At 37.1% G+C, this 144,179-nt stretch overlaps 1 protein-coding gene across 1 annotated transcript; it reads right to left on the reverse strand.

The window, feature by feature from the left end:
• Positions 1-25,475: 25,475 nt before the first annotated feature.
• Positions 25,476-58,805, reverse strand: Msr1 (macrophage scavenger receptor 1). The gene is made up of 9 exons (XM_048330733.1): positions 58,687-58,805; positions 54,339-54,445; positions 52,129-52,242; positions 42,736-43,130; positions 39,293-39,479; positions 36,726-36,806; positions 30,317-30,397; positions 28,134-28,181; positions 25,476-25,683 (listed from the first exon to the last, which is right to left on the reverse strand). Exons 2-9 carry the CDS (start codon positions 54,439-54,441, stop codon positions 25,667-25,669), a joined length of 1,026 nt encoding a protein of 341 aa, XP_048186690.1. The 5' UTR covers positions 54,442-54,445; positions 58,687-58,805; the 3' UTR covers positions 25,476-25,666.
• Positions 58,806-144,179: the final 85,374 nt, after the last annotated feature.

Consider the following 144,179-nt stretch of genomic DNA (forward strand, 5'->3'; position numbering starts at 1 on the left):
CCTCAGGCGTCTAACAATTGTTAGTTCATCTTGCAGTGTTTTTAAGCAATGAGACCTGCTTTTCCTGCTCTCATTTGAAGTTCAGTGAAACAGAGATGAATGTCTGACATCAGTCTTCCAGACAGTTTTGGGCAACTTAGAACTGACAGTCATTTGTGAAGGTCTTTGCTGCTTCCTCTGGAACGATCAGGGATCTCAAAGTGAGAACACTGGCTGCTACCCTCTAGACAAAGACCACAGAGGCGTCCAGAAGAGAAGAGAGAAAAGGCAACGACTAAAACCCCCACAAAGCACAAAAATGTTGTACTGATTTAAAATTGAACTTTTCTTGACTCAACAGTTGCTTGCTGCTTTTTATCAAAATTTGGCTCCTTTGTAGAGTCCTGAACAAGTTGATTATGAAAGTTTCTACTTGCTTTGAAGTATTTTTTTCCAGGGACAAATACACAGAGCTGTGTATTAAACCAATGTGCTAATGTTTTATTCTGCCCTTTCATTTTATTAAGCAAATATATTACATAAAAACCAAAACCTAACACAAGCCTTTTGCCAAGATATCAAGAGTTTAAAAAAATTAACATAAAATTCTAAGTGTCATTGCTGAATAAAACCAAATAACTAATGAATATCAGAACACAGTGTCCTATTTTGTGCTTTTAAAGAAAAATGCTTATGGATATTTTGACATTTGCAAAAATCCAAAGGAAATCTATAGTCTAAAGTTAATACCAGGAAACAGACTCTTGAAAGGTGGTGAGGGAAGGGACGGGAAAGGAAGGGGGGTAGATAAATGAGGAGAGGAATACAGTTATAAAAAATGTAATGTGCAGCATACAAAATTAAAATAAAACTGAGTGGAAGGATAAGGTTATGAGGGATGAGAAAGAATGATGAAAGGGGTAACATCGTTCAAGTAGCATTGTATTCATAAACTGATGTATTGAATGATAACTCTTTTGTGAAACTGCTTAAAGATGATAAAAAAGAAAAAAATCAGGACTTATTATACTTGTAGAAGCAGTAATAAAAAGTTGTATCTAGTACCAAACATATATTCCAAGATTCTCATATGTGTTGCAGTCAATTCGAACAGCTCTCAATATAAACATCTCTTAATTGTACTTTCTGAGGAAGCACTTAACTCTATGCCTTTTCTCTGGAAGAAACGCCTTCATGTAGTTAACATGAGCCCTTGAGCTTTATAGGCCTTAAGGTCTTTGGCCCTGGAAAGTGAATGACACACATTGTAAGCCATCAATAGCAAATTTATATTACCTACTTGTGACTGTGATGGGTCTAGACATATCTTTTATTACCATTGTAATCATACACATGCGTATTATTAAGACTCCAGTGTTAGCTTTTCCCTTAATAGCTATGACTACTTAGTTCCGTTGAATACAATTTATCTGTGCACAATAGTTTATTGTTTTAGAAAGATTGAAAGTTTGATTAAAAACTAGCTATTCAGATAATCACAATGAAATATATTTAGTCCTTAAATGTTAAATGTTTTTCTTGACTTTCTACATCCCTTTTCTCTTTCCCTTCTTCCATTCATTTCCCTCTTCTTACCCTCCTTTCTTCTCCTCCTTCCTTCTCTCCTTTCCTTCCTTCCTTCCTTCCTTCCTTCCTTCCTTTTTTCCTTTCTTCTTTCCATTTTTTGTTTATTTTAATGCTGAATTGTCAGAAAAGTGGACTATATTGATTCTGATTAGTTTGAAAGTAAACCATAATTTTCTGCTTCTAGTATAATTTAATTCAATCCCCCTTTCAATGTGCATTAAATTCAAACAACACTGGCATTTTAAGGATTTTTCCCTGCATATGTTCAGAATAGATTCAATATCTCTTCCCTTAAGCCTAAAATTACAAAAATGCAATAGATGAAAATCAACTATTTTCAACAAATAGGAGAACATGTAGCATAATAAAAATTTTCTGTAGGCTATGTCCAATAGCTGCAATTCCACGATAATACAGTTTGCTTTTGCAAATAGAGGATACTGAATCATTTACTTAGTTACTTTTTGTAAGGTGAGACTTCAGAATATGAAAAAAAAATGCTTAGGCCTATGTTTCGTTTACCATCAATAAAAAAGGAATAGTAAAATAATTATATAATAGTATTATTTCATAATCACATTTTCATAGGTTAAGCATAGGACCAAATTAAGTTCAGTTGGGCTCAATAGCTAGCCTTGATCATTGTCTCCCATGTACACAGCCACTTCTGAGGTTACCGGGCTCTCAGGGGCCTTTCCCACTCTAGGAGATGGTTGTAGAGATGAGCCCACTCTTGCTGAGGGGCTCCCATTAGCAGACTTTGAACTATGATCTCTGTAGGGTTGGATATGTTTCTGTTTTATTCTGGTTGTAAATGTTGACTTGATTTCAAGAAAGACTCCAAAGACGAGTAGTTGAAACCATCTTCCTGCTGTCAGGACATTGCATTCTGAAAGTAATGGAGTAATTAATTTTTTTCATTTCTTTATTGTCAAAGTGCAGTACAGAGGGGTTACAGTTTCAAACGTAAGGCAGTGAGTACATTTCTTATCTAACTTGTTACCTCCCCCTTCATTTACTCTTGCCTCCCCCTCCCCACTTCCCTCTCCACCCCATGAGTTGTACAGTTGGTTTACAACATATAGCTTAAGTATTGCTGTTGCATTGGTTTGTCTTTTTATCCTTCATCTCTCAATTTTGGTATTCCCTTTCCCTTCCCTAGTTCCAGTACAGGTGTGTACAATATCCAAGGTACTAAAATCAGTTACAGTGATACCAGGGGTAAAACCATGGGAAAGAAAGACAAAAGAAAAAGGGCATAATTTCACATGGTACATTGAAAATAACAACAACAATGATAAACCACTTGTTTCCATAACTTGGAGTTCATTTCACTTAGCATCATCTTATGTATTCATATGGGCATAGCCATTGAACTATTGTGATCTTCTGCTAGGATTATCCTAGACTTGTACTAATTATTCCCAATGAGGGAAACCATAGAGTCCATGTTTCTTTGGGTCTGGCTCACTTCACTTAACATGACTCTTTTCAAGTCCTTCCATTTCCTTGCAAACGAGCAGTGTCATTCTTTCTGATAGAGGCATAGGATTCCATTGTGTATATGTACCACAATTTCTTGATCCACTCATCTACTGAGGGGCATCTGGGTTGGTTCCATATTTTAGCAATGACAAACCATGCTGTGATGAACATTGTTGTGCTGGTGGCAAAGGCCTCATATCTAAAATATACTTAGAACTCAAAAAATCAAATTCCTCCAAAACAAATCCTCAAAGAACCAACTTCCCCCTTAACAAATGGACCAAAGTCCTAAAAAGAGACTTCCCTGAAGAGGAAAGGAGAATGGCCAAGAGACACCTCACCCCAGTAAGAATGTCCATTATCAAAACTAATAACAGATGGTGGAGGGGATGTGGCCAAAAGGGAACCTTACTACACTGTTGGTGGGAATGTAAACTTGTTCAACCACTCTGGAAAGCAGTATTGAGGTTCCTCAGAAGGCAAAACAGAACTCCACTACGACCCAGCAGCCCCACATTTGGAGTAATTAATTTTATTTACATTCTATACACTTTCCTAAGTCATAACAAGCTAGTGTCTCAATTTATTTAAAATGCAAAATAGGGAGCTATATTTGGTTATATTTAAAGATAGTGAGTTTTTATATTATTCTTTCAAACAGCTTCATGGTTGAGTAAAACTAGTGTCAGGGCCTGACCATATAAATTGATGGCCCATTTTGGCCAACATACATTATTACAAAACTACCTTTGTATTTTCTTGCAATAAAAATAGCCCAAGTTGGATCCAATAATTTATGTTTCCATTGTCATTTGTGATGTGGAAACGTTAAGCTTCAAAATGTTTTAGTCAATATACAAATCATTATGTTATAAAATTCTACCCAGTGGCTTGAACGTAGACACAGGGCAAATGTGGAGTTAATACGTTTATCAAATAATTTCATTAAGCCTTTAAATATTCATTGGAGTGACTTGAGTGAAGAAGGCAATAAGATTTATTTTGCAACAGTGATTTCAACCATGTGACTGAAAATATGATTTATCATAAAACGCAGGTGACTCCTGTGTGTTCTGAGTGTGTGCAGGCTCTCACCCCTTGTCTGATCTTGCAGTCTTCAATGGAAGATTCTCGCCAAAAACAAAACAACTCTTTCAGCCATATTGGACCAGTACCTGCAAAAAATACAGACACAACCACATCAGTTATACAAGTTTATAATGTGCTTATGCTAGTTATAAGTGTTTATGTTTGACTAAGACACAAAGGACATTGGCTCATTCACTGATTAAACACAAAGTGTCGATCATGGACTATAGGCAAGTTCTATGCTCTGTTAAAATTCAAAATTGACAGATCCTTGTCTTACAAAACTATGTATTCTTCCAACGTGTAAAACACAAAGTAATAACAAAGGTACCAAAACACTTCAAAGAAAGCAGAGATTAAAGAATAGTTTAATTTTTCCTAAAGATGTAATACATTTTTATTTTATTAATCTAAAAAGGGATGAGGGAATGATATTGAATTGCAAAGAATTGTGATAGCCTGTTGATCTAACTTTTCCTCCATGCCCCACACTCGGTCTTATCTGGAACATAAAGAACACTGACAAGAAGGGAGACAATAGCACCCTTTTCATTCCTTTCTCAGCTTGCGGTGTATCAGCCTATAGGTCCTGGTTTACCAAACATATTGTTTATTTTTAATTAAATTGGCACTCATCCAATCAGACTTACAAACTATTCCTTTTCAAGCATGGTACGATACACATTTAGAAATAACTTCAACTTTCAAATAGGCCTTTATAAATCCATTAAAGACCAAATAAAGATGGTTTTTCAAAGCATATATAAGGACATTACTCTCATTTAGTTTTTGGATATTCTGTGAGGTCAACAAATAAAATGTAACAGTATCTACATTGTTAACAATGTATGCAACCATACACTAACATATGCAAATGTAAATAAAAACAGCTATTGCTGATGTTGTAATTCAATATATGGATAACACATAAGCTAACCTTAAGAAAAATTGATGAGGCATTCCAATACCCATAAAAGAGCTATTCTTTATAAGTAAGGACAGTATGAAAATGGGTAATGTCTCCAGGATATAGCACCTAAGATATATTAACGACCAGAGAAATACTTATTAAGGAGTTTGGATACAAAGTTAGACTGAATAATAAAAATTATTGAATTTTTATTATGAGTCACCAAAATAAATGACACCATCAGTTCTGCAATTTAGAACACTATGGCTGGCAGAAGGGAAGACATTGGACTAAAGAGAAAAGAATTTGTCAGGTAGGAGGAAATGCAAAAGGATTGCCTAGGGAAAACGTTCTCTGAAATGTGTGGGTTTTATTTGTTGTTGGAATTAAAAAGAAAAGAATTTTATATGCATGCATAAATTGGCCATTCATTTAATATATATAATATTACATGTTTTATAATATTTTATATAACTTAATGTATATAACTTATATATCATGTAAATATATCTATAAATTATTATGTGATTAGCTAGAAAGATAAAACATGAGACAAAATTATATTTTGGTTTGCCATACCAAGTTAATGGTGAGCATATTTCCCATTAATATTGCAGCAATTTAGTTGTTTGAACCCAAGGCATGTTTCTATTACGATTAGTCAGTTTTTCCGTTCCTGGAGATGGCAGGCGAGATATGTCAGAAGAGTGCTCTACCACTGAGCTGCACCCCCAGCCCACCATGTTTCTAGTATAAAAAAGCAAATACTTTCTGATCAATTTTAACAATACTGACAGTAAGCAGAAAGACCCATGCATTCACAGAGATAGTTCCAATAGGATTCAATCCTTTCACTTGAAATTTCATGCCAGACCACAAAAAATAAGGTAGGGAAATAGGACTTTTAAACCAGAAACTTTGCTGAGAATGTTTTGGTTCTCACATTGCTCTGACTTGGTAGGGCATTTTACCTTTTGCATTTATGTTTGTGTGTATGAATGTTATTTATGGATCTCCTTTTAAGTTGCTAAAGTCTTGCAGAAAGTTGTGGAAAGCTCCAAAGGGCTACTTATAAGTAGAAGCAAATAATAACAATTGAACAAATGGTGGAAGACCCATGCTAACATGGAAAGAAGTCAAAGCTGTGTGTAATATTGTATTGTATTCATTGCATTTCTGGACATTGATAAATTAGATAAATAAGTAGAAGCAGAGTTCTGGGTGAAAGCCATGGAATGGAGTGGTGCAATAATCTTTGTCCCTGGATACCAGGAAGCTTTATAGTCTGTATTCTGTAAAATACACAGGGAAAACTAAGAATTAGCCTTAGGTCTCAGAAGCGTAGACTTTACAATCCAGAAAAACAAAATTGCAAGTAAGGTTTTCCCTATTGCTTTAAGTCCATGTAAGCAGGAGGAAAGAAATCACTTAGTCACTAGTATACTGACACGTAAGCAAACATTTTCAGAAACTTGTAAAAGAGGGCTGGGAATCTGGCCTAGTGGCAAGAGTGCTTGTCTCATATACATGAAGCCCAGGGTTCGATTCCCCAGCAACACTTATATAGAAAATGGCCAGAAGTGGCGTTGTGGCTCAAGTGGCAGATTGAGGACTGAAGTGTACACTTTTAAAGATTTTCTATGTGATATCAGAGTGTTGAAGGTGGTGACAAAGATCAAGATGTAGTCATAAGCTGCTTTGTCAAATTCACACATAAATCAGTATATCACAAGGAATTAGGAAACGTGAGGGAAGGGAGGGGCCGGTCAGGAAGGATGGGCGAGGAGGCGAGAAGGTTGAAAGAAGCAACACTGATCGAGCTGTACTACATTCATAACCTGCTTTGTTGAATGGCAGCTCCTTAGTAAAACTACTTAAAGACAATCACAATATTTTCAAAAAGAGAACTGCCCATTGTGATTTAGATCTATTATATCATTAACTCCCCCAACAAACCTTTAAAAAACCGCTATCACAATGTTATTTTTCTGTTAAAGGACCTGAAAAAAAGATTGACTTAGGAACATGGCCCATCGTAATACCACACTCATTCCTACAGAGCATTAAGCAATGACAGTGCACGCCTCTGCCTTCTTAGATCTATGTCACAGGTCTGTCATGAGTGACTACATCTGTGAGCAAATCCAGAGTCCATACTCTACTGGGGTGACCTGTAACTGAGGGTTTACATTCTAGCTCGTTGCCAAAGTCGCATAGGCAGTGACAGAGTAGATATTTGCATCTAGAATCTCTGATTCTTATCCTACTCCTTTTTCCACTAAGGATGCCTAGATGAGATAAATACTGGGCCCCTTTTGGTAACTGCTGTTTGCTATGTGGAAAAGATTAAGACACGATGAGCATGTTTTGAGTGCTTGCATATAAGATACTAGACTGGACTATTTCCACATAATTCTAACCTTATGGTATTTATTAAAACAATGACAATTATCCACATTTAATACATAACTAAGATTCAGAAGGAGTATGTGGCTTCTTCAAAATAGCAGAGAACAGAGCTAAAGCAATAAAACCTGATGGCACTCAGAACTTAGTGCTGTTCATGGGCTACAGTGATGCTCAAATACACTTATAGAAATAGTTCCCCAAGATTTGTTGTTTTCTTTTTGCATTAATATATTCATGAATATGGAGCATAAGGGAACATTTATTTAGTACACATTTCCCACTTATTTCCAAATTGCTTTCTGCATTAAAAAATTAATGCAAAGGTAGCATAAAATTCATAAAATTATATTCTCATGTAAATCTAAAATATAAACAAACAGATTTATTTTTATTCATTTAGATAATAACAGTTATTCAAGGATGTTTTTGTTGCTGAGATTTTTTTCCCTGAACCATTCTTTCTAGTATGGAAACACAATCTATGTGTATATTTTTGAAATGCTTTTGTTCTTTAATCCTATAACAATCATTATCCACCTGTTTTACCTGTATACCTATGCATTTGTTATATGTATGATTTTTTTCAATTTGAATGCTTTAAGTGGGAAAAATGGACAGATTTTATGTTTCTAAGATCAAGCAACCATAACAATGTTGTCAGAAGGTCCTGGAGTTTTATGGAGTTGCTTTGTTATCAGTAACTATTCTATTTATTCTATTCTATCCTATTCTTCATTTTGGGGAAAAAGAGAAGATGTTTCTACTTTAGTGATTATGGTGTCTTATCTTTCCTCTTTTTATTCAGGTATGGGACCAGAACTTGAATTTGGTACTTGTTTGCTTTGACTTATTGGCTAGTGCTCTACCAACAGCAATGCCTCCGTCCCTGATTTGGATATCTTTCATCCTCAGATTACCACAAGTTCTATGGAAAAAAATGGCTCTCTAATTTCTTGCATTAATCAGACATGGGTGAAATAGTAAAATTTGAGATTAGCTGTGGAATAGAAAAGCAAAAATCACTAATACATGTTGCATTTGGATGATATCTAGCCAGAACCATGAGAAATGAAGTTGAATCATTTTTCAGACTTCTAGCTGGAAGTGCTTTGTAAAGGGCTTCTCCTTTGAGAAAAAAAGTATTGTGTTTTCATCACTTCAAGTTGAAAACCACAGAGAAGAACCAGTGGAGAATGAATATGATTTGCATTCTAGTTTCCTGGTGCTGAGAAAACCTGTTTGTTCTCCCATCATCCTGGCCTATGCAGAATAAAACTGAGACTACACTAATTGTGAGATTCCATTTGCTTCTGATAGTCCATGATTCTAAGATGTTAAAGAATCAAGGTCTTTAAAAATTTAGATTCTTCACGACTGAAACATTAGAAGGATGCTCTCTATAGAGTGTGGTACAGAAGTGAAGTTAAATGTGAACTTGATGCAGACTCTTCCTGTGTCCCATCTTAATGGCTATGTAAATTTTGGCAACTAGTATGAAATAGTGTTATTGGAATAATACCTATTTCTCATAGGCATCTGTGAGCAATAAAGGAGACCATAAAATAAGCTTTTGTTGAATGGTGCTATTCTATAATTTTTCCATCTTTGTTACTCTAAGTAACAAACCCCATTTTCTAAACTCTCTATGTTCTAAATTTCTTTTGTAACACATTACCATTTCATAACTTCCAATGCAGAAATGCAGCATGTAGAAACTTGAATATTGACCCATTGATATATTTGTTAATTTTAATACCTACTCAGTAAAATATCATAAAGAGATGCAGAATTATACCTTTTGGTTGCCCTCTTTTTATCTTTGCATTCTTATGAAAACCTCACTAGTAAACTGACTGGAATGTGTCAGTCATTAATGTAAACACAAAGAACAGTCAACTAGGAATGAGTAAGCAATGGTACTTGGTTGTGAATTTGCTTTTGTTTCTGCTTTCAGATTGGAAGCTGAGTACTATACCCTGAGAAGGTCTTCTCTCACCAGAATCCACCCCAGCTCACAGATGCCTGAACAACAACCTTCACCAGTGCTACTGGGTGGCCATGGGAACAGGGGTGGGAAAGCCTAGAAAGGGAAAGAGGAGAGACCCCGCTCTGATTTGTGCCCCTATGCTGCTCAGTGTTTCCTCAATTTAACTGGTTTTGTCTAGCCAGGAAAAAGAAAGCACATACTACTTTATGCAAAAAGTGCATCCCAATGAAAGAACCTATTTAAAGGAGTGTGCTTTAAGCTTTATTCCAATAAATCATTTTGCTTGCAGCTGCAAAGCTAATTGTTCTTAAAGCTAACAAGGATTATCTCTGGTAAGCCAGGTTTTCTATTTTAAAACCAGGGTAGAAAAAAGCAGGATGATAGTAGAAGACTATGTCCAGAAAATTAAATTCTATTCTAGAAGGGAAGAATTATGCAAAGGGGATAAAGTTAATTTTTTCTTTTTATTACAATTTTTGTAATTACGTGAAATATTATATTTACTCGAGTCTTATTTTCCTAGAATAATAAATAATTTAAATTCTAATGCATGTTTCTCTTTCACTCTACTATCTGCAAATTTTTTCTAAGTTTCTTGGCTACTTTACATTCAACATTGCTTTTTTTTAATCTCCTCTAAATAGCGTTACCTAAAAAGGTTTTTCAATGAATCAAATCCCAAAGCAACTTATGATATAAGCTTGTTTCTTCAAGTATAAGATCCAATGAAGCAGATCATGAGAATTATTTTTCAGTTTTCTTTTTCTTCAGAATGAATTACCTTGGCTCTATTATTTTTTAATCAAAGCTCTCTTTGCTTTATTCTTTAACATTTTTCCTAATCATTTTTCAGTTGTTTGGTACCAGACTCTAGACAGAGAGTTGAAATAAGAGTTGGGTCAATATTGAATAGAAGGGAGAGACTATGATAAAGCTCCTTTCACACCTTCATAGGATGGAAAACAGCATTTATCTTTTGACTCAACATCATCACTGTCACAATATAATACCAATCTGACTCTTCTCCAACACAATGGCAACTAAAATGGTATTATACGTGTTCTGACTGCGGGCTGGGATATATCTTGGTGCAAAGCAAACTACTGGAATACATCTGTTTTTCCTAAAAGCATTGACTTCCTACTTGAGCTCCTGACCAGCTAACTAAAAGCAAGAGAAACCTTTGCCATCCTTGCCTCCATTTTGTACGTGACCTTATTCTATGACATTCCCCTTGAAAGTCACCTTGGAATCAAGGAGGAAGAGCGATGATTACATATTTACAGGGAATAATAAGAAAGCTGCAGCCAAAGGAAAGGAACAATAGGATATCTCCCCAGAATAGACCGCCTTCCTCAAGACAGCCATGGTTTGCTTATCCTGGCCTGACTGGCCCCCTCCAGTGAAGCTGGCAATCCATAACAACTGCTCCAGGATGTCTCTTAAAATAAAGCCGAATAGAATCACTGACCCGGTCATGCTGTAGATACATCTCACTCCCTTGTCCTAATTCTCCCATCTCTAAGCCCAAACCCAAAGCTCTAGTCTGTGCCCTGAACATGGCTGCCGTTGGGGTGGGGAGCTTCCTTTGCCGCCTCCTGAGGCAGCAGGAGCTGGGTAGAAAGTCTCCTTCCTTGGCCTTCCTCACATCTCTATTTGCTGTGGTGGGGAGTTGTCAACCTTGACCTATACCAGCTGGAGAATTTGGTCCCAAGACCTAAAACGGAGATTTCACCACGAGTCATGCTTTCTACTGGGCACTTCCCATAGGCTAACTTACTTGTGAGATTCAAAACACATCAGCTGTGTTGGCTTTGCCTCAGTTTGCTTGAAAGGAAGTGGAAATATTGAAATGTAAGTATCAGAGCGAAGGCTTCAACTTACATCTCTTTAGTTATAAAACTCCAAATCTTTCCAATTCTTTAATTTACTTGAAACATAAAAAGTAAAGCACCATCCCTGCTCACTTTGTTTTATTACAGGAGAACTGGAGGAAAATGTATAGAATCACCAAGCACCATAAACATACATTATCCTCAAAAGTTAGACATATTAGCCAAGTAGTCGGGTACATCAAGAAAACCCGAGAGGTTTTGTCTTCCAAAAGCCAAGTAAATAATTTTACATAAGTCTAAATCCTATCATTTCACTTCCTATCAGAAGAGAAAACATTTTCTTGACAGTCATTCAGGATGCTTACTTGCTTCTTTTCTTAACAGTGCTTTAGATCAGAAAGCTCTAGGATGTAAGTAGGAATGGATAAAGGCTTTGAGGAAAAGCATGGCCCTTTCAGTTAACACAATCTTAAGAAAACAGCTTCCAACTCTATGTTTCCCATCTATGTTAGAATTCTAATGGAAGAAAAAAAACAAACAATTTTGAAATCCATGGTGAGTCTGTGTGCTCAGAGAAGAAATAAAGCCGGGGTGAGGGTTGGGAATTTAGCTCAGTTAACAGCACTTTCTGGCAAGTGCGAGGCCCTGTGTTCCCTCCTCAGCTCTGAAGAAAAAATGGAGTATTCATTTCCCCTGAACTAGAAACATACACAGCTTTTGTTTCTCTGTGTTTGCTGTTCTCTCTGCATAAATGCTTAATAACATGAATCATTAGACTTGTTTCTTAAAGAAATAAAGCTAAATGTAGACTTACCAACTGACTGGACCATGTGAGCTACAAAAGAACTCATCTAGATTAAAAAATATTTTAGGTTTGTCTCAGTTTAGCTGGGATTATAAACATGAATTATAAAACCTGGCTTGTTTGTTTGTTTATTTGGTTATAGGGCGTGAACTCTGAGCCTGGGCATTGTCCCTGAGTTCTTCAGCTCTAATCTAGCTCTCTATCACTTTGAGCCAGCGAGCCACTTCCAGCTTTCTGGTGGTTCATTGGAGATGAGTCTCACAGACTTTCCTGCCCAGGCTGGCTTTGAACCACAGTCCTCAGATCTCAGTCTCCCAAATAGCTAGGATTACAGGCATGAGCCACCAGCACTGAGCTAGCCTGTGTTTTCAAAGATAGGTCTTCACTAACTTTTTGGCCCAAGTTGGCATTCAATCAGCATCTTCTTGAGAGATCTCTGCTTCCCAGGCAGCTAGGGTATAGATGTAAGCCACTGTGTCTCCCCTAATTTCCCCTTTTGGCAGATTCCCAGATGATTTTAATGACACTGGCCCAGGGACCACACTTTGAAAAACACTAACTAGAAGACCATATTATATATCTGAAAGAGAAGAGAGATTCTATATCAAAAGCAAGTACTGGTGCTTAGAAAATGTTTTGCTCTTATTCTAAGAGATGACTGCAAATTTCTTTTAAACTGGCTAAAATCATGGAATTTTTTTTTTTTTTGTCAGTCGTTGGGCTTGAACTCTGGGCATGAGCACTCTCCCTGAGCTCTTCTGCTCAAGGCTAGTTAGTGCTCTACCACTTGGGCCACAGCACCACTTGTGGTTTTCTGGAGGTTAATTGTAAATAAGAGTCTCATGGACTTTCCTTCCCTGGGCTGGCTTTGAACCTCGGTCTTCAGATCTCAGCCTTCTGTGTAGTTAGGATTACAGACATGAGCCACTGGAACCGGGCTCATGGAATTCTTACAAGGCAAGTTCTCCTGTTCACCTCTTTGGGGCAAAATATATCTGTGTATGCCTCTGCCTTTCACCAGGAAATTTTCGTTTATACATGATGACTGTAGACACATTGAAGAATCCATAACACTGCTCTACTTAGGTAACTGAAGACAGCTTATTTTGTCACCAGCCTCATCTGTAGAATTTCACATGTCCCATTCATAATCTAATCTCTGTAAGACTTTTTCCTGAATTTCCCAGATTCATTGTTACATGGATAAGAATTATGTCCGTGTTCTTTTGCTCTCAGATAAACATATTCAGAGAGATATTTTGTTGTTATTGTTTTTTCATTTGGGAACTTTTGTCTTAAAAATTTCAGAAACAATAAAATAAATTTATGCATATATAGGTATAGATATATCTAGGAAGGCAGACACACAGACAGAGAGATAGACAGATAGATAAATACATACTTAATGGATGGATGGATAGATAGATAGATAAATAGAATTTCTGACAAAGCATGAACCAATGCAGTGATACTCACAAGACAATATGTTAGGAATGAACTTTACAACTTGGGGGGAGCAGGGATTATGAAGAGGGAAAGTGGGAGAAGAAACAGAGAGGGAGTAACAATGTTTGACAAGAAAGGTAGTCATTATGTTAAATATGTAACTGTAAACCCTCGGTACATCACCTTGACAATAAAATTAAATTAAAAAAAAGAATTTCTGGATAGCTATCTTAATTCTTGGTTTAAACTTATTAATAGAGAGACATTTTCCAGATTCATATCATATAAATGAAGATAAACCATGACTATGCGCCTATTTAGTAACTCCTCATATTAACAACAACTTTTTAACTGGAAAAAAAAAAAACACCAGAAACCAAAACCGAAGCAACTAAACCAAAATGGAAATGGACAGTGCACTTTTAAAGGATGTCTTTGGAACCCAAGGTTCCAAGATTATAATTATGGACCTGGAAGACAAATCTGCTTTCTTTCGCCCAGGCTTCTTCGTGTGGGCTGTGTCACCTAGCTTCTGTGCTGCAGGCTGGAGACATTTTGGATGATGGGACATTACTTAAAGGTCATGAGTTAAGCAATGTTAGGTATTCTGCAGTCGCTTAGCGTGGGACACACATGAACATGGCCTTCCTGGAGTGCAGGTAGTGAGTTGTTTCTTTGTTGCAGAGTTTTGAGTGGAAGACAACCTGAAAAGTTCATTCCCTAGAAGTTCTGCTGTATTTTATTGCACTACAATAGTAACTATACTACAGGTTTATTCTTGTATTCTTTTTCTTGATTATAGCTCCAATAATTCAGCTGTCAGTAAATCTAGGTTTCAGTTTTCTCTTTCACACTGTTAATGAGCCATTCCAAAACTGTTTCATTTCTGTGGGACGAAATTTTTCAATGTTAGAAGGAGAAATAGTATCTGTTGTTAGTTAAATGTGTCTAACCACAACTCTGGGTCAGTCACTGGATTCTAGGATAATTGGACTAAAATACGTACCTTGACTTCAAGGTTTGTGAAATTATTTTGAAGCTCAGAAAAAAATATATAACTGGTTAAAATTCTGTATAAATAAGAAGTTTTATAAATTATTTGTTTATTGTCAAAGTGATGTACAGAGGGGTTACAGTTTCATACGTAAGGCAGTAGGTACATTTCTTGTATAACTTGTTACCTCCTCCCTTCATTCCCCCCTCCCCTTTTCCCTCTCCCCCCCATGAGTGGTACAGTTGGTTTACACCAAATGGCTTTATAAGTATTGCTTTTGGAGTCATTTGTCTTTTTAATTTGTGTCTCTCAATTCTGATATTCCCTTTTCCTTCCCTAGTTCTAATACCAGTATATACAGTATCCAGGGTACTCAGATGAGATACAGTGATAGTGCGGGAACAACCACAGGAAAGGGATACAAGAGGAACAACAACAACAACAAGCTACGGTTTCACATGGCATGTTGAAAATGATTACAACAGTGATAGACCGCTTGTTTCTATAACAAGGAGTTCGTTTCACTCAGCATCATCTTATGTGTGCATAAGGGCATAGCTATTGGGCTCTTGTGATCCTCTGCTGTGACTAGCCTAACCTGTGCTAATTATTCCCTATGAGGGAAACCACAGAGTCCATGTTTCTTTGGGTCTGGCTCAACATTGAGATTCCACCTCACCCCAGTAAAAATGTCCATTATCAGGAAATACAAAGTTTTAATTTCACAAATTTTGTAGATTTTGAGGTTTCTATTCTGTGATGAAAATAATAAGGTACGTATATAATCTGCCTATGATATCAGTCACCTTTATTTAGATGTGTATGTGCATATGTGTTTCCCAAATTTTCTGATTTAATATTTCTTCTTTCAAAGAGGACGTGTTAAACATCTATGACGGCTTATGAAAATAGACAACATCTATCTCATGGTTTCAGAGATGAGGCTGTTTAGCCTCTGTCATTCCTTAATATGATTCTCTACATTTTGAGTGGGGGGGGTGGTGGATTTTTCTAGACTAGTGATGAGCAACTTATTAGACTGTGGGAAAATTCTAGCCTACTGTCTGGTTTGTAAATAAAGTTTTATTGGAACACAGCATGTCCATTGGCTTTAACATGGTCTATGATGGTGATTAGGGTGCAGCAGTGGAAATGCATAGTGTGACAGGCACAGTACAGCATGCAAGGCAGGTATTTGCTCCCTGGTCCTTTCTAGAAATGTTAACGCAGCTTTTAGTACCACAGACAAGGCTGCTAGAAGACTTCAGAAGGGTTACTTCTGCCAACTGACTTCTGGATAAGTAAGTGTATGGTTAAGCTCACCCCACATCTGAGAGAAAATGCCCAAGCCTGCCTTCCTTGGTCCTTTCACACCAATTATTTAGCTATTGGAATTTTCAGCAGAAGCCTTACTCTCCTCAGTCTTCCTTGCTGCTGGGGCTTTAGCCTCTACCTGAAATGCTATCATGTCAGCACCCTCTGTCCTAGGTGTGCATAAGTTACTTGTTCCAGGTTCCTTTAGCACTGCCAGTCCCTACCAAAGGCCTGTAAGCTTGTCTATTTTCTCCACCCACCAGATTGAGATTCTGTGGTGACAGCATGGAAGTTACTTCATGGTCCCTTGATGAAGTTACAATAAAAATGAATGAACACATGAATGAATGATGAGCTTGTCGTAATACAAGGACTTCACAAGATGAGCTCATTGAATAACCACATTCTTAAAAGACTAAACGGGAGACTCGACGTTAAGAGTTTTACAAGACACTGGAGAAAATGCATTTCCATGTGAAGAGAAACATAAATAGTGAAGGAAAGGCTGACTTAACTGGCATAGACATGAGTCCTATCATGGGGAAAAAAGGCTGTCTACTGAGAAGGGCATGGAAGGATCCGATTAGAAGTCATACATTCCAAAACCTGATTTTATTGGCTCGGAGAGAGGGTCTATCACTTAATAGCAGACTAATGTTCAACAGAATCTTGGGACTAAATGTCAATTCAATTTACAACCAGAAATGTAATTGCCTCAAAACCTGGAATATTTGAATCTTCTCAACAAGGACATTGCTTCCCCAAGGGCAGACTGCAGGGAAACCAAATCACAACGAGTGAATTATTAGTTTAATTAATTTATTAATTTATAATGAGACATAGTGAGAGTTTTGCCTCTGGGAATGCTCTGTGCTTGTTCTTTATATGTGTTGATACATTCAATCAGGTAAGTTGATTTGATGGATCTTTGCTCTGCTTCATTGTGCATTCTACAGTTTTACTTTCCAAAGAAAATCTCAGGGTTGTTATTTCCTAGTTCTTGAGAATATAGTACTGATACATTCTTTCACATTTTACAATGCCTGTTTATTGAAAAAAATATGAAAAATAGGCATTACAAATAGCTCATTCATACTCCATCACCATAAAACCATCAAAAGAAAAATCAGAGCAGATAATGTTCAGAAGAAGAAATAAACCAATAATCCAATACGAACAATGATTCCAAATAGAGTAAAAGTTAACAATTTCAGTAGTTGTTCTGTTTGTTAAGGTGTAATTTTAAAGGTGGAGTAAACAGAAATATGTGAATGATCTCAGAATAGGAGAATAGTTAAATTAATTAGACTTAGTCTTGTGTATATACAATTTTGAGTGGGGGGCACTGAAATTCAAGGCCTCTTGCTTCTACTCGTCAGCTCACAGCTGGCTCTCTACTCCTTGAGCCATATTTCTTGTTTGGTTTTACTTTTTTATTGTTTTGGGCTTTTTTGTTTTGCTGAACTGGCCCTCTTGAGGGGTGTAACTATTCCACTCCAATTACAGAAAGCCCTCAACTGACGGCGGCTTGGCTTAATAGTCTTTGCAGTTTATGATAGTGCAAAAGCAAAACACAAGCACTAGCAACTAAACTTGGAATTTTGATTTTTGTCTAGAAAAGCAATATATCATTTTATGTCTTCTCTCCATTGAAGACAGTGGCAGCAAAGTGCAGCTCTATCACACCTGAGACCATAAGGAGAAATAACTCGGATTCTACCCAGTGCTGGAAGGTTGAATCAGATTTGATAAGTAAGGTATGTTAAATGCATTTTTCACTCTTAATATTTTCAGTGTATGGGTTATGTCTACATATATATGTGTGTATATATATATATGTATATATACATGTACTACAAAGGAGTTTGATTTTGGTATTTCCAACATGCATATATTGTACTTCAATAAAATTAAAACCTAAATTATCTTAATTTAAATATGATCATATCGAATTCCCATATTTCAACTTCTAAGCCATTAAAAGATTGGGAACTAGTTACTTCAAAATAAATGGTACAAATCACAGATGATGTTATGTATGCCTAAAGTATAAGTAAATTACTGAAAAGCAACAGGCATTCGTCATGGCATTGTGTTCTGGTCTTTGCTTGTGCTCAGAAGCACTCGGGCCTCTGCAATCTGTGAACATTACTGTTAGGAAACTCTGTGTGTGTGTGTGTGTGTGTGTGTGTGTGTGTGTGTGTGTGTGTGTGTGTGTGTAGTCTTCACTGCATCTGCACCCAACAGAAGGGGCCAGAGTTCATGCCTACCATCTGTGGATATTTTATTTGAAGCTTCCTCCAGAAACCAATTGCTTCTATTTACCTGACCATTTGTACAGACTCTTCAGAAATACGAAAAAATACAAATTGACATGTTTGGTTTATAATAACAGAAATGACAGAGAAGAACACCTGTTATAAAGGAGGAGCTCAATATGGAGGCCATTAGATCACAGTACCAATCGTGTTATTTCAAGATGGCCCCGATTCTCATTAATCAGAAGGGGCCAGGTTTATTTTCTTGATGCAGGATACATCTCAAGACTGTACCAAGGGAACAGACTCTAGTCCAAGCTGTGCTGAAAACTTGCTTTGCAACTCTGTTTACACTGTTTTATCTGATTGTATTTTAAGATTATTTCACTTATTAGGCCAACTTTTGTAATAACCTTTTTGGATGTTTGTGAAGATTGATTTCACTGATGTATTTTGAAGAAGTTTGAGGGAAAGGTTAGGTCAAGGTGCATTTTAATTTCTTTAAAGTAATGGAATTTAATATCAAATAAACTAAGTTTCAGACTGCAGATCTACCACACATACACAAGTTGTGTGGTTTTGCAATGGTTGCTAACAGCTCAAAAGCTCATGGGAAAGCAACAGAGTAATAAATTCCTCAAGAGAATTATTTAAAGAAGCTATATAGGGGCTGGGAATATGGCCTAGTGTCAAGAGTGCTTGCCTTGTATACATGAAGCCCAGTGTTCGATTCCTCAGCACCACATAAACAGAAAAAAGCCAGAAGTGGTGCTGTGGCTCAAACTGGCAGAGTGCTAGCCTTGTGCAAAAGCAAGCCAGGGACAGTGCTCAGGCCCTGAGTTCAAACCCCAGGACTGACAAAAAAAAAAGAAGAAGAACCTATCTAGTATATAAAGTGCTCTGTACGGTTTGAAAAGTGGTGCAGGGAGGTTTTTAATTCATTTGTTTTTAAATGGCTGTTATGGGGATCAAACTGAAGGCATTGCCTTGGATCACACCAGTTCTACTCTTAAAGCTATTATATATTTAAAGTTCATATTTCCATCATAATGATTGTGAAAATGTGATGTAGCATTGAAATATCATATAATAAAAATAATTTCGTAATGAAGCTGCTTTTCAGAACCTCAAAAAGTGATTACATAAATCTACTTTGTTCACCAAAGACACAAAGTCCTGAAAAATGAAGCTTTATTAACTCCAGTCATCTGTAAATGACAAAGTCCCAGAGACTCTTCCAATATGTAATACATACACACACACACACATATATATACAAATAATATGCATATATATCAGTAGTGAATACTTGAGGAAGTATATAAATGCTTGCTAAGGTCATTCTGTATACCAATCTCATCAGTATTAATTATGTATGTATGAAGCACTATCATATAAATATCACTGAAATGTGAAAATGCGATATTAGTAATGAACAGATAAAACTAAAATTGTTCTTATAATTTGAAACACCAAAATATCCCCAATATATTTATGGCATAATTTAGGTCCTCTTTAAGAACTTCATGATAGAGAATTCTTGGACTGAAAAGATTCAGATATTGAACAAGAGACTGCCTACAGTCAGAGAATCAACTGTTTTTGGTGTTTTTTTTTTTTTTTTTTTTTGGTGCTTGAATCAATTTTTCATACCTAGAAAGGTATGAAGTCCTGTGAGGGACTTAATGTGTTCCTGCCAAATCCGTATGATGAACTACTCACCCCTGATGTGACTGGGTTTGGAGACAGGGCATTTACAAAGATAAGAATGCAACCCTACCTCAACAAACCTGGTATTTCCGAAAAGAAAAAGCAGCAAGAGTTCAGGGCCCAGGCTGCCAGTGGAAGTTGTAAGAGGAGAATACCATTTGCAAGCCAAGAAATGAAGTCCCAGGAGAAACCAACACTTCTGACACCTTGATAGTGCCCTTCTGATAAAAAAAAAAAAAAAGAAAGAAACATCTGGAGGGAAAACCAATTTCTTTGATTTAAGCTATATAGTCCATGGCATTCTGTTTGGGCAGCACAAAGAAGCAGAAGAATATGTACTTCTTCATTTCTCTTAGGTTTTGTGTTATTGAATGTTTGCAAATTAGAGGGCCAGCAGAAGAACCTCAAGTGGGCATAAACTGGAAAACATGAGCGTTTTTGTTTATAGATGAGAATTAAGGACTCTGCTAGCTTTGTTGTGATTTGAACACACAGAAACCCTCCCTTCAAAAGTGATTACTTTCAGCAGGCATGGTAGTATTCCACTGTAAACCCATTATGAACCAGGCTGGTGCACAAGAGTCTTGAGCTCAAGCACAGCCTGGGCTACTTTAGATGCACTGACTTGTTCAATTTGGTTTTTCTCTGATCAAAACATTACACATTATTTTGTGAGAAAAAATTGTATTTCTGGGTACAGATTATGTGGGTATCAGGATTGGGAATGCAACAGGAGAGAATTTGGTCTGAAGGATAGTTTGTAATAGAACACATAATCATTTCCTAAGAGATAAACGATTTATGTCACGTGGAGTTTGGAAGTGGAGGGGTTGTGCCTATGGATTTACCTGTCAGTAGTTGTGGAAGTGAAAATTCAGGCTTAGTATCAAAGGAGTAGAGTCGCTTTCTTAATTAATTCACATTGCAATCCTTAACTAGCCTCCTAGAATTCCTGGGATTCAAGTACTTTCAATTTGAAGTGAATCAAGCAGCCCTTAAGAATTCAGAGGAAGCAGGAAAGGACAATAACTTTGGTACCTTAGAGTAGGAAACTTTATTTTTCTTCCAATGTCTTTTCATAGCTTCATTCATGGGCCACACAAATAATCAGTAGAAGCAGATTGTTGTGGATAGGTCAAGAAGAAACATACAGAAGTACGGGTGTGTCTGTCCAGCCATGTCCGGTACAGAACGTGGTGAAGGCCTTGTTATGGGCTCACCCCTGCTAAAGGTTCAGTCATCGTGGAGGAGACTTCCCAGGCACTTCAAGCTCAAGCCAGCTGAGTCTGTGTTTCTGGATTTCTATTCTGGACGTCCATATTCTAAGTGGAGTATGTTTCCAGAGAAGATAGGCTGAGTGGGCACATAAAAGGTTGTGAGCCTATGCTTAGAAAGGGTTTGAAGTTGGACAGAATATGTGATATTTTGAACATGCAAGGTTAAATTCCTCTCTGTAAATAGGAAGCCAGTATTCATTCCAAGAGAGAGGCAGAGCCGCCTGGCTCCTCAGAAGTTGTGGGGGGATGAAAGGCAGTGTGTCAGGTCTCTCTCTTCTCTGTCTGCATTCTTGCACATACTAGATGGATTTCAAATTTGTCTGTGCAAAAGACTTGGGTGGAGCTATATTGACTTTTTCCCCTTCTTATCGACTCTGGTGAGAGTAAGGCATTAGGAGTCATTTGGGATAGGGAGTAAATAGGACAAGTGTTAACTACTTCATCCATTACTTGATTTAGATCTCTTTCAATTTACAACACATATTAATTATCACACTATTAAAGAATGCATATATAGAGTTTATGGAAGGCTGTTAGGTTTTTAGCAACAATCTGTGAAATCACAGAGAACTGTGAACACAGAATAACTGTCATGAGTGAGCGGCATTTATCTAATTTACTTACCCCCATCATTGCCCCGCTGTAGTGTAATCTGCTCTGCTAGATCAGACGTAGTGCCACTGAGAAAAGTATATTGCGGAGTTAAAAAGGATACAACGCAAAGGAGACATCAAATCAGGTAAATGACACTGAAAATGTTGAAACTGAGCGTGTTACCCAGATAAAGATAGAATATTAACAGGTAGCTCTTCCCCGGGTGCTCATTAGTAACTCTCATTAGTGATCATGGAGGCTTTGTGAGCATTGCCAAGAGATCAGGTTCTGAGTAATACACTTGGCAGAGGGGGTGGGGGGGGCGGACTGGGGGCCACAATGTGTGGCCAAGTTATGAAAGCAGAAATAAACAAAGATGAATTGGGAATGCTCGTTTTGGAATTTGACATATCATAATAATTTTTATCTCCTTGTGGTCTTCAAATTATTAAAAATCATTCTAGAAAACCAGACTGCCTTTTTTTTTTTTTTTTTTTTTTGGCCAGTCCTGGGCCTTGGACTCAGGGCCTGAGCACTGTCCCTGGCTTCTTTTTGCTCAAGGCACTGGTGACGGACACTTTTAATACTAGCTACTTAGGAGACTGAGATCTGAGGATCACAGTTCAAAGACAGGCCAGGCAGAAAAATCTGAGACTCAGTGTTGTTGATCATGTCCATTCTAAATGGGGTGAGGTGGAATCTCAATGTTGTTTTGATTTGCATTTCCTTTTTGGCCAGAGATGAACATTTCTTCCTGTGTCTATTGGCCTTTCTTCTTCTTCTGAGAAGTCTGTGTTTTAGTCTTTAGCACATTTACTAATTGTGCTGTTGATTCTTGGAGGGTTTATTTCCGGGGGGTGGGTATGAATTTCTTGAGCTTTAAGTCATATTTTAGAAATGAGGCCCTAGTCTGATACATAGCTAGAAAAGATCTCCCATTCTGAAGGCTTTCTATTTATCTTGTTATCTCTGTGCTTTACCATGCAGAAACTCCAGTTTTTTCTGTCTTCCCCTACCTCCACACCCTCCACATCAAGTATCTATAGTATTTATATGTAATATAAACCTGATGTGTTCAAGAACTGAAATGGATGGCTTCAGAGACTGATAGATGTGGCTTTGGGTTTCTGCCTTTTGACTATACAGTACAGATTCCAATCTAGTAAATGGTGATGAGAACAGTTCTCAACTTTATGGCTTTTTTGAGAATTACCTATGCTAACGAATCGTAAGTACATGGTATCGGGCTTCATGCCTGTAATCTTAGCTTCTCAGGAGGCTGAGATCTGAGGATCCTGGTTCAAAGCCAGCCCAGGCAGTAAAGTCTGTGAGTCTCTTATCTCCAATTAACCACAAGAAAACCGGAAGTGGTGCTGTGCCTCCAGTGGTAGAATGCTAGCTTTGAGCTAATGAGCTCAGGACCAGCGCCCAGGCCAAGAGTTCAAGGCCCACAACTGACAAAAAAAAGTGCATGGTGTAGGCAAATACCCTCTAAATGTTCATTATCACAATTAGTGACTGGAAAAGGCTTTAGTTTAACCAACTGAATGACTTGGGAAATTCTAGAATCCGTGTATGATAGAGTTGAGTCTTTAGTATAAAGCAAACCAAAGAAAAAATAGATTCAAAATATACAAACATCAAAATTCATTTTTTACATATAGTCTCATTGGGCCGAAGCAAAGTTCAGGAAAACAAAAAACAAGTGCTGAGTTGTGTGGACGATGTTGTGCTTGCCTGAGACACACACCTTCTCATATGGAAGATGCTCTTGTGCTTGCCTGAGACGCACACCTTCTCACATGGAAGATGTTCTTGTGCTTGCCTGAGACGCACACCTTCTCACATGGAAGATGCTCTTGTGCTTGCCTGAGACGCACACCTTCTTATTTATTTGCAGTGGGAACATACACATTTAAGGGTAAGTACCATTAGAGTTCTATTCAGTCTGCTTTTCTCATCTGTATACATGATTGTATTAGGTATGATTTGTGCATCTGAACTGGGTATTCAGCATCTATTTTCAATCTAAAGAGAGAAGCAAAGATTTTCCTTTCTAATTTGGAGTGTTCAGGTTAGTGTTTCACAATGAAATATCTATATTCAGCTTGGGATGTGAGAGGGCTTGAGAGCTGAATACCTTAGAGTTGTTTCCCAGTATCTCTACAATCAGGACCGTTCTGTAGCCAATGAAGTCTACACTAAGTCCTACTGACAAAAGGGAAGAGTCCCCCACACTCTTCCTTGAACAAGGTCTACATGTTTGTACTAGGCATATGAGGTTGCTGGTTTCTTACTACTGAGGACTACATGGACCACTGGTGAATCCTCCTTCCTTTTCCCTGGAGAGTCAGGTGATACCAGCAAAGAAACAGCCGGTGCAACTGGCAATTCTAATTTGTTTCATCTTTTCTCGAAATTCACTGAACAGAAGTGTCTTGCTCAGTATTTATCCTTCAAGTCCACACTATGGTGTGCACCTCGTAGTCGCTTCCTTTTCTTTTAACTAATATTCTTTGCTCAGACTACTTCATTGACTTGGTATCTTCTCATGCTTGTATTGCTGCCTAATGTTAAGTCTTGTCTTAATCTCCACCATCTCTCTTTTCAACTGTGATGTTTAATTAGCTTCTCCCATTTCCATCTTTTGCCTCTCCATTCTCTCCAGTTCTGCCTACAGACTTCACATGCACGATTGACAGCAAGGAATAGCAGTTTCCGTTCAGACAGACCACAAGGAAGGATAGCTTATGACTTCAAAGCACTTTATGACTTTCCAGAACATCTTCAAACAGATAATCCCATTTGGTCCTCACAACATCCCTGTGAGGTAGGTGTTGGCATGACCATTTGACAGGACAGAGAATAAAAAAGTTATGAGATACATGTAGTCATATAACATCAAATCCTACTAGTACTATAATAGTGACGAACCTTGAGGCTATGTGTTAAAACTTGAAGGAAAGTTGCAACAATGTGGTCTTTTAATTCTTATAGAGGCATTAAAAAAATAAACACCAAACCCCACTCCTTTCTCAATTCCCTTTTTGTCTGGCCTTTTCTTATTTTTCCTGTGTTTTTAAAACTATTTTCCTTCTCTTTCTTCACCTCCACAAAATATCCATTTCTACTATAATATTTTCTCTTCTTGAGAACCTACACTTAAAACATGGAAGAGAACTTTTGGGGGAAAAAATGATCAGCATTATTTTTTGTGATAAATTGTGATAAATTGTTTCAGTTTGAAATGGAAAGGTAATTTAAGGAAACAAGTTTGGGGCCAGATGTATTGAATAAATAAGCTCCAGTTTACTTCACTTTAAAATTTGAAGAAAAAAATATATACTATTAGTTTGGAGAATAAGGAGCCAGGAAGATAAACTAATCAAATCAAAATAAATCTATTTTTTATATCTTATAGAATTAAAAATATTTGTGTCTATTACACAACTATGAAGTTCTATTATTTCTCGTAGAACAACTCTGATATGTTTATTTATGTGTATCTCTCGGGAAGAGCTCTCTCTAGAAAGCCAAAGATAATACATATCCTACTAGCATAGCTGTCATCATTAGCTCTTGGAAGTACATATGGGCACCTACTAAATAGAAGAATGGATGAATGGTAAATACATGAATGTGTAGATTTAAACCTATTCCTGTTTGAAAATAATATTTTCTACCTTGAACATTCACATGTAACCAGTAACTCATGAGATTTCTGCTGGAACCCCACATATTAAAATGGGTTCGGCAGCAGAGGGCTCCTACCCTGGTACCTGCGGAGGACTGGAGCAGCCCACAAGTCATCCGAGGGGACCTCCAGGCTAGGAGTGGCAGAGAAGTGGGAGGCTGGCGAGGGAGTCGGGAGGGCTATGAACATGGCGGCAGAGGCTCCGACAGTACCATGGATCAGAAGAGAAAGACAGGTAGGAGCCAGATGTGCAAGCAAGGTCAGCTGGAGGAGCCGTAAAGGGGTCTTGGAAGTCAGGAGTAAAGATGACCTGTCCAGAAGTGAAAGGCTTTTGAGTGAGGCGGTAGCATAGAGCATCCTTCCCATCCATTTGATCCTAAAAGGGCCCTTCCCCAATGTGAGTTGGGGGCTGTACTGGTCCAGATGAGCATCTACTTTACCAGATTTCATTACAAATCAAATAACTATTCCACAAAAGATAGCTGAGGAATACTTTTATTGTATTATTTTGAAACAATGATCACAATTGAAGAAAGGAGTCCTGGGACCAAATGGAATTTGTCAAAATTCATTTCCCTAAAGAAAGAAATCAATCATTATTTTCATTATATTTATATTATGCCTAAACTACATAAAACACGGGCAAACATAATTCAATATATTTGTCATAGGCCAGAATTAAAGATATGGGGAATCACACACTATGATAATCGGTAGAAACTTTTTGGAGCCATTAGAAAGAATTGTCTGGCTCATGAGGTAGAGTGCTAGCCTTGAGCCAAAACAAAACAAAACAAAAAAACAGAAGCCAGGGACAGTGCTCAGGCCCTGAGCAACAAAAACAAAACAAATACACACTAGAAACAACTGTCAAATTATAAAATGTGTATGACCTTTGAACCACTGGTTCTACTCCCAGTAAATCCTCTACTCAAAATATATTCTCACAAGATCATGTATCATAGTATTTAATATAATGCTGTTAATTAAAGATAAACCAGAAGCAACAAAAATCATTAAGTATTCAAAATAATTATGGGATAGGTGTATATTAGAATGCGTAGATATTGAGATAATGTGTAGGTATCGTAATGACAGAGATAAGTGATTGGTATAATAACATAAAAACTTGAAAATATAGAATCTAAAATAGTAGGCATATATATATATTTCTTCCTTTTTGAAAAATGGTAGTATTACTTTATAAATTTGCCATGAGCAAGCATGAAGAACCCATGGGCTACATGCAAGTATAGTTCACATTGCTTTCTCAGAGAAAGTATGTGCATACACTGTAAAATAGCCATAAAAGTCTACAGCTGACATCTCTAAACATAGCAGGAAAAAAAATGGCTCAAGCTTTTGATAACCTCAGGTAACAGAAAACAGTATGACTGCTCAGTTTATAGACTAAAACCACGAAGTTCTTTATTTGCCAAACTCAGCTAGAGTTAATGTTTGGAAGCTCAGAGAAAGCCTCCGGGAAAAGAGATAGGGAACAAAAGATAAAAAAAATGAGTAAAGGTAGAGATAAATATAAAGAAGAGAAACTTAAAGGACTCAGTTGAAATTAAATGGAGTAAAAAGGGAATGAGAGAAGTGAAAGGTAAGCAGAGGACAAGAAATCACCTTAAGAAATAAATGGACACAGAGAAGAAATAATTATGCATGGTTCTGGTATCTTAATACAATATTAAATCACTAAATAACACTGAGGAGATATTGAGAAGGCATTCAGTACTCTGTGCTGTTCCACTTTGCAACTATCGTTATTACACAACGTTCTATTAGCTGGTATTGGCAATGGTAACCCTCAATTGTCTAAATGTAAAACCCAAGCATAGTAATAAGTTAAAACAATTATTTTTGCAAATTTAAAGCCAAAAAACATTGGTATTGCATATTTAAAACAATGATTCCAACTACGATTTTGATTCATCTACATATTATAATTTGTTTTAAAAAACTTGGTCTAAAACAGATTCCTAAATGAATACATTATGATCACTGTATCAGCTATTTCCATAAACAAGCACATATATAATCTGTAGCTCCCACTGGGGATATAGGAAGATGATTTTGACTCTGGAAAGTTAACTAGGTTCCTCATTCACTTCAACAACCTTGCCATTATACTAGTGCATACTTGGTCTAGGAACTCAATAAATTATTTATGGCATGCAGAATTGATCTTATCTAATTTATTTTTAAGGTACAATGTGTACACTTTCTATAGAGTGGCACATCCCATAGACAATGACTTTGTTGTGGTCTGTTCGGTTGCAGATTTGAAAGTCTAGGATGTACAAGATGACCATTAAGTATGTCGTAAAAACAAATCCTTCCCCCAGAGCAGGAACTTAGTCTTTCAAGGCTCCTTGTTTGTCTAAATTCCAATATTTGAGGGCTTAGTAAGCTCACTTAGTGGATAAGGAGGTTGTAAATGTTTCCATTCATAAACCTGATTTTTCCTTTAGTTCACTGAAATTTACTGGAGAAAAAAAAAACCCACAATTTTCTAGGTGGAATTTTTTAGAAAAAAGTACTCTTCACAAATATGGAATGAGATTGAAAAAGTTGAGTAGTTTGATCTCTTTGTTTTATTCCAACTAGGTAATATTATATTTGGAGAAAACTAGTTTCCACAGAATCTCCACATATCAATTCTGTTTTTCTAAATATTTTGCCAGATCCAGACCATAATATCTCACCTCATTTATTGGAAAAATACACACAGAAATTAAGCAACTATAAACTTACCTATGTAGCTTCCCTTTTCTCCCTTTTGTCCTTTTGATCCAGGATTTCCTTGGGGAAAAAAATTACACCAAAAAAAATCAATGCAATTTATAGTCCTCCCTCCCAGCTCCCTTCCTTTCCTTCCTCCTTCCCTGTCATCCCTCCTTTCCTTCCTTTTCCTTTCCTCCCTTCTCTCCTTTCCTTTCCTTCCTTAACCCTATCCTTTGCTTTGCTTTCCTTCCTTTCTCTCTTTCTCTCCTTTTCTCTCCTTGCCTCCCTCCCCCCAACCTTTCTCCAGTTTTAAAGGGAATATCAAGGAAATACTTCTTTAGCTCCAGAAATCAATTGCAGTTTGTTTGTGAGACAGTGACTTACCAGCTTGAACTCAGGAACCTTCTATCTCTGTTTTCTGAGTGACTGAGTGCTGGGGTTATGGGACTGAATTTCCAGGCCCATGTTCAATGAGACACATTAATGGTGACAATTTCATCTGAAGCAGGTTGTACTGCTCTTGATTATTAATTCTTCCTCCAAGAGAAATTACCATCATGCAAATGGTTAAGTACTTAGTACAATTGTAAGACTAGTTTTAGTGTTATCTGTTTCAAAGTCAAACTTACTGAAGTTTTTAATTCTCCTTACAAAATCCACGGGAGAGATGATTTGAAAATTAATCACATTTCTACAGTGTGTATTCATACAAGATGGTAGCTCCACTTACATTATTTCTCTCTCTATCTCTCAGTGTGGCTAAAGATGGAGTGTGTGTGTGTGTGTGTGTGCACATGCACGCGTGCACGCACTGGGACTTGAGCTCACGCTCACTTCTCCCCCTGGCCTTAGTCTTAAAGCCTTAGCTCTCGTACGTGAGCCTCACCTCCACTTCCAGCATTTTTCTGATTAATTGGTGTCTATCAGATTTGTTTGGTCTACTGGAGATAAAAGTCTCCCAGATTTGGCTTGGACTGAGAGTCTTATGTCTCAGCCTCCTGAGTTGCTAAGGTTACAGGTGTGAGGTGTGATTTTAATATAACAGAATAAAGAAGAAAAAGATAGAGGGAAGGATGAGGGGGGAGGAAGAGGAAAAGAAGGAGAGGAAAGGATGAACACTGGGGGTTAGGGGGAGGAGAAGGAGGAGAGAGAGAGATTTCCTGCTCCCATCACAGGAAATTAGGGTGAAAGACAGCAATATTGTGAAGCTACTTTTACACAATAATATTTTTACAAATAATATTATAGATATTTGAGAACAGAAATATTCAAGTCCCATCTCTACCCAGCTTATAATTTGATGTTAATTTTACAATAATGTTAATGTAAATACAAAAAAGTCCAAAACAAGATAATGTTTACTTTTCCAGGAATATTAAATTATCACCAATATTTGAGAAACTGACCTAAACTACTACACCAATTTTTATGTTAAACTTAGAGGACAAATAAAAATATTTATTCCTACTTCCAGAAACTATATTAAACTATCTTAAAATCTGCAAATAGATTTGTAATTCTGTCAGATGTAAGATTTTTAAACACAGTTGTGTGTTGAACTTAAACTGGTCATGTAGGAAACTAAGTGATGCAGATAGTATCAGGAAAATTAACAAACACTTTTCCCTATGTTGCTAAAGTGCCTAATGAAAGCTAGATGCTTTAGAGGTTTTGGGTATGTAAATACACTACTCACTCCAGGTAATCATATCTGCAGTAGAGACTAGTTATAGGCTGCATATTTGTGGCTAACCAATTTTTGATCAAGCTTAACAATGCAGATCATCTACCCTGATATTATCAGCAAGACTGAAGCACATTTATCAGAACTGCTAAAATTCAAAACAAGAATAACACCAAAGCTAGTGAGCATGTGCCACAATATGGAATTCCCATTCATCGCTCATTGAAATGCAGAAGAATAGAGTCAAACGCAAACGAGTAAGTTGAAGGACAGTTTATGAAGCTAAATATCCATTTAGCATATAAATAACAATATTACTCCCAAGTAACTGGTTTCCTTCCTTCCTTCCTTCCTTCCTTCCTTCCTTCCTTCCTTCCTTCCTTCCTTCCTTCCTGCTTGCTTCTTTCCTTTTTCTCTCTCTCTCTCTGTATAGTATTCAATTTTGAAGTGCTTCAGATCACAAAATAAACTATGCATACTAATATTCGTATGATAATGAACAATTATTTGCACATTTCCTTGCACATACCTGTCCGTCCTGTCCTTCCTGGTGGTCCTGGGAATCCTTTACTTCCAGGAAAGCCACGGTCACCTTTTTCACCTGGAGGACCTACATGATTAATAAAGAAAACAAAAGTTTGGAACCATCACAGGTTCTGAATGAATATGAAGTAAGTCTTCAAATGGAGGGCAATGCTACTGAATGATAGTTTGAGTTGGAAGAATAAACATTAGTATCTTAGTACATTGTAGGTATTTAATAAATAACATATTGGTGGCAAAATTAGAAACATTTGAGAAAGATAAATCTTGGAGTGTTAATGTTGTATAATCAGCTAGGAAACTTCAAATGGTAGACTTTGCAATGGCTAAAAAGATAACTTGCAAAAAGCGTCTTAAGATTTTTTTTAAGACTTTAAGAATTCTTAAGAATTTTAGGAAATCTTTTTTTTTTTTTTTTTTTTTTTGGCCAGTCCTGGGCCTTGGACTCAGGGCCTGAGCACTGTCCCTGGCTTCTTCCCGCTCAAGGCTAGCACTCTGACACGTGAGCCACAGCGCCGCTTCTGGCCGTTTTTTCTGTATATGTGGTACTGGGGAATCGAACCTAGGGCCTCGTGTATCCGAGGCAGGCACTCTTGCCACTAGGCTATATCCCCAGCCCGGAAATCTTTTTAAGAATAGAATTTCTTTAAGATTTCCCTTAGAAAAGTACAACACAAACAATGAAAAGTTTGAGTATTTGCTTAAACCTTAAGAGTCCTAAAACGGGGCATCTATATGCAGAAAACTAAAAGTGGATCCCTGTTTGGCACCGGGTACAGATATCAATTCTCAATGGATCAAAGACCTCAAACATCAGACCTGAAACTTGGAAATGACTGCAAGAGGGAAGGAGAAACATTAGAACTTACAGGTATAGGTAGAAACTTCTTGAATAGAGTTCCAGGGGCACAACAGATAGCAGAGTGACTCGATCAGTGGGCCTACATCAAAATTAACTTTCTGCACAGACACAGACATAGCTACTAAACTAGAAAGCCAGCCAAGCAACTGGGAAAAGATCTTTATCAGAAATGTGAGACAAAGGCCTAAGATCTAATATATACAGGAAGCGCAAGAAACTAACCCCTCCCAAATGTGACATGCCTGTCACTAAATGGGCAAGGGAGCTAAGGACAGACTTCTCAGAAAGTAAGAACGGCAAAGAAACACTCGAGGAAACGCTCATCATCCCTGGCCATAAAGGAAATCCAAAGCAAAACAGCCCTGAGATTCCCTCTCACCCCAGTATGATTGGCCAGCATTGTGAATCCTAACTACAATGGGGAAATGGGGAAACGGAACCCTACTGCACAGCGGTGGGAAGGTAAACACTAGTACAACCACCTGGACAGCAGTCTGGAGGTTCTTCACAAAACAAAACATAGACCTTCCCTGTGACCAAGCCAGTCCACTCCTGGGCATCTACACTGAAGGTCGGGAGCCAGGATATGCTAAAGACACCTGCACGTCCATGTTCTTGCCACACTGTTCACAATAGCCAAGATAGAGAAACAGCTCAGACGTCCCACAATAGGTGAGTGGATCCAAAAAGGGTGGTACCTATACATAGTGGAATGTTACACAGCCATTAGAGAATATAAAATAATGTCATTTTAGGGAAGTGAATGGAACTAGAAGGAATCATGTTAAGCGGGGTAAGCCATGCTCCGAGAGACAAACACTGCATGTTCGCTCTGATATGTGGAAATTACATCTAAAAGGCATGTTATTATATATATATATGTTCTTATATTATATGTAATATATTACACAGGATTCTAGGTATTCACACACAGTGAGACTAGAAAAGCATAGGAGAGAAACAGAAAGGGGCCTAAGTGCTTCTTCCTATTTATATAAAATAATATTCATACATAAAAACCTCCAAGCTATGGAAACAAGAAACTTATTCTTGAGTTTTTGACGATTCTGTCTTCTTTATCTTCTGTTAAGGGGAATTCAGGTATATATATGCAGGAGGGAGGGAAGGATACAAAACTTGAGGGGAAAAGAACGAAAAGTGCAGCTGTAGCGCTCTCTGGACATTGATGAAACAGAACTACAGAGACAGAAGGGAGGAAATGGGAGAAAATGAGGGAAAAGCAATACTTACAAAACCATTTGGTGTAAACCAACTGAACAACTCATGGGGGAGAGGGGTGGGGGGAAATGAGGGAGGAGGTAACAAATTGTACAAGAAATGTACCCATTGCTTGATATATGAAACTGTAACCCCTCTGTACATCACTTTGACAATAAATAAGTAATTATTCAGAAAAAAAGAAAATACTGTTCAAAAGAAAATGTACTTATTACTTGACTAATATAATTGTATTCCTCTGTACATCACCTCTATAATAACAGTAAAGTAAATTAACTTAAAAATTCGAGTTCTAGTTCTTAAAGTGCTTGGTGAATCTGTTTTGCACAGAATCGTAATTCTAAGCCATTTAAATATTAGTACAAATAGGCACGACAGAAGCTCACGGTTTTACTTATGGGTATACATTATGTATGCATACATATTCGGGTTTTATATACTTACATTTAAACTAAAATGCTATTTTATCTACCTCATAGCTCTAGGGTCATCATTTAAACTGAGTATAAAAACAAATGTTATATATTAAGGTATGACTTCAGAAAACCTGAGGCATGGAAAAGAGCATGTGTTTGTATCTGCTTCAGAGTAGCAGAGAAGCAAAGGCCATTCTGAGGGTAGCTTGCGGGGCACACAGAAAGCAGTGTTTATGAGTTACACTTTCCATGGGTGAGTGAGGAAATTCACCAATGAACCCTATGGGATCACACAGAAATAAATCAATAGACTACTATGGGGAAAGTTTAAGCAAATTCATCCTTGTTTGTACAGTTATGCAACTTGATGGTGTGTTTATGTTTGAAACTTGACCACTGAATGTATCACCTCTGTAAAATTTTATTCCAAGACACTAGATTCTCTAGAACTTCCAGGTGGCAATTAGCTAACTTTCTAAGGTGATCTCTAGCAAGGATGAAGGATTTGGTGCTACAAATCTGCCATTTTGCAAGTAGAAGGGCCAGAGCTCTCTAGAGATAAAAGTCACATGCATAAGGTGGCTTAATTCGTAGGAGAGGACTTAAAGAACAGGACCAATCACAATGTAGAGTTATTTGAAACTCACTGCCACATACTCTTTATTGCCCTGACTTCAGCAATGAGGGAGTTCAACAATATGACAGGCAAACAGAAGGCAGAAATTAACTAGGGAAGAATCCATTAGGAGAGGTGGCTTCGAAATTTCAATGCTTTTCTTTGTTATTCACCAAACCAAATGACAAGCTGATGGCCTGAAGGAGTAGCGCTCTCTCTCCAGCAACTCACTCACCCACTCACTCCTTCACTTGCTCACTTGCTGGCTTCCTGGCTTGGTCACGCATTTTGTGAGGAAATTGGATAGCACCCATTTGTACAGGTAAGCGATACCAACAGCACCGTACTAAAACCTGGCAAAAAGAAACTCTGAAATGCTGTTGTTTATGGCATTAACAACGAAATATTTTAAAACCTTGTTTGTATCTTACATATCTATAGTTCAAGAACTGCTGCAAAATCAGCTACCACAGAGAGTATGCGTGCAGCAAATAAAGCCAGACTAAACTTCTGTGATTGTGTTCTAAAACTTTGACAATTGCAATTCATAATGGAGGAACAGAAAGAACCTTAACAATAGTAGTTCTGACAGAGGTTATAATCTTGGTTACTGCTCCTGTTTATGGTATCAATTCAGCATTATTAAGATGTAGTGAACCATAGTCAAAAGGAAGGGCTCTTCTTAATAAAAATTCTTATCTGACATCTTTTCTAAAGGCACATCAACATTCTATAACCACTGGCATACACATACTTTCTCTTCTCTCTCTCTCTTTCCCATTCCATATATTGTGTGGACATATGTTTGTTTATATATAAAAATTTGAGTTATGGGCTGGGAATATGGCCTACTAGCAAGAGTGCTTGCCTCGTACACATGAAGCCCTGAGTTCGATTCCCCAGCACCACATATATAGAAAATGGTCAGAAGTGGCCCTGTGGCTCATGTGGCAGAGTGCTAGCCTTGACCAAACAAGCGAGGGACAGTGCACAGGCCCTGAGTCCAAGGCCCAGGAATGGCAAATAAATAAATAAATAAATTAATTAATTAATTAAAAATATATGAATTATACATATATAAACACATACATATGGACACATTTAAATGTGATATATGTACAATGTAATATTATGCTTCTATCAGAAAGAATGACATTGCCCCATTAGTAAGGAAATGTAGAGACTTGGGAAAAAATCATATCTATTGAGTGAAGTCAGCCAGACCCAAAGAAAAATAGATTTCATGGTTTCCCTCATTGATAATAATTAGTATATGTCTAGAATAGTCCTATCAGAGGATCACAATAGCTCACTAGCTATGTAGATATGGTCATATAAGATGATGCTAAGAGGGCTGGGAATGTGGCTTAGTGGTAGAGTGTTTGCCTAGCATGCTTGAAGCCAATGGTTCGATTCCTCAGCACCACATAAACAGAAAAATCTGGGAGTGGTGCATTGGCTCAAGAGGTAGAGTGCTAGCCTTGAGCAAAAAAGAAGCCAGGGACAGTGCTCAGGCCCTGAGTCCAAGGCCTAGGACTGGCCAAAAAACAAAACAAAACAAAAAAAGATGACGCTAAGAGGTTTTTCATTGTTGTTATTTTTAGTCTACTATGTGAAGTTATTTCTCTTTTCTTTCATTTTTCTTTCCTATAGTTTATCCCCTGTTCTCACTGGGTACTGTATATACATTTACATTAATTGCGGAAGGGAAGGAGAATAACAACACAGTAAGACAAAGGATAGAGAGAGAATCAATGCATCAGCGATACTAACCAGACAATATGTTGGAAATTAACTGTACAATTCAGGGGGGAAGGAATATGGGGAAGGGGAGGCAGGAGAAACACGAGGAAGGGGCTAACACATGTGACAAGAAATATACTCACTACATTACATATGTAACTGTAACCCCCTGTACATCACCTCGACAATAAAATTAAATTAAAAAAAAAAAAAGGCTTGCACTCTACCTCTTTGAGCTACAGCGCCACTTCTGGTTGTTTGAGTGGTTAGCTCACAGACTTTACTGCCCGGGCTGATTTGAACCACAATCCTCAAATCTTGGCCTCCTGAGTAGCTAAGATTACAGGTGCAAGGCCACTAGTGCCTATATTTCTTTTTCCAGTTTTTAAAGGTTGTTCTATATGCTGGAAATGAACTATAAAACGTGTGGGTGGAGATGAGAGGGAAAGATTGGGCAATAGTGAGGGAGTTCACTTTTGTCCAAAAAAGAAATGAACTCTTTACCTGACTTATGTAACTGTAACCCCTCTGTCTATCAACCTTATAACAACAAAATTATTTTTAAATTTGTTTTTCTGATGTAACCTCAGCTAGTCAATATATCGATCAGAAGAAAGAACATTTTATATAATGAAAAGTCAGAAAAAAACAAAATGACATACAAGAATTTTTGGTAGCAAAAAAACCACAGTAGTTATAATGAAACCATGCAATAGATTTTCTACTTTGAAAAAGTATGCAGGGTATTTGATTTCTAATCTAACACGACATGTTACTTCTCATTTTCTTATTTTGCAAGAACAAAGGAAGTTCATGATTCTCTCTTCTGTTCTGTGACTTCTATCATCTTCTTTCAAAAGTGTCTTCAAGATTAAAGCATATATAGAAGCAAATAATTTGAATCAAATTTTCTCAAAGTAAAATACAGAACGTGGCTGACAGTAAAGGTAAGAGTCATCTTTAAAATATTTATTTTCAGATTAGGTGAGTTTTAGCGGATATATATTCAAGGTATCTATAATATTTATATTCCAATATTTCTCAGCACTTATTAGTTCATTTTGTATCTTAAAAAAATCAGATCTTAAAATTTGGATAAGAAATGTACACACTGCCTTAAGTATGAAACTGTAATCCCTGTATATACATTTTGACAATAAAGAAATGAACAAATTAAAAAAGTATTCAATGTTAAGGTGATGTTGATGTGGCCCACTATATAGTTTTATAGTCTATGATAGAATGGCCTGCTATAGACTCATAAGTATCTCCACAAAACAACTATGGCTAAAGCATTTAATTTTCTTCAAATATCAAGAATTGGCTAAGGAAGTTCTATGATTACAAAAATATACATAATTGGACTGCTTAATATCTCCTCAAATATACCCATATATGTTCATACACACACAATATATAGGAAGAAAATTAAATAACTACTATTTTCATTTGCATACATACAGGGCTGTATGTTTATCTACCCTTGCAGTATATGATTAAGTAGTTATTATTACCATACCTCTCAGGCCCATCAGGCCTGGATGACCAGTTAGTCCAATGAGTCCTCTGTCACCTTTTTCCCCTGGAGGTCCTGGAGGACCTTTAAAAAATTACAATAACTGATGATACTTTCAAAACACATATTTCAGATATTTGTCATTTATCAAGACAGTGATGTAGAAAAAATCAGTTTCTTTTTGTTGTGCAATAACAAAAAATAAGACTTACCTTGCAAAATGGAAGAACAGGCTGCAATTGAGATACTATAATGCCCTCTATTGATAAGGATGACAACGCCTTAAATAAATGACTCAAGTATGTATTAAATATTTATAGATGGATAATACGTTTTTAGGTTCTAAGAATCTAGAGGGCAGGGAAAAGATATCACAATGGCACAAAACCACAGTAGTAGTATGCACATATTGAGCAGGTAGACACTATGTCAAAAAATGCATAACTAAAGCCTCATAAGATATGTGCAATGCACTGAAAGGAAACAAAAATTTGTGCATTATAGACAAACAAATAGTACATTGCTGGAAAGGGCCCTACCTGAAGGTATCTGTCACAGAGATGAAGAGAGTCTGAGGTAAGATAGAAGAGAGGAAGCTTTCTCCCTGTGACTCGGTGATTGACAAGAATCAGGGGAACAAAAGGAAGACAATAGTTTGAGAAGACAAAGAGAGAAAGAACACTGATAGTTGAGAAAATGGTGAAAGGACAGCTACAAAAAAACAAATAAACATTAGCAGCAACAATGAACTGACCAGAGGTAAAACAGAAGAAAATGAGAGCAGTGCATAGTTTCGCTGAGGGTTTCAGAGTGTGAGCTGAAGCCATAACCACAAAGTAAACGAAGAAGGCACAGTGCTACCATATCTAAACTCTAGCCCAACTCTTAGATCTGACAGTGACATTTTAGCGTGACTCATTAGAAATTCATTGCGTTGCCACACTTATCTCTGGGAGTCAGCCACGGAGAGGGAGACATGGACCTATTGAGTTTAAGCAGCAAGGAGTTCATTTGGTGGAAAGAATACTGGAAGGTAAAGGAGAGAAACATTGTTACTTACAAAGGTAAATTTATCAGAATACTAGCAGAAAAAAATAAAGGAGAATCTCAGATTAGGCTGCCCAGGGACACCCGGGATATAAACAAGAAAACCTATCTGAAAAAATAACTAAAGACCAAAAGAGCTGGGGGTAGGGGCTCAAGAGGTGGATAATCTTCAAGGAAAGCCAGATGCTAGGAAAATAATTTCTTCAACATGCAATTGGCCCCCTAAGACTCCAGGTACTGCATTGAATTTAATCAACCACCTACATAAAAGCAACAAACAAAAACAAAGTAATCCAAAACAAAACAACAACAAAATAAAAACTGGGTGGTAGCCTAGAGCACTTGTCTAGCACGCCAACTCCCTGGTATTCAGGGGCAGGGGGGCTGCATTTGTACTGAGCAAGCACAGGCGTTTTTCTGTCATTATTCCCTAGGCAATAGAATATAGCAGGGATTATATGACATGTACATTGTCACAGTTATCATAAGTAACCTAAAAATTATTCAAAGTAGAGAGGATAATATATGTAGATTATATGCAAACAATACAGGGTTTTATATGAGACCTAGGCATCCATGGATTTTAATATTCATGAACATCCTACAACCAATATTCTTTGGATACCAAGGAACAAGTATTTCAGAAATAGCCAAAGGGGGGGGGGGGATGTGGAAAGAGACAGACAGACGGACAGACAGAGACAGAGAGGAGACAGAGAGACAGAGAGAGAGAACTGATGTCTTATAAATGTGTATCGAGTAAGGCAATTAAACGAATAAGAATAAAATACAGAAAAAAAATCAAAAGGTCTCACAACTTAAACTTTCCAAAGATGTCTTCTAGGCAAAAGGAAGATCATCCCAGAATAAATGACTGAGATGAATTTAGGAGCAAAAACAAATATCCTCCTGAGCAACTCTGAGGAAATACTGTTTGTAAGAATAATAATATTGACTAAGTTATTGTTTCACGTTCTTACAATATAGCAATGAACTGACTTCGTAAGCACCACCTAACCAAGAAAGGAGGCCGTCAGAAAAGGAAGGCATGGCCAGTTCCTTGCATAGGTCAAGGTTACATTTTCAGTTGCTGATTAACCTTAGGATAGATTAGAATACATTTCCATAGAAATAAAGAAAAACAGAAGAAAATAGAAATACACTAAAAATGCCCAAATTATTTTTGGTGACTTGAATGCACAAAACATTCAATATAAAAAATCTCAATCAATCCAGAAGTCGATAAGAAAATAAAAACAAATTTTAAAAAGCTGGAATAAAGCACCAAAATAAAGTAGTGTAAAGAAATATAGTGAAAAGACCAACATTATATTATACAACCAATGAAACAAACGAAAAGACATTCTTTATAAGACAAATCTAAAACACAGTATTTCAGAAGGTTGAAGGTAAGATGCTCAAAAATGTTGTAGTCAAGCACAGAATTTAAAAGGCCAAATATATGCAGTGTATCAGCATATCTTGACATGTCATTTTCTGGGGGAAATGAAAGGAAAGCTTACCTTGAATCAAAGTGATATTTCTCAGTGTCTGAGAATGCTCCCAGTCCTTCAGCCTGAGGTCGTTAGTGATGTTATTCAGTACTTTCACTTCTCTCTTCATTTCCCCTTCCACAAGTGCTTGTTCTTCTTTCATAGACTCAATTTCTGCTGACGCATTATACATGTGCTCTTCTAACTTACGGATTTCCTGCAATGTGGCCACAAACATTACATGCACAGTTACAAAATGTATGATTTCAAGAAGTCTTGGAAATTAGATTTTTTTAAAAAAATCATGTGATATTATAGGAATATTACAGAAAAATATGGATATTAGAAAACTCTCTTAAAATAGTAATTCTTTGGCTGGGAAACACTTCTTTTTTTATTCTTAGTAACTGGTTGACTTGTCATATGCTGATGTGCTCATACACTGCTTTGTTAACTGACACCTCCCTTTTACAACTATTTAAAGATAATAAAAAATATTGAAAGCCAAACATAAACTTTTTCATTGTGATTTTTTTTTTTTGAGTTGTGAGGCATGAACTCAGGGCCTAGGCCCTGTCCCCGAGTTCTTTGGCCAAGACTACCACTGTATCACTGTGAGCCAAACTGACACTTCAGGTTTTCTGGTGCTTAATTGGAGAGGAGTCTCATGGGGACTTTTCTGTCCAGGCTGGCTTTAAATAGTGATACTCAGACCTCAGCCTCCTGAGTAGCTGGGATTACAGGCATGAGACACTGATCTTTGACTGGGTAGTAATATACTTTATCAGCCCACCTTATATTTGAATGGGTAAAAATCTATCAGATCCACATACCCACAGCAAACTAGTTTAAGGACTAGCAAGTGATTTTGCAACTTACAAATCTGATCACCTTTGCATTTCCGTCTTGAAAACTTCATGTAAACCTCACTTCTACCAACTTTTACTTTTATTGAAAGGAGAGTAATGCAGTTAATTTTTAAAATCCTATGTAATAGCCATTCATACTCCCCAGATTTCACTAACATTAGACCTGCCAGAACAAACATTCATCATAAAATAATCATTATAATGAGGGATTATATTCCCTTTTCATTCAAATTAATGTTTGTTCTACTCCTAATGAATAGTATGATGGTATTGTTCAAACTATACTTGCTGCTTTTGCCCTTCGTGTCATTTACTTAATCACTGATTGAGCTCGAGACTCAATGACTGGGAGCTAGGGATGTAATTTAGTAGGGGAATGCTCACCTAACTTGTGTAAGGCCCTCAGTTCAATCTCTCCTTCCAGAGGGATGTGGAATTCAAAGATCAACATAATTTTTTAACAGGCATGAAAACATGTTTCCATGCACACATCCACACATGAATACCGTGACAAGTGATTATTGTCTAAGAAACACAATTTTCTCAACTTCACTGGTCACTTGTACTCCCTTTATAATGCACGGTCTCCCCCAAGACACAATAAGTACGGTCTATTCAAATTTGAAACATCTCACTGATAATCAGATTTTGATTATTTCCAATAACTCTACAAATATGTTTGGAATGGTTTCTAACTGGGTTTTAACACACAGTGCATTCTCTGGTGGACTCCACACATTGCCAAACCAGGGGATTTTTGGTTCTCCCATCCATTGTTCATGCATGGATTTTTTTATTTTATTGGTACCTCTATTTGTTACTCCCACCACTCGGAGTCCTTGTCAACCCAATCACATTTGCTATGCATAGATACGTACTGATAATGTGATATTTTGGAAGACAGGACATGGGAAAGAAGCAAAGTATCAAAGATGGTGTTGAAAAGTTGTGTTGAGTTGTGAACATAAAATAATTTAAAAAATATGAGTGACTGAATTTTATAAATTACGAATGTATCTGTCACATATTCTTTCTGAATTTGTCTAGTCCACTCCTAGTCAATAATTTAATTGGGTTTTTTTTCTGAGTCAATAAGTTTTGAGGCCAATCTTTGCTCTCTAAATTATATTGGTAAAAAAAAAAATCACTACAGGAAGAAAGGGCTTAGGACTGGAGGCATTGCTCAAGTAAGTGGTAGAGTGCCATTTTGAACAAGAAATTCAAGCAATGTCACAGGTTCTAAGGTACTAAGCACATACACACACAAGTTCTATTTTGGTAGAATCTACTCAGTGTTTCTGGCATTGCTTAACTAATGATGGAAATATAGGCTTCATATTATAACTTTGGAGCTTAGGTAGTTTATAACAAAATCATTTTTTTCACATGGAGTTTTAGTCAAATACTTATGTTTCATAAAAAGGAATAATTAGAATTACTCCTCAAATGGTATAATTTAAGAATAAACATCATATCAATACTGATTTTAACCAGGTTTCACTATAGACTACTTTAGTGCAGAAGTCAGATTGGCAAGTTCAATCTAGACTGTTTTTGTTAATAAATATTTACCGTTTTGCAGTTTTAGGTCATCTCTCTATATTTTGTCTCTGATTACTCTGGTGCTACAATGGCAGCAATGAAGGAGATGTAACACACCATATGGTCTGCACCGTTTCCATCTGGTCCTTTACAAAGAAATTTTACTGACAACTGATGATGATATCCAATCATTCTATGACCCGAGTGTAATAGTGCCTTACTGGCTGCTGTGTTTCTCAATGATTAATGAATATAGCTTGCAGAGAAGTAGAAAACTTAGTATATATTCAATCTTTGTTTGATAATAAACATACACTATTTTCCCAGTAGAAGCCCACAACAACAGTATGTATACATTATTCAAAGTTAATTCTTTACCGTTATCAGCCGACATAGGTACTTAAGTATATGGAGTAGCAAAATAAATTACACAAAATTTAATTATAAGATATCCATGTTAATGTTTGCATTCCTTTGGTGATGAAGAAATATTAAGTCTAAGCTGGACACTAGAGGCTCTGCTTCTATTCCTAGCTAATCAGAAGGTTGAATGAGATCTGGGGATTGAGGTTTGAAGCAAGCCCCAGGTGCAAGGCCCTCAGATTCTTATCTCCAATTAACCAGAAAAAAAGACCAGTGGAAGAGCTGTGGTAGAGCTCCAACTTGAGCAACAAAACTAGCTAGGAACTTCAGACCTCGAATTCAACCTTAGTATCAGCCCAAGGAAATAAGTCTGTTGTAAAATTTACTACCACAGGTGTCTACCTCTCCAGATATTTTAAGATAATCTAAAAATTCCAAGTATTTTGGACAATCGAGCAAGATGCTGTAATAACATCGAGAACATTAAAATTGCTTATATCCAAAGGAATAAATTGGGAGTCTGGAAAAGCCACCAGGTAAATTCATTTGAATCATTTTAGTTCGATTGTTTTAATAGAGTAAATAAGAAAATATATAAACAAAATTTGAAACTTTTGCTTTCCTGGACTATCTGAGGAGACAAGATAAGGAGTCCAATTGAATTCCTGGATGTGACCTTCCTGTACAAAATGATCTTACCTCTTGCTGCTTCAAGGTAAACTCTTCGAGTTTACTATTCAATGATTCTACACGGAGCTGCGTCTCAAGCAAGGTAGCATTCAAGCTTATTAAGGACTTTGAGATTCCATCTATTGTATTCCCATGTTCCTGAACTGAGGTAACCAAAGCACTTAGTTGGAGGAGAAAACCATCAAATCTTTGATCAGTCTTTATGCTGAAATTCTGGAAAGATTCTTCATCTATGAGATTGGCTTCTATGTCTAAAATATGTTGGATTCTCTCCTCCGTGTTGTTCAGGTGTTTTGTCACAACTTCTTGAAGTCTCATTTCCTCTTCACTGTCATTTCCTTTTCTCATTGCACTTTGAGATGAATCAACAAGGCAATTCTTTGTGTCCCACTTTAAGAGATGAGCTGTATGTTTAAGTAAAAACAAACCAAGTCATGATCCGGATGGTTAAATGCATACCTCATTCTACCCCATACCATTGAATTCTACTTACTTTATTTCTTTCCATTGCAACATGGTGAATACCACCTTACAACAAGTGCCAAGGTCAAACAAGTGATTGTGACAAGCGTATTAATGTGACACAGGGTATTAATGAGAAGCGCAAAGTCTCCCTTTCCCACTTTCCTTTGGAATTGATTTAAAATTGCTGCTTCTATGAGTCTTCCTGGACATTGAGTTGGGATGGGCCAGTTAGAGAAAATTCTGTAGACAGGAATGATAATATCCTACTCTCTCTGAAATAGTTAGGACAAAATGAGATGATGCTCAACCCCTTTTCAGAAGAAACTATGTGGGCCATGTTAGCTTTGCCATTAGTGTAGTGATGAGAAAACCAATAAAAAGCAAAAGTAGAAATACCATGCTAACTATGGCACACATAAGTTGTGGGTCTATCTTCTTTGGCTAAACACAGCTAAAATGACATTTGCTCAGGCTTGACTCATAGTTGAACATGACATTGGGCAAATAATTTGTCACTTTAAAAATACGTGGTTTCACATATTGCTTACCTAATTTTTAATTTTAGGAAAATATTGTCAGTTATGGAGCTTGAACTCAGGGACTAGGGATTGTTCCCGAGCTCTTTTTGCTCAGGGTGAGCTAGCACTCTGTCACTTTGAGCCACAGCTCCCCTTTTAGTTTTCTGGTGGTTAACTGGAGATAGATGTCTCAAAGACTTCCATGCCAGTGCTGGCTTTGAACAATGATCCTCAAATCTCAGTCTCCTGAGTAGCTAGGGTTGCCATGGCCCACCGGCACCTGGCTTGTTTACCTAGCTTAAAAAGTTTGGTAAGAAGAAACAAGAAATCAATTAATAAATGGGCAAAAGACTTAAAGAGTGACTTCTCCGAAGAAGAAGTAAGAATGGTCAATAGACACATGAGGAGATGTTAGACATTTCTGGCCAAAAAAGACATGCCAATGGAAACAACATGAAATTCTACCTGGCCCCAGGTAGAATGACCACCATCAAGAAAACTAACAGCAACAAAGGCCAGCAGGGATGTGGCCAAAAGGGAACACTATTACACTGTCGGTGGGAATGCGAATTTGTTCAACTACTTTGGTAAGCAGTATGGAGATTCCTCAAAAGACTAAATATAGAACTAAAGCTCTGTGTTTAGCAATTCTACTCCTGGGCATTTATCCAATAGACCATAAACCAGGCCATACTAAAACAAGCAGTATAATCATGTCCATTGCAGCATTGTTTACTATAGCCAAGATATGGAATCGACCCAGATGCCCCTCGGTGGACAATGGATCAAGAAAATGTGGTATGCATACAAAATGGAATTATACACTTCCATCAGAAAGAATGATATTGTATCATTTGTAAGAAAATAGAAAGCCTTGGGAAAAAAATTGTATTAGGCAAATTAAGCCAGACCCCAGGAAACATAGACTGCATAGTTTCCCTTGTTTGTTGTAACTAGAATGTGCCTATGTATCAACACAATGGATGGTAAAAGACCAAAAATACAATGACACATGATAAATTATATAGGTCTCTGGACATTCACACAGTCACATCAAAGGAGAATATTCTTAGGCGAGGATCACAAAGGCTCAACAGTTATTTGCATATGATCATATAAGATAGTATTTATCGAAATGAACTCCAAGAAATGGAAACAAGGGTGTTTTTTATCTTTGTTGCTCTTTTTGTGTTCTATCTTTTGTCTTGTTTGTAAATTTATCTTTTGTCTTGTTTATAAGTTTATCTGTCTTTAGGAGGGTAAGGGGGGCGGGCACAGAATGGATGGGAAAATGGGTGAACAAATGCAGCAGTGGTACTCACTAGACACTGTGTTGAAAATGAACTCTACAACTTGTGGGTAGGGACAGGAGGGGTATAAACTGGGAGAAAGCAAGAGAAGGGGTGACCAAAAGAAATGTACTCATTTCCTGACTTATGTAACTGTAATCTCTCTTCACATCACTTTTATAATAACAATAAATATATACATATATGTGTATGTATATATATGTTTAAATTACCATGAATTTTGATACACTGGTCTAAAATCTAACTTTTTGTTGAACTGAATAATTTATTTCTGTTTCCACTATGGCATTATTATTATAAAAGAAATATTTTATATGTTTAATAGATTAGACATAATATATTAATATATAACACAGAACATACAATTAATTATAAATGTATTTATAATGTATAAATGTATAAATGTATAAATTGTATTTAATTATACAAATATGAATAAATGTAAATTTCAAGTACGAATTATTTAAATATAAACATGTTGCATATTTATATCATGTGCATATACTTTTATACAATTATAATCTAGTTATATATTTATACATTGTTTTGTATTATAATGATTAATATATTTATGTAAATACATACTACATATTACAGGTACTGTATATTGTATATGTCATTTAAGTTATCTGCACATACTTAGTATATTTTATATGTAGGAAAATATTTTATAAATAAAAAGAAGTGTGTGTGTGTGTGTGTGTGTGTGTGTGCATATGCACATACGTGTGTGCTAGTCCTTGGGCATGAAGTCAGGGTCTGGGTGCTGTCCCTGGGCTTTTGTGCTCAAAGCTAGTCCTATATCACTGAGACATAGCTCTACTTCTGCCTTTTTGGTGGTTTAAATGGAGTCTGTAAGGCTCTTTTTTTTTCATATTTTTATTGTTAAAGTGAAGTACAGAGGGGTTACAGTTTTCATACGTAAGGCAGTGAGTACATTTCTTATCCAACTTGTCACCTCCTCCTTCATTCCCCCCCACTGCCCCTCCCCATTTCCCTCCCCCACCATGAGTTGAACAGTTGGTCTACACCATAGAGCTTTGTAAGTATTGCGGTTGCATTGGTTCATCTTTTTATCCTTTGCCTCTTGATTTTGGTATTCCTTTTCCCTTCCCTAGTTCGAATACACGTATATACAATGTCCAGGGTGCCAAAATCAGTTACAGTGATAGCAGGGGTAAAACCACAGGAAAGAAAGGCAAAAGAAAAAGGGCACAATTTCACATGGTATGTTAAAGTGACAACAACGATAAACCACTTGTTTCCATAACTTGAAGTTCATTTCGTTTAGCATCATTTTATGTGGTCATATGGACATAGCTATTGAGCTATTGTGATCTTCTGCTAAGGCTACCCTAGACATGTACCAATCGCTCCCAATGAAGGAAACCATAGAATCCATGTTTCTTTGGGTCTGGCTCACTTCACTTAGTATGATTACAGACTCAATGCCTGGGCTTTGAACCACCATTGTCAAATGTTAGCTTTGTGAGTAACTGGATTTCAGCTGTGAGTCGCTAGTAGCTGGCCTTTGGGGACGTTTTGAGTCAGTACGGCAGGCTGTAGCACAGGTTAGCCTGAAACGCTGTACCCTTGGCCAGCTTCAACTTCTCAGTCTTCCTTCCACAACCTCCCATGCACTCTGATTTCAGGCCTGGGCCATTATTCCTGTACCCTACTCTGCAAGCTCTTATGTTAATAATAGTACTGGGAGTATTAGTGTTTTAACTCTGCGCCTGACACTTGCTAGACAGTTACACTCCCGTTTAATCCACACTCACAGCTCTTTACATTTTCATTATTTTTTTAAATTGAATTTCATGCTTATGCTTTGGGCAGGTTGTGATGTGATGCCCTTTTCTAACTTTTCCATGTAACTGGAACGTACATTAGGTGAGGTGGAGTTGGCAAACTTTTGTTCCTTGAACTTCCAGTCTCTACCTCCCAATTAGCTAGAGCAATGCGCCCTAGAGGGTTTACTTTCTCCCAAAGGAACAGAAAAAAATACACAACCATTAACTTTGAAATAAAAGTAATATACAGTTACAATCTTACACTTACAATCTTATAAGATGAAGAAAATGCTGAACACCCTTTTATTGCTAATATGTAGTAGTTAATGTACTTACATATTAATACTACATGCATATATATGTATCATTTACATTCCTATTGATTTTAGTGCATTAGACTTCACACATACGGTAATTATGAACCAATAAAGAATGCCTTTGTATGTATTAAAATGGCACACATTTATATCTGAGTGTATTGTTCTGTGCTACAAAAATGATATGAGATTCTATAGACCTGTGAGGATTAAACACGATAAGACAAGATAAACACTTAGTGTTTCTGCTAAATGAGAGCTAGCTGCTTGATCCTGGGCTCTAGTGCCACTCTACACATTACACAGGGTAATCCTGCAAAGATACTCATTTTCTTCTTCCTTAGGTCTCCTCAAAGGTATAAAATAGCATGCTTTTACCCCTGTTGTCACGGTAACTGACTTTGGTACACTGGTTATTGTTTGTACATTTAGTGGAACTAGGAGAGGGGAACACCAAAATGGAGACACCAAGGGTAAAAGGTGAACCAATGCAACAGCAATACGGCAATATGCTGTAAACCAACTGGACATCTCTGGGGAGGGTGGAGAGGGAGCAGGGAAGGGGGAGGGGGGGAAAGCCAAGGAGGAGGTAACAAGTTGGATAAGAAATGTACTCACTGCCTTATGTATGTAACCGTAACCTCTCTGTACAAACAGCCCCAACAGTAGTTAAGCATAAATGAAATAAAACATGTGAATGTTATAGATGACAAATTGGTATATATGAAAACCACTTAACCACAAGAGACTTTACAGAGGAAAGCTGAATTACTTGTGTTTGTTCTGTATTTCTGAGTTTATCAATAAGTTGGACATAAAATGTACTTCTTTTTAAATTCAATATGAGGAACAAGTTTGATGGCTTAATTCATGCATTAATCAATTCTAAGATTCACATATTAGTCTAAGCATAAGTGGTTCAAGCCTTAAACCTAGCCACTCAGTAGGCAGACAGCAGGGGGATCAGAGTTCAAGAACAGCATTGGCAAAAGTTTCATGAGATCCATCATAACCATCAGCTACACACAATGAAGTGGACTTGTATATCCAGCTACTCCAGAGGCTGAGACTGAGAGGATTGTGGTCCAGTTTTCCCAGGCATAAACATAAGACCCTATTAGAAGCAAGGTATATGGAAGTGTGGATAAAGTGGTAAAGAACCTGCTTAGAAAGCATTAAGCCTTGATTTCAAACATTACTACCATTACCTAGTATGTGTGAAGTAACTCTCGGAACTAAACTGAGAGTCAATTGTAACTCTAATAATGAATAATTTGTGTGTGTGAGAGAGAGAGAGAGAGGAGAGAGAGGAAAGAGGAGAGAGAGAGAAGAGAGAGAGGGTAGGGAGGGGACTTGGGATTTGAACTTATGGTCCAGGCACTGTCCTTCAGCTTTTGCTTGCTCTGGGCTAGCACTCTACCACTTGAGCCACAGCTCTGCTTCCAACTTTTGGCTGGTTAATTGGACTAGGCTGGCTTCAATCCACAGTCCTCAGATTTCAGCCTCGTAGTTAAGATCACAGGTGTGAGCCACCAGGGCCCAGCATACATGAACAATTATTTTTAAATATTTCAAAAATTTTTCTTTCACATTTTACATTGTGTGATGATTACTGTTTTCTAGGCAGTAGTCAGGACTCTAGATTACAGAGAGACCTACCTGAGTAGAAATTCTATCTCTGTCTTTCCTAAGGTGTAACAATGGACAAGTTAATTAATCAGTTGATACGTCTACATTATCATTAGTATAATTGGAATACTAAATTTCAGAGTTCTGAAGCTTCTATTTTGGATTCAGCATCTGTGTCCTAAGCATCTCCAGGCTTGATCCTAATTAACTGTGTGGAATTAATAGTGTGTAGCATAAAACTTTTCTGCAGTTGAATGTAGTCTTAGCTTTATTTTACTAGATACAGTAGCTCAACCATATAATTTTATTTCATTGAGAATATGTATTATTTTACAGGGATAGTATAAATGTTTTTCACAGCAAAAAAAAAAAAAACCCAAATACCTGTTGGACAAAAGATATCATGAACACCAGTTTTAATCTGACAAAGTAAATAGCATTTGACAGAACAGCTACCTTTGGTTTTTATATTTAAAAACACAGCTAGGTTTTTGACCCTGAATTAAACTAAGTTAAATTTTACTTTCTTTAAAAATGACTAACCCGGAGCCAGGATCTGATGGTTGACATCTGTAATCCTAGCTACTCAGTAGGGTGATATCTGAGGATTGTGCTTTGAAGCCAGCCCCAGCAGAAAAGTCCCTGAAAGACTCTTGTCTCCTGTAAACTACTTAGCAAAAGCTGAAAGTGGTGCTGTGGCTCAAAGTGCTAACACTAGCCGTAAGTCTCTATATTTATGAATTTATCAATACATTGGACATAGCAGTGTGTTTATCACACTTATTAAATTCAGTATGAGGACTAAGTATGACAGTTTAGTTTGTGCATTAATCAATTCTAAGATTCACATATTAGTCTGAGCACAAGTGACAGTTCTCAGGCCCTGGGTTCAAGCCCCGAAACTGGCACGCAAGTACACACACACACACACACACGCTCAAGATTAGCCCTAGTCGGGAGTGGTGTTGAACACTTGTAATCCCAGCCAGCACTGAGGAGGTGAGGCCCAGGTATCCTGAGATCACAGCCGGCCTGAATTACATAAGACCCTCATTCCCAAAACTCGCATTCAGGCTGTGGATGGAGCTCAGTGGAATAGCACTTGTGTGGCATGAATACATGAAGCTCTGGGCTCAATCCCCAGCACACACACACACAAAACAAAAAACGAGAAAAAGAAGGGTTTAACTCTTTATCAGATAGCCGGGTAGAGAATGCCACCATTCATTTCTTTCTTTTTTATTGGAGGGATGACAGTCTGTGACTTTTCTATTTCATATTTGAGAGACGACTCACTTTATTATGTATGCAAAGACCTAGGGAGAGGCTTATATTTGATTCTGCAGATCATGTTCGTTCTTTTATGTTGGTGATATCTCCTCCATTCTTAAATTTATGTTGTTTTGAGTAAAGAATTTTTAGTGTGTCAGTAGCAATTTATACACATCCGCTCTAGATTATATCTATTGTCCTGGGACAGCATTCTGTTGCTATGCTCTGACAAAGATTTGGCAGCTTTTTAAAGAAGTATTCTATGAAGTAAAGTGTAGAATTCAGGAACAATCTTTCAAAATATTAGATACTCTAAATTTCACACAGTTTTGAGGTATAATATTTTACTTCACCTATTAATTCATGTTTTCCAAAGTAGTAACTTCTATCATTCTAATAACTATTAATTCATGTTTTCCAGAATAGTAACTTCTATCATTCTAATGATGCATTGTGTAACTTGGTTATCCCTTGCATGGTGTACAGCTAATATTTTCAATCAAGTATGCATTTCAGACTATAGGTAAGCACATATGCGTAAATTTCATGCAGATACCCTGGATGTAGCAGGAAGATCATTCTTTACTGCAGGATACAGATCGTGGAACCTCTTTTCTTTAGAAGGCTGTAGTTTGCTTGTTTCTTCAGTTGTTAGAGTGGGATTTTGCTTTTGTTTGTTTTTAACGTATTAGAGAAGAGTAAACATTTCCCCATAGAAAACAGTTCATTGGAAAAAAACTATAACAACTCAATCTAGGTGGTTGCTTTGTTTTGTTTTCCCTGGACAATCACGTTTCATTAGAAAAACTCAATTACAGTGGGAGACGGTGGAGCTTGGAGGTCTTAGCTGTCATAATGTGGCTGCATCACAGAGGAGCCCCTATTTTCCTGCATGGATAATGAGGCAAATGACACTGGCTGCTCAGAGGATAATTGTAAAGGTTAACTAAGATAATATGGTTAAAGTTTACAGCCTGGTGCTTAAAGATAGAAAACGCTTGAATGATGATAGCTATTATGACAATGGTGCTTCTCATTGTCCTTTCCTTTAGTAGAATTCTGAATCTGGTTTGGAATACGCCCTCAGCTGGTCTCTTGAGAAAGGACGTGTGGCCTTGTGTTTGGTATTTTCTTGTTAGATGGATTAGTATCCATAGAAAGGTATATCTTATTCCAACCTTGTCTGTTGATATAATATACTGCCAGACCATTTATCAGCTACAGAGAAGAGGAGTATGACAAGGCACAGAAATTGAAATGTCTATTAGGATCCATCAAATCCATAAAAAATGCTTCATAGAATAACATTTACATATATACTTCAGGTATACACAAGCCACAGACCACTATCCCCAGTCCATGTTAGACTCCTCAGAGAAATACATGCCTGGAGAGCATCACAGTGAACGACGCCAGCATATTCCATTTCTTTCCTTTGAGAAGATTCCATCATGTTATTTTTTTGATATTTTGAAGTAATGGTAAATGACATATGGGCACGTAAGCTGGAAGCATATTAATGAGGGATGGGACATTCTTCTACAGCATAGAAGAACATTGCCAGGATGTCAGTAGCTCATGATAGTGACTCAAATGGCTTATTTGAGAACTGAAGTTTGAAGCTAGCCCAGGCTCATAAATTCTTGAGCCTCTACCTTCAGTTAGCTAACAAGAAAACAGGAGTGGAGTTGTGGCTCAATGGAAAAGTACTGTCCATAAGCAGGAAGTGCTGATCAAGAGCATGGCCCCGTTATAAACACACAAAATCCCTCTCCCCAGGCTGGGAATGTGGCCTAGCGGTAGCGTGCTGGCCTACCTACCATGCAAGAAGCTCTAGGTTCAATTCCTGGGCGCCACGTAAACTGAAAATGCCAGAAGTGGCGCTGTGGCTCAGGTGGCAGAGTGCTAGCCTTGAGCAAAAAGAAGCCAGGGACAGTGCTCAGGCCCTGAGTCCAAGCCCTCTAGGACTAGCAAAAACAAAGACAAAAACAAAAACAAAAACAAAAAAAACACCCTCTCTCCCCAAATAAAAAACCCCGAATGCCCCTATTTTGATCTTCCAATAATTAGCTCACCTGATTGCTAAGTTTCAACATACCTGCCATTATTCCAATGATAGGTATGAGGACAGCAAACACGAGGAGATAGAGGGTAATTAGTGCAGCTTTGAAGCACTTCAACTTCTCGTGAAGAGCAGGGACATTTTTAGGTTCTAAAAAGTAAAACAAAACCCCAACTATTGTTAGTAAATTTGCTCTTCTTCCATGACTCTATGAACTTTTGACTTACAGGAATTTGTAAATTTAAATATTAATACATATATAGTTATAATTATTTTTCTATGTATTTCACTTGGAAATATATTGTCAGCAAATAAAAATTCTCAAGGAACCATATAATAATGACTTTTATCATATTTGAAAACCCAATCAGAATAGTTCTTCAAGGACCTTACCATGCAAAAGTAATATTGTTTACCCATTCCATCTGGTTTCATAGTTGACTATCTCTTATGATTTTAAATTAGCAAAATTATTTTAAAAATCAAACAACTAGACTGGTTTATATGTTGACTTAACTTTGGAAGAGACGAAGGAAGCCGATCGTAACATTATTCTTGAACATATTAACAACAATCAGCTTTAGTCTTATGTATATAATGGAACTGTGTTTAATATAGTAAGATGTTAATTGATGCAGAAGGATCAGATCTTTCTCTAATTAGGTTAATAAAACATACATTACAACTCTTCTCCATGAATATTTCCTTCATTGTTGAATAAAAAGGAATCATCTTGCTTTCTGTTTGAAAAACTCCTAAATTTGAAATACTGTTCAAGAATATTTTATGAGCAACTGAAATGAAAAGCAAGAAAATATTTGTAAAAATAGAGTAAAGCAAAAGAGAGAAGGCAAAAGAAATTGGAAAAATGACTTTTAATACAAACAAGGTAAAATATCTTTCAAATTGAGCCTAAAACTTGTCACAACCTTAATTTATTATCACACGTTTGATTGTTTTACTTTTATTATTGGATTTAAAGTATCTAGTTTGTTCAAGATTAGGGCTTTGTAATTTCTAGGTACTCTGTAGCCCTTCCACTACTTCCTCCAACCCTTTCACTTTTTAGCTACTGTCTGGCCATGCCAGACTAGAACTGTAATCCTGCTATCTCTGCTAGCCATGTAGCTGAGATTAAAAATACCATGTTTCCTATTGTGCCTAGCTTGTTTTTTATATGGGGCCTCTCACTAACTCGGTAACTGGGCTTGAATAACCATCCTCCTGGTATCTGTCTCCTGCGTAGCTAGGATTATAGGAATATACCACCACATCTGGCTCTCTGTGTATTCTACCTCTTGGATAACTCTTACAACTTTTCAAAAATTGCCCCCTGCTTCCAATGCCTGTGTCCTCTCTTCGCAGTCACTCACTACCTCTGTTTATTAGCTCTGACTTTCACTTTTTAAAATGGGTACCTCAATGACACCACACCCTCCCAATCCATTCCAGCACACACATTCACTATGCCCTAGGGTTGGGGTCTATATTCTAGGTTTCCTTCATAAGAATTCGTGCTCTTTGACTTTGACCATTTAGCTTTGGGTATGCTGCTCACTCTGACAAATCTATCTATCTGACACCAGTTGGACATAGGTATTTTCCTTCAAAGTTTAGCAGAATTATAAGCAATTCTGTCCTGATACCTCAACCCATCCTATCAAGACACAGCTGGAGATTGCTTCGTTTGAATTTCTGTCATAACCTGTACAAATATCCATTTAATCTGTTGTGGATTGAAGTGTATCTCCCACAAAGATATACTGAAGGCCTAAGCTCAGAGAGTCATGCAGCTGGTCTTTAGTGGAAAGAAGGTATTTGCAGGTTGTACCTCAAGTTAGAATGAGGCCTTTATGAAGAGGTCCTTCAATCGAAAGATTCTTTTTAGGATACACCTGCAAGTTAAGATGGGGTCATACGGATGAGCACGAATCCGATGACTTGGATCTTTGTAAGAAAATAACAGGGACGCTGGAGAAAATGCCATGTGAAGAAGGAGGCTGAGATGAAAATGCTGTAGTCACATGCCAGGGTAGACCAAGAATTTCCCAAAGCCACTAGCAGCTCCAAAGGAAAATCGAGGGTTTGTGCCGGTAACCATGAAAGGGAGTATGGCATTCTGAACACCTTGATTTCAGACTCTGAGTCCTTCAGAACACTGAGAGAAAACAAAGTCCCAATCTTTTAAGGAAACTAAGCTCTCATCCATGTAGGCATGCTGCCCCCCTCCCCTACCCCACACTTACTGGGAGAGAGCAAAGCCCTCATTGAGCGAGCATCGAATTTCACAGGTTCGGAAAAGCTGTCATTGTCCTCCTGTTGGTCATGAAATAGATTCTGATGCTCCATGCTTCTGTTGAACACATGGAAAAAGATCAATTCCACATGAAATGGCTGTGGCCTTTTTATATAGTGTTTCAAACATAAATATGTAATTGGAATTCAACTTTATCGAGGAAACATTTATAATAAAAGTATAGGTCCAACATACATACTAACTATATTTATACGTGTAAATTTTGATATAAAAGGACAGATATATAAGAAACCTATTCATGGATCTTCCTCTACACCAGTGTGTATCTGTGTACATAGATGCGTTTTTTGAGTGAGAATAATGAATGGATGAAAGGAAGAAGAAAATAAGGAATGGAAGAGATAGATGATAGATAAATGGTAACTAGATAGATAGAAAGATAGATAGATGGATGGACGATAGATAGACAGACAGACAGACAGACAGACAGACAGACAGATAGAGAGATAGGTAGATAGCTGCACGTGCCAGAAAATAACATGTAGTGTCTACTTAGATTTCTAATGAATCCCAAACATAATGGTCTTCTTGGTCCCTCATTTGTTCATCCTCCACATCTAGTCCCCGCAGAGTCTCTAGAGTGAACCTCTCCAACGTCCGATGCTGTCCACCTGCCCACGTCCCTTGAGTGAATTTCCCTCTCCCTTCAGATCTAACCAAAAGTTTTTCAATAGTAAACATGTTTATTGAGCCTCAGATTTAAAATTTAAATCCATTCCTTTTGCTTCCTCGAAGCTCCAAAAAGAAATCCCACCTCTAACTCAGACTTAGCTTCTTCCACCACACACTCACAGCACAGATCATGTCTGGGATCTCAGACAATCCCAAAAGGCGGGGAGATTTCTTGTGCCAGCAAGGGTCACCAGCTGGCTGTCGTGTAACCCACTTCATTTCTGACAGCATCTACCAATGTCACATACCACAGATTGAAGGCTCAATCCCTGGGATCGCCCATTCTGACTTTACATGCCTGGCCCAGGCCTATTATACCTCTACTTCTGACTTCCCAAATAGCTTTAAGTTGGGCTTCCTCAAAACATGTATAGATTTGGTTAATTTGTGTGACAGGATCCTAACACCCAGAAAACCATGTCTAACAGTTGACTGTCATGGACATTGTAAAAAATTTCAATGAGCAGCTGCATGAAGAAATACATCAGGTGAAGCAGGTAAGAGGAGGCAGGTGCGTCACCCTTCAAGAACCTCCAGCTGTGCAGCTTGCCAGCTGCTCTCTGAGTCTTGTCCTTCGTTTTTATGATGGCTTCGCTGCATAGACATGATCGAGGAAACCGTGGAGAATCCTGTCTGCTCCTTCTGTTTGAACACCCTGTACAGCAATCCCCCCAACAAGGGCATGTATTAAGGCCTCTCCAAAACATAGAGGGCCTAATGACCTATTATTATCAAGATCAGAGTTTCCATGGTCTGCTTGGGAGGGAGCTATGAGCCTGAAAATGTGATCAAAACCCTAAAATATGTAAGTAATAGTGTATCTCTTCTTTCCTTTCCTGGCTTAATTTTCTTCTCTCAAAATTTATCATCACCAAATACTGCACTTATAATGTTTGTCTTGTTTGTTGTCTGTCTTTCTCACTCAACTTAGATCCATGAAATGAGGATTTGCATCTCCTTATTTCAGTGACCAAAGACTTCCTGGCATTTAGAAAATGTTCTTTATATATAGCATACATTGTATAAAATATTAAATACATAGGCTTGGGAGTACAGCTCAATGATAGAGCACTAGAAAGAATGTGCAAGGAACTGAGTTCCATCTTCAACATCACAAAACAAATCAAGATTTAAAAGAAAATTGCCAGTGGCTCCCACATATCAAGAAACCCAGAGGATCGTGGTTTGAAGCTAGCCTTGGAAGGAAAACTCCATCTCAAAAATAGCCCTCAAAAAGTCACGCTGAGACCCAAAGAAACAATAGGTTGCAGGCTCTCCCTCATTTGTAGTAATGAAAATGTGTATGTAAAAATCTACACGTAAACCCACTGGATGGTCAGAGAAAAAAATACACTGGAGTATGGTAAATTATACCGGTCTCTAGGCATTCATACAGAGAGAGGTCAAAGGAGGGTATTCTTAGGAGAGGATCACATAGGCACAATAGCTATGTGCATCTGAATATATATATATATATGTATATATATACATATATATATCAACCATAATAAATGACCAACCATATCAAAATAAACCCCAGGGAGTGGACGTAAGAGATATTTTTTGGTCTTTTTTGTTCCTTTATCTGTCATTGGGAGGGGAAGAGAGGACAGGCACAGAAATGGGGAGACAAAGGGTGAGCAAATGCAGCCGTGGTGTTCACTAGACACCATGCTGAAAATGAATTGTGCAGCCTGTGGGTGAGTTACAGGAGGGAATCCTGGGGGGGGGGGGGAGAGAGAGGGAAGGGGTGGCATTATTCCAAAAGAATCGTATTGTTTCTCTGATTTTTGTAACTGTAACTCCTCTGTATATCGATGTTTGATTTAATAAATGTGAGTTATTCTTGTTTGCTTTGTTTTTATATGATATCTGTGGCTGCCTTGTAAAATAACAACAAGTTCGTTTTTTAAAAGTCAGGCTGGAGGTGTGTCTCAGGTGGTCAACTACCTGTCTGGAAAAGTTCATATTTAACTAGCATGGACAAAATGTAAATTCTTGTTACAAATTAGAAGATAACACATTTCCCCTGAATTGTACGTAACTAGTAAACTAAGACAAAGTAAGTCACCGTCAGTGGGTTGCCCTTTGCCTCAAAGGCATTTATTGTTAGACATGCCAGATCATTCCATTTCTACTCTGCTCATTAATTATCAATTGTAACCTAACAGTACGGTATATGCACTCCTGAGGCTTGTTAGCAGCCAGGAAACAATTCAGGGCATTTACTTGTGACTTAAAATACAGCTTCCAAATCAGGAGAAAAAGACAGCTTCATGCAAGGTTATTTTCCCCACAAAATGTCAATGCACTGGTAAAGAATTGTGAAATCTTTTGGTGCAAATAGTCTATGGAAATATGTTGCCATGAGAAGTGAAACATATCTTTGCAGTATCAGCTTTTTATGGCATTGTTGAAAAGTTCATTCAAGCAACAACAGGATAACAATAAGAAAAAAAATTTCACATCAATATGTTTGTAATCATACTCTTTATTTTCTTGTTTTTATCATAAAAACATATTAAATTTATGACACTGCCAACCTAATGCAAGAGAAATGTGTTCATATTTATATGAAATCTGAGTCATTGTGCATATTAAGAGCCAAATTAAGATGTACAAATTAAGATTTCATCAATCTGATGATTATTTGGCCTTGTTATTTTAAAATATAGCTTTAAGATAATTTATATTTTGAAGTACAAGGCAAAAATATTTAAAACTTTTTGGTATCTATTCTCTTACCACTTTAAAAAAGCGACCAATTTATTATTAGTGTTTCATGCCTATAGGAGAATAGAAATTTTAAACCAAATTCCATTATTTAGTTATGTGACCCTAGACAAACACTTTAACTTCTGTGAATTACAGTTTCTCTACTGTATAAAATAGCATTACCATATCAATTAAAGGATTATTTTGGCAAAATGATTTTTGTATATTCCCTGGAAGTGAATCACTACTGTTTTTAAATTTCATGTCCTAATATGGGCTTTTCATATTTTATCCTAATAATAGGTACATGAGTAATGTAGCAGTATTTTCTTCATTTTACAGCTGGGAAAATGAAGACCTAAAAGGTTCAACAAACTAGTCACTGTTACATATCAGAGAATTGGAGAGTCTTTTTGAGTCCAGGAGATTGTATTGGATTCTTCATATCTTTTCTCCTTATCTAGTTCAATGATATGCACATTGTAGGCATCTAGTCGATATTCATAATAAGTGCAAGTAACACTAAGAGCAATTATGTTAAAGCCAAAATGTCACACAAAAACAAAGCAAATGAAAATAACTAAAATTTATTAAATCAGACTTTAAATAAAATCAATACTTTAAACAAAGCATGCATAATCACATGAAAAAAAATTGCTTGAGAGTTCAAACTACAAGCTACTGTATTTCATGATTATTTATCCACACACATTCGTTCACTCATAGAAACAGCAGAACTCAAGTCAGAAAATGATTAGTAAGGTAGCAAAAATATTCTACTAGAATTTAGTATATCTACTTAACACCTCTCTGTCTCACATAGACTCACACAATCACATAGAGTCAAGAAGCAACTTTAGAAAACAAGTAAAATAAACTTTTTTTTTTACCGTTGGTTGTAAAGAAGGCAGCACTGATTTTCCCACTTCCCTCTCCTCACTATTGAAGCCTAAAATTTCTTTCTCATACTGTTTCAACATCTGATCCATGAAGAAAGGAAATGACACACTTGTACGTTGAAAAATCTTCCTTAGCAATGTGTTTTAATAGCACTCCCTTCAATGCGCATGTTTGCAAAATCTAAACTTGCCTGATAACTCCTTCCTCTTCCCACACAAAAGAGAGAGAAAAAGGAAGCAAAAAGGAAAAGAGACAAGGCTACTGGAACAGGGCACATAATGAACACTATATCTTATTTTTCCTTTTAGTAAGTTACACTTGCCTTCTACAATTCTCTATTTCCCATTATTGCTTCATTCGCTCTATATAGTGTTGAGAAAGGACTCCATGTTTGGTTTGCTTTTCTTCCACCTTTCCCCCTGTACCTGTAAAAGAAAATGTAAACTGTGAATGTTCAGAACACCTAAGTTTCCAAGCAGATAAGACTCTCAAAGAGGGGTAGGGAATGTGCCCAGATCCATAATCGATTTTATGCACCTAATAATTAATGCATTTCCTCAGGATGGCAAAAGAAATCTTGGGGGCTGGGGATATAGCCTAGTGGCAAGAGTGCCTGCCTCGGATACACGAGGCCCTAGGTTCGATTCCCCAGCACCACATATACAGAAAACGGCCAGAAGTGACGCTGTGGCTCAAGTGAACAGAGTGCTAGCCTTGAGCGGGAAGAAGCCAGGGACCGTGCTCAGGCCCTGAGTCCAAGGCCCAGGACTGGCCAAAAAAAACAAAAAAAAAACTTAAAAAAAAAAATCTTAGGTGTGGGCTAGAGGGAAAAAAAGCCCTTTACCTCCAGGCACTAAGTCAGAGGTGTATACATTTCATCTCACATATTTACCTATTAAAATTTACCTATTTTAAAAAGCATTAAAAATTCCACAATGTAATAGTGAGTTATGCTTACAAATATTGTTTTTAAAAGGAGGTGTTTAGTTTCTATACCATAGGCATTTCTGTATTCTAACTAGGAAAGGTCAGTTACTCTAAGAAACAGTGAGGAAAACCAGCACACCTCTCACAAGAAAAACATAGTAGCAATGCACACTTCCTTTGTGAAGCCCAAAGAACCATTATCACACAGTCACGTTCCAAGTAACCTCGAAAAGGGGATGTGTGTTGCACAGACAATGCTAAGTTATATCCCCAACACCGTAAAACTTAAAAAAAAAGTAGTAACAAACATAAAATTATGAAAACAATAGAGAAGTTAAAGCAAGTGACACAACTTTTTAGCCAGACCACTTTGAACAAAAAGCAGGATCAAAAGCTTATCCAGGCTGGACAAGTTTCTTCACCACAGTGGTCTAAGTTTATCATGAATTCCTTGGTGAAGTAGAACAGGAAACTAACATTTGAAACTCTCAATTTACACTTGAGATCTACCAAATATGGAGATTCAAGATCTCAGTTATAGTGTTAAGTTTGGATACCTATGTCAACATTAAATGATTTGTAAAGATGGAAGAATCGTACGTTAAGACATCTCAACTCTGTCCTAATGAGGACTTTTTAGCAAAGGATGTCCTCTACTCTAATATTGTATGTACTTTCATAATATTTACCACTTCCCTACTCAATTACTTCCACAAACTTTGGACAATTTCATTGTTCATTTTCAAAAAACAACTCTTATTCTCTATCTTTATAACTCTAAACTATGATATAGTTTTATTTGCAGTCATGTTCATATGATTGCTTGATAACATATTAGCGTTTAATGTTATGTACTTGATATTACTGTTTATAAGACATGTGCCAGAGGTTCAGATAGAAAATGTTCAGAACAAGCCAAGAATTAACTAAAAGAATACAGGGACTAAGAGTGGGATTTTATTGTTTCTTAACAGTTAACAGTAGATTTGCCAGGTTATTTTCAGGATCAAGTATCTGAGGCATAGAATTCTACTTACAGAAATGGAACCAACAGAGCCAGTAGTCCAACACATGACGGTTTCAAAACTTGACAAATATATTTTTTCTTAGGTCAGTATACCCATGACCAAGGATCTATGAATTCTCTATTGAAGTGTTACATGAAAAGAAACTACAATATAGGCATATTCCACACAATCTTGGTCAATCTGCCATCAGTTACAGCTAAGGAATGCATTCCAACTATACTTCTCTTGATTGCAGACATTATCGTAGGTTCATACTCAAGTAGACAATTAAATAGAGATATTATTTGGAAGATTGAGTTGAATGCCTTTGTGGTCACTATGGTAGAAGCTTGATGAGATCAAAGGAAGATTTAATATTTTATTTATTAAGACATACTTGGATATCTAAAATTGCACAGAGATAAATGCTTTTGTATTAATTCAAAGCAATTTAATAATGCAGCACTGTAATAATAATATACTAATGCAGCTGTGTGTGTAAGAGTGGGTGTGTCAGTCCTGGGGATTGAACTCAGGGCCTGAGCACCGTCCCTGAGCTTTTGTGTTCACGGTTAACATTCTGCCTCTTGAGCCACAGCTTAACGTCCAGTTTCTTGGTGATTCACTGGAGTCTTATGAACTTTGCTGCCCTGGCTGGCTTCAAATCATGATCCTTAGGTCTCAGCCTCCTGAGTAGATAAGATTGCAGGACTGAGCTACTGGCGTTTAATGCATTTATTGAATTTCTAAAAATCAACTTCACATTCAAGAGCAAATAAGCATATCCCTAAGATCACAGGTCTCACGCTGCTTGGACAATTAGGGAAGTAGCATAAACATTTCCAAAATCTCATTAAGTAATTTCCTTGCAAGATCAGCTGTCTACCAAAAGCAACACCCATGTCTCACCCCTTTCCTCATGATCACGGAAGGAAGAACATGAATGTGAAACCATTTTTATGAGCTATTTTAAGAAAATGCATGCCCATTGCACTCAATTCAGGGAAACATGGCTTCAGAACTAAAGGACTTACGTAGTGTAAGTAATCTTAAGAGTTTTAACAGTATTAATTACCTTCAGTCTGAGCAAGATACATCTTATGCAGAAATCACAGAAAATATTACTGGATATCAGTCTGGGGACTCTAAAAAGTAAGACATGTATAGCCAAGTGAATTGTAGCAGGAGAAATGCAATTTAACTTATAACAGTTCTTACAACAGAGTCTATTTTGAAATGAAAAGACTTAAGGATGCTTCATACAAGCCCTGGTGTCACCAGATGAGAGTGGCATGCATTAGAGCGCATGTCCTATGAAGTTGTATCCCCTGAAGACACATGGATCACTTACCTATCCATGAACAATATGCCATATTCTACTCCTCTCCATACATAAGATCCCTAGTAACTACTACCAAGAATTTTCAGTAGTACCTCCAAAGGTAACAAGACAACAAAGGTAACCAGACAACAAAGTCCTCCATATCTCTTGAAAGAACCTCTCACTCACTGGCACTTACAACACGTAACTGTGTAGGGAAGGTTATGAGAACTGTAATCTAGGTAGGTAGGTAGATGATAGACAGACAGACAGAGAGACAGACAGAGAGATAGAGTTCATACAAAGCTATGCTCCAATTTCTGACCTGGCTTCTATAAACCTAAGGCCACAACCATAAGACAACCCACACCCTTCTGAGATCTACCTAGAAATCAGGTCTATCAACAGAGTTTACTGTTTCATTACAATGAATAAACCCCTGGATTTCTTGTTCAGAACATTTAATAAGGAGGGTATATAGTTTTGAATCCTTCATCTGTTCTTCTAAAATATTTATGTCTGCAATAACTCAGACATATCCTCCTCAGGGACCTGAAAAACTAATCATTTTAAATGCAGTCATTAGGAGATGTCTCCTTTCTCTGGGAGAGGCTATTATCTTTCTCAAATATGATTCCTTATTCACTCATCACTTTCCCGCCACTTCTGTTTGTCCTACAAGTCTGATTTATTGACCAGAGTCAAACAACTTGACCTCTAGCTGCTGATTAAGCCTGACAAAGGTCATCTTAACAGGAAACTTGGGGGGGGAGGAGTGATAAGGAGAGTTAATTTACTACATTAATTGTACAAATTTGAAATTATTATTTATAGTCTAGGAATATTGGGTGGCTCTCAAGGAATGATGTGACCTCCATAAGCAGAAACTTTCTCGGTGTAGTGAGTAGAAACTTATCATTGTTGAGATTCACGACATCTTACTTACAGATTGTGCTAGTTCAAACCTTCTTGAGCAATGCACCTTCCTTTGAGAAATACGCAGCAAAGGGTAGTAAGACTTGTGGTAGGCAGGAAAATGCCCTTCTAGGAAAGATGTCCATATCCAAATTCTCAGAATGTCGTGCTACAAGGAATGGGGTAATTAAGATCACGTGTGGTGCTGTGGTCTTGCTTGGATATTACCACAGTAAGAAAATTATTCTGGACTCTGAATGAGTCCAATATAATCACAATTTTTAAGTTGAAGGAGGAGGCAGAGAAGACACAGAAAATGGTATACTGAGGGAAGAACAGACAGATCTGGTTGGTTTTCATGCTAGAAAATGAGGGCCACTTGTCAAGCAATGTGCTCGCGCCTAGCAGCTGGGGACATGAAGAAATTAATTTTCTCTTCAGCATATTGAAAGAAATGCAGTCATTCTAGCAGTTTGCCTTTATCTCAGTGAGATCCATTTTTGACATCTAACCCATTGAACTGTAAGATGATAAATTTGTTTTCTTTTCATCCATCAAGTTTGTGTTAATGTCATGGCAGCAGAAAATGAATATACGATTGTATTCATTTGCGTGAGTACAGACTGGATGCCTTAAAAAAACCAAAAAAAGTTCCTACCTCCCAGTTCTGGAGGCTTGCAAGTATAAGATCAATGTGTCCATAGGTGTGGTTACTTGCACATAGCTGCCTGGTGTTTGTTTGTTTGTTTGTTTGTTTTGCCTCTTTTCATGGGTTTCACGTGACACATGTCTGTGCTTAGTATTTTCTGCTTCCAAATTTCTTCTTCTTATAAGGACATAACAGCTTTCAATGGGGTTGTAATAACCCTGGTCCTTTGAGTAAAATGCCTAAAATTACAACATAGTTCTCGTGGCAGGAAAAGGAGAATCAGCGGCCTAAGGAAAGTGCAGAAGGGAAAGATAATTCTGTGCAAAGAAAGCGGCTTGAAATAGAAGTGACAGCACGTACTTCAAGACAGACCGGAGGTGGGAATTCATGGAAGAGCCACCTGCTCCAAACTTGTCCAGACTGGGGTTTTGTTATCTGGTACTTGGTGTTCTTAGGCAGCCCTGTGGTCGGTCCCTTTCCAGACAGCTTGAAAGGTGAGCAGTGGCTTCCCAGAGAGGGGAAGGCATGCGGGTTCTGTGACCTTCCTCTCAGTTCCCAGTTCAACACCACCAACGGAAGGTCACAGAGTGGTCATCACACCCTGGGAAGACAGATCTGGCCATGGAACCGTGCTCCACAAGCCACCAGGACCTGGCCCATCTCATGACTTAAGATGACCCACTATTTGGAAGAACAGAGGATTTAAAGCAGACAACTCCATAAACTTCTACATTGCTAATTAGTCATTCTTTCCAGCTTTGTTTATATGCATGTATGGTAATGATGATTCAAGTAGGCCAGTGTTTTTGGTTTAAAAGAAAAAACACAACCATTAGAGACACTTCTAAATGGCAAGTTCCACTTTGCAGAGCCCTAGGCGAGGCAGGGTCCCTTTGCCCAGCCTGGGCGGACAGCTCCAGGGCGCTGTCCCTCCCAGCCTGCATCACTGCAACACAGACTGGGTCCTAGGCCCAGACAATGACTTAATCCCAGCTGGGTTTTGTGTTTTGAGTTTTGAGAAAATAATGAGAAAATGATAAGTATGGAATATCTCATAGCATGACGTGGGCGTCCGGTTGAGCTTATCTAATGCATCCAGAGTTGGTGGTTCTTTAACTAAGCAGCGTTCTCCACAGAAGGCTCTGGGCTGTGCACTAGGTGTTCACTGCCCCGGGCTCATTCTTGCCTGGACGCCGGCTCTCCAGCATTTCCACCGATTCTTCCAGAGGTTAATCTTCCCGTAATTTTGTTTGTTTCTTACCTTGGCAGAGTTCTCAGCACTGCAATGGTTATGATACCTGATATAACCGAAGAGGAGGAGATGCGAGAGACCAGAAGAGCTGGAGAAGACAATTAGTCATCACAGACTGACCACTGCTTTGCCCAGCTTTCTGAGTTCTCTTTCTCTTCAATCCACAGCTTTCCCCCTCCCTCTCCCTCCTTCCCTCCCGCTCTCTCTCTCTCTCTCTCACACACACACACACACACATACATTTTGCCTTTCTCAGTTCAGTTATAACTTGAATTTTAATACTTTATATTCTCCGAATGAACTGTACAAATAGCATACTTTCTCCACCAAATTATGGTCAGCAGAGATGATGTGTTGCGTGCGTTCTATTTCTCTTCATAAGATATGCCATGGACGTTGAATATGTTTGGGGCTCTTCAGTAACGATCCACGTTGCAGTATGAATTCAGTCCTCAGAGACTTCGAAGTAAAGCCTGTCGTTCACTAAATCTGTGGTTTCAAGAGTAGTTAGAACTTCATTAATTGGGCTCAGGTGCCTGAACGGATGCAATGGCATCCTGCCGCTCTCTGCAGGACAGCCTGGCATCCAAAGGCCTCCAGCTAAGGAGAACAATGAGTATGGTAATGAGGATAAAAGGAAGTAACAACATTTTATCCTTAGCTAAAGGGGAGGATACCTCCATAGGACAGAAAGGCTCCATCTTTTGAATACTAGTTCAAAGAAAGATTGATTAGTAAAATGAACAAATGGAACGAGAACAGATTGCTCAAGATCACATTTTCTTTTATACCAGTGACAACCGCAATGCTTAATCAGAGCCTTTATTATTGAGATACAAATATAAATCATTTTTAAGAAAATTCTCTGGCAAAGCAAAAGCTTTTTGAAAATTTAAACAAGTGCTTCCCATCTGTCAAAAGCTTACAACAGATTTACTCGGCACCTCCTGTGGCATTGGCTTCACCCAAGGGAACAGACTTCTCTGGCTGTTTTTACATCACATCCAAGAGAGTTTGTTTTGTTTGTTCATTTTACTTCTATTTACTATTGTAGAGATTAGCATATCAAATATTCCAGTCTTTCAGCTTATAATAAAACACTGTACTTCTTACTTGAAAGAACATCTACTGAGGAAGATTAAATAGAAATGCAGGGAAATTTGGTATTAACTTTATTATATTTATATCTTGCAATAAACTCCATGCATGCAAATTACCTGTGATATTTACAATATATAGGAAATGATAGGGTATAAATCAAGTAGCAAAATCTTTTGCAACAAAGAAAGTATTATGATTTGAGAAACACAATATGCAGTCTATTTATAGTAACTTACTCATTATTATGCACAATAGTTCTTTTTTCCTTTCTTTTTTTTTTTCTTCATTGTCAAAGTGATGTACAGAGGGGCTACAGTTTCATATGTAAGGCAGTGAATACATTTCTTATCCAACTTGTTACCTCCTCCCTCATTTTCCCCCAGCCTCCTCCTTCCTTAATTCTCTCCCCTACCCCATGAGTTATACAGTTGGTTTATACCATATAGTTTTGTAAGCATTGCAGGTGCATTGGTTTGTCTTTTAATCCTTAGTATATCGATTTTGGTATTCCCTTTCCCTTCCCTAGTTCCAATACGCATATATACAATAGCCAGGGTAAACTGTAACTGACTTTTTTTTCCTTTCTATTGACATGAGGTCTACTGTAGTGTAGGGTGATCTGGAAGTCACTATGTAGCTCAGGTTGTCTTTGAAATGTCAGTCTTTCTCATCAGCCTTCCAAGTAGACAACATTGAATAGTATGGAAGAGACTACTACTCCATTTCCCAGTTAATATGTAAATGTGGAATGTTTTTAATCTTGCCTCTTAATCTTACCTTCTTAAGTGGTTTTTTTCTGTACTAATATGAACAACCACACAACAATGAAATATTTACATTCTTCATAATTTATCCTCTTCTATATGGTAACCTTGATTGTATGCAAAGGAGAATTGACTATACACATCATGTTCAATTTACTTCATTCTGAATTTTTTGTTTTAATTTGTTGGAATTGTTGTTCATATGCCACTGCAACCCAGGTATATTTGCCTTATATTTTCCAAAAACCAAGATGCCTTAATCATCCTCTACTTTTTTTCCCCTACATTGGGGCTTGAACTCAGGGCCCAGGCACTGTTCCTGAACGTTTTTGCTCAAAGCTAGCACTCTACCACTGTGAGCCGTAGCTCCGCTTCCAGTTTGGTGGTGGTTAGCTGGAGATAATACTCTCAAGGACTTTCCTGCCAGGGCTAGTTTTCCACTGTGATGCTCAGATCTCGACCTTCTGAGTAGCAAGAGCCACCAGCACCCAACTTGCATCATTCATATTTAAGAAAATGCTTACCCCTTAATCTCTTTCGGTTAGAAAATCCTGACAAAAAGAGAAGGCTGGTCAGCTCACAAGACATACTGTAGGGTGGACTCTTTGAGAATGACTTGAAGGTTCAGAATTAGGTAGCACTCTGAAAGTTTGCGGAAGCACAGATGTGGGCGACACACGCTGTTCTCACCCATGTTGGTGAGAACACTCAGCAAATGAGAAAACCTAATGAATCACACATCGCCATCAGTGCACATCAGCAAGTGACTTGGTTATTCAGTTATATAAACACAAACTTCTAAATTTAATCTGCATCTTTATGGAAGAACAGCCTTGACTAGAATGTAATCAATTATAATTGAGGCTAATTTTTATAACTAAGATACCAGATAACAGTGTACTAAGTATGGAATGAATGCTAAAATCACAAGTACTAACTAAACATAAAATATAACATAAATATCACTTGCTATGGACTTTTCATATAAAATATGCCTAGGTATTACTTTAGAACTGGGTAGTTTTTTTCATAAAAATAGTACATTTGCTTACTTTTGAGAGTTCCTAGCTGAGCTGAGTAGAATCAAATCGAAGCCTGGCTGCATGATTTTCACTCCCATTTGGATATTATAAGGTGTATGAGGGTAGGACCTAGACCATGTAATTTTCATAGCTCTATTTTACTTTTGAGAAATAATAGATATATCATGTATTTGATTCAAATAAATTCCATTTGTACTTACATTAGGAGAATGGTAATCTAGAGAACCCATATTAATGTACTGGTTATTAGATGTGGATGTCAGATCTCAGAACCATTCCAAAAGAGATCTGTGAAAACTTATCACCGCTTTCACATGAATTTACAGATGGAATGCTATGAAGAGGTCATTGGCAATTTAGTAAGAACCAACAGACCCAGTTATTGCCAGTGACTGGCTATCCTTTATTTTGGGGTTGGGGTTTGGACCCAAGTTCTCAGGCACACTAAAGTACCCCCTTTCTACTGAACACAGCCAAAATTTCAGATAGGAGCATTTCTTTTTTTTTTTTTTTGGCCAGTCCTGGGCCTTGGACTCAGGTCCTGAGCACTGTCCCTGGCTTCTTCCCGCTCAAGGCTAGCACTCTGCCACTTGAGCCACAGCGCCGCTTCTGGCCATTTTCTGTATATGTGGTGCTGGGGAATCGAACCTAGGGCCTCGTGTATCCGAGGCAGGCACTCTTGCCACTAGGCTATATCCCCAGCCCAGATAGGAGCATTTCTGAAATTGAGAATCAAGCAAAAATAGGGAAGTAGGTATATAGTGCAGTGGGTTAGAGAACATTTGATTTAGAAATAGATTTGTGAAGAGAGTTCAATCCATCTCAAAGGAATCATTAAAGTACTAAGAAGGACATATAGCATTCAAAAATACTATTAATTGTGCAAAGGTGTTGAAATTTTGTAAAGATCTAGATAGGAACACTTCTGTGATATTCACTAGAAATATTTTCAGGTTACAAAAAGGAAACATCCTCTGGTGTCTTTAGGGACCATTCTGAAATCAAATTCAGAAGCGCATGCCTGCTAGGCCAGTGCTTCCTCACCAAGCTGCACCCTTAGCCTCCACCCTAGTTTACAGTGTAAACGAAAACATGCGTTGAGGTAAATTTAAATGAACTATTGTGTTTTAAGTGACAGTTTGAACATATTGATTGACCATTTGAATATATTTAATTATAATTAAATAATTGTTCAGTGAAACCTCGATACTAAAATTTCAGCTGAAGCTGGTAACTTCAAGAGAATACAGACTTTCAATGACAATGAATTAAAAGATTTAAAGACATTAATCAACCAATACTGTTATCTCATAGTAATCTGTGTTGGGGTTATACTTAATGTACCATGAGTTTTTCTACGGAAGAAAGTGTTCTTACTGTTTAAAATTTCGATTTGACACCAACTACTGTATTTTAATCTTTTTTGTTTTTCTTTAGTTCCTTCTTTATTTAATTAATGTGGTGCTGAGGAATCAAACCCAGGGCTTTGTGCATGCTAGGCAAGTGCTCTACCACTAAACCACATTCCCGCCCCATGTTTGTTTGTTTGTTTGTTTGCCAGTCCTGGGGCTTGGACTCAGGACCTGAGCACTGCCTGTCTCAGGACCTGACTCAGGCCCTGTCTCTGCCTTCTCTGTCTTTTGCTCAAGGCTAGAACTCTACCTCTTGACCCACCACTCCACTTCTGGCTTTTTCTGTGTATGTGGTACTGAGGAATGGAACCCAGGGCTTCATACATGCTAAGCAAGCACTCTACCACTAAGGCACATTCCCAGCCCATCATGTTCTTATTTTTATATGTTAGAGAAAGGCTGGATATTTGGTTCTGTAAGAAATGCTCTCTTGCCAGACACTGTTGGCTTATGCCTGTAATCCTAGCTACTCAGGAGGCGGAGATCTCAGGATTGGGGTTCAAAGCCAGACTGGCCAGAAAAGCCACTCCCTGTCACTTTGTGAAGTGTATCAACTCTATTTTGCTATCAATAGTGTCAGTGCTCTTATGTGACGGTGTAGTAACAACAACTACACAACTACTCCAGGAGAATGGTAGCCCAGGACAGGGCCCATCAACAGAGAGTCCAAGTTAGGAGTAGAGAAATAGAGGGTAGGCAGGAGTGGGGAACAGAAACACCTAGACATTCAGTTCTATAAAATCTTGAACGAGATTTGATGAGCTTCCACCTTGCTGAACCAAACAGCTAGCGGGGGTCATTCTTACTCTAGATGGAGGGGAGGGAGACTCCATTGGACAGAAGGCATCCTTTACCTTCCCAGGTTATAGTGACTCAGGGTCAAGGCCAAGGTGCTTCACCTCAGAGACTGGACTCGAGACGTTTGACAGCCAGGTTTGAGGCACAGGGTCCTTCATCTCAGGGGTCAGGCTCCACAGGAGAGTTAGGGCTCTTTTGGGTCTGGGACCACTGGCAGGGCTGAACCACTGAATCCTTGGTGGTTCTACTGCTGGGGCCCCTGCTGCCGTGGCCCATCCTGCTGCCTCGGCTGCCTCAAGCCTGTGGGGCGGCCGTTGGCTGTCAGCTCTATGCCAGTCTCACCCAGGAACTGCTGGACTTCCACTCTCACTGCCCCGTCGGGGAAAGCCCGGGTCAACCCTGCGGTGACAAGAACAAGGGATAGCCTGTATTTTCATTTTGACAAAGCTACCACTTAAATATTTTTGAAAGCATCTTTTGAATACAAATTGAAACATAGGAGATCAAATTTTATGTCATACTATAAACCGTAAGTGGCGTTTAGAATTCTGAGGCAATATTTTATACCCTTGTTGGGTTTTAAAATGTGGGAATGAACTCACATGGCACAGTAGAAAAACCGAAATCAGGAGAAATGCCAAGGAAAATGAAAGTGCAACAAAGAAAGAAAAGGTCGTGACTCTGGAAGTGAAATGCAAATGTAAATGCACTTGTAAGAGAAGTAACTGGCTGGGATTATTCAAATTCACGCCGTTAAAGAGATTAGATAAGCACCTAGAGGAACAAAGTTAACTGTACAGAAATTATCAAAGTGCAGGTGACCAAAACAATCCCTACCAGCTGCTCAGAGGCTGAGATCAGGAGGCCACAGGTCAAAGTCAGCCTGGGCAGGAGAGTGTGTGAGTCACATCTCCCCTGGTTATCTAACCAGCAAGAACGCTGGCTAACGGCATGGCTCAATCATTGAGCACCAAACGAGGGCAGAAGCACAAGGCCCTGAGTTCAAAGCCCCATCCCACCAAGAAAATGTAATTCAGGTGTTCAAGATGACTTATCAGTGCGACCAAGGACTTAGGAGTGAAGGGATTCTCAGGAATATTGTGCACTTTGAACAAAAAATGATAAGATGATTAAAAAGAAAATGAGTAGAACCAATCACCAAAACATAGAAATGATGTTTCATCTTTTTAAAACAAGCAGGCATGTAGAAGACAAACTACTCCTGACATTTTCTTTACAAAGAAGCAAAATAGATCAGCTTATAATATATGGATGTATCACGTTTTATTTTTCCATAAATTTATAACTGATGGCAAAGGATTTTAAGTGTTTGGAGAAAATAATTTAAAGTAATGAGATAACTATATTTTTATCTTGTTTTCAAGATTAGTGTGGTCCCCAACAAAGACACAAGACAAGACTTCCTGTACCTAAAGTGGGTATTTCTATGGTAGTAAAATGATTTAAAAAAATTTTTAAGCCAACTGGCAGCCTGAACATACTGCAAAAACACACCAATAAATAAGATACTATGATGATAATTTACATGAGTGAAAACATTCATAGATCATTTTCTTCTAAAACATCATACAGACTGGTAGGGAGAAACATCTAATTAAACACATTGCTCTGTTAAATTGAACTCTGTCCACAAAACCGTATCACTTTATAAGTTATGATCTGAGAGAGCATGGTCCAGACTAAAATGGAACACATCATTTTTTCGTATCAAAATGGAGTATAATTAAATTAAAATGTGGCATATTTACTGAGACCCTAAATGAAAGCCATCTCGGATAGTCACTTGAAGTCAAGTACAACCCTTCTCAGCAGTGACTGTTAATTGGAATTCTTGGACATATTTAATCCAGTTTGCTTAGTCTGCTTTTACCTTCTGAGTTCCTTTGGTCTATTCACTGTATCAATATTGACAGCTTCCCATGGCACCACTATAGCATTTGCTCAACATTTTGCCAATGTATGTGCATGGATTAAAAGTCAGAAACTGGGTTCTGATTCCCTGGCTTCTGAGAGTGCTTTCCCCCAGCTTACCTATGGCATAGAATTGTCAATGCTGATGTCTCCTCAGATATTAATATTTCTCAGGTTTGTCTTTCCTATATCAGCATTTCTTACACATTTTGCTTACTTTTTAAATAAAATGAATTTCTTTCCTATGTAAACATTCAGAATGAAAGCTGGAAGTTTACAGACAAATTATTTAGAATTATTTTATTTTCATTGCTAGTCTTAAAAACTTGACTGTAATTGTACATTCAACTAAAAGAATGTATTTAGGTGTGTCCTCCCCCACCTCTCTTCTTAATCCATTTGGGCTATTAGAACAAAGAATCTTAGACTGGGTAATTTATAAACAGAAGAAATTTAATGCTCATTTTCCTGAAGCTTCAAGATCAAAGCACCGAAAGATTCCATGTTCTGCTCACTGATCAGTAGATGGTGCCTTCTAGCTGTGGCCTCACACAGATAAAGGGTCGATGAGCTCCTTCAGGCTTCCTTTGTAAGACACTATCCCCTTCATATGTCCAGTTCCCAGAGACTCCGCCTTTTAATGTCATCACATCAGGGAATAGGTTTCAATGCACACATTTGAAAGACACTAACATTCAGATCATGGCATGTGCTCAATCTCTCCAAGTGTGGGAATCTAAGGGTAATGAAAATCTCACTGCTGGGCATTTATCCAAAAGATCACAAACCAGCATTCAATAAAGACACCAGCACAACCATGTGCATTGCAGTACTGTTCACCATATCCAAAATACAGAAACAGCCCAGATACCCCTCAATAAACAAATGAATTGAAAATGTGGTATATATACACTGTTATGGAGTCCAGGGTGGGGAATCTGTGTCTCTCCAAGAGTCCACCACACAGAGACAGTCTCAAGCAAAAAGATGAATTTATTGGGGAAGTAGAAAGCAAACTGACCAGGCAGAGACACAGCACAGACTCAGGAGCTATAACTACGACCCCTAGCAGTCCTTAAGCTGGGGTTTATCAAGGTAGAAGCTACGGATTCTATAGCAGGTGGTCACTGTAGCACTGATGGAGGAGGTTAACACAGGGGATAGAGCAAGTCACAAACGGGTTAAGCAAGCCATTTACAGAAGCAGAATTTCACGGTCAGGCTGACCTAATATTTTAACAATTGTTACCATGTTCCCCTAATATCACTAAGCAAGCATGAGCGGGCTAAAACAATCTAGTAGTCAATCATAAGTGAACCAACCTGACAGTCGCATGGCATTTCTGTAACTACTACTATGGTTATTTCTATAATCTATTACTATTATAATTTTTACAATCCATCACTATGGTTGCTACCTAGATACAGAGAGGAACAAGAGCTACAAATATTTTTAAATGTCAGACTACAAGGAACTAGTTTCACAGGTGGCCCTCTAGCATGGAGTCACTGTCAGAGTTTAGAAGCTGCTATAATTCTAATACTAAAACTTACTATATTTCTAACTCTAAAACCCCAGGCACCTAGTTCTAAAAAAAAAAACTTAGGGTTCCATGCTCATTGTGTATGTTCACACTTTGTTTCATTTCTGCGGGTGGGGGGCGGGGGATGGGTAACAGCACATTCAAGAGGGAGTCAGCTCTGCTCCTCCCAACAACACAATGGGATCTTAGGCATTAGAAAGAATGATATTGTACTATTATTTGTAAGGAAATGGAAAGATTTCATAATATTATATTAAGTGAGTATGCTAGATGCAGAGAAACAAAGCTTGCATGGTTTCCTTCATTTGTGGTAGCTAGAATGTGCCTAAACTTCTATAAGTAAACACACTGAATGTTTATACATGGATTAACTGAAGTATGACATACTCTATGGAGAGCTCAAATAGGATAATTCTTTAGAAAGACTAAGTCAAAGCCCAACAAAATAAGTACTAGTAAATGGGTACTTGCTGGGGGCGGGGGGTGGCGGGTAAGTTGTAGATGAATGATGGGGGGATGGGAGGACAATGCAGGCAAGATTTCACTTTATATACCACAAAATTAAGAAACATAGGGAAGGGGTGGGTCAAAGAGGGTGTGAAAATGTTGAAGGAGGTAACTGATCAACATGCAGTGTACACATGATCTGCTTTGTTAGATGGCAAAAGGAAAATGCACTGCATATCCTACATATTTAAGAAAAGTGAGGGAAGTGGTAAGTTGGGGGAGTTGGGTGAGAATGTTGAAAGGGATGACATTAATCAAAACAGATTATATTCATAAACCGCTTTGTAGACTCACAAATCCTTTCTACAACTACTTAAAGATTTTTAAAGTAATGAAAAGTTGGAATTTTTATCAAGGACCAAAGAGGAAAGATCAATAATTACTCTGGAGTCATTTCTTTTTCATTTTCTTAATCAGAAAGATTTATGCTGCATTTTTCTTACTTTAGTGGTAAACATTAATGTTTAGTTGGCACTATGCTGTATATTTTTCTAAAAATTATATTTTTCTTATCAATATTTTTACTGCTAAACAAAACAAAGATTCTTTAATTACCTGTTTACCATCTTGTTTTGAAACGTTTGTACAAAATTTGAGGTAGTACTATTTTATAAGAAAGGTTTGGCATAGGTAGAATATTAGGCTTTATCCATTGTTTGGAGAACTTGTACATACACTATAATAAGTTACATGTACAAAATAATATTTGCATGTACATAATTTTGGACTCCAGCCAATAGACAAAATTCATTTTTGTCTCATATGTAAGTTATACATGTAGACTGAAGGTAATTTTATGCACTTTTAAAATTAATTAGTACATGAAATTAATTAGTACATGAGGGTTTTTCCACCTGTGGCATCATGATAATGCCTAAGAAGTTTGAAGTTATGAAGTATTTGTGATTTTAGGTGGTCCAGTTTTGAATAGCTTCAGACAGTTGGCGAGATGGCCAGTTTTTATTTACTCTACATTGATATGGGATTTCCCACTAATCTTGATGACTGGTTAGATTTTTTTCCCGCAACGTAACAGAAGATCTGGACACAGAGGAAAGTTCCTCTTTGAGCACCATGATCGCGGTCATTTTGTGAACTGGCTGAGTGGGGCTCTGTAATCTGCCATCCCAGGTGACCTTAGGGAATGTGAGTAATTAAGGGAATACTAAGGGAGCCGTTTACCTTGCAGCTTCTATTTCAACCTCTTACCTCTGTGTGGTAACTAGACATTTGGTTCTGGAGCTCCTCAGAAGCTGGTTTGCGGTCACTAGTCTCTTCACTGTCCTGTGTGTTTGTCAACTAAGTTACTGCATTCTAATGCACTCCATTATAGTTTTTAAAAGGCTTTAAGCTCGATCCCTCCAGTTGCTGCTCTAGCCTCTTCTTTTCCTCATTGGTAATTTCTTCAAACGTGACATCTACATTTCCTCACTCATATTTCCACTGTAATGTGAGTTCACACTCAATACTCATTTTGACAAATCCACTGGACATTTTAAATCATTATCCTACTGAAGAATGCAACAGCATTGTTCTACTCTTTTCCTTCAATTCCTCTTGTCTTGGCTTAAATACCCATGGCATTAAAGAAAACTTTGATGTCAATCGTTTTCCATTTTAGATTTCCAGCCCTGATTCATTTCAAGCTCATCTAAATGCTTAGTCAACTCTTAGATACGGGAAACTGGCAGCTCAGCTTTAATATGCCCAGATGGACACTTGGACATATTCCTTCCTCTTTTTAATCCATTTATATCATAGGAAAACATTTTTTCCCACTGTAGCTTTTTAAAATGTAGCTATTTTTATTGCTTAAAGCAAATTAACTTGGAGTAATACTCCATAGAGTAACAGCTACATCCTCTCTTACTATGGTAGTTCAATCTTTATAGCATTCATATGGGCCACCAATTTCCTTCAAATACATTTAATCAAGGAATGCGATGTTAAATATACCAATGCATTCCTTTTTTGGTTTCTTAGTTTGTTGTTTTATTAAAACCTCTAATGAAATTTCAAAACTTATACACCTAGGGTTGAATTAAGAGCTATTATACTTTGAAAGTATGAAAAGAAGGCTCATAAGTTTCCTTTTAAATCATTTAATGATTTATAGGACTGTTTTATCTCTTTTATCCTTACCAAAAATTCACAGATGCACTCCATTTCTTTGTACATACAGACATGTAGAGGACTCAGGAATGACAACTTTCCCCAAATTCTGGAGTATTCTGACACGCACACTCCCTAGGAAACTTCCAGTACTGGCCAGTCCCATCTTGACAGAGGCTGTGGTGAGTCACTGGAGCCTTTTGAGAATATCACTACACTGTTTATTTAAGCTGACTTCAAACATGTTCTATTTTCACAAGTGCACATCTTCTAGAACCACTGTCCCATCAGGGAGCAATAAATAGTTTCCCTAAGATAACATTTTAATTTGAATGACAATATAATTACACATTCAGTTTTCTCTAGATCCAATGAGCTTTAACTTTACAGGCATACCAATTTCCAGTGATTTTTTCTATGTACCAATAGGTTTGTAATATAATTTATTTTTTCCATAATTTACTCAGTCATAGCCATTGCTCTATAACCATTTAATTCCAGTCATGTGATTACTTATTTCAAATTATTTAAACCTCTTTTAAACATTGAAAACATGCTTTAATATTGACTAGATCTTTGGCTTATTTATTATATCTAACTTAATTTCTCCTTGAAAATGAAATTTATAAACAGTTGCATTGGATGTCATGTTGTCTATACAGATAGATAAAACAAAAAATTGTGTCACTATTTGATTCACTCAATGTTCTAAACCCCAGTTTAGGTAGCCAAAAAAAAAAAAATCTACAAGATCACTCTAAAAAATTAATATGTCATATTTTTTTAAATGTGGGGAAATATACTTGTCCTTCTCCTATTTCTTCCATGACTTATATGCATATTGACCAAAATGTATTAAATTCAAATTACATTTCACTAGATTTCTCTTAACTAGAGATCTAGTTAAAGTTTTGCTTTATGATATTTGACAGTCTCACTGGAAACTTTGATGCTGTGTGAACAGTTGCACCATTTGAACAGTTGCACTTCCTGGCCCCAGGTTTTGCTTCAGCTATGGTGGGAGATTCAGTTCATTGTGAATAAACTGAAATTGAACACACACACACACACACACACACACACACACACACACACACACATTTAAAGCCATTATCATGTACCTCTTGCTTCCTCTCACAGTGTTTTACTGATGATGTCACTCTTACAACCAACACAGAATCTTGAGGACTCTTTGGCCAAGAGAGAATAGAAACATAAACCGCCCAGGTTTTCCTTACTGCTACTGGGCAGAAAAATTTGACACATATAACACTAGGAAAATTAATAAAATCTGCTGCCATTGCTTTTAACTTTTTGATTCCTTCTTTTCTCTTCCTCATTGGGATCAAAAATAAAAGCAATTACAACTACTTTCACATGAATCTGGCTTCTACATTTAAGAGAAAGAGAACATTTTCTTTTTCTTCTAAAAGTAAAGAATGCGTAAGAATGACTATAAGCCATTTACCAACATGGATCTTTGTCTACAAGAAATCATTGTGCTTACTCCAATCTCCCATTTCAAATCCTCTGTGCATATTCATCTGGCTCTTTACTAGGTGAACTGGGGGACAATTCAGATTTTAAGTACACACTTGTCTGTTATATGCAGAGAAGCAGGTCTGCTTTCCACATCGGTTTAATTGTTTGCCTTCATTTAAGGCGTAATCCAGAGTAAATGTTTCTGATAAATGTTTCAATGAATAAATAATGAAACTCAATCTTAGGCAGTCACTCAGACAGCTGGGAGTGAAGCTGACTCCCCATTCTATTGAATCATAGTGCAGATGGAAGGAAATTAGTGAAAAGCAGCGACTAGAGAAAGATGCTCCTCCTGGCACTTGTGTTGTTAGTCAGGATTTCTACATGGAAGTTCAAAGGTTTTACTTTAATTGGATAAACCAGTTGAAGATTAAATATCAGTATGGGAACATGAGAACAATATAAGAGCAGCTAAGGAAACTATATTTGAAATATGTGCATACAGGTAGATTTTAAAAATTAAATTCAAAAGCCCAAGTATGACAACAATAAGAAGGAATATTCTCACTTTTATGCAGAATGACCATCACTATGTTTTGAATGGAAATCTTTACATGAAACCTCAAAAAAGGTTTTTTAATTTCATATAAATGAAGTAAAATTCTATGTATTATAGTGTATATGCATACACATCTTCATGTAAATGTTAGTATGTGAAAGAGGAGGGATCTCCAAGATCAAAATAAATTAAGCAATTAATAAAAATAAATGAAAATCCGAGCATCTCGGCACAGTGCCTCATGCCTGTAATACTACTTCCTCAGGAAGATTGATTGGATCTGAGGATCATGGTTTGAAGCCAGCCCAGGTAGATTTTGAGTCTCATCTCTGAGGATCATGGTTTGAAGCCAGCCCAGGTAGATTTTGAGTCTCATCTCTAATTAACATGCAAAAAACTGGAACTGGAGGTGTGGTCCAAGTAGAAGAACGCCAGCCATGCGTGAGAAGAAATAGGAAGATTGAAGATTGTCCCTCAGTTCAAGCCATTAAAAACATTAAAAACATATATTAGGGCATTGTACCTTCTGGTTTACTTGGCGCAACACTGCTAAAACACTTCCAAGGCACTACTTATTTTAATGTGGTAGTAAATGAAATATTCATTCTATACTTATATGGAATTCCTACACTTACAAGATGTTCATCTCCCAGACAGTTGTTTAAACTTGATATAAAAATATCTATATTCACAACAAGATTTTATTCCTGAGATAATTGTTTTAATATAAGCTTACTCAAAAGTGTGAAGGCAGGATATTTTAGTGTTTTCTCCATTTCTTTATAGCCCACATAGAATGAATCGAAGAGAAAATAAAATAACATTCATAAATTCTGTTTATTTGGTTCATTTCTTAATGCATTTTGAATTTAAAAACTCATTCTACCCTTAGGCAAATGTTTACTCACAGTTCCATCCCCCAACTATTCCTTGTTCCTTATTCAGAAGATAAAATCAGGGGCAGCAGGAGGAGAACATTGTTTCAGATTTTTTTTTTTTAACCAGTAGATATCCACAGCTAATGTATTGGATGGGTGAATGAGCCACTAGAAGTGAAAACACACAATTTATTCAACAGTTCCACGTGAACAGAATTGTCTGCCATCTATTCCATGTTGTGCACTCCAAAGCAGTACTTACAGAAGATGCGCTTTAGAATCTAGAAGCTCCAACTAACCATCTTCTCACTTCCATGCAGGTCTGCCTTGGAAAGGTGAACATATGTATATTGCCTGATCATTTTCTGTTCACTCTCTGTTTACATACAACCAGACTGAATGTAAGCTGTACTCTATACATGTTGTAGGCCAGATTTTTATTTCTGAAATAAAAAAATAGGTCTGAGAAAGCACACTGTCATTTTTTCTGCTTTTTTCCCCCTTTCCTCTTCTGTTGCGTGCAAAGAACTGTTATATGGGAATTCAATCAGAGAGATACAGAGAAGTCACTCTGAGAAGCTGAATTTAAAAGTGGACTCATTCCCCCATCCAGCAAAAAAAACAAAATCCCAAAAGTTTGCAGGCCCTAATGTAGCTAACACAAAGCTTATAAATGCAAAACCACATCAAGGGGAATAGCACATGGGTATGGTCATTAGCAAAGTGTGTTTACAGAAGCAAAACAAGCCAGTTAAGGGTTAACTAAGGAGAGCAGGGTTATAAAGTTATCTAGGGGGGACAATCAGGGGTAGGGAATTTTCTGGAAACTAACAATCTTCTTTTCTTTTTTATTTTTTAAATTAAATTTTATTGGCAAGGTGTTGTACAAAGTGGGTACAGTTACATAATAAGGTAGTGAATACATTTCTTTTTTTTTTTTTTTTTTTGGCCAGTCCTGGGCCTTGGACTCAGGGCCTGAGCACTGTCCCTGGCTTCTTCCGCTCAAGGCTAGCACTCTGCCACTTGAGCCACAGTGCCGCTTCTGGCCGTTTTCTGTATATGTGGTGCTGGAGAATCGAACCTAGGGCCTCGTGTATCCGAGGCAGGCACTCTTGCCACTAGGCTATATCCCCAGCAGTGAATACATTTCTTGTGATATCTTACACCCTCATTTTTCTTTCCCTTCCCTAGATCAGGTAGGCATATATACAGTATCCAGTGTACCAAAATCATATACAGTAACCACGTAGGGTACGCCAAAGGAAATTCGCCTAGAACTTTAAAGATAACGTCAACAATAGAATCCTCCTGTGTCCTTCTCTTGGAGTTGTTTTTGCTTATCCTCGTCTTATATGATCCTGTGTACATAGCTGTTGAGCTATTGTGATCCACTGATAGGTCTATTCTAGGCCTTTTTATGTGTAGTAGTGGTCGGTTTTAGATACCTAATGTAAAGTCGCTGACTCAAACATGTGGAAATTCTATTTGAAAAGAAGTTTGTTATTTTGTAGACCTGGCCTCTACTGTCCTCCTCTCTCCCTAACATCCACATATCAAGGAGACCATGCCCCTTTGTTCTCTGTGTTCTAGGCTTGTCTCGCTCAACATTATTTGTTCAAATTCTGACCACTTCCCTGTGAGTACCAATATTTTTTCATTTCTCATTGCTATGTAGTATTCCATTGTGTATAGGTACCACATTTTTTAAATCCATTCATCTGTAGAGGCGCATCTGGGTTGTTTCCATATTTTGGCTATTGTGAATTGTGCAGCGATAAACATGGAAGTGCAGATGTCTGTTTGATATCCTGAGACCTGTTGTTCAGGATAGATGCCTAGGAGTGGTATGGCTGGGTCATAGGGTAGGTCTAAGCTGAGCTTTTTGAGGAACCTCCACACTGTTCTCCAAAGTGGTTGTACTAATTTGCACTCCCACCAACAGTGGAGAAGGGTTCCTCTTTCCCCACATTTTCTGTCTATAGAATGAATTTCATCTGACATAAAATCAAAACTCAAATTATACATGAATGTAAAAGAAATGAAAAATGAAGCAAATTTCATTAAATTCAACAAGACATGGAAGTATTTGAAGTAAGAACTAGTTTTCATGAGCAATTAAAAACTTCACAAATTATTAAGCAAGTTTAGACTTAATTCTAAGAAATCACCCTGGTGTCTGTGGTCCTTGGGAGCACTATAGAAAGGCTCAATTTTCCCCCAATGTATGGGAATCTGTGTTCTGATGTTTTCCTGAGAGTGAAAGAGACAAACAAAAACGCACAAAGGAGTGAGGACTTGATAAGGGATTATGGATGTCCTAGTTGGTATTTTGTGTCTGCGGAACACCTTGGGAAACAGAAGAGAATCATCACCCTTTAATCTGTCTCAATAGCATTATCTACCAGGCATGACACAACCATTCCAACAAAGGTGAAGACTCACATTGGACTGAATCACACCGCTGTTGTAATTGATGGGAAGAACCTATTCTGCTTTCCAAGATTAATGCTACTTGAATTTCAGGGACAAAAAGAGGAACTGAGTTTAGACCTCTTACTTCTCTTTTTACTTACATTTATTTTAACATTGAAGAAAATAATTATTCCTATCCCTCTGTATATAGTAATAAAAGTATTTTACAAATCCCCTCTTTCAGTTTGTTCATTGCAATCAAGATCTGTTGGCTAGCACTCTGCTTGACACAAAGCAAATGCCCCATAAAACTTCATTTTCTTGTTATACTAACAAGGATTATTCTCACAACTAATATATCATTTTGAAGTATTCTATTGGGGAAAATCCCTTATGAAGTCTACTTCTAACCTCTTGATGATAATAGTTAAAATACTGAATAAGAAATTGAGAAAGAAAATGAAGAGGTGGATAGAGATTACCCGTGGCTCACTCTCTGAGGCACACAGAAGCTAGTGTCATGACGCTGATTTTCAGCAATGCAAAAACAATAACAAATCAAAGTATGCTGTATTGTAAAGCCTGGGAGCAGAAAGCTCAAGTCTGAAGCCTTGATAAGCCGCTCGGGAGGGCTGGGGGTAAGGGCGGTTCTTGCAGGTTGGATGGAGGGGAAAGGAAGTTTTAGGACTCTCTTTTGAAGCTATAAATGGAGATCATGCCTGTTGGACTTTTTGGGGGAGGTAATGATTATGTTCTGAACAAGAAATTTTAAATTTATGATGTCAACATGTCATTAATGGGACTAGCTGGCTTTTATTTTGTGCAGACCCATTCTTCAACATTTGATGTCACTCCTTGGATTATGAAAAACAATTCGGACACTTGGCTTTAAGCTACTTCAGAGACATAATATCTGTAACTATTAACCTAGTCAACTTTAAAATAGAAAGTCTAACCATATTGATTACACAGGGTGTTTAAGGGATTCCGTTAGAACCTTCCTATCCCATTTTTACTTAGCACAGTTCTTAGATATAGTAAGTCATTATAAATATCATCTGTAGAAGGTAAAAAGAGATAAATTGAGGAAGAACCCATTAACAAATGAAGATAGATTTGCATGATAAGATAACAGAACGAATTTTGTTCCAACTGCAAGATTTGTGATCAAGTTTCCCCAAATTCTTAGAATCGTGAAGGAATAAGATATCATCAGAGTGAATTTTCTTTGCAGCTTTAGTGAGGCACCTAAAGTCCTAACTGTACTTTATAATAAACACTTCCTAGATAAAAGCATTGTTTGGGGAACAGAAAATTGTGGCCCAGAGCCTACTAACAAATTGCTTACTTCTAAATTGCTCTGGGGTTTTAATCAATTTCCACTGAATTCACATCCTGTATCAGAAATGCAATGAAAGATTAATACCCTCCTGGTGTGTGTCAGGCAAAAGCTGGCAAAATGACAAATACATTTGTGCTTTAAATTCAAGTCTCAGCTCTTCTGAAATTTTACCCTTTTCTAGTTAATGACATGTTACCCAGACCCACATTCCGACATGTCCTTTAAGGTGCACTTCCTAGTAATGGCCACAGATGAGGGCAGGGTTCAAGTAGCAGAGCACCTACATATACATAAAAAGGTGCTGAGTTCAAACCCCAGTACCAACAATTATAATAGTAATAAAAATTAGAAAACTAGGGAGTGAACATGTTCTATTAGTGTTGTTTCTCTTTCCAGAACTGAATGTGTCCAAGATAATCTCCAGAAGAAAAAAATGTATTTCTGTCATGTGAGGCCCAGAAAACACAGAAGAGGGCTGGGGATATAGCCTAGTGGCAAGAGTGCCTGCCTCGGATACACGAGGCCCTAGGTTCGATTCCCCAGCACCACATATACAGAAAACGGCCAGAAGTGGCGCTGTGGCTCAAGTGGCAGAGTGCTAGCCTTGAGCGGGAAGAAGCCAGGGACAGTGCTCAGGCCCTGAGTCCAAGGCCCAGGACTGGCCAAAAAAAAAAAAAAAAAAAAAAAAAAAAAAACCACAGAAGAAAGAATAATACTGGAAACCAGCTGATGGTGAGTATTTTTTAACATGTTGACCCTGAAGATTTAAGTGCATGAGCACACTGTTTGAATAATAATGGAGACAAAAGTTGTATGAATGGGAGGCTGGGAATATGGCCTAGTGGCAAGAGTGCTTGCCTTGTTTACATGAAGCCCTGGGTTCGACTCCTCAGCACCACATATATAGAAAACAGCCAGAAGTGGCGCTGTGGCTCAAGTGGCAGAGTGCTAGCCTTGAGCAAAAAGAAGCCAGTGACAGTGCTCAGGCCCTGAGTCCAAGCCCCAGGACTGGCCAAAAAAAAAAAAAAAAAAAAAAAGACTGTATGAATGAATTATAGAAGGAAAGCAAGTTTTAAATTAGCCAAGGGGAATAACAATTTATTCCATTACCTTCTTAAGAATTAGGAATCAAGATAACAAAACTCTATGGAAGTAGTATGAGTAACATTGAAGCAATCAGTAATACCTATAAATCAAACCTAGATACATATACTATTGAATTAGGCAGAAAAAAAAGATTATGAATAGGAAGTAAGTATTCTTAGTTCATTATCACCTTTCCTCCTTTTCCCTGTCTTCCTCACAATAAAACCAGTGTTGGTCAGTCTTTATTTCTATCTATATTGCTTCCCAACACTGTTCATTCAATGTGCAAGCTACCTTTTCTCACCCCAAAATTTTCATGACTAAGTTCAGTTAGTATCAATATTTGTGGGTTATATGTTTTTGGATTTCCTGTGTAAAACCCTATTGCTTGTGAAAATGATATGACTACTTCTTTTCAATCATTGTAGAATGTGCATACTTTATGCTATTTTATTGTGTTTCCAGCATCCACAACTACAATATGGTGACAACCTTATTTGCTCCAAGTATTAATGGGAATGTTATTTATTTATTTGTTTAGTTATTGTAGAGTTGATATACACATGGGTTACAGTTACATAAATCAGGTCATGAGTAATAAGTACAATTCTCCTTGAGCCATGTATCCCCTTCTGACACTCTCTCCCAGTTGTTTCCCTCCTGTTCCCATCCACGAAATGTACAGTTCATCTTCCACATAGTGAGCACCAGTGAGTACCAGGGTTGTATTTCTCTACCCTTGCTTCACCTTTTCTGTGCCCTCTCTTTTCCTCCCAAAGGCAAACTAACAAACAAGACAAAAGGAAAAGGGAAAAAAAAACAGCAATAATAGAAACTAAACAGTGTTACTTGTTTCCTTTTTTTGGAGTTCATTTCACAGGATATTATTTTATCTGATCATATGCACACAGCTATTGAGCCTTTGTCAATCATTCCTATGCGTATCCTCCTTTGGCCTCAGTGTGTGAATGTCTACAGTCCTATATAATTTATCATGCCCTAGTATGTGTGCATATGTAGTATATATATAAATGTGTGCATACATTATATATAGTATATATATATTCACATGCATATATATATATATATATATATGAATCATTCAATGATTTATGGGCACATTCTAGTTACTGTGAATAAGGGAACCAAACAGCCTATGTTTCTTTGGCTCTGGCTTACTTCACTTAATATAATTTTTTTCAAGTTTCTCCATTTCCTTATGAATTGGTACATCATTCTTTCTGATAAGTAGAATGCACACACACACACACACACACACACACATATCACTTTCTTTATCCATTTGTCCTTGGAGGAACATCTGGGTTGATTCCATATCTTGGCTATGGTAAACAATATTGCAGTGAACAAGGTTGTGCTGGTAGGTTTAGTGTGGCCTGGTTTTACAGTTAAGTACACATTCACGTTTTTAGATATCTTTGATAAATTTAAAATGATTCAAATTCATTTCTATTTTACTAAGGATATTAATAATGAATGTATCAAACTTTTTCAAATGCTATTTTCTTTCAGGTGTGCACCTGCGTATATCTTGTGTGAGGTAAAAGGAATAGGGTCCTTTCATCTCTCTAAGATTGACTAAGAAGAAGTCTTTTGCTTCCTTATCTTTGATGTTCTTTACAGTCTGGATATTAAATTATGTACATATGATTTAATATACATATGAATTACTTAAACATTACATTTTTATTTAAACTATTGAAATATAAAAAATAGGAAAACAAGGAATTCTTAAGTGGGCACAAAATTGAGCTTGTAATAAGGACTAATTTGCAAAATTAGTCATTGCAAAAATGAATGTTAAATGCTGAAGAAGGATGAAGCTTCCCAAAATGAAATTGATATAAATTAGTAAATGCATGTAAATACATGAAAACATTAATAAGCAATGAACTTGTTCCTATTTGGAACATACATGAACATACAGGAAATGTAAGAGACATAAAATGACAGGATAATCTCAGTTGTCAGATTGGAAACTGCTGGCCCTGACTCTTATAAACTTAGAGAACTTTCCGGTTTGTGAGTAAAAGAAAAAAATTAAAATCCATGAATTGATTTTTAACAAAACTTTAGGTCTAATTTTTGCATATTATTATGTCACTGAGTGGATTTTTATGAGCCTTAATTAGCAAATGAATAGATATTATATTAGAACAAACAATAACTACAGGAAAATATTAGCGAGATGGAGGGAGGACCGTTTAACTTCTCCCCGGCTTGTCCACCCATGTCAGACTAGTTCGCATTTCAATGCAGGTTCTTCCTAATACCATTACTGAGAAATTGATTGTTAGCAGAAATTTAGTTTCTATTTTCACATTGACACAATGTTGGCAAATACAATATAAATGAACTTGAAAATCCCTTTGCTTAGTGTAAACATTTTAATTATTTAAGAATAGTCAGTTGCTGTTCAAAATTAGATCTTTGCAATAAGCCAGGTTGAATGGTCCTAAACTTAGCACCTCAGAAAGTGACAACTGGAGGTAACTGAGTTTAAATGAAGACAGAGGCTCTATTTTAAACTCGGCTTACCTGGTGTTGAGTAAAAAAGGGAGATTTGGAAACAGGCGTAGACAGAGGGAAGAGGAGCGCAATCCACAGTCCTAGGACAGAGATCTTGCCTTGGTAGCACTCACAAGAACGAAGCCTGTCAGTATCCTTTCCAACCCCAGACTTCAGAGCATCCAGACAAACCTTGACGTTAGACATCTAGACTTCCATCCGTGTGAGACAGAACAGTTCCACTAGGGAAGCCTGCCAGCCTTCAGGATTTGGTTGTGGCATCTCTGGCAAACCTACATAACCATTATTGATTTGGAGTTTTGGATGTTTATTTTTTCCACAGGCCTCAGGCATGAATACCTTAAAGCTCCTAAATATTTTGATCATTTTGAAATACATTATTGCTCTTCCTATCGACTTATCGAGACTATAAAGGCCACAACTCAAAAACAATTCAGATACATGATTAGATAGGAAAATGTGGATTGTTCATAACTAGTCCCTTGCAACTAGGCAAATAATTTAGAGAAAAAGGTACAGCATTCCACAAGCTGAAGACCAGAAAGAAAAATATACATATAACTGAGGGCAATTAAATAAAGATGTAATATCCTCCTGAGAAAACTATTTTTGCTTTTGCAATCTTAGAAGATTACATACTGCATGCAGTATTTCAACAGTCTTCTTCAGAATATATCTCCTTAATAAACTGCAACAAAAGGTTTAAGTATATATTAAGGATTTTCAGCAGGCTGCTTTGACTTTCTAAGCTTAGGTAATGATATTTCAAATACATATTGAGTTTTCCCTAATTAATTATTTTAAAAATCCATCCATTAATGCACATGTACACACATATGTTACATATATAATCAAGTAATAATTAACAAGCATTTAACAATTCAAAATAAGAAAGCACATAACTAGAATCTGCATATATATATATATATATATATATATATATATATATATATATACATTGATGAGTCTCAAACCTAGGGGCTTGACCATGCTAGGCAAGCACACACCACTGAGCTAGCTACATCAATAATCCCAAAGGTAGGAATGAAAAGAAAAAAAAGAGACACTCATGTCCTTACTATATCAGACAGAAAAACATGACTAAAGTCATTTACTTCAGATCACTTTCTGAAATAACAGTGAACTCATAGTACAGTTTTGGAAAACATATCCTTAGTCAAAAGTCATTGTTTTGGCGACTACACAACATTTATTCACTGAGCACGGGCGGTAGAGGGCCCCTCCTTGCCCTTCCACAGATGTCTTTGTCTAGAATCACATTCAAGTCTGATATAGAAGAAACTTGAAGACATTAACACAAAATCATTTACAAATACCTCATATGATTTCATGACGGCTATGAAGAAAACCAATGACTGAGGGGACTTACGTATGAGAGGTTGGGTTCTTGAAAGTTCAAGCATGATGACCACAAAGCGGTGGCTTCAGTTTGCTCAAGGCTAGCGCTCTTCCACTTGAGCCACAACACCACTTCCAGCTTCAAACTCTAATCCTCAGATCTCAGCCTCCGGAGTAGCTAGGAGTACAGGCGTGAGCCACCAGCACCTGGCTAAGAAGGAACTTTTTTTTTTAGTTCCATTCTAGGTATTTAGGGGTCTGGGGATATGGCCTAGTGGCAAGAGTGCTTGCCTCTTATACATGAAGCTCTGGGTTCGATTCCTCAGCACCTCATATATAGAAAACGGCCAGAAGTGGCGCTGTGGCTCAAGTGGCAGAGCGCTAGCCTTGAGCAAAAAGAAGCCAGGGACAGTCAGTGCTCAAGCCCTGAGTTCAAGCCCCACGACTGGCAAAAAATTAAAAAAAAAATTTTTTTAATCCTTTCTAGGTATTTACTTTTTAAAATTTATTGCTAAAGTGATGTACAGAGGGGTTACAGTTTCATACATAAGACAGTGAGTACATTGCTTATCAAAACTTGTTACCTCCTCCCTCATTTTTCTCCCCACTCCCTATTTCCCACCCCCTATGAATTGTACAGTTGGTTTAGAGCATATAATTTTGTAAGAATTGCTGTTGTATTGGTTCTCATCTTTTATCCTTTGTCTCTCCATTTTGGTGTTTCTCTTCCCTTCCCTAGTTCAAATAAACATATACACAATACCTAGGGTATCAAAATCAGTTACAGTGACAATAGGGGTAAAACCAAGGGGAAAAAAGGCATAATTTCACATGGTATGTTGAAAATAACAACAACAACAAACCATTTATTTCCATGACTTGGAGTTCACTTTGCTTAGCATCATCTTATGTATTCCAATGTACATAGCTATTGAGCTATTGTGATCTTCTGCTAGGATCATCCTAGACATGTACTAATTATTCCCAATGAGAGAAACCATGGAGTTTATGTTTCTTTGGGTCAGGCTCACTTTACTTAGTATGACATTTTTCCAAGTCCTTTCATTTCCATACATGATGAAATTCTACGCCTCTATCAGAAAGAAGGAACATTTTAACGGGGGAAATCAGCTGCCTTTCTCACAGCTATACTTTCAGTGACTAGTGTATAGTTTGTGCCCATTATTTTCTAAAAGACCAAATGAATGTTTCCAGTGTTCAGTGGTCTGTGTGATGAATGCTATGTTTAAGAATGGATAGTAGAGCTGGGCACTCGCACCTGTAATCCTAGCTTCTCAGGAGGCTGCTATCTGAGGGTAGAGGTTTGAAGACAGGCCAAGCAGCAAATGTCCCAGTTAGCTACTCAAGTGGAGCTGCAGCGCAAAGTGGCAGAGTGCTAGCCTTGAGTAAAAGAGCTCAGGGACCGCACCGATGCCCCACAACCCCCATCCCCCCAAAAAAGAATGAACAGTAACTTTAAGTGTATATGTCCTGTATATTTCTTTCCTTTGTATTACAGAATATCTTTAGGAAGGTAGAATGATAGCTTACTAATTTCAGCAATGTCAATAAACACTTGTAGCAGCACAAATATTTTTTAAAAAACACAAATCTGTGGAAGGGCAAGGAGGGGCCCTCTATTGCCAGTGCTCAGGGAATAAATGTTGTGTAGATGCCAAAGCAAGGACTTTTGACTAAGGATATGTTTTCCAAAACTGTACTATGAGTTCATTGTTATTTCAGAAAGTGATCTGAAGTAAATGATTTTAGTCATGTTTTTCTGTTTGATATAGTAAGGACATGAGTAAGATAGTGACTTGAACAATATCAGCTACACACACAATGGACCGAGGGTTAATGCTCTCCCAAAGCAGCTCCCTTGGTGGGGTTCTGACACTCCCTAAATTCTAGAACCTTCCTGTAGGTACTTCAGAAAGAAAAGAGCAGTACACAAATGGATCAGGAAAATGTGGTATATATACACAATGGAATTTTATGCCTCTATCAGAAAGAATGACATTGCCCCATTTGTAAGGAAATGGAAGGACTTGGAAAAAATTATACTAAGTGAAGTGAGCCAGACCCAAAGAAACATGGACGCTATGGTCTCCCTTATTGGGAATAATTAGTACAGGTTTAGGCAAGTTACAGCAGAGGATCACAAGAGCCCAATAGCTATACCCTTATGAACACATAAGATGATGCTAAGTGAAATGAACTCCATGTTATGGAAACGATTGTTATATCACAGTTGTAACTACTTTCAACGTCCCATGTGTATCTGTAGCTTCTATTATTGATGATGTTCTTGTATCACCTTCCTATGGTTGTACCTACACTATCTCTGTAATCTTATCTGAGTATATTGGAAACCGTGTATACTGGTATTAGAACCAGGAAATTGAAAGGGAATACCAAAATTGAGAGACACAGGGTAAAAAAAGAAAAAAAACTACAAAAGCAATACTTGCAAAACTGTTTGGTGTAAGTGAACTGAACACCTCAGGGGGAGAAAGGGTAAGGGGGAGGGGGGAGGGGGGAATGAGGGACCAGGTAACAAACAGTACAAGTAATGTATCCAATGCCTAATGTATGTAACTGTAACCTCTCTGTACATCAGTTTGATAATAAAAATTTGAAAAAAAAAAAAAGAAAGAAAGAAAGAAAAGAGTCAGGAAAGTGATGAATTGCTCCCTGAGGCGCAAAGTTACAGAAGATTTCAGAGGAAGGAGGGCATTTAATATGAGCATAAAAATCAAGCATTAGAAGATAAATAAAATGAATTTGGCATAGTGGCTCACTCTTGTTTCCCCAGCTATGTGGGAGGCATAAATAGAGATCAGAGTCCACCCCAGACAAAAAGCACAAGACTCAATTGGATAACTACAGAAATAAAGGACTAAGGATATAGCTCAAGTGCTACAGTATATGCCTAGGAATCATGAAGACCTTGAGTTCAAAACCCAGGATTGCCAAGAGAGAAAAATGACCGGAAGAGTGATTTGCAAAGTGTATGTGCAGTTAGGTTTGTTTGTAGCATCGTGGTGGAAAACAAAACAAGATGATTGGTCTGTAAAGTAACATTCTTATCACCTTGTGGTGAGATCTTATTAAAAAATTTTAAATAAAAACTGTTTTTTAAGTAAATTTTCATGAAAACGATTTTTCTCTCTTTCTGAGACAGATTCTCCTTAGGAAGCCAACTGGCTTCAAACATCTTGCTTTAGCCTCTCAAGTGCTAGCTTTGCGGGTATGTGCCACCGTGTCTGACTCACTAAACCTTGAAAAACATCACCACAATGACCCACTTGGAATACTGTTGTGCAAATATAATTCCCACCTCAAGTGACTTCTCCCAAATTAACTGTTATGCATGAGTTATTTTCCTAGTGAAATAAACATGACAGAACCTAAATGAGAGGCATGAGGGAGGGAAAGCAGTGGTATTCATGGGTTGAAAGTAGGACTAGAACAATTATATCCAGGTAAAATCCAAGAGATACTTGGGGGACACTCAGTCAAGGGTTATATTTATTTTGTTCCTTTTGCTTGCTATGATGTTCTGAGTTTATTTCCATATAATTTGTGTTTTAGACCTCCTGCCAATAAATTTAATATTTTAGGATCTTTGGAACAATAAATATAAAATATTAAAGAGTCATAAAAACTATGTTAGTATGCTACAATAGATATTTAAATAGCAAAACATCTAAAATTGCCAAGGGCAAGTGTATGGCCTTGTTCCTAGAAAATGTCAATTGGATTGGATATCTAAGGTTTTTAATTACTCTGGATTTCAGTGCCCGCAGTTGTGTTGGCTTTCAATGCTCTGATGGAAATACACTGCTTCAGGCTTTGCTTTCCCTTCTATAATTCCATTTTACATAGTAACAAAGACGATAGCTTCATAGAAAAGAAGGAATAAGAGAGAAAAAAAAACCGAGAATACTCAGGATTCCAGTGCTTAACTTTTACAACCCAACAGTTGTGAATAATTTATTGTCTATAATATAAGGACCTCTTTCATGTTTTCTAAGCAGTAGATGCCAAATAGCAAAAATGAATAACAAAATCCAAGTCATTTTATCACTACTTTATTGTCCCACTGTGACACATTTCTGGGCATTTTATTGCATTTCCACTTTTGTCCAACCTAATAAAAAAAAAGCCAGTTACTTCTTTCTATCCAAACAATTCAGCAGCAACTGTGAGGATAATAAAAGGGTGATTTATAATCGATGTGAATAATTTCTTGAAGCCAGTTTAGAACTGTCTCATAAGTCTCATCTTAATATGAAAGACTATAATTCATAAAACACTACTACTGGAGTGGAATTAAGAAAAAGTTCTAATGTAAAGTGCTTCATTAAACCTGGGTGCAGCAAAGTGTCAGTCATTCTAACCAAAGTTATTCTGCTTTTGCAACATACAATAAAAGGGAAATATTCAGTGTGAAATATTTTAACCAATACTGTTAAAGTATGTGAACTAATATAAAAGAGCAGAGAATTCATTATCCAATATAGTGAATAGTCATCTTTCTTGCACATGATAATTTACAACAAAACAATACAAAATGAGACTTGTTGCCCTCCTTGGCCTTCATTTTAAGGAGACTTGTTCCATATTCTGTCACCTTATAGTTTCAATGCATGTATTTTTCTCTTTAAAATTTTGAACTCAGGACTTATGTTTGCTGGGCTAACACCAATTGAGCCACATCTCCAGAGTAGCTTCCTGCAGGTTATTTTTGGAGATGTCTTTCCAATTATTGACTTCTTTCCTACTCTATTTAGGTTTGCTCCTTACTTGATGTCATCTGACCACACTGATTTAGAGATTATCTACAACCTCAAATTTCCTACATGTATATCTCTAACCCATTTCCTACATTTACATCTCTATCTGCATGTATATCTCTTACACAGGTCAGATGAATTTCTGAACCATGTATTCCTTGGGATATGTAATGGGTGGGCATCTTCAAGTCAACACAACCTGCCTTCCTAATATTCTCACTCTCCTTAGGAGTTACCTAGAGCAACAAGTCACACAGTATTGCATAATTACTTGTTTTTATCTCTGGTGGATAGTTTCAAACAAGTTTGACCTCTCCTTTTCCTCCTCAAAAGAGGAAAAAGGATTCTAAAAAACCTCTGTAGAGCATATAAATAATTGCTTTTCTCTTAGATCATCTTCAGTGATGCTGTCTTTTTAGTTTATTGTGCAGTTTTTCCTGTGGCAGAAAAAAAATCAGTATGTACATCATTGAACACAAAATCAATATGGCATTCTTATTAAATTTAAGTTCAATTTCCCCAGATGGGTACCTAAGAAACCTAGGAAACTTTCCTCATTTTTTCATCATATGTGCTAATCTTTGTATCTTGATAGAAACAGATAATAATCTAATAAAAATGTTCCAGTATTTCTGGAGAGATAAGATAGCACTGAATAGATTATGTGATTTGCATGAACTACAAATGGCATTGTATGGTATCAAATCCATTATTAAGACATCAGTAGAGACTACAGTCTTTTAAAGAAACTTCCAAGAAAAAGTAGGTCAGAAGAAAGGAATAAAATAAATTGTTGTTTTATTGTGATCATTGTAAAGCCAGTTTCTGTTAACCCACAGAGAAGAGTAGACAGTTGAAGGGAAGAAAGGGTGGGAGGAGAATGTAGCAAAGAATTCATTTTATGTACCACAAATGAAGAAGAGTAAGGGAAAGGGTGGGTCTAAGAGGGGTGAGAATGTTGAAAGGGGTGATCAAGATTCATTGTCTTCATAGAGTACTTTGTTAAATGGCACCTCCTTTGTATAACTTCTTAAAGATAAACATTTAAAGAAACAATTAGTCTTAGACAAAAGGAACACAGGTAGATGTGGCAAAAAGAAATCACCAGTGCATGGAAAGATTTGTTTGTAGAAGAACTTGTGTTTTTATTAGTTATTCATCTGAAGGTCAGGAATTTTGATCCCTAAGATTTAGTTGATCAACCATTCATTGGCTGATCATGTGATCACATTTGAGGAGTCTGTCGCAAACAGAAAACAAATGAGGAATATTCAATATTAGGGTGACCTCATGCTTAAAGACAGATAATAATTATTTGGAAAATCTCCAAAGGTCTTTATACTCCTAGTTATATAATTCATAGAAACTAAAACATGAACCCAAACTAGATTTGGTAATGTTCAAATCACATGTCAAATAAGGAAGCTAGAAAGCACAACATTAGGGCTGGGAATATGGCCTAGTGGTAGGGTGCTTGCCTCATATATATGGGTTCGATTCCTCAGCACCACATTTATAGAAAAATCCAGAAGTGGTGCTGTGACTCAAGTGGCAGAGTGCTAGTCTTGAGCACAAAGAAGCCAGGGTCAGTGCTCAGGCCCTAAATTCAGGCTCCAGGACTGGCAAAAAAAAAAAAAAAAAAAAAAAAAAAGCACAACAACATTATAGCAAACACTGTATAACTGCATCCACGAATGGAGATGACAACATAAAGCAGACTGAAAGCCACTGACTGATAGGAGGTAAGGGGTTAGGGAAGTGGGAGTAGGTGAGGGTGCGGACGGTGACTTCCGTGTGAACAATGAACCCCTGCTCCAACGGAAATGAAGGCTAGGAAGAGGTCTGAGGTGAGAAAGGCCAGCGGAGAGCACCAGGGAAGGGGAGTGTAGCCACACACCTCCCGTACAAACCTGTTGAGATCTGCTTGGGAGGAGGGGAGAGAGAATGAGGGACCCTGGCAAAGGGGGTGAGTCTAATCCACGCGTGTTGTATGTGTAGATGGACAGGTCAAAGGGCAGCTACCTTGTACAACGAATGGATGACAATAAATAAATAAACATCCCTGCACAGGAACGCTACAAAAACACCAGCACAAATAATAAGCAATAGATTAGGCCTACAAGGAATTTTGAGAAAGAAATTACGAATTGGAGAATACAGAATTTCTGAAGATAATAATTTTGCATAAAATGTGTATATCCTAGGTGCCAAGAAATACTGTAAGCATAGAAGACACATTAACTCATTTGAATCTCTTTTTCTAGTGATGGGAATTGAACCCATGGCCTTGTACATGCTAAGCCTACCTTTCCTCTACACTATACCATACTGCTTATTAGGTTACTAAATGAGCCTATGAAAAGGATATTGCTATTATAAATGGAAGTAAAGTGAAACATTTGGCTCCATTAGTAATTTCACTTTGATCTCTAGCAACTCCAAGAGTTAACTTAGTACTCTTTATATATTTTGATTTCATATGCTATCCATTTTTTTGTGTGATTCCGGGAAAGTTTCTTATCTGACCTAGTCACACATTTTTTTTTAATCATACTTCTTTTATCTCTTATTTGTTCTTGAGGAAGAAAATTGCATAACACAATTCTGATAAAGCTCTGAGCTCAGTGTCTTAGATGAAGAGATGCTAATGATAACAATGATGGTGGTATAAGATGTAACTGTTTTGTAAGCATTAGACAAGTTTCTAATATTTCCCTGATAGAATCTGTGCACATGAATTCCTGCAATATAGCCTTTTTATTTGCCCTGAGTCACTTTTTTATTTCCTTGAAATCTAGAACTTGTGTAATGTGTAGATGATAGATGACAAGAGGATAAATAAACAGCTCCAGGGAAAAATGAATGTATTTTATACACAGTGAGCTAAACAAACCACAGAAGGCTACAAGGCTAGGACAGCTTTCCTAAGATCCCAGGTTTAATGAATACAAACAGAGCTTATTGTTAGCAGAGAACTTAGAGCTTCACTAAGTACAGATGTCAGGGAGGAAGATGAATAGTTTTTATTTGTTGATAGTTGGAGACAACTGCTTGTCATTTGCTAGCCATTTTAACTTCCGGTGCAAATAGTGTTAGTGCTATTATCTATACTGTACAGGAGTGCATTTCTCAAATCTTTCTTTATCCCATTGTTTAAGACTTTATCCAAAAAATATTCAATTCAGTTATATTTTTCAGTGCCCAAGAGGTAAGTGAAGCCCAATCTCATTCACAGGTTTTAGTAAATGCCAGTAGAAATATACCCTTCCTAATAAGAGTTAGTGCCATTTCAGAGACTAGCTGTTTAATATGTAAGATAAATTATATTTGGAATTATAACAGGGATCTGGTCATATTGATGCAGTACTGAAGATGGTATGTCATTTTGCTCAAATTGTTTGTTGTGCCTGAAACCACTGTTAGAAATCAACCTATTTCTATGCAAATCCAAGCTCCTATTCTGACAGGGACTTTTTGTCCTTGAACTGGAAACTAAAACCCTGATAGCACTGTTACAGCTAAGGCTGCATAATATAAAGAGAAGACTAAAATGCAAAAGATTAGTCTGATAGAATCTGTTTGAATTTTCAAAGCATCAAAGGAAAATAGGTCCTGCTTTGGGAGAACCCTTAAGTCATGCTGATAGTTAAGTTACCAACAATAGTGCACATACATCCTGTGTTATCTATTTGTTCTGTGACAAATTTTTATGAGAAGACAAAATTAAATGATCTGGGTAGTGTGACAGTAATGCCTATTCATTTTCTATGATTTCTTTTCTTCTATAGAAAATGTCTTCATTTGACAAAGAAGGTCTCCACTTTTCTCTGACTGGAGGGTTGGGCTAGCTCTCTAGCAAGTGCTTCTAGCTCTTGATTAATTAGCAATTGGACAAAATTATACTTTCAATTGCACTCTCGGCTCTCTATATCAATTTAGGTTGAATTGTCTTCAAAACAAAACATTAGTTGAAAGAAACATAAAAGTGCTTTATGTTATATAAGAGGTCTTTTTTTCCTCTGTAAATGTAACAACCACATTAAACAACATAAAGGCAACACAAAGGCTCTAACAATTTGTCTTGCAATGGTCTATACCCAGTTCCACGAAAGGTCAGAAGAAAAAGATGTCTGCAGTTTAGAGCCCTGGCATGTTTCACAATGACACTTCCTGGCAGCTCCTCCCTTGTTCTTAGGAAGTTGTGATCTTCCTGAAAGTCAAATAAATTGGTTGTCTTTGGGCTTTTTAGTTCTCCACCCTCTGGTCATACAGCTTCCTTTTATTAAAATGGATTCAGTAATAAGTCCTCATATTTTCTAAGAGACTCAGACTAACAAAATTAAACATCCTCAGTTTTTTTATCAATTATTAATGAATGCTTAAAAATATTGACCAAACTTGGTTATCTACAGTATATTTCTACCGCAATAAGAAGTAGTTGTATATGATCTATCCAGACAAAATTCCAAGATAATGTTTTATTTATTTGAAAAGAGATACAAGGGAAAGTGTCTATGGTCTACTGGTTTTATGTAATAAAGTAGAAATGAATTTCTAGGATTCAATCACCATTTTCAAGATGAATAGAGTGAATGAAAGTATTTTGCTTCAGCCTGGATTGCAGGCCTGCAGTCCTAGCTACTGGGACGAAGATCTGAGGATCAGTTTGAAGCCAGTCAGGGTAGTAAAGTCCATGCAATTCCTATGTCCAATTAACCACTAGAAAAGCTGGAAGAGGAGCTGTGGCTAAAGTGGTAGTAGAGGGCTAGCTGTGAGTAGACACCCGAGGGTCAGAGTCCCAGTCTTGTCTGCAAGCTCCAGTGCTGGCATTTGAATAAATACATAAATGAAGGGATGAATGAATGAATACTAAGAGTGAGCACACTTTATCATTTCCTTAGATATAAAGTTATAAAAGCAGGTGAAACTAAACGGACAGAACACTATTTGATGATTAATCAGTGAATTAAAGAAGAGTTTAGCATAGTGTGGTTACTTCTGGAAAGAAGACAGCAATCTGCAAGAATCTGTTAAACTGACAGCACTCAGTATCTTGATATCAGAGGTAATTAATGAATAGTTAATGGTAACCGACAAAGATGGCAAGCTCCTACTTCCCCTCCCTAAGTTGCTAAGACTACAGGCAGGAGCCAAACCTGAATTTCCAATACAATGTTGAGATATCTGATATTAACAAAAAAAATTTAAAACCATTTTACCTATTATTATCTTCTGAAAAATCCTCTCTACAGATAAGAACCCCTATCCTGCACAGACAGGAATCAATCAACATGCTGAAAGAAAGCCACACGAAGCTACTGAGGTGCCCACACTTTCCCCCAGAATCATCAGGTTTAAGATGCAGTAAGAACCAACCATATAGACACAGAAAAAAAGATAGGCATGTAGCAACTTTACATAATACGCCCATTAACTTTTATGAAGGTATCAAAAGTTAGTTTTATATTTACAGGAAGAGAAAATAATAATCAAAATCCACTGGTTCTTCCTAAATGAATAGCATTAGCATCACTGAAGGAAAAAAAAGACTTCAGAAACAAAATAAATGCTTTCCCTTCAAGAAAAGCTAGGCTAATGTGGTGGGTTTTTTTTTTTTTTCTGAATTTAAAATGCTTAGCAAGCGTCTATAAATCAGAAGGTTCTGAAAATTCTGGTTGTTATTGTTAATTCTTTGATTAATCGTGGCTTTATTACCTGTGTAAATGGCAATTAAGTCTCAGTGCCTCATGTAGAAGAAAAGGTTATTTTCTCAGTTCTGTTTTCAAATATTCATTGTTGAAATTGCCTTTATTGCTACGCACTTACCTCTTATGAATATATTGTTACAATATCAAATTACTCTATCATTTTAAACTTGTCAGCTTAAATTGTAGAAATTTCATATCATATTGAAAGCTCTCCTAATTCCCCAGAAGGCTCCATTTGTGGGTGGAGGATCTTGCTTTCCGCACCGTACCTCACGCAAGGCAGGCGTGTGAAGGAGTCAGAACACGGAGGATATAGAGAATGAAGACACCCTGGCCAACACACACTCGTTCTGTTCAAGAGCTGTAGAAATGATTATGTTTAATCACAGTTGGAGCTGCTGACCGGCAGAATCAACATCCTAAGCCAGACAAATTTACAGTGCTTGTTGCCAATAGATGGCTGGGTAAGAGACCCAGAGATGGCATATTCTGAACTTGGTGTTTTTATCTCCTTACAATTAGAATAAAAATGTTTTGTTTAATCTAATGCAAACACACACTGTATATGTATGTGTACATATACACATACACACTCGTGTTCCAAGGCTTTTATCTTTAATGTATTTTGTAAACTACTAAGTGAATTATCTCTTTGTAATATCTCATCTGTATTCACATGCTAGATATTTGTCAGTCTATATTTCACATTTATATTGATTTATTTTCATGTTTTCTCTTCACAAAACTGCATTTTTCTCAACCTTGAATCAGTGATATGAAGGCAAGAGAAGACTGATATTATATTTTAATATATCATATCATAAACACTGTTAAAAGGCGTGTGTCTGATAGCACCAGCGTTCCTCACCAATAGTGTGAGAAAGATATGAGACTCCTGTCTCTCTTTTTCTCACTCTCTCTCTTTTTCTCTTCTTGCTTAAAACAGAAATCAATGATTAAGGAAGGTCAAGAAATGACAGAAAAATACAATGTTTTTAAGATCATATGTAATTAAATTATTTATTATTAGCTCATACCACTGTAAAGTAAAATAAACAATATTTCTCTCCCATGGAAGAAAAGCCCAGGTCCAGATGGAATCACAGTGGAATTCTTCAAAGCAGAACTTACACCAATACTCCTCAAACTCTTCAACAAAACTGAAAGTGAAAGTTCACTACCAAACACATTCTACGATGCCAGTATAACCCTTATCCCAAAACCAGACAAGGACTGATCAAAGAAAGAGAAATACAGAACCATTTCTTTGATGAACATCAATGGAAAACTTCTCAACACAATTCTGGCCAATCGACTTCAACATCTCATAAAAAAAAATTATACACTATGATCAAACCGGATTCATTCCAGGGCTGCAAATCTGGTTTAATATATGCAAGTCAATTAACATAATTCACCACATCAATAGGAACAAGGAGAAGAATCACACGATTATTTCTTTAGACACAGAAAAAGCATTTGACAAAAGGATGAATGCTTTGGAGAAACTAGAATTCCAGGGAACATTCCTGAATATAATAAAGGCTCTGTATGACAAACATACAGCTAACATTATACTTAATGGCAAAAAGTTAAAACCATTTCCTTTAAAATCAGGAGCAAGACAAGGATGTCCTCTCTCTCCACTCTTCTTCAACATAGTACTAGAATTCCTAGCCAGAGCAATAAGGAAAGGGGCAAATATAAAGGGGTTCCAAATAGGGAAAGATGAAGTAAAACTCTCTTTTCAGGTGACATGTTCCTGTATTTAAAGAGCCCCATAGACTCTACTCCCAAGTTACTTGAGCTGATCCAAAACTTTGGCAAAGTAGCAGGATATAAAATAAGTCCTCAAAAATCAATGGCTTTTCTGTATGCTAGCAAAGCAAAGAGTGAGGCTGAAATCAGGAAAGCAACTCCTTTTGCAATAGCCTCAAAAAACATAGCATACTTAGGAATAACCTTAACTAAAGAAGTGAAAGACTTCTCTGATGAAAAGTTTAAAAAGATGAAAAAGGAAATTAAAGCAGAACTAAGGATATGGAAAAACCTCCCATCCTCCTGGATTGGGAGGCTTAACATCGTGAAAATGGCAATACTGCCAATGGCTATCTACAAATTTAATGTTATACCCATCAATATTCCAACACTATTCTTAAATGAAATGGAGGAAGCGATTCAACAATTCAATACATATTCTAAAAAATTAAAAATGAATAAGGGCTTGTTTGTGAGGGGTGGGTGAGAATGTTGAATGGGGAACATTGATCAAGAGTGATTATTCATAAATTGCATTGTTGAATGGCAGCTTCTTTGTACAACTAACAGATAATGCAAATATTGAAATAAATAAATAAAAAGAAATAAAATCTGTAATGCACCTATCACATTCTGAGAATTTATCACTGAACTATATTCTAAATTTGAAGTATTTATATAATTACATACTGTTCATTTATAAGGTAAAGACTTGTCTTATTTCTTTATTCATTCCTAGATCTTTTGTTTAATATTCTATTAAATATTATAACAAAACTGTTATATTACTAAATTAAGGAATAATTAAGTTAAATCTTTTTAGAGATGTTACTTGATGTAATAGCTTTTCCACTGTTACCATTAACATCAACAACACGGAATTGCACTTAACATTTCTATCCTTATGTTTACAACTTTTGATATGATTTATTACAGTACTCTTCACAATGAAGTGTACAAATAGTATGGAAATTTTTTGACATACTGCTTTCATTGTTGTTGCAATCATCACATAAAATCTCAACAAAATATTCCTGTACATTTCAATTCTAAGACTGAAAACTGTAAGACAAATCAAAGTTTATTTTATTATATTGGAAATGGAAAGTAAAATAATAAACATCTTTCTTTAGCTATAAAAAACAATTGCTAACATGTTTTATTTTCATTATTTTGTTTTAATATAGCCCTGCTGGGATAAGACAGGGAATTTATGCATCATTGGCTATGGCAATGAATAACTTGGCCATTGCGTTGTATAATAATCCATGTTTATTCCCAAGGCATAAACTATAACTTGGGAGTAAATCAGTCATTTTGGAAGCTTTGTTTTTTTTAACTCTATCAGAAGTCATAGTATCATGCATACTCTGGTATTGAGTTTAGTACATGAAAGTTACATGCTTGAAAAATTCATTTTTTATTATTTTCAAATATATATATATATATACATATATATATATATATATATATATATATATTTTTTTTTTTTTTTTTTTTTTTTGCCAGTCCTGGGCCTTGGACTCAGGGCCTGAGCACTGTCCCTGGCTTCTTCCCGCTCAAGGCTAGCACTCTGCCACTTGAGCCACAGTGCCGCTTCTGGCCGTTTTCTGTATATGTGGTGCTGGGGAATCGAACCTAGGGCCTCGTGTATCCGAGGCAGGCACTCTTACCACTAGGCTATATCCCCAGCCCCTCGAAAATATTTTTGACGCCAATTAAGGCTAGTTTTCCATGTATCCACCATTGAGTAATGAAGTATTTTAGTATCTTTCACATAGTTCATATTTTACTACTAGAAGTCTACTAATGTAACTATAGCTAAACTACGTTGTTCAATCACATGTAATGTAAAAATAAATTCTAATACTTCATGTTCATGTAGTTGTGACAGAAAGAAATGATGAGGTTCCTACCAATAAACAACACTATGAAGCATTAAAGACTAGACTATCCTATAGTGTTGTTTTGATTGTTTCTTAGTACTAAGGTATAATCTTTAGACTTCTCACACTGTTTTTGTTTTTGGACTCATTGCTGGAGCTTTACTATTTGGTCTGTACTGAGATTTTTACTAGCTAATTGAAGATGAGAGTATCTAATTTTTTAATAATATTTTATTTCATTGTAGAGGTAATATATGGAGGGGCTACAGTTTCATAAGGAATGTAATGAGAGTCTCTGATTTTAAGATACTTCTTCTATGACTTTCATGAATCTTTTTTGATACTTGAAGCAAGAATATGATTTATTCTCAACCCAACACAAAGGTCTGTTTTGACTAATGAAGGGACCAGGGTACAAAAGGAAAAATGTAAAGAGGAATATGAGTCTCTTAATGTTTCAATATATTACTACATTTGACATTTATTGAGAAACATAGAAGTAGATATGAAAGAATGCAAAAAAAAAAAAAAACCAACTACCAGACCCTAGTGGGAGACATATTTGTGAGTATTTACCTGTAGTCTACTAAAGCACAACATTATTTTGGCTAAAAGTCCAAGAGCATAATTATTGGATCATAGGGCAGCTCTATGTTTAATTTTGTGAGGAATATTCATAATGCTTCCCAGAGTGATGGAACAAGTTTATATTCCAACAATAGGGTATTTGTTTTCCCTTTTGGCCACATCCTTGTAAGTATCTGTTCTCATTTGTTTCCTTGATAATAGCCATTCTAACTTGGTTGAGGCAAAATCTCAATATTGTTTTGATTTACATTAGCTTTATGGCCAGAGATGTTGGGAACTTTTTCATGTGTCTATTGGCCATTTTCATGTCTTCTGAGAAGACTTTCTATTTAGCTCATTAGCCTATTTATTAATCCAGTTTAATTGTTTAAGTTCTCTGTATATTCTGCATATTAGCCCATTGTCTCAAATGTAGCTGGCAAAAATCTTCCATTCTGTAGGCTGTCTTTTTATCTTGCTGGCTATGTCATTTACAGTAAAGAAACTTTTTAGTTTGAGGCAATCCCATGTATCAAGTCTTTCTTTGATATACTGAGCTTCTGGATCTTTAGTCAGAAAGTTCTTTTCTGTCCTAAGGAGTTTCCTGGATACAGGAGTTCCTTGGATACAACTCAATCATGTGCATTGCAGAAGCCCAGGTGCCTCACCCTGGAAGAACAGATCAAGAAAATGCGGTATATATACACAAGGGAATTTTAGGAAGAATGGTATTACACCACTTGTAAAGAAAAGGAAAAAGCTGGCGGGGAGAGCATGTTAAGTGAAGTGAGGCCTAGAAAGGAAACATGCATGCTCTACCTGATAGGTGGAAGATAGATTTAGTTGGGTGGTGCCCAAATATATACAAATATATTCACTGAAATATGGTAGACTCAAGAGAGAATTCAGATCATATAATTCCTTAGAAAGGTAAAGCTGAAGTTGAAACAAGTAAACATCAGGAAACAGATACTAGAAAAGGGAGGGGTGGGGTCAAAGGGAAAGAGTTGACAAATGAAGATGAGAAGAGGGACAAACAGTAAACAGTCCTGTTGGGGGCTGTCCTTCCCCCCAGCCCTGGGACAATGGGAAGGAGCCCCTCCCACCTTCCGGCCTCAACAGGAAGAGAAAGGCTCCGCCCCTTGGGAGGTGAACACGTGCGTGCCACCATGATGGGGTTGTCCCGCCCACAAAGGAAGTTTCGTGATGTCACTTGATGGACATGGTCCTTAGCCTATGACTGGCCATTTGGCCAGCCCCCTTTCTTTCCCGCCATTACTTCTATATAAGTGCCCTTCCATATTAAAGTCTTTGAGACGCTTCCCACCACCGCAGCGTGTCCCTGATGCCTTCCTTTTCGCCTCCGCCCTTGGTAACATGTGAGGGGACTGGGGGGAGGGGAGGCTTCAGCAACCTTTCCTCAACTTAGCGCTTGCCCATGTGAGCACGCCTTTGGCCTTCCGCTGGCGGAGGGCCAGGCTGAGTGCTCTTTCTTAGAGTTTGTGGTTACCATTCTCCCTGTGGGGGGAGAAAGGGGTTGTCCAGACCCCAACACAGTCCAACGTATATGCTACCAAATTAAGGAGAGGGAGGGAAGGGGGGCGAAGGAAAAAAAGATGAGTGAAAATGTTGAAGGAGGCGACATGAATCTAGATGTATTGTCTTCATGGACTGTTTCGTTAACTGGCAACTCCTTTGTACAACTAACTACTTAATGATAATAAAAAAGTACTATTTTCATAAAAAGCTATTCTATATCAATATTTTTAACATATTAACGATCCTTTGTTTCTTATGTTATGAATTTTAGTGTTTGGAAAGTATGCTTAGGACTCAAAGAAGAATACATGAATTCTTCAGTCTATGAAACAAACAGCCAGTTTTCATTTATTTCACAGATGTCATAAAGAGTGTATCCTGAATGTTTTCCAAATGACATTAAACTGATTTATGACAAACAAGAAACTGCTTTATAGTTCCTAAAAATAATACAATTTTGCCATCCAGTTTCACTGAATTATTTTAATCATCTGAGTTACTAGTTGGTCTGCATTTCTTAAGATATGATCTTTGATTATACTCCATGTTACTCACACTACTTAGCAGGTACTAATTTAATGCACAAAATTTTTTCACAAATATTTTATTTCTTTATGAAAGTAACAGTGTATCATAAAAACAATTTACTTTCCTTTCTGCTAAGAGGGTAAACAGAAATTGTTTTTCTTCCTTTTTAGTAACACTAAATAAATTAGAAATATGCCTTAACAAAAGTCAAGACGCATTTCTCCAAATGTTTAACTTATTTCAGATAATAAATATCAAAAGCTCTAACAAAAAAAGCCTTGAGGATAGGAAGAAAAGTTAGAAGTAAATATGAAGTAAATACACTAGAGGAGCCACTATAAATGGCTTTCAACTGTTTAACTTCTCTTCAAATCTAGACAAGACAGACTGAAGTTCATTATAAGTACTTATCTTATTACACTAATAATATATGGAAGTGGATGGGTGTCGTTACCCTCTGGAGGGGGCTTGAACCCGGGAACTGAAACGACGAAAATCAGGACATGGGGGATACAAAGGTGGATGAACCAATGCACATTTTATTTTAGAAGGGCCAGCACTTATATACTGTTTTAGAAATGGGGTCATAAGACATCAGTTTACAACTTAAAGAGTAAAGTTCAAACAGAAAGTTGTACATATAAAAGCATGGCTACATTTACCAATACATCAAAGGCTCAGACTGGTCAAGGCAAGGCTACAATTATCCCTTAGCTACTGTTTACCCTGTGCTAACTATCTTAACAATAAAACTCCCTACATACTGTGAAATCCTCCCCCCCGCCCCAGGCAGATGGGTCAACTGAGTAGGGGACGAATGTCTCATGACCAAATGGTTTTATTCCACCATCAAACACAGAAAAAACCTTAGCAGAGGCGCAGGTCTGTGCCCAGGCTGAGGCCACCAGAGGTCAGAGACTCATTCTCCCACAGAGGGGACTGGGATTATATATTTGGTAGTATTGCTATTTAGTTGAAGGAGAAATGGCATAGTTATGAATGAAGAAAGTGATCATGGAACTTGGAGAAACTATCTCATATTGATAATTCAATAAATATTATTAAAGAAATTCACTCAAATTTAAAGATTACTAATTTCTTACATCTGTTTCTTTTTTTTAAAGAAACACATATTAAAATAGCTCTATGGTGTCACACATCATCCTTCAATCTGACAAATATTGAAGGTCAGGTACATGCTATTGGGATGTAGAATTTGTGTGTATGTGTGTTGGGTGTGTTTGTATGTCTATGTCCAGACAATCCTTCCTCCAGGTAGCAATAATAATAACAAAAGTAAATGTGCAATTCTCTGAGGTGCCACAGAGAATTTAAAATGACCATACTGTTTAAATACTATCAAGGCACTTTATACATCATTTTACATAGAATATTACATACAATTATTTTAAAAATCCTTGGAGCAAAATATCAAAAGTATTTTAAAACTAATTGGGAAATAATGTCACAGTGGGATCAAATCCAATAACAATTTTATGTATTAGTACTACTACCCATAGGGTTAGGCACGAAGGTAAGCACCAAAGAAATGTGTTCCTTAGTCTGTGATTTCAAGAACTTGATGGATAAGAAGGAATAAACAGAGCTGATGTTTACCCATTCCCTTGAGTGAGTAGGCCTAGAAAACAACCCATAAGCCCATTTGTGTAAAACTTTATTTACACAGATGAATATGCAATTAAAATACACTGCAGTTTTTCCATCTCAGTGTTTGCATCCAAATGCAGACCTAAGACTAATAATATGCATATAAACATTCTTCCATGATATTTCTGTTGTCCTTTATAAGGAAGAAGGTAGGTGTCAAGAGTCCTTCGTTGTAGTGGTGTGCCCTAGTTAAGAATAAGGGTTCTTGCCAGGAGCTACAGGCTTAGGCATGTGATCCTACCTACGCTGGAGGCTGAGAGCTAAGGATCATGGTTTAAAACCATTGCAGCAGGAAAGTCCATGAGATTCTTTTTTTTTATTGTCAAAGTGAAGTACAGAGGGGTACAGCTTCATACTTAAGGCTGTGAGTACATTTATTATCCAACTTGATATCGTATCTTCAATTAATCACAGAAAAATCCAGAAGTGGTGGTGCTGTAACTCAAGTGGTAGAGCGCTAGCCTTGAGCAAAAAAGAGCTTAGGGACAGTGGTCAGGCTCAGAGTTCAAGGCCCAGGACTGGCAATGCATACATACATACAGCAATACATACATACAGGAATATATGCATGCCTACATACATACACATACATACATTCAGCAATTCATACATACATAAATAGATATAGAAATACATACATACAACAATACATGCAGACAGCAATATATACATGCATACAGACATACATGCATGTTCTTACCATAAGAAGACAAAGAAACCAGTCTTGGATACAGGTATTTTTGAGTAATGTTTTTCTTTTCATATAAATATATTTGTTATTAAGAATTCAGAAAAAAATACATTTTTTGCTTTTTTTAAAAACAATATATTCTATTTTCCACTAAGTAAATGGTTAAATACTAAACTTTCTCTAAGAACATATATATAGTGAAGTTATATTTTAAACAAAAATAGAACAACATTGCATAGATTTTAACTTAGCTTTATTCACTTAAATTATAATTCCAATTCAACTAACATATTATTTTTATTATTTTGTTTTATGAACTAATGGATCAGTCTACCATAATTTATTTAACTCACACATTTGCTGGGACATTTATTTCCCAGTTATTCCTATTTAATAAACCATAACGGTAATAAAAAACCTTTGCATGTATTTTTCAGAGGAAAAAGTCCCATAAATGGAATCACTGATGAGTTCATAAGTAATGCAGTTTTTCATGTTAGAAAATTTTAACCTTTTTTAAGGCAGAGGCGTGGATTGGAACAGCCTGTGAAAATTTAGATCATAGCTTGATCATATCACCTGTTCTAGTAAGAAAATACAAGATTGAAAAGCTGAATGATATTCTGTAATTTAAAGGACAGATAAACAATTGTAGTCATAGAAGTGAACTATGGAGCAAGGTCTCAAGAGACACAATGTCACAGACGATATAGGAGAATATGCAAGTTTTCTCCTAAAAACGCAAGCAGAGAGAATCATAGAAAAGTACTCGACAGTGAAAGATGTCCAAGGATATCAAATATAGTCAATGTGCTGATATTTAGCTGACAAGAAATCAATGTGAAATTTAAAATATTTTTAAATACTCAACTTATACTTTTATTACTACATTACAGTTGTTAGTTATATTAATCTTTTGCTACTCAGAGCTAATTTTCAATGCAAATTATGTTCCATGATTATATTGCTTTTATGAGTAAGACAAGAAAGGCTGATTTTCACTGTTTTCCTCTTGTAAAGCATCTTTCTTGAAAAATTTGAAGCCATTGTAATTTCTTTGCTGTTGAAGAAAATGTTGTCTTTCAGAACTTTAATTAGTTTGAGAGCAAAATATTGGCTTGTTGATAAAGAAGGCTTGAGTTATCTTCTTTTCAGTCACATTCTTTATCTAATGAGATGCTGTTGTCCCAGACTCATTAATTCCATTGTTCTCTGTGTTGTTAGTGTTCATTGCCTTGCTCATTTTAAATCAGAACAGGTTGGAAAGGTGGAAAACTTTTTTTTTGACTATGTGTCCTGAAAATAAGCAGTACACTAGATAAAGCTGAACACCTGAGCACTTGATGTATTACATCTCAGTAGTATTTGACAACCCTTACTCTCTAGTGATACATTTTTTCCTAATAATTTAGTCTCAGTCTATTAAAAGACAATTGCAGATAATGCACATAGGCAGGCGAAGGATACTCAGAGCAGCTTTTGTAAAAAAGTGATCACAAACACAACTCACCCAAAGGATTTTCACATTGATTGAAAAACAGTTAAAAAACAAACACGTGAATTTTAAAGGTTTCAATACACCAGACAAAGTAGGAAAGATTTCCTCTCTGCTGTTCTGTACACATACATTTCTAAAACCATAAGGAAAATGTTTAATTAGCTAGTACTTACCCTCTTTATTATCACTCAATGTTAATGTAGTTTGGAAAAATATAACCTGAGGATAGGGATATGATTTTTCCCCCCTGCTTTTCCTGTGCTTCACATGATTTTAGGAATTAACTGGAAGATATTATAGTAGAAGAAGGCATGGCCTGAACAGTTGCCTTTCGTCACTGTGTAGATTTCTGTCACAGCATTCCTTAACCAATCAAGATGCCTTTTGGGGCATTCTGAATTTGTTCAGTTGAGCTTGTTGTCAAATTCACATGGTAACCCTAAAGTAGCCCATTAGAGGATTTCCAATGCGCTAACATGGCAAAGGGTAATGATTGCTTGCAGTACAGGGGAGTTTCTGAAATCCTACTGAGTGTTATATGCCGCATGTGAATTATCACAGAGAAAAAAGAAGACATTGAGCACTGTGCTTAAACTCCACCCCATTCCCACTTCCATGCTCAAGACCGCAGGAGACAACGGGGCAATGAATGCAGCAGAGCAGGAGAAAAGTGAACCTGCTGAATAAAGAGCAGCTGGAGGATGAGGATGACTTGAATTCTTACTGGGGGTTAGAGCAGCTCTTGTTTGCTAGAGGAGAACTTGCTTTCCTGCAAGCAGGCTGCCAGCAGCTCTTGGAATGCTTGGCACACAAGGACAAAACAAGATAGCAAGCTAATTAATTCTACCACAACTTACATTGTCTGACCTATGAAACCTTCCCCCCCTGTGGTAAGAAGCACTGTGGAGGGAATAATGCTCTCGGGCCTACCAGAGCTGCCGCTGGGCCTTCTGAATAGTGCTGCTGTTCTTTGTGCACCTTTCCTTGATCCTGAAAACAGATGGATGCACACTTCCTGTGGACATTCCGTTACACCAGCCAGCCATTGGCTTTCTACCTTGTTAGTATATTTATTTCCCCATTAGGCTAGGTGAGGTTAGGTTTCATGTTAGTAAGTTTCAACAAATCTTCTATTTCTTAGGCCCCCTCTAGGTGTGGGTGTTTATTGTCTAACTCTCATGGAAATCTGTATTCCACTTCCCTAGTGCAGGTAGGCTGTGGATGCTATATTTGTGAAAGGCTATGCGTTGAGTAAGTGTTCTGAAGTGGCTCATGGGTTAAAAATTTAATCCCCAGCCTTTGAAACTAATGGGAGACACTGAGACCTTTAACCGACAAATCCTAGTCAGAGGTGTTTAGTTGATGAAAACATACCCTGAACAAGTACACTGGATTCTTACATACTCCTCACTGTCTATTTCATCTCCCAGCTATGAGGAGACTAATTGTACCACTGACTTTGGCGTACATACAATCTTCTTTTTTACCCTAGCTCCAAAAGGCAAAAGGGCCAACTGGTCACAGATTGGAACCACTCAAACTATGGCCTAAATAATCTTTCTTTCTTTCTTTCTTCCTTTCTTTCTTTCTTCCTTCCTTCCTTTCTTTCTCTTTCTTTCTTTCTTTCTTTCTTTCTTTCTTTCTTTCTTTCTTTCTTTCTTTCTTTCTTTCTTTCTCTTCCTTCCTTCCTTCCTTCCTTCCTTTCCTTCTTTCTTTTTTCCTTTTTCTTTCTCTCTCTCTCTTTCTTTCCTTCTTAACGATTTATGGGTATCAATTCATTTTGCAAGCTGGACACACATTGCCATGCCCATGAATGCATGGTGTACCTAGCGTAGACTCATTCATCCTCTTTATCATTCTCCCTCCTACCCCTCCCCTCTCTCAAAGCAATCTCAACAAGCTTCATTATCTATTCACACACGTACAAAAATATTTCATTCATATTTTCCCTATCCATTCACCCTCTTCCCATCCACTAGTATTCTCCTGTGAACAGGACCTGTTTTACATCAAATTTTTTTTTTTTTGGCCAGTCCTAGGGCTTGAACTCAGGGCCTGAGCACTGTCCCTGGCTTCTTTTTGCTCAAGGCTAGCACTCTGCCACTTGAGCCACAGCGCCACTTCTGGCTATTTTCTGTATATGTGGTGCTGGGGAATTGAACCCAGGGCCTCATGTATACGAGGCAAGCACTCTTGCCACTAGGCCATATCCCCAGCCCCAATTTTTTTTTATCTCTATATGCTAGCTGATAAGAGGTTTCACTGTGATAACTCATATATACACATATAGAAAACCTGTTCATCAGATTTCCCCCCTCATCTCCATCTCGTCACTCCTCTATTATTGAAAAGTTTTAGTGACTTTTCTTTTGTCATGTTTATTCACAGGTTAATTGTATTTTGCTATTGCTTACATTCTACAAATGCTTTAACTTCCCTCTCAAATATGCTCAAATAGCTTCACAATAACAAAAGTTATTGTATACATGTTACTTATATATTACATATGATCATATTACAAACGCTCCTGCATGCGTTTGTCTTTGTAGCTCTAGCATCTAGGTGTGGGAGAAAATGTGCCTGTCCTGAAAAATATGTAGCCTGAAAACGGTAGGAAGCAGAATTCATAAATCACACGAGTTATATTTCCAAGGAAGAAACATTATAGTATGTGGGGAAATTAAAGTATTAAGAAGGTTCTTGTTGCAGTAAAGTAAAAGTTTTGTTTTTAAAATAAATCTTTTCTGGTTTTCCTTAGTAAAAATTAAAACAAGACATGAAACAACTAAAGTGTAACGAAACAAGTATACTCTACAGCAAAATTATTTTTAGTGAAACAAACCATCGATCACTATATTCAATTAAAAATACATCAGAATTAAAACAAACAAAAAAGTAATAAAAATCATACAGGACATGCATAATTAGAAGTTGGCTCTTAGAGCAATATTATGTCATTTGCAGGGAAATGGATAGCTCTAGAACAAATCATGTTAAGTGAGATAAGCCAAGCTCAGAGAAGCAAACGGCTCAAGTTTGCCTATCTGAGAAGCAGAGTTTCGACAGAAGCTAGATCTAAAGTACACCAGAAAAAAATAGTAAAATATCCTAGGACGTGATGACGTATGCAGAACTCTAGACGGTCACACACATTGGAACCGAAGGAGGATACTCAGGAGCAGAACACAAACGCAAAATGCTTTGTTGCCTCTGGTCAAATAAAATGATATTTATCAACACGAGCTCCTAGAAAGAGGGCATTTTTCCTTTCATTTTCTCTTGTTTGGGGAAGCCAAGGAGACCACAAAAATGGAGAGACAAAGAGTGAACAAATGCAACCGTGGTTCTTAATAGACATGGTTCAACACGAACTCTACAACTTGTGGGCAGGGATGGGAGGGGAAAACTGGGCCAATGAGAAGGAAGGGATGACACTGCCTGAAAAGGGATGTACTCATTACTCCACTTCTGAAATAGTAACCCCTCTATACATCACCTTTATGATAACAATAAATTAGTTAATTAAAAACTGTACTCTTTCAACTTAGATTAGGAAACATCCCTTAACATTTCTTTTTAAATATTTTAAAGTCCAATCAATGATTGTTCTGTTAGATTTGACGTGATTATTTTTCAGTCACCATGGTTCAGTTACATAGCACTTGTTTCCCAACAACATGATTCAAAATCTAGTGACCATATTATGTTATCTCCGACTAACTGAACAAATTGAAAACTTCCCTGGTAGTTACTTAGCCACAGGTATAATAAGTAACATATGGACACCATAATCACTGACAAATCATATGCCTTTTTTTTAAGTCAACTGATGATCATGCTATGATTCTTTTAAGCTCCTGCACAGACAGTAAAGTATGCAAGTGCCTTATCTCTTGTCTTAGTGATAAACTCACAGAATAATTTAAGGAACAAACCATCAAAGAGGCAAGTGTCCAAAAACAATGAAAATATAGTAAAACAAAGGAAGTGAATAACTCTGGAAAGCAACTTCAGATTGAACGGAAAGGGAGTTTTCTAAGAAACAACTGGCACGAGAATGCCAGCACTGCTGCTGTGTGAAAGACTCCAGATGTATGTGATATTTGTCCTACTTGCTACCCCTCCCTCATTCTCCTTCCACCTTCATTTTCCTTCCCTCCCCCCGATGTACAGTTAATTCCTAACATTTTGTCTTGTGAGTATCACTTTGTGTTGGTTTGCCCTTAGCATGAATAGAAATGTATCCACTACCTTACATAGATAACTGTAACCCCTCTGTATATCACCTTGACAATAAATTAAATTAAAAAAGAAAGACTCCAGATGTGAAACAGCGACAGTAGACATATCATCTTAAATTAAAAAGTGACTATGATAACAAAGAAAATGTCCTAGTGAAATGGCACTGAAAATTTCAAAACTTTCCATGAAAGGAAAGTTTTATGGACCTTTCCCAACCTTAGAGGGCAGAGCGTAAGGTGTTGGGGGCGAATCCAAACTCCTGAGTTTAATCAAAACACAGGAAAGACGAGTGTCCCAAGCAAGGTCACAATGAAAAGAAAACACTTTATTTTAAAATTTATTGTCAAAGTAATATACAGAGGGGTTACAGTTTCATGTATAGGCAGTGAGTACATTTTTTTAATCCAACTTGTTACGTCCTCCTTCATTTCTCTCCCACCTTCCCCCCTCCCCAGTTCCCTCTCCACCCTCCCCCGAGTTGTACAGTTGGTTGACAGCATAGTGTCTTGTAAGTGTTGCTGTTGCATGGGTTCGCCTTTTATCCTTTGTCTCTCCATTTTGGTGTTCCCCTTCCCTAGTTCCAATAAAAGTGCATACAATACCCAGGATACCAAAGTCAGTGACAGTGACATCAAGGGTAAAAACCATGGGGAAGAAAGATGAAGGAAAAAGTCATAATTTCACATGGAACATTGAAAATAACAACAACAAAAATAAACCACTTATTTCTAAATCTGGGAGTCCATTGAGGTTTTGTTTTTGTTGTTGTGTTTTTTTTCAGTGCTCAGGCTTGAACTCAGGGCTTTATATTTAATAGGTTGCTGCTCTGCTACTAATCCATGCTGCCAGCCTTTTTGTGTTATGAAGTAGAGCCTTGCTTTCTACCTGGACATGGCTTAGAACACAGTCATCCGATCATGGGCTTCTCAATAAAGCTGTGATAACAGACACAGCCCACCATACTAAATTCTGTTAATGAAGAGTCTTTGGAATGTATAGCTTAATCTATGTTTCCAGATTTATTCTCTTGCTACATAGACTGTTTTCTAATCTGGGGCAAATTGAGGCTTTTATCATTATATAGTTACTCCTTTAAAGTATTTTTTGCCTTACCTATGATTTGATTGATATTAACTTATCTTTCTTCTGTTTCTTTGGATGAACTCAAGGGTTTGTGTATGATAGAGAAGTGCTCATCCACTAAGCTGTACCTCAAGAAGTTATTACCGTTGATGTTGTCCCTAAATGAGGCATCCAGATCAAAGAGCAATCAAATGTTTAAGAAAAAACACAAATGCAAGGTGCCTTAAATGTAAGCAGTAGAATTACTTAGCTGTAGCTTATCCCTCCTTTTCTTCAATTCACTAGAATAAACATCTTAGAGAATTAATTATAATAAGCAACATGATTGTAAAGGACTAATAAAAGAAGCACATGTATTTTGTTGAGTGACAAGCTGTTTAAATGATGTCTTAAGGTAATACTGAAAAGAGAATGTGCACACAGTGCTAGCTTTTAGCCAAAGCAAATTTGCTTATTACAAATGACATGTATTTGATGTAAATGGAACCATAGTTACTCATTTGAATTAATTACAAGATTGTTTAAGACATGGACTGTTGAAGTACACATGAGGAGCAAATTCTGAACCTATTTAATGCCTTTCAAATAAATGCTATGAATATTAATTTTAGCTGTTTTTATTATTGTTATTGGAGGTGATATAGAGAGGGGTTACAGTTACATGAGTCAGGTAATGAGTACAATTCTTTTTACACCATGTCCCCTTCATTCAAGTTTTATCGTTCTATGTACTGTCTTCCTATGGCCAGGTGTGGCTTCTTGTGATAGGCCTGGACTTGTTTTCATACTTTCGAAGTGCTGTAATTTTATGGGCTGTTCCAGTTTTTCACAAAGCAACAAGAAATGAAATTAAATCCTACTCAAAGTATATCTACTTCATTAGAAAGCACGCACTAACGGCTCATAGGAGCAAAGAGAAAGACCTGTCACATTGTTGAACACATGCCAGTTAGTTTTGGAACCACTGAAATAACACAGATGTGATTTTAGTTTACTGAGGTTTCTGAATATACAGCATATGCTGATTTTGAAATCTAAACACTGTAAGAGCAGCTGCAAAGTGAAGAGAGTGATCACATCATGTTAGCCTTAATCAGAGTAGCTCTTGAGACAGTAATGGAGTTGATATGCTGAGAGAAGCAGCTGGCTTTGTTTTGCATTATAATTCTCAGCAATATGGATGAAGCCCAGCTGCTGATAATTCTGAATAATTATGTATCAAACTAGACTTTTATTTTCTGTAATGGCTGGACAGAAACTTTCCAAGGTTTGTCTTATTTTCACTTTTTAATATATTAGGGACAGATACTTTACACAGAATTTGATTTTATCTATGAAATTACACAGAATCTGATTTAGGACACGATGAAGCAGTTCTAGCTGCAGCATTGGAGTGTGCAGAGTGGTAAATTTTGACCTTGTCAGAGGGAGACAGCTGAATTATGATTCAACTCCTGTGAAAAATGATATGTCTCCAATATTAGATTAATCTCCTGTAAACTTTACTATTCTGCATTACCAAACCTTGTAAATGTCATCTTTATCCATCATCTTGTGGTATTTTGATGCTGCTTGTATAGTAATTTTGATTTCATTTTCAATTTTTCTAAAGAGACAGTTATTTCCCTATTAAATCACAGTCTACATTTTTATTATGTTTCTTCAAAATAACCATAATATCCCTTTGAAAAATTAATAATTTTATTCACTTTCCATGTTAGCTAGACAATAGGAAGCTGGACAAATTGGAGACTTAAAACATAAACATCATACTTAAATTAATATATCTGCAGACAATATATAAACAGACTATAATTTACTGGTACCTAACTTCATCTGTTAGTCCATTATTTTTTCCAGAACTTGTAATTGCTAACCATTCAAATTCATAAAGACTTCTAGAGGCAAAAACTGATGATGTATACAGAACTAGAGGCCTTTTGTTTCAGATCTTGCTCAACCAACTTGCTCCACTGTCAAAAGAACCTTAATGGTTTTACAAGTACCACATATCTGTTTCAAAGTCACTACAATACTATAAGCTTATTTCACTTAATGGACAAAGAAAAATTCTATTTTTTTCCATTGTAAATATCAAGCATAAACCATATAGAAATATGGGACATATATACATCATGCAACATTCATTTGTTAAACACCTATGCCATAAGAACACAGAGGATAAGTAAGTTTTGAATTCTTGTTATTACCCTCACTTCAATTTCCATTTTTATTTAAAATGTTGTTTTTCCCAGCTACCAATGAAAACTGTGAAGCTATGTGTACTTATCTTGCTTCTGGTTACAGAGTCAGGAATCTCTTGGGTCGTGATTTTAACTCTCATGCTGCCATCAAGAGCTGAAATCGTAAACATTACTTCTCTGCACTTAAATGAAATGTACAAGTTAGTATTATCTGCTATCTTTTATCTAGAGTACTGGTTTCAATATAACGTATTTATATTGTTATCCTTCAACTTTTCAGAAGAATCTAACAGTACTTTTCAGTTTAAAATATTGCCTATTTAATGGAGAGTTCTTATCTAAGACTGAACCACGTTTCTCCCAGAGTTGTCTTTCTTGGGTTTCTGATTTCATGAGTACTGATGGATTTGCTGCTTCAAAAGAGTTCCAACTATCACTAAACTATACAGAATAGAAGGAATTTTTGTCCCTCACTTTCCAAATTAAAATCAAAATATACTTCAACAACAGTAACTATTCAACAGATCATAGTTCATTAGCATGGTACTATTTAAAGAATATACTAGTGAGGAGTAATTACTCAATATCTGGCTTCAAACCACATTTTACCTCTGGAAAAATATGGTTTATATAACTCTCAATGATTTTTCCAGTCATTGCCAAAATTTATTTGAATATTAGAAATTTCTTATGCATGTATGCTATGTATAGAGACTTACATGCTTGTTAATATGTCTACCTGTTCATATACCTGTGCTATATCCACATATGACTTAATTTTAATCCTCCATAATAATAGGATAAAGAGCCAAGAATAGTAAATAATTTAATAGGCTTATATGGGTCTATGAAATACAGGGCATATTTCATAATTATATGGTAGTATAGATAATGCTTCCCTTTTTTCTTAAAGCAATTTCAGAGATAAGTGAATTCTTCCTTAAAAGGGGGAGGGGCGGAAATCATAGTGGTGCATTTTTTTCTGAACATAGATTTCATAATTTATTTGCTTCATCATTTTACTGTTAAAGCTAGTTCTTACTGATTTTATTACTGAGCTGTAGCCAACTAACTAAAAGACAAAGGCATGTAGTGAATCTGGTGAAATTACTTAAAATATAATTTTTCTTCAAAATTACAATTTTAGTTGGGAGATAAAAAATATTTGATCCAAACAGGATAATCAACCTTGCCAAATGGTTCTATCAAAGATTTAATTGTTGTTTTATTCACCACTATCAATGTCAACTAATTATAGTACCGCACTGAATTAATTATGCAATTTATTAAACTACTAGTTGCTACCTTTGCATTATATGGAACTTCATAAAATGCTTACATACTTGGTTGGTCAAGAATCATCCTTTGACTATTAAAAAGAAACCACATTGTGAAGGAAGGAAGGGAGGCAGGGAGGCAGGAAGGGAGGAAGGGAGGGAGGGAGGAAGGAAGGGAGGGAGGCAGGGAGGAAGGGAGGGAGGGAGGGAGGGAGGAAGGAAGGAAGGAAGGAAGGAAGGAAGGAAGGAAGGAAGGAAGGAAGGAAGGAAGGAAGGAAGGAAAAAAGTTTTAAATTGAATAAATTTATCCAACCATAACAATTGGAAATGATGCCTTTTGGCTTGTGTGCATCTTACTTCACTTGATTCCAAAAGCCAAGTTATGAATAGATGTCATTTTACTGGCACTTATACACTAACATACCCAAATATAAACAGGGATCTTTTAAAATCTCTGTGCACCCGTCGAGTTGAGAAGCCAGGAAGTAACTGTATTCAGATAGAACAACCACTTACTGCTTACACCCGGTGCTATGGTTTCTATGAGGAGACACGGTAGCACTTAGATGAAGGGGATTTCATGAACACAAATCTACAAACCTTCCAAATGCTTCAGAGAATAGGGGCTCTCATTTGTTCACTTCAGCTAAGAAATATTTTTTTAATGTGAGAGAAAGAATTTTACTTTTGTTGAACACATAGCATATTTGAAATGAAAAAAAAAAAAAAAACTCCCTTGCTTGTTTTTCTTTTTTTCTCTCTCTTTTTTTTTTGGTCTGACTTTGTTAATGAAAGTTCTGTATCCTGAGAAACTGGTCAGTGATAAGAAAACCAGAACCACTAGTCAAGCTCTCAGTGTTAGGCAAAGTACTCAGCCCATTATGTAGCTCCAGAGAAATTTAAATCTCTTCAGAGCAAAGGAAATGAATCAGAAAATGGTGAACCACAAGGAATATTAGATCTGAGGATTCTAAGTAAAGTAAATCCCAGAAATCTCAATTAAGGCTAAAATTCAGGAATATATGAGAAGATATTAATGAGCTACTCTCTGAATAAGGAAATTCTTAGGGACAATTGCATTCTACAAAGTGACACTGAAGTCCTAAATCAACAAGTTATGAAAAAGTGCTTATCTTAAAAATATCACTGTACAAAATTTGTATGTAACCTATAAGATGCTCCTATAAAACAAATATAGACTGCCAAAGGAAATGGAGTTTCTTTAATTATAAAAGTATTTTTAGTCTATATGATTCAGGAAGCAATGCCAACTTTATATTCATCCTTTTAGTTGTAGCTTTGAGTACAGAGAATAAGATTTTTTAGTGAAAGCATATTTGAATAAAACAACGAATAATGAGTTTTTCTGGTTCATTAACCATGCTAATACATACATAGTTTGCTAGTCAATTTGAAAAACAGATTAAAGCACATAGTGCATTTTCAGCAGCTTTACTGATTCAAGTTATTTTTAAATAACCTGATCAGGAAATAAGCACAAGTTTTGATTATGGTATCCAGCACTACAAATTCCTTTCTTTAGATTCTGCATCTTTTTACACAAGCGTTTGTTCACAGTTTTTCTAAGCCATTTCTTTGTTACAGTAGTTTGCTGCGGTTGTTTAAATTTCTAATGTTCCATTCTGATCAAGACAAGATGTTTCAAGTCAATATTTTGACAGGTAGATACGAATAAAATACATTGCAAGCCTTCAAGGATTTTTTTTTTTTATTGTTTGCAAGCTTTTTAAATATTTCCTTGAGTATCAGTGATTCCTTGCTTAATATTTTTCACTTTAATTCACTACTTTTTCACTTAGTGCTAGCTACTAATACAAATCCAACTTTCCCTCCGCTGCCCTAGTGCGGAGGGCTGCACGAGCAATGTCCCCCAAGCTCTGCTCGCCGCCTGCGGTGTTCTTTTCCACTTGACTTGTCGCCTGCGCAGGCTAAGGACCTGGAGCCCGGAGTTTCCCCAGCAGCCTTTCCAGGCCCCCCTTCTCCAAGGTCACAGACCACCCGGATAGAAGCTGGGTCTCGGGGAGCACGCCCCGCTCCAGCTCCCCCGGCCCCGGCAGGTGTCTCCGGGTGGCGGAGTGGATTTCCGTGTGCAGTGGCCACCAGTCCCTGGGACCTTCGTCACCTAGGGTGGTGACAGGGGTTCTGGCCCCGCGTGGGAGACCAAGAGCCCTGACTGTTCAGGACCAGGCACAGGGCTGGGGCTCCTGCGGTGGGAGGGTCCCTGCCAGAGGACGCCCAGCCGCCTTCAGCTCTGCTTGGTTTTCCTGCTTCTATTCTCTGCTGCCACCCCTGCTCTAGGCTACTCGATGTGTGAGTCCCATACACTGCTGTCAGGGGAGCTGAGCTCCTCCTCCTCCCCCTCCTCCTCCCCCTCCTCCTCCCCCTCCTCCCCCTCCTCCTCCTCCTCCTCCCCCTCCTCCCCCTCCTCCCCCTCCTCCTCCTCCTCCCCCCTCCTCCCCCTCCTCCCCCTCCCCCTCCCCTCCTCCTCCTCCTTCTCCTCCTCCTCCTCCCCCTCCCTCCTCCCCCTCCCCTTCCCCCTCCCCCTCCCTCCCTCCCCCTCCTCCTCCTCCTCCTGTTATAAGGACTCCGTGTTATGACATCAGAAAGACAGCAAGAGCATTAGAGTTACTCTCACAGAGTGAGCCAGCAGGTGCAGGACTGGAGCTTGCACTAATGGAAGGATCCCCGGCTGGAATGAAGTACTGCGCTCCCCCAAGCGCTGGGTCTCCCTTAGAGCAGACAGATGCGCCTCCTCCCGGAGCTGGGTGGAAGTGGCAGCCTGAACCTCCAGGTCTCTGGTGGCCCAAACCACTTTTTGGAAGGATGCTTACAGCAAAAGTGTGTTAGTATCACTATAGTCGCAATATTAACAGTGCTCTGTGATGAACAACTCCTTCCCTCTGTGTCAAGAAGAGACGAACCCCTAAGACTTTTTCTATTGGAATAGTTAAGTCATCGTTGAATAAAGAACATGGTACGTTTTGTTTACTGAATTAATTAATACATAGTAATGGGAATCAGAGAAATAACTTACTATCAAGTGCGCATTAATTGGGTGAAAACCATTCTCATTACAGGTTTATCATTTTGACCTTTAATTTAATAATCATTATATACCAACTTAAGTATACCTTACATGTTGCATGTGCCTGATGAAAACAATGACCTGGATATGTTTCTGCACACTCCCAAAAAAAATATATATATATATACTTAATTTGCTAGAATTTAACATAGATATATCTATCTACTTAATGAAGGACAACGTCCCTCCAATCTACCACTAAATGGTTTTAGTTTTAAAGTATTACAAAGCACATGGTTTACAAAATTAAATGGATGTTCAATAAAAGATTTCTATAAATTCAGGCCTGAAATAAGGGAAAAATTATAGCACGAGTAAATTTCTTGTAACTACAGTGTATTTTGAGAAAGTGTTCCTCCATATTTCTGTTCCTCCATATTTCATTAGTATTTCTTCCTATCTGGGAACACTGCTTCCTTTTTGTTCATAAGTATGGTTGGTGATATTTTGGTATTCTTGCATGGAACTGTCCAGTCTTTCATGGATAAAGTGGATATTGATGTACACAAGGAGGCGCCTTTGGTAAATTTTCAGTAATAATAAGATAAAAGGACCAACAAAGAAACAAAGACACCTGCAGAAATAGATTATATCAAGATATAAACCAGAACACATTGGTAGCTTACAATATTAAAGAAAATGAAAATAGCATAAGGTTGCTTTGGGTCACTGAGTTATTGTACTGTTATTAAAGCAGTGACAAAAGTAAAAACAAGAACAAATAAAACTCTCCTGGAATTTGATATTCGATATATGAAATAATAAAATTCAATATTATTAAAGAGAGCTAGGCTTCAACAGAGCATTAACCATACCAAATGAGTTTGGTTTTAAAAGGTGTTCTGTAACAGTCACATTATATAATTTACATGTCATAGACAAGGAAGTTGTTGTTTTAATTAGAAATTAGGTACCAAATTATGTAACATAGGCCACATATTCCGAGAAGCCACACGTTTAGTTAATGATCTTTTAAACCCTAATAAAAATGAATTTCTCTATGATTTGTTTAAGCCTATTTGGAACTCGTGTGGATTGTTGTTTATTAACTGCACAGAACTGTGGGTTTCATTACAATTTCACATTTCCATTACATTTGCCTGTCCTCACTCTTTTCTTGCCCCCCTTCTTCCTCCTTCTGTCGCCCCTCTGTTTTCATGTTTCTTTAACTCTAGATTCCACATGAGAAGACATGTGTTATTTCTTTTCTTGAGTCCAGCTTATCTCACCTTACGTGACGCTTGCTAGTTTATCCTGCAATTGATGTAACTTTGATTATCCTTGGGGTGAATCATTTTTCTTTTGTATGTGTACAATTTATATATGTATATAAATATTGACAAATATTAATGAATCTTAACAAGTGCTAATCTAAAATGTTAGATATATAATATGATGTGAATGCACATGTACATAGCAGGTTTTTAAACCTGTGGATCTGCTGACGTGCCCCTAGGTAGACCCCTGGCTTCTGTAAGTAGAATCACAGTGCGGCAGGTCAGTGCCTCTATTGCATGCTGGCTTTGAATCTTTCATGTACATCCTCAGTAGTGCGTAGTGTAATGTGATCATACAGTGGTTCCAGCTTGAGGTTTTTTTGAGAAATCTCCATAGAGATTTCTTCTATCCATTCACACTTAGGTATTACTTTGGTATTTCCAGATATGGCACTCAAAATTTCCAAGCTGTTATTTTCCTTCCTATGTGTTTTGTCAGCACTGCAAAGACATTGAGAACAGCAGGAACTTCAGTACTTTACATTCCCATTGTTTGTGGGTTATATCTAAATAAACCTTTTGAAACTATATTCAGCAGCACATCTGCAGAAGTTAAGGGATTATCAATACTGAGACGTCTTCCCAATAAAATACAAGAGAAAAAAATCTTGAGAATGGTGGCAAATATGTTTTAAGGTAAAATCACAATAAAATTGCGTATGAGCATTGATTATAAACGTCATGAGATTGAAATTGGTTAGACCTCCATCACAACCGACATGCTGCATTGTGGGACCTCAGCAGCCAGGGATGTAATAGATAATATCACTGTCCCCCTCACCCCACCCCCAAAAAAAAGCTTAGGGAAAATTTGCAAGATTCACCCTGAAAAATACGAATGGCAGAAGAGGGCTGGGAGCATGGCTTCCATGGTGGAGTGTCTGCCCATCAAGTGAAATGCCCAGAGCTTAAAGTTCAAACAGCGGTAGGAGTCTTTCTTTCAAGTAGTGAATTTGACTGGGAAGAACATGCTCTAAAAACAAACAAACAAACAAAAAACAAACCAAAGGCAACAAACCTTATGAAATCACCGAGCCGTTGATACTGATGTGTTAAGAAAACTCAAAGAAGTTGGGCACTGTTGAGTCACATCTGTAATCCTGGCTACTCATCAGACTGAGAAGTGAGGGTCATGATTCACAGCTGGGTCAAGAGGGTCTGAGAGACTCTTATTTCCAATTAACTACCAGAAAACCAGAAGTGGCGCTGTGGCTCAAAGTGGTAGAGCTCTCACCTTGAGCAAAAGAGCTCAAGGATAATGCCTAAGTCCTGAGTTCAAGCCCCGCAATGGACAAAGGAAACGAAACCTTAAAGATTACAGCCCATAGCTAGACAAAAAGTTCAATGGGAAAATTTTAGATTACGGAGATTAACATTTACACACAAATCTTGCTTCTCTGTCTTTATTTCATGTTGCATTTTTGGAGTGGACTGGAAGAAAATCACACACATTTTAACTCACATCTGGAACTGTGAGAAACACATCTCATGGTGTTTGGGTGAGAAATGCGCTTCCTGCTCTGGCGTAGGAGTACGCTGTCGACTTCATTCCAATGTAACGAAATTCAATTAGAAAATATTTGCAATATGGTTCTCCTATGTCAGCTCCGAAGGATATTAAGAAGGAAGGCATAATGGAGCTTGTTTATAAGCAGCTGCAATGTAATAACAAACACAGAGAGGTAAAGAAACCATTGAAAATACCGAGGGAGAGCTAAGTTAGAATAAGGTACAAACCCACAGTCGGGGGAAGAGAGAACAGGTACCACTGCTTATTTTGGTTAGTAATCCTAGAGATTGAACTTTCGGGTCTTGTATTTGCACCTCTCCTCCGGTGCTTTTTGCTTTAGCGTATTTTATAGATACGATGCTGCCGCTTCTTCCAGACCAGTGCAGAACCGGATGCTCCCACCTACGACTCCTGCATGGCAGGAGTCAGAAGTGAAGTGCCCACCGCCGCCCACCACCGTGCCCAGCCCGAGATGCAGCCTTGACCCTCGAATAAAGCTGATCAATTAACGGAGGACACTGAGAAGACTATATGGTGAAGAAGAAATACATGTGTACAAAGACCATTTCAGATTCCGAATGGTTTTAAGTCCTGAGCACTAAACATTGGAGGTCCTATGTCATAACTTTAAAAATAATGACTGTACATAAACCAAATAACAGAAAATATGCACATTCAAAAGTAATGGTAGCACTTCAAAGTCAATGGTTTCAACCAAAACGTTCCTTTTTGAACAATCTCAAACAAAGTACAACTTTAACACTTAAGTCAACTGGATAGGCTAATGAAAAATAACAAATTGCCACTAAACATGGTATAATACACTGTACTCGTTGCTATTCGGTGTTTCAGAGGCTGTGTTAAGATAAAAATGGGGTACTAGGACACAAGTGCATTGAAGAGAGAGAGAAATTCACTTTCCTTGCTTGAAATGGAGTTCCAACTTGTCAGGTGGCTATTTTTAAGGACAAGCATCTTTCTTTTTCTGGTGTTTTTTTTTCCTTTTTGTTGCATGGTTCCCTAGGAAATTGTTCTGACATTGTCAGAATTGGGTTTCTATGGTTTCTAGTTGATTGTAGGAGGAATGCATTGCACAAGAGCCTTGCTCATTCTCTTTAGCCTAGGTAAAAAAATAGTCATTTCTGCTCATCTGCCACTAGAAACCTTCAGACACAGAGTACAAATAACTGCAAAAGAGAAACTAATTGGTAGTTTAGCCGCATGCCCATGACAAAGCAGAAAAGAGATTTTACCAAAAGCAATACTGAGAGTCCACAAATCAAATCCTCTGTAAAGAAGGCTCATTTTACAAATCTTGGGAGGCAGAAAGCTTTATTTGAAATACTCAATGCTTCTTTTCTGTCTCTGGAGCACAAGACCTAAACTAGTGCAGGGATGTGTAACCTGAATATTACACAAGAATAGGTACATCCTGAACATGGCTAGGTGTCCTGAGCTTTATAGTATTCAGCGACTTTCCCAAAGTCATTAATAAGTGCAGACCTAATGAAGGACTGCTGTATTTGACACATAGTGCTGTGGAGAACTACTCTTGTGGCATTAGAATCGCAGTGGTTATAGGGCGGAGTTCTAGGGTCCCTAGGTAAAATATGGCCACAGAATATTGACAGCAGGTCCAGTGAACCACACTATAAAATTCATGGAGACACACACACACACACACACACACACACACACACACACATGTCGAGATCAGTGGTGATGCCCAATGTTTTTAATGTCCTGATCATATAAAATCATTAGAGAGGTTTAGTCTCTCGGGATGACTCCTAATAGTTATTTACAGTAATCCTTTTTATTACTGAAATGTATTTTGCATAGATTAGATCATAGAGTAGATACATGTACAGTTTTGAGTTCTGGGAAAAGGTATCCATCAATGTAATCATCCCCGTGAATATACAGAATATTTTCACAGCTGCTGAGTGTACCTTACGCCTTTTCTCAGGAGTACTTTCTCCCTGAAGAGAAGCAATTCTGTGACTATATGGATATATCCATCTGGCATAGTTTGCATCTTCCTAATATTTTTGAAAGACACCATGTTACTGCAGATAAGTATTCTGCTGTGTGATTAGTTTCAATTTGTTTTTCAGACTCCTATTTTGTATATTTTGTTTCCATTTTAATCTTCTCTAAAAATTCACACATGTCCTTCTATAAACATATATTCTTATTTGTTTGGGAGTATCTAGAAGTAGAATTCTTTGACATGTGCTTATTAAATTTTTAAAACCTTGGTATCCTCTAGGGTTGATTTTTATTACTTAACCCAACAAACCTTTGTTAACATACAACATTTGTCAAATCATGGCAATATGTAAACGAAAACAATTACTTATCTCTTAATTGCTTTGGAAAAAAATACCTGGCTGGGCACTGGTGGCTCACACCTGTAATCCCAGCTACTCAGGAGACTGAGATATGGAGGTTGTGGTTTGAAGCCAGCCCAGGCAAGAAAGCCCATCTGTTTCTTATCTCCAATTAAGAACCTAACAAAGCCAGAAGTGGAACTGTGGCTCGGGGGATAGACCACTAACCTTGAGCAAAAAAGCTCAAAGACAGTGTCCAGGAGTGAAGTTCAAGTTCTAGAAAGAGTACAAAATAGTTCCATTTAGTAAAACCTGTAGATGATACTACTCTGACTCGGTAATGGAAAAGTAAAACTCAAAAACGTTTGTCATTGATTTATTATTTGAATTATGAAAAACATAAAGAATAAGTTCTGTTTTACTGTGACACCACAGAGGTAGTGCATCTATTTCTTTGACTTCAGTTTAGTGTTCTATCATTTAATTTGTGTCAATGATCAAGAAAGAAAGGGTTAACATAAAAATTTCAGCTTAATCAAACTAGTGGGATTTACTAGGAGGGTGTAGGGTGTGACGCAGGATTCTAACAAAGTCAAAGCGAAGCCAAATGCGGGAAATCATGCGAGGATGGAATATGGAACTGGGACAGCATGAAGAGTCCACGTGGCGCTCTCTCCCTTCCTGGGGTTGTATCCTTTATATGCCTAATCTCTCATTCCAATAGTGTTCACAGAGATAATCTACCTGCTCATAGGCAGCCTATTATAATTACCTGAAAATGTTTCATGTAACAGACATCATGACTAAAATAGTTTTCATTGTATCGATTTCATATTTCTGAAAGAGAGAATCTGGTCATCTCCCTTTGGGTCAAATATAGACTATTCATTACATCAAGTGTGACATGGGACTCAGAGTCAAGCAGTGCTTGGGCCGGCCTTTACAAAAATGACAATTGCAGATGCTCTACTGATTCAAAAATGGGGACAGGGAGAAAATGATTTTATGCAACTATTAGTTAAGTCTGTCAAAATGTGATGTCCAATTTCCTAACTCTATTTTAGCAAAACAGTTCAAAATAGGGAGTTAAAAAATGTATTGTAAAGTTAAAGTACAGAGGAGTTACAGTTATGTAAGTAAGGTAATGAGCACTTTTCTTGTAGAACAGTGTTACCCCCTCCCTTGTTTTCTCCCACTTTCCCTCCCCTAACTCTCCTCCTCCCAAGTTGTAAAGTTCATTTCCAACATAGTGTCTCCTGAATATGACTGTTGCATTGGTTCACCTTTTGTCCTTGGTCTCACCATTTTGTTATTCCTCTTCCCTTCCCCAAATCAGATTACCAAATATACAAGACACAGGGTACCAAAATTTAAAAAAAGTAACAACAAGTGATAAACCAAAGGAAAAAGAAAATGAAAGAGAAATAACTTCACATAATGCATTTAAAAAAAAAATAACACCCGGGCTGGGGATATAGCCTAGTGGCAAGAGTGCCTGCCTCGGATACACGAGGCCCTAGGTTCGATTCCCCAGCACCACATATACAGAAAACGGCCAGAAGCGGCGCTGTGGCTCAAGTGGCAGAGTGCTAGCCTTGAGCGGGAAGAAGCCAGGGACAGTGCTCAGGCCCTGAGTCCAAGGCCCAGGACTGGCCAAAAAAAAAAAAAAAAAAACACCTCTCCTTTCCATATCTTGGAGTTCGTTTCACTTAGCTATTGAGCTACTGTGATCTTCTGCTAGGACTACCCTAGATATATGCTAATTATTATCAATGAGGGGGAAACCATGGAGTCTATGTTTCTTTGGGTCTGTCTTACTTCATTTAATATGATGTCTTCCAAGTTTTTCTATCTTCTTGAGAATGGGGCAATATCATTCTTTCTGATGGAATCATAGAATTCCATTATGTACATATACCACATTTTCTTGAACCATTCATCTACTGAGGGACATCCGGGTTGGGTCCATATCTTAGCTATGGTAAATAAGGACGCAGGGAACATAGACCTGCTGGTAGCTTTAGTGTGGCCTTGTTTGTGATCACTCTGTAAATGCCCAGGAGTGGGATTGCTGGATCATAGGGAAACTCTATGTTAAGTCTTTTGAGGAACCCTCATACTGCTTTCCAAAGTGATTAAACTATTTTACATTCCTTCCTTTTTGTCCACATCTGTCCCTGGAAGAAGCTAATCCTGGATTACATTTAGGACTGTGTTCTCTAATTATGGTCCTCTCAATGCTAAGAACACTGGCATCCAAACACCAAAAAAAGAATGCTATGGTCCACAGTTTACATACTCCTCCTTGTCTTTCATTGATGTCAGAAACGTAATTACATAAGCCACATCCTCATACACTAATGAATCCATTCTCATACCATTCTCCAAAATAATTAATCAAATAATTCACACTAATAAAAAGCTTTTATGGTTGTACCTCAATATTATTCAAGCTTAGATTGATTTTTCTATAGTCCTAAGACCTATTTGACTTGAAGAGTGCTGTACTCTCAGAAACTTTTTGTGTTTTTTTTTTCTTTTTTATTATTAACTAAATTTTGTTGACAAGGTGTTGTGCAAAAGGGGTACAGTTACATAATAGGGCAGTGAGTACATATCTTGTGATATCTTACACCTTCATTTTTCTTTCCCTTCCCTAGATCAGGTATATATACAATACCCAGTGTACCAAAATCATATACAGTAGCCACGTGGCATACATCAAAGGAAATTCACCTAGAACTTTAAATATAACGTCAACAATAGAGTTTGCTTATCCTTGTCTTATATGATCATATATGCATAGCTTTTGAGCTGTTGTGATCCACTGCGAGGTCTATTTTAGACTTTTTTATGTTTAATAGTTGTTTGGCTTTAGATGCATAATGTAAAGTCGCTGACCTGAACCTGTGGAAATACCATGTGACAAGAAGATTTTTGTTTTACAGACTTGGTCTCTACTGTCCTCCCCACCCCCCACCCTAACAGTCGTATATCAAGGAGATCATGCCCCTTTGTTCTCTGTGTTCTAGGCTTGTCTCGCTCAACATTATTTGTTCAAGTTCTCAGAAATCTTTTGAGGGGTCATTATAACACTGAATCTTGTGTTTATCTCTTTCTAATGCTACCAAAAATGATCTGAGTTATACTGTAAGCTTTGGAGAATGGCATGGTAAATTTTACTGATTAAAGAGATAATATAAGTTTGTAAGTATTGCTGTTGCATCAGTTCATCTTTTACCCTTTGTCTCTCCATTTTGATGTTCCCCTTCCCTTCCCTGGTTCTGATACATGCATATACAATACCCAGGGTGCCGAGGTCAGTTACAGTGAAATGAGAAGTACAAACATGGGGAAGAAACACAAAAGAAAATGGCATAACAACAGTGATAAACCACTTATTTCCATAACGTGGAGTTCATTTCACTTAGCATCATCTTATGTGATCATATACACATAGCTATTGAGCTATTGTGTTCTTCTCCTAGGACTATCCTAGACATGTACTAATTATTCCCTATGATGGAAACCATACAGTCCATGTTTCTTTGGGTCTGGCTCACTTCACTTAGTATAATTTTTTCCAAGTCCTTTCATTTCCTTATGAATGGGGCAATGTCATTCTTTCTGATAGAGGCATAGAATTCCATTGTGTTTATGCACCACATTTTCTTGATCCACTCATCTACTGAGGGGCATCTGGTTTGGTTCCATATTTTAGCTATAACAAATTGTGCTGCGATGAACACTGTTGTGCTGGTGGCTTTAGTGTGGTCTTGTTTGTGGTCTTTTGGGCAGATGCCCAAAAGTGGGGCTGCTGGGTTGTAGGGCAGCTCTATGTTTAGCCTTCTGAGGACTCTCCATACCACTTTCCACAGTGGCTGAACAAGTTTACCCTCCCACCAACAGTGTAGTAGGGTTCCATTTGGACACATCCCCTCCAGCATCTGTTATTATTAGATTTCTTGATAATGGACATTCTTACTGGGTGAAGAGGAATCTCAATGTAGTTTTGATTTGCATTTCTTTTATGGCCAGTGATGTTGAGCATTTCTTCATGTGTCCCTTGGCCATTCTCCTTTTCTCTTCAGAGAAGTCTCTTTTTAGGTCTTTAGCCCATTTATTAAGGGATCAGTTGGTTCTTTAATTATTTGTTTTGGGGAAATTTAATTTTTTGAGTTCCACATATATTTTAAATATGAGACCTTTTGCCTGTTGTCTGACCAATAAAGATCTTCTCCCAATCAGTGGGACTTCTATTTATCTTGCAAGCTATGTCCTTTTCCATGAAAAAGCTCTGAAGTTTGATGCAATCCCATTTGTCCAACCTTTCCTTGATTTGTTCTGTTTCTGGGCCTTTATTAAGGAAGTTTCAACCTGTGTCAAGGAGCCCAACTGTTTCTCCTATTCCTTCCTGCAATGTTTTCAGGGTATCTGATTTTACTTTGAGGTCTGATCCATTTGGAATTGATTTTAGTGCTGGGTGATATATAAGGATCTAGCTTTAGTTTGTTACAGGTGTTGAACCAACTTTATGAGCCCCATTTGTTGAGGAAGCTGTCTTTCTTCCATCCTATTTTTTTTAGCTCCTTTACCAAAGATTCAGTAGCCATGTGGGTTCATTTCTGGGTCTTCAGTTCTATTCCATTGGTCATCAAGCCTGTTCTTGTGCCAATACCAACCTGTTTTTATTCCTATAGCTTTGTAATACAGCTTGAAGTTTGATATTGTAATTCCTCCAACACTGTTCTTTCTACTTAGGATTGTTTTTTCTATTTGGGGTCTTTATTGTTCCATATGAATTTCTGGATTTCTTCCTATATTTCATTAAAGAATGGTATAGGGATATTGATTGGTATTGCACTGAATTTGTAGATAGCCTTTGGCAACATTGCCATTTTCACAATGTTAATCCTCCCAATCCAGGAACATGGGAGGTTTGTCTATTTCCTTAGTTCTGCTTTAATTTCCTTTTTCAGGTTTTTAAAGTTCTCATCATAGAGGTCTTTCACTTCTTTGGTTAAGGCTATTCTTAAATATTTTATGGTGTTCTTTTTTTTTTTTTTTTGAGGCTATTGCAAAAGGAATTGCTTTCCTGATTTCAGCCTCACTCTTTGCATTGTTGGCATACAGAAAAGCCATTGATTTTTGAGGATTTATTTTATATCCAGCTACTTTTCTGTAGACCAACTGTACAACTGGGAATGGGGGGGGGTGGAACTGGTGAGAGGAGAAAAATGAAGGAGGAGGTTACAAGTTTGATAAGAAATGTACTCACTCCCTTACACATGAAACTGTAACCCCTCTGTGCATCACTTCGACAACAAATAGATCAATTAAAAAGAGAGATCATATGCATTTAAAAATAAAAATATTTTACTATATATTCATTCAAAACAAATAAAATCTTTATGTGTGATGCCCTGGGCTGAATCCCCAGCTTGAAGATTAAAATAAAAATTTGCTTATGGTTATACGGTCAAAAATGTATGACATTAAAATGTATTATGGTCTCTACTTTCCTTGATTTTATTTCATGTGGGTACTGCAAAAGATAGCTTTTAAGTTTTAAAATGTTAAATAATAGTGCACAAAATGTTGGTGCTAAACTAGTGTTATGGTGAGGTTTTCAGTTCTAAAATTTCAAAGGAGAAACTTTTTACTGATATGTTCAAGGATTTTAAGAAAAATTGTACTGAAATGTTGGAGCTTTACAGAGCTATATAAATGGTTTCCATTTGTTGAATTAAAGTGAGAAGTCCATTTTTTCCCAAGGAAAACAAAAACAATATGAAGTAAGGTTTTAAAAAATAATACATGTGGGGCTGGGGATATGGCCTAGTGGCAAGAGTGCTTGCCTCGTATACAAGAGGCCCTGGGTTCAACTCCCCAGCACCACATATACAGAAAACGGCCAGAAGTGGCACTGTGGCTCATGTGGCAGAGTGCTAGCCTTGAGCAAAAAGAATCCAGGGACAGTGCTCATGCCCTGAGTCCAAGGCCCAGGACTGGCCAAATAAATAAATAAATAAATAAATAATAATACATGTCCAGAAATGTCGTCATTAAAGAATGAGTCCTCTCCAAAAAATCTATCTCTTATTATTTTGCATAGTAAGATACAAAATATATTTAAAACATTTTAAGTGTTTTATCATAACCCTATAACAGATGGTTTTATCATAACTCTATAATAGACACTATTGGTGGAAATATTAATGAGAGTTTGAGCCATATGTACATAAATGTTATTATAAAGCATTGTCACTTCTGAAACTTTAGCCAACATATCACTATTATATTTGAAGAATTTTCACAACAATCTTCATGCAAAGAATTCAAAACTATTAGAGGCTTGCCGTTCACATCCAAACTGAATGTCTTCCTTGGTAGTTGCTATTTAGATTAAATTCTGTTCTGACATATGGTTCTGTATAAATTGGGCCAAAAGAAAGTAAACCTATGTGACCTGTGGGAAATATGACATAAATTTTTTTAAGTTTCATATTTTGATTATAGTCCTTTCTATGGACTGATAACAGGCCAGGACCCTTTTACTATTTTAAATCCATATTTTAATACATTCCCATATTATTTCAATTGTAATGCACATGTATTTACATATGTAATGTGTATAATATTTTATATGTGTAATATGTATTTGACATATATACATATATGTAGCATTTGGAGATAGAGTAAATTTAAGCATTATTCTCTCATCCTCAAATACAAGGGCTTGAGAAATTAATAAGATAACTTTGGTAAGCAGGTTCATTTAAACTGGGTAATATTATTCTGAACATGACATAAATATTTTGCACTTAACTTTATGCATGTAATAATAGAATTTCAGGTATATTTGAATATACATAAATCTGACAGTATCTGAAAGAAAATTATACTCATATTGTGGCAATGGTCACCTTGCACTAATGCCTCAAATTGAGACCCAGACATCGGGAATTATGTGTAAAAGTTCATAGGATAAATTGATGTAAATGTACTTATATGAGTAACTACTACTGAATTTTCTTTTCTTAGATATTTGACATAATAAATTTTGAAACAAGTTTCCAGGCACAAAAGCAGTAAGTAAGAATCAAATTCATAGTAATCAGTAGGGAAAAAATTAGTTTATGGTTTCCATGGTTCTGCCATGCCTTGGTCTTGGTTTTGAATAAATCTAAGGAACATTAAAAATTTTTTAAATTTCAGAATTATAGACTCTTGGAAAGAATCTCATGCAAATTATGAGAAGCATTTCCTTGTTATATCCTGCTGATTCAACCCAGAACAAGACAGTTGTACTTCACAGAGCAAAGGAAGGCCAGGGCCTCTTCTCCGAGGTAAGTTTGGACCTAAGGGGAACACAGTGCAGTCTGGACACCATGAAGGAGCAGAACTGGTTGCTGAAGGAACTGAGTATAACAAAGCTATTATGGCGATGCAACACAAAGGAGGTGACACAACGATGAACTGGTTTAATTGACCCTCAGACTGGAGACCTTATTTCACACAGCACACAGTGGGACAGCAACAAGGATAAGTGGGTGTTGGGGACTCAGTTCTGGCCTTGGTGGGGGAAGGGCGCCAAGAGCGAGACGCTGCCCTTCCCCCAGCCCTGGGACAGTGTGGGAGGGAGCCCCTCCCACCTTCCGGCCTCAACCGGAAAAGAAGCCCCCCGCCCCCCTGGGGGCGAACACGTGCGTGCCACCGTGATAGGGTTGTCCAGCCCACAAAGGAAGTTTCATGACATCACCTGATGGGCAGCCCGGCTTAGCCAATGGCCCAAGTCCTTCCCATTCCTGCCATTACCGCTATATAAGCCCCCCTCCCAATTAAATCCTTTGAGACTCATTCAACCATCACAGTGTCTCCCTGATGCCGTCTTCCGCCCCCGCTCCTGACATGTGAGGGGATGGGGGGAGGGGGGGAGGGGAGGCTTCAGCAACCTTTCCTCAACTTAGCGTACTTCCATAAGAGTGCGCCTTGGCCTTCTGCCGGCGGAAGGCAAGGCCGAGTGCTCTTTCATAGATTTAGGGGTTCAAGCATTTTCCCCGGGAGATTGGGGAGAAAGGGATCCGTCAGATCCCGACAAGTGGGAGTTAAATAAAACATGGAATGTGACCGCATTTGAACCACTAGTTCTGAAGGATTGTTTTTTTCATTTTATCTAAAATCACAGGGTGCATTGAATGGCCATTTATTTTATTCTGACCTTTTGAGATGTTTTAGATCACTCTAAAGCCATTCTATATTATGACTGAAAAATCTTAGCACAGGGAATTTATGGAACAAGATGATATTTTACATTCTCTGCTTATAATGTTTTCTCCACTCTCATTTTCAGAATCTTTTCATGCCAAGACTACTTTCTTAGTCCTCAGCTTGACTATTCCTGAGGTGGAATTTTGGCTGCAGGCTGGTAAGCGGCCTCCAGCAATCTATCCTTTCCAACACTCAGCTTTCAACCCACTTTTCAATCTACAGTCATGCATCCTTTAACTTTGACCAGAGCAGAGAGCAACTTTGAATGTTCTCCCAATAAATGAGTCTTTAAAAGTTGATTAATGGTTTACAAAGAGCAGTATGTCTATGAATAAAGTACCTCCCCATAGAGAATGTTGTCCTTTTTCTATTTAGAAGAGTATTCTTCTTTAAACAGAGTATATTTAAGTAGTCATGAAATAGTGGGTGAGAAGAGTCCAAATCATTGAATGCACCCACAGGTATGACTTATTAGTGATTCTCCCGTCATGCCTTTCAATTGCAGACATTTTGTCTTCAAACTTGATTGGCGTCATACTAACAACAGCCAACATAATCTCATGTTCATTTTATTCTATGTATTGTGCTGTGTTGGTAGAATACATTATTACAGTTTGAATGATATAAGCCCCACATTTTCACTTTAAATAAGAATTAGAGACCTCAAAGTGAATTAATAACCAGATTTTCAAATTTGAAACTCCTAACCATAGCTAACCTCAAATTCATGTTTTTGTTCACTTTGTTATATGCCAAGTACCATATTAGTAAAAATGTCATTCATGAAATGGAATTTACATAATTTTATAATCATTTCTTGAGTGCAATTTCTCTTTATAAGAGAAATACCTATGAATTAAAATTGTCTCATCAATAATGCCAAGTCTGTGATAGGAATAAAAGATAAAGAAAAGTGAAAAGGACAAAAAGGATTCCTGTCATGCTCTAGCAATTTTGAGGCTTAGAGGAAATATCTAAAAAAAGAAAACAACACAAAATCTAGAAAACAATTCCACACTGTATCCTTCATTTTCATTTCCTTTGCTTTTGTTGGTTTTACATTCCTATTTATTTCTTCCTCAACTTCAGTGTATTTCTGGCAATTCATAGCTAGAATAGACAGAAACAACTTCATGAAAGGAATCTTTAAACATGGTATCAAAATGAAAAAACTTTAAATTTCATTAAAACTTATTAATCACAACAGATAACCACTCCATGAGGAAGAACATAGAAAGTATTCTTACTTCTGCAAAAAAAAATTTTCCAATTTTCATATTTAGGGAGGAGGGAAGAAGGGAGAAAGATGAGGGAGAAAGTAACAAATTTGATAAGAAATATACTCAGTACCTTACATATGTACCTATAACCCTTCTGTACATCACCTTGACAATAAAAAAGAAACACAGAGGTTAATATAACCCTACATCATGGTGTTCAGAAAATGGAAGTATCCAGTTTATATGACTATAGGGAAGGAAACTGTATTTGTTCACTATGAGTACACAAACACCAACTAACTTTACTTAATAGTCTTGGCAAGCATGAATATCCAGGGAAAGCTAAAAAGAAACATTAAATTCATAGAAGATGAAAAAACAGGTCGTGTCTGACTATCCAAAAACCTTGCCATCAGTTGGAGGTTTGGAGATATATGTCTTCATGACAGTGTTCTAGATAAGAGCTAAAGTGGTAATAAAACCACATGCCATCCAACAAGTTCACAAGTATGGTATGAAGTTATAATATAGAGGATAATTATCAGACAGAAATCAACATGTTATATTGTTTTCAATGATAGATCTCTCAAAATCTTTATGGCCCACTTTCAGGCTTCCTATAGTGGCATCCAGTTATAGGAAAGAGAAGAGAATTTCTTCCAGGGAATGTTTTACTTAGTCTTTTAAAATACCACGAACATAAAATCCAAATAGCTTTACCAATGCCTGAGATATTTCTCTTTTTTTCTTATTGAAAAATAAAATAAAGTTCCATGTAGCAGAGCTAATCAACAAGGAATCAGCACTGAATTTAAATTTACTTAAATTGAAATTTATTATGTTACTTAAATTTCACAGCTTATCTTTAGCAATACACAAAACAACAGTTTGCATTTTATGTTCTTTTATCAAAACAGATACAGAAAGCCAAATTTTAAATATAGCTTCGAAATTCCTCACCTTTAAAATAAGTTAGCTCTCAAATCCTGGAATTTCAAGATGCTCTAATCTATTCCAATAATTTGTGGAGGAGATGAATGAAAATCTCCTGTTCTCCTTCTCTGTAGATGCCCTAGCAGGACTATTATCACAACACAATCTTTGTCTTATATATTTCCTCAAGTGTAGTCTGTAACTATTTAAAATTCTCATATTCTCAGGTGATTTCAAATATTATTTCTCTCTTCCAAAAGTAGCCACCTGGACTGGGAATGTGGCTTAGCAGTAGAGTGTTTGCCTACCATGCATGAAGCTCTGGGTTCGATTCTTCAGTACCATATAAACAGAAAGGAAAAGCCAGAAGTGGCCCTGTGGCTCAAGTGGCAGAGTGCTGGCCTTGAGCAAAAAGAAGCCAGGGACAGTGCTCAGGCTCTGAGTTGAAGCCCCAGGACTGGCAAAAAAACAAAACAAAAACATAAAAAAACAAAAGGTAGCCCCTATTCTAAAATAATGAGCTAAGAGTGTACCCTTCTATGAGAGAGCTGGTAAAGACTCAAATATTTGTTTCTGAGGGATAAGACTAGTCAGAGAAAAGGAAATACTCTGAAGGTCAGATATATATTTGTATATGCTATTTCATATGATCTATTTCTGTTCCCTCAATGGCCCAAAATTTTGCTTAAAATACATGCCCACCACAGGTTCTTCCCATACTAATGGGATATTTAGTAAACCATTCTGCTTCCATTTGTATAAGTTGCTTTGTTTTTTACCTATCTCAGGCATGCAAAAACAATATGTAATGTATATTTAAGGTATAAGGAATAAAATAGAAACCATAGACCAGGAGGGAGTAGTGGTAGATGGGCCTGTAGTTCAAGTTATTCAAGAAGCAGAGACAGGAGGAGGATCATAAATATTGGTTAGTTCAGCAAATGTCCAGGAGTCCATGTTTCAAAAGCACCCTAACAGCAAAAGGATTAGAAATGGGCTCAATGTTACAAACACTTGCCTAGTAGGTGTTAGGCTTCAGTCCAATCCCTATAACATAGGGGGTAAAAAATAATGGATCTACTACTCAGATTCAGCAACTACATACTAAAATGGCCTTGCAGCCTCTTTGTCTCACCTTTAGTAGTACTCATTTTCTTCCAGAAAAAAGGTTAATACAAACTGAGTTTAGTACTACATGTTTCCATGTTTTCACTGTAAATATACTACATATTTGTGTCCCTAAAATACATACCTATGGATACTATACCTATGGATACTATAGTATACCTATGGATACTATAGGATACTTAGACTGTGATGTATCCATCTGTCCATCGTATCTTCCTTTTCAAGTCTTAACACTGATTAGTGAAGAGCTCATAGTCTTATTCTTACTTATGTGTGTTAATCCCTCTGATGATTACAATACAAGGAGAGTAATTCCTGTGTGCGTGTGTGCGTGCGTGCATGCGTGCGTGCGTGGTGCTGGGGACTTAGGGCCTGAGCACTATATTTGAGCCTTTTTTCCCTTTTGCTTAAGGCTACTGCTCTACCACTTTAGCTGCAACTTCACTTCCAGCTTTTGGTGGATAATTGGAGATAAGATTCCCATGGGGTTTCCTACCCAGGCTGGCTTTGAACCTCGATCCTTAGATCTCAGCCTCCTGAGGAGCTGGGATTATAGGCTTAAACCAGGAGTGCTCAGTTGAACAACTGTCTTTTTGTTTTATATTTGTGCAACAAATAGAAGGTTGAGATTTCATCCAATTGTTAGTAAATGCTTTTAATGATTTAGCATTAGCTTGATGTTGTGGAATTATGATAAGAACTCGATTTAAGACCCTTTCTATTTATGCAGTTTGAAAGTAAAAAATGAAATGAAAGGAAAGATAGAAAGTGAAAAAGGGCTAGACAAAATATGCTCTTTCAGGATACAACATACACTCTAGTGCTATTTCTTTTAACTAGACCTCACTTCCTAAGGTTTTTCACCATCTCCAAATAGCACATTAAGCTATGAATCTATCAACTGGATAATCTATTGAAAAGGTAGAGTCCACGAAATACAATCACTTCCCTAAACTTTTACCTTTGAACACTGCTGCATTGGGAATCAACCTTCCAACACATAAGCTATTGGGTGGCATTTCACATCCACATTCAATTCAATTACTTCAAGAGTAATTTGAGTCTGCTAAGGGTAGCAGCCTATGTTAATTAACTGAAAGGTGCTCAACCACATTTCATCTTAACTGAGCATTCTAGATATAGACAAATGAATAATGGGCAATGGTTTATCAAGCCATAGGAACATAAAAGAAGTTTCTATTGCTTTCCTTTCATCATACCTTTAGGCTCAAGATAATTTTCTTACAAATTCATTTTTTTCTATTAGTTAAATGCTCTGTGTTATGCCATTGCTCACTTAAAAATGCAGGGAAATCTAATTTTGTGTTTGAGGGTTATTTTTTATTTGTCTACTCAGTAATCAGAAAAGTCTATTTTCAAGATTTCATTTACCTGAGATTATATTACTGACTCACCCAAAGGTGGCAAACATGTGTGACTTGTCATGTCCAGTCTAAGCATTTTTTTTTTTTTTTTTGCCAGTCCTGGGCCTTGGACTCAGGGCCTGAGCACTGTCCCTGGCTTCTTTCTGCTCAAGGCCAGCACTCTGCCTACTTGAGCCTCAGCACCATTTCTGGCCTTTTCTATATATGTGGTGCTGAGGAATGGAACCCAGGGCTTCATGTATATGAGGCAAGCACTCTTGCCACCAGGCCACATTCCCAGCTCCTAAGCATAAAATTTCTAAAACATCTGTCTACTATCTCAGCTCATGTCAAAGACACAGAGCTGGAATGTTCATGCTGTGTACCTACAAGCTGATATGCCTGGCTAGGCTGAGTCCGTATAGGATGATGTGAACAGAGCCTCTCTCAAGCCGTTATCTGATATATGATGGAATAAAACAGAGACTTATAGAGACCTTGGGGGATGTGTGCCCCTACAGTAAAGCTAACTCTGTCATAATTGATGAATATATTTCCTCCTAAGGGGTAAAATGCTAATGTTTATATAATTCTTAGTTTTCCCATTTCTTTTTCTCACTAGGAGGTTATTTAAATGGTGAAAAATGAAGAGTCTCAGTGAGTCTCAATATAAATAACCATGGCTTTGCTTTACAAAGCATGCATTGCTCGATACACAAAGGACACTAAAAAGTGATTTGAGCATAATTGGTACTAAAAATATGACTTAAGGGCAGAATGTTAGTACATCATAAATTCTCAATAAACTTTTCTTGATGAGTATGAAAGCATAGCATTGGGATTAGTAAATATCCTGAAGTCCATAAATACATGAATCTGGAGAAATTCTGAAAAAGATTTATATGACCCTCATATATTTTTTCTCCAGAATTACACAATACCTACAGGATTCTGCTGGAGAACTTTTAATCAATCTTTTTTAGCATCATAAAATAAACATATCTCAACATGCTCCCTTTCAGAATCTTAGTTCATTTTAAATTGAACTTGTAATGAATTTCAGGCTAGTTTTCATTGTGTGTTTTTCTCTGTCGCAAGTCAGGATCACTAATAACTATTTTAATTTATCTTACTTTCTCTGAGAAATCAAGATATAATACGGTTAGTTGTACATAACCTTTTCCATCTGGAGAACAAACAGGGAAACAAAAAAATAGATTGGGCACTAGTGCCTGATACAGTAATCCTGGCTATTCAGGAGGCTGAAATCTGTGAATCTTGATTTAAAGCCACCCCAGGCAGGAAAGTCCATGAGACTTATATCTCCAACTAACGACCAAGTAACTGGAAGTGGACCATGGCTCAAGTGGTAGAGTACCAGCCTTGAGAGAAAAAGCTAAGAAACATTTTCCAGGCCCTAATTTTAACCCCCAGTACTGGTACAAACAAAACACCAAGAAGCATAATTTTCAGTGTTTTTCCTTTTTAGGATTGCCTGTCATTGTTTAACTAGCAGTCTTCGTCTACATTCTCAGCTCACCTTAATAAATGTTATTGGTTTCATAGCAGCTCATTCTCTTTATCTTTTATTTTCCAAGCTAGCATTTATTATTGATTTTCAGGTCAGCAGTCTTTTTTTCTAAACAATAGTTTTGCAGTGCTTAACGTGTAACTACAAAGAAAAAAGAAACTCATACACGTATCATGTATGACAAAGGGACTATCCTGATAGGTGACTAATTTTATATAAGGTTTAGCTTCTCTGGTACTATATTACCTTGGGAAATAGCTTTTCAGCTTTCAGCATATCAAGACACCCGAGAATATGAAAACGGTTGTATTAACACTTAAAGTAGTTGTACTTTTAACAAATGTTTGTTGAAAAACTATGTAGGAATGTAAAGCTTTTAGTAGCACTTTCGTAATAGCTTGTGATAGACTGTGTTGTGGTGAAACACGAAATGAAACAAAAACCAAATCATACAATGAATATGAAAGGCTTATAAATGATTAATTGGTATAATTTGTTTACAGAAGTGCTTTTGATTTTAATAGAAACATTCCAGCTAATGAAAACAACACTTAGACCAGATGCCAGCAGCTCACACTTATAATCCTAGCTACTCAGGAGGCTGAGATCATGGTTCAAAGCCAGCCAAGGCAGGAAAGTCTGTAAGACTCTTATCTCCAAAGAACCACCAGAAATCCAGAAGTGGCACTGTAGCTGAAATGGTAGAGTGCTGGCCTTGAGCTGAAGAGCTCAGGGTTAGCACCAGAGCCTCAAAACTGACAATAAAAAAAAAGAAGGCAGGCAGGAAGGGAGGAAGGCAGGAAGGGAGGAAGGAAGGAAGGAAGGAAGGAAGGAAGGAAGGAAGGAAGGAAGGAAGGAAGGAAGGAAGGAAGGAAGGAAGGAAGGAAGGAAGGAGGGAAGGAAGGAAGGAAGGAAGGAAGGAAGGAAGGAAGGAAGGAAGGAAGGAAGGCCTCATCATACATAGAAAATATTCTCATTTAAAAAAGACAGTGCAAATCACATAGTACAGTAGTTTTCTTGGATAAGTTTCCATTGTTATTATTTGGAGGGGTTCAGTATTCTTGAAATGTGACTTTCTAGATTCTCTTTGTTTTTTCCTTTTTGCCAGTCCTTGGCTTGCATTCAGGGCCCTAGGTGCTGTCCCTGAGCCTCTGTGCTGAAGACTAGGGCTCCATCACTTGAGCTCCACTTCTAGATTCTCTTTATAATACACAGTGACTATTTTGACATTGTGTAAATGCAGCATAGGCATGTTTGTGACTGACTAGACAATAAATAGTAGTGTGATTATACTTCATTTCTGACCTTACGGGTTTTTCACTCTCACTTTATCTCTATACCTTTGTAATAACCTTACAAGATGATCCTGGATAAGTCAGCTTCAGCTAACTTAGTTTTCCATGGTCGCACTGATGATCTGAGCCAAGAATAACCAAGTCCAACCAAGACCAGAATAATACTGAAGATTAACTGCAAATAATAAAAGCACACACATCTTCACTCTGTGTTTTACACTGTTGTTGTATTATCATGATAATAGATAATTCAAACATTATATAAAGTTTTATATTTTAAAAAAATGGTAAGCAGATAGGCATTGATGTGAGGTTCACCTCAATAATCCTAGCTACTCAAGAGACTAAGAGCTGAGGATCAAGGTTCAAAGTCAGCCTGTGCAGACAAATCTGCAAGACTTTTATCTCCAAGTAATTGGCAAAAAACAAACAGAACTAGAGATATGACTCAAGGTTAGAGTACCTACCATGGGCAGAAATGTTAACTGAGAAATCAAGGTTCTGAGTTCAATCCCTAATGTCAGCACATGGAAAGCAGTGACTAGTTGAGAAAAGCAATATAGTCTGACACACCTTCTAAATAAATTCTTGTTTATCAAAAGTAAAAAAAAAATGATAATATCATTAAATCATGTTTTGCAAATTAAAACTGATTAGCAGAGAGTCCTGAATTCCTGAAAAGTGGAGTTCTTTATCAATTAGTTGGCAAGTTAGGGGATTTCTACATAAGACTCTTAATGTTACTGTCTTGCTTTTGTGGGGATTCCAAAAGAAAGAAAATGCTTATTTTCTCTGCAAGGCACAAAATAGTAAATATGTATCTAACTAATTTCAATAAGTATAAATATTCAATTTCTATATAACTATTATTTGTCATCCCTGTTCTTTTTTATCTTCATCCTTTTTAAATTCCCTTTTCAAGTTTTAGTGCTTTTGCTTGTATTTGTTTTTCCTATATATTTTTTTCGGTTGTAGGGTTTGGACTCTGGGCTTAGGCAATGTCCCTGAACTCTTCAGCTCAAGCCTAGCACTCTTGAGCCACAGCAGCACTTCTGGTCTTCTGATGGCTAATTGGAGATAAGAGTCTCATGGACCTTCTTGCCCAGGCTGGCTTTGAACCATGATACTCAAATCTCAGCCGCCAGAGTAGCTAGGATTAGAAGAATGAGCAACCAGTTCCAGGCACCAATAATTTTTGTTCCGTTTATCTTTTGGGCACTCTGACTTCCTTTCATTCTATCCATTATTCCAATAGCTATATTCTCATATTGGGATTTATAGTATTCTAAGATTGGGATATGTACTATTTTGTCCACAAAATGATATATTTCTGAAAATTAGTCTAATCAGATGGCTTTTCATAACTCTCCCCATGGACATAATTGTTTTCCTTACTATTCACTCTCATTTCATTAAAAAAAAAGTGTTCCCATAGTCTTTTTCTGGTATTAATACATTGTGTCCCTTCTAAACTACCTGATGGTATTTAGTACATTTTTAAACACTTTTCTAAAATTTAACTGCCTCTTATCAGATTAAAAATATCATTAATCTTCAACTAGTCTCTGTATCTAATTCACTTTATGTCATTGGTTACTAACACCCATTTAAACTTTACTCTTAATCATTCTTGCATCTATTTACTCCTACAGAACTGTCAACATGGTAAGTCGTGTACTATATTTATCAGTTGATAGGATGTCTGACCTTCTTCACTTTAAGCCTGTTGAATTTAATCTGCCCCAAACACTGATGCCCAGAATACTATTACCACTATGCCATTTTCTCTTCAAAAATTTTCAAAAGTATTTAATAATAGGATATTGCCTCTTCTCTTTATGTCAGTATTTTGCCATAGGACTTAATTCCTCTTGTTATTTTTTTCTTTCCTCCAACACAATACCTGATTGAAGAAAGACCATGTGTACCACCCATTGTACTTGATATTGGCCTGTGGAATCACATTTTATACTGTTTTTCAAAAGGCCCTAGATTTTATCCATTCTTAGATATCTCAAGGACATCCTAATCGAGGTAGGTTTGTTTGCTGTAACATAGGATGATTTGTTCCTCTTTCATACTATTAAAAATCTAGCTTTAAAAAGTCAGCCTACAAGGTCTACATACACTTTTGGCTTTAATTTTATGTGAGGGAAGTTTTGGTACATAGCCCAGGATGGCCTCAAACTCGCCATGGAGCCCAGGCTCGTCTCAAATCCTTGCATTCATTACAGGCAAGTTAGAACTAGACAAAGATGTGTAAAGTATGACATCTGTATAAAATGCAATACTTGTACACAAATTTTATGGGCATAGTCAGTGGCATGAGTATTAAGTGTTTCACAGAACAAGAGAAATTCTGTTTTCCCTTCTCTGAACTTGATTCCCATTGCTATTCCTTATTTCATTTTTTGACCCAATATTCTTCATTTTATTGAGGAAAATATCTAGGGTCAACTTTCTTTTTTCCCCCTTTGTTTACCCACATTAAAAAAATATTTCTCTCAATTCCCTCCAGTTTTCTCTACTTCCAATACTCCTCTCCCAACACATTCTTATTTAATTACAACTGTGTATATATGTTTCCTGTACAAACCTAATTCCCACAACATGGTTATTGTAAAAGATAATTCTGATTATGTCATTCTCTGTGTTCATATCACTTAATGGCTTCCTGAACGAAATGGAACTCTATCACCAATGCCTGCATCCAATGCATGGTCTCTGATTCTCCTTTTCATTTCACCTAATGCCATTATACTCCCTTTAATTACACACTTATTTTACAAGTAGTCCTTTCAGTAGGTATTGTAAACTCATTCTTATGAGCAGTCATGAGTATCCAGAATGCATCTACTATGTATGTCTGTCAAATCCTTCTTTTCAAGGTTTATGTGTTTTGTGGATGTTATGAAATGTTCAATACCATTTTATTTAGAAAGATTAACAGCTAGGTTAGGAATGGTTGATGTAGAAGATGCATTCCAGAATAAACACAGAAGAAATAGGAAGGAAAAGAAGAGAGAAAGGGAGGGGAGGTGAGGGAGGGAGGAAAGAAAACAAATTGAACTTATTGGAAGAAAGAAAAAAGGGAAGAACATGTACATTGTGACATT

This window comes from Perognathus longimembris, chromosome 21 (assembly GCF_023159225.1).
Source record: "Perognathus longimembris pacificus isolate PPM17 chromosome 21, ASM2315922v1, whole genome shotgun sequence".
NCBI classification, from domain to species: domain Eukaryota; kingdom Metazoa; phylum Chordata; class Mammalia; order Rodentia; family Heteromyidae; genus Perognathus; species Perognathus longimembris.

Excerpts from the sequence above, each read along its gene's own strand:
- Msr1 (XM_048330733.1), bottom strand. The coding sequence starts at position 54,441 with ATGGAGCATCAGAATCTATTTCATGACCAACAGGAGGACAATGACAGC. Across the intron at positions 39,480-42,735 it reads TTACCTTGAAGCAGCAAGAG|GAAATCCGTAAGTTAGAAGA; the intron begins GTAAGATCATTT and ends GCCACATTGCAG. Across the intron at positions 28,182-30,316 it reads AGGAAGGACAGGACGGACAG|GAAATCCTGGATCAAAAGGA; the intron begins GTATGTGCAAGG and ends TTTTTCCCCAAG.